We start from the raw sequence: 144,179 nt of genomic DNA, 5'->3' as shown, positions 1-144,179 counted from the left end.
GAGGATTGAAGATTGAGGATTGGGTATTGTGGATTGAAGAATGAGGATAGAGGATTGAGGATTGAGGATTGAGGATTGAAGATTGAGTATTGAGGATTGAAGATAGAGGATTGAGGATTGAGGATTGCGGATTGAGGATTGAGGATTGAGGATTGAGGATTGATGATTGTGTTTTGAGGATTGAAGATTGAGGATTGAGGATTGAGGTTTGAGTATAGAATCCTGAGCATTCAGGATATTCTATTGAGTATTGAGAATTGAGGATTGATGGTTGAGTATTGAGGATTGAGGATTGAGGATTGAAGATTGAGTATTGAGGATTTAAGATTGAGGATTGGGTATTGAGGATTGAAGAATGAGTATTGAGGATTGAGGATTGAGGATTGAGGATTGAAGATTGAGTATTGAGTATTGAAGACTGACGATTGAGGATTGAGGATTGGGGATTGAGTATTGAGGATTGAGGATTGAAGATTGAGTATTGAGGATTGAAGATTGAGGATTGAGGATTGAGGATTGAGGATTGAGGATTGAGGATTGAAGATCGAGTATTGATGATTGAAGATTGAGGATTGAGGATTGAGGATTGAAGATTGAGTATTGAGGATTGAAGATTGAGGATTGAGGATTGAGGATTGAGGATTGAGGATTGAGGATTGAAGATTGATCGTTGATGATTGAAGATTGAGGATTGAGGATTGAGGATTGAGGATTGAGGATTGAGGACTGAGGACTGAGAATGAGGGCTGAGGGTTGAGGATTGAGGTTTGAGTATAGAATCCTGAGAATTCAGGATATTCTATTGAGTATTGAGAATTGAGCATTGATGGTTGAGTATTGAGGATTGAGGATTGAGGACTGAGGATTGAGGATTGAGTATTGAAGATTGAAGATTGATGATTGAGGATTAGGGATTGAGGATTGAGGATCGAGGACTGAGGATTGAGGTTTGAGGATTGTGTATTGAGGATTGAAGATTGTGGATTGGGTATTGAGGATTGAAGAATGAGGATTGAGGATTGAGGATTGAGAATTGAGTATTGAGAATTGAGAATTGAGTATTGAACACTGACGATTGAGGATTCAGGATTGAGGATTGAGGACTGAGGGTTGAGGATTGGGGATTGAGGATTGAGGATTGAGAATTGAGGATTGAGGATTCAGGATTCAGTGTTGAGTATTGATGTTTGAGGATTGAGATTTGATTATTGAATATTGTGGATTGAGTATTGAACCATGAGAATTCAGGATATTCTGTTGAGTATTGAGAATTGAGGATTGATGGTTGAGTGTTGAGGATTGATGGTTGAGGGTTGTGTGTTGAATATTGAGGACTGAGTATTGAGGGTTGAGGATTGAGGATTGAGGATTGAAGATTGAGTATTGATGATTGAAGGTTGAGGATTGAGGATTGAGGATTGAGGATTGAGGGCGAGGGCTGACGGTTGTGGATTGAGGTTTGAGGATTGAGGATTGAAGATTGAGGACTGAGATTTGAGGATTGAGGATGGAGCATTGAGGATTGAAGATTGAGGACTGGGGATTGAGGATTGAAGATTGAGGATTAAGGATTGAGTATTGGGGATTGATAATCTAGGATTGGAGAATGATTATTGAGGATTGAAGATTGAGGATTGAGGACTGAGGATTGGGAATCGAGAATTCGGGATGAGGACTGAGGATTGAGGTTTGAGAATTGAGGATTGAAGATTGAGGACTGAGGATTGAGGGTTGAGGATTGAGGATTGAGGATTGAAGATTGAGTATTGAGTATTGAAGACTGACGATTGGGGATTGATGATTGAGAATTGAGGATTGAGGGTTGAGGATTGAAGATTGAGGATTGAGAATTGAGTATTGAGGATTGAAGATTGAGTATTGAGGACTGAAGGCTGACGATTGAGGTTTGAGGATTGAGGATTGAGGATTGAGCATTGAAGATTGAGTATTGAGGATTGAAGATTGAGGATTGAGGATTGAGGATTGAGGATTGAGGATTGAGGATTGAAGACTGAGGATTGGGGACTGAGTGTTGAGGGTTGAGTGACGAGAATTGATGTTTGTGGATAGAGATTTGAAGTTTGCAGATTGAGTATTGAGTATTGAAAACTGTGAATTGATGATATTCTATTGAGGATTGAGGATTGACAACTCATTGTTGAGGTCTGAGGTCTGAAGATTGAGGATTCAGCATTGAGGATTCAGGATTGAGGAATCAGGATTGAGGTTTGAGGACTGAAGGTTGAGGATTGAGGATTGAGGCTTGAGGATTGAGGATTGAGGATTAAAGATTGAGGATTGAGGATCGAGGATGAGGGCTGAGGGTTGAGGATTGAGGTTTGAGGACTGAGGACTGAGGATTGAGGATTGAGAATTGACGATTGAGGATTGAGGATTGAAGATTGAGGATTGGGTATTGAAGATTGAAGAATGAGGATTGAGGATTGAAGATTGAGGATTGAGGATTGAGGATTGAGAATCGAGAATTGGGGATGAGGTCTGAGGGTTGAGGATTGAGGATTGAGTATTGAGGATTGAAGATTGAGGATTGGGGATTGAGGATTGACGATTGAGGCTTGAGTATTGAGGATTGAGAGGTGAGGATTGAGGATTGAAGATTGAGAATAGATGATTGAAGATTGAGAATTGAGGATTGAGGATTGAGGATTGAGGATTGAGGATTGAGGTTTGAGGATTGGGGATTGAGGATTGAGGACTGAGGATTGAGGATTGAGAATTGAGGATTGAAGATTGAGTATTGCGGATTGAAGATTGAGGATTGAGGATTGAGAATTGAGTATTGAGGATTGAAGATTGAGGCTTGGGGATTGAGGATTGACGATTGAGGCTTGAGTATTGAGGATTGAGAGGTGAGGATTGAGGATTGAAGATTGAGTATTGAGGATTGAAGATTGAGGATTGAGGATTGTGGATTGAAGATTGAGGACTGATTGTTGATGGTTGAGTGATGAGAATTGATGTTTGTGGATTGAGATTTGAAGATTGAAGAATGGGGATTGAGTATTGAAAACTGTGAATTGAGGATATTCTATTGAGGATTGAGGATTGACAATTGATTTTTGAGGACTGAGGGCTGAAGATTGAGGATTCAGGATTGAGGATTCGGGATTGAGGTTTGAGGACTGAGGATTGAGGTTTGAGGATTGAAGATTGAGTATTGACTCTTGAGGATTGAGGATTGAGGATGGAGGACTGAAGATTGAGTCTTGAGGATTGAAGATTGGGGATTGGGTATTGAGGATTGATGAATGAGGATTGAGGATTGAGGATTGAGGATTGAGAATTGAGGATTGAAGATTGAGTATTGAGTATTGAAGACTGACAATTGAGGATTGAGGATTGAAGATCGAGGATTGCGGATTGAGGATTGAAGATTGAGTATTGAGGATTGAAGATTGAGGATTGAGGATTGAGGATTGAGAATTGAAGGTTGAGTATTGCGGATTGAAGATTGAGGATTGAGGATTGAGGACTGAGTATTGAGGATTGATGATTGAGGATTGGGGATTGAGGATTGACGATTGAGGCTTGAGCATTGAGGATTGAGAAGTGAGGATTGAGGATTGAAGATTGAGTATTGAGGATTGAGGAATGAGAATTGAGGATTGAGCATTGAGGATTGAGGATTGAGGATTGAATGTTGAGTATTGGTGTTTGAGGATTGAGATTTGATTATTGAATATAGTGGATTGAGTATTGAACCATGAGAATTCAGGATATTCTATTGAGTATTGAGTATTGAGGATTGATGGTTGAGGGTTGTGTGTTGAATATTGAGGATTGAGGATTGAGGATTGAGAATTGAGGATTGAGGATTGAGGATTGAAGATTGAGTATTGATGATTGAACGTTGAGGATTGAGGATTGAGGGTTGAGGATTGAGGACGAGGATCGACGGTTGAGGATTGAGGTTTGAGGATTGAGGATTGAGGACTGAGGATTGAGTATTGAGGATGGAGCATTGAGCATTGAAGATTGAGGACTGGGGATTGAGGATTGAAGATTGAGGATTAAGGATTGTGTATTGGGGATTGAGGATCTACGATTGGAGATTGATTATTGAGGATTGAGGATTGAGGATTGAGGACTGAGGATTGAGAATCGAGAATTGGGGATGAGGACTGAGGGTTGAGGGTTGAGGTTTGAGGAATGAGGATTGAGTATTGAGGATTGAGGATTGACGATTGAGGATCGAGTGTTGAGTATTGATGTTTGAGTATTGAGATTTGATTATTGGATATTGTGGATTGAGTATTGAACCATGAGAATTCAGGGTACTCTATTGAGTATTGAGAATTGAGGATTGATGGTCGAGTATTGAGGATTGATGGTTGAGGGCTGTGTGTTGGATATTGAGGATTGAGGATTGAGGATTGAGGATTGAGGATTGAGGATTGAGGTTTGAAGATTGAGTATTGATGATTGAAGATTGAGGATTGAGGATTGAGGGTTGAGGATTGAGGACGAGGACTGACGGTTGAGGATTGAGGTTTGAGGATTGAGGATTGAGGATTGAGGACTGAGGATTGAGGATTGAGGATGGAGCATTGAGGATTGAAGATTGAGTATTGAGGACTGTAGATTGAATATTGATGATTGAAGATTGAGGATTGAGGATTGATGGTTGTGGATTGAGGTCGAGGACTGAGGGTTGAGTATTGATGTTTGAGGTCTGAGGATTGAGGATTGAGGATTGAGAATTGAGGATTGTGGATTGAGGATTGAAGATTGAGGATTGGGTATTGTGGATTGAAGAATGAGGATTGAGGATTGAGGATTGAGGATTGAGGATTGAAGATTGAGTATTGAGTATTGAAGATAGAGGATTGAGGATTGAGGATTGGGGATTGAGGATTGAGGATTGAGGATTGATGATTGAGTATTGAGGATTGAGGACTGAGGATTGAGGATTGAGGATTGAGGACTGAGAATGAGGGCTGAGGGTTGAGGTTGAGGTTTGAGTATAGAATCCTGAGAATTCAGGATATTCTATTGAGTATTGAGAATTGAGGATTGATGGTTGAGTATTGAGGATTGAGGATTGAGGATTAAAGATTGACGATTGAGGATTGAGGATTGAGGATTGAGGATTGAGGATTGAAGATTGAGTATTGATGATTGAAGATTGTGGATTGAGGATTGAGGATTGAGGATTGAGGATTGAGGATTGAGGTTTGTGGATTGAGGATTGAGGATTGAGGACTGAGGATTGAGGATTGAGTATGGAGCATTGAGGGTTGAAGATGAGGACGGGGGTTTGAGGATTGAAGATCGAGGACTAAGGATTGAGTATTGGGGATTGAGAATTGAGGATTGAGGATTGAGGATTGAGGATTGAGGATTGAGTGTTGAGTATTGATGTTTGAGGATTGAGATTTGATTATTGAATATTGTGGATTGAGTATTGAACCATGAGAATTCAGGATATTCTGTTGAGTATTGAGAATTGAGGATTGATGGTTGAGGGTTGTGTGTTGAATATTGAGAATTGAGGATTGAGGATTAACGATTGAGGATTGAGGATGGAGGATTGAAGATTGAGTATTGAGGATTGAAGATTGAGGATTGGGTATTGAGGATTGAAGAATGAGGATTGAGGATTGAGGATTTAGAATTGAGGACGGAGCATTGAGGATTGAGGATTGAGGACTGGGGATTGAGGATTGAATATTGAGGATTAAGGACTGAGTATTGGGGATTGAGGATCTAGGATTGGAAATTGATTATTGAGGATCGAAGATTGAGGATTGAGGACTGAGGATTGAGAATCGAGTATTGGAGATGAGGACTGAGTGTTGAGCATTCAGGATTGAGGATTCGGGATTGAGGTTCGAGGACTGAGGATTGAGGATTGAGGATTGAGGATTGAAGATTGAGGGTTGGGTATTGCGGATTGAACTTTGAGCATTGAGGGTTGAGGATTGAGGATTGAGGATTGAGAATGAGGGCTGAGGGTTGAGGATTGAGGGTTGGGTATAGAATCCTGAGAATTCAGGATATTCTATTGAGTATTGAGAATTGAGGATTGATGGTTGAGTATTGAGGATTGAGCATTGAGGATTGAGGATTGAGGATTGAGGATTGAGGATTGGGGTTTGTGGATTGAGGATTGAGGATTGAGGACTGAGGATTGAGGATTGAGTATGGAGCATTGAGGGTTGAAGATGAGGACTGGGGTTTGAGGATTGAAGATCGAGGATTAAGGATTGAGTATTGGGGATTGAGGATTGAGGATTGAGGATTGAGGATTGAGGATTGAGAACTGAGTGTTGAGTATCGATGTTTGAGGATTGAGATTTGATTATTGAATATTGTGGATTGAGTATTGAACCATGAGAATTCAGGATATTCTGTTGAGCATTGAGAATTGAGGATTGATGGTTGAGGGTTGTGTGTTGAATATTGAGAATTGAGGATTGAGGATTGACGATTGAGGATTGAGGATTGAGGATTGAAGATTGAGTATTGAGGATTGAAGATTGAGGATTGAGGATTGAGGATTGAGGATTGAGGACTGAGGATTGAAGATTGAGTATTGATGATTGAAGATTGAGAATTGGGGATTGAGGATTGAGGATTGAGGATTGAGGATTGAGGATTGAGAATTGAGGATTGAGGATTGAGGACTGAGGATTGAGCATTGAGTGTGGAGCATTGCGCATTGAAGATTGAGGCCTGGGGTTTGAGGATAGAAGATTGAGGATTAAGGATTGAGTATTGGGGATTGAGGATCGAGGATTGAGAATTGAGGATTGAGGATTGAGGATTGAGGAATGAGGATTGAGTGTGGAGCATTGCGCATTGAAGATTGAGGCCTGGGGTTTGAGGATAGAAGATTGAGGATTCAGGATTGAGGATTCGGGAGTGAGGTTTGAGGACTGAGGATTGAGGGTTGAGGATTGAGGATTGAGTATTGACTCTTGAGGATTGAGGGTTGAGAATGGAGGATTGAAGATTGAGTCTTGAGGATTGAAGATTGAGGATTGGGTATTGAGGATTGAAGAATGAGGATTGAGGATTGAGGTTTGAGGATTGAGAATTGAGGATTGAAGGTTGAGTATTGAGTATTGAAGACTGACGATTGAGGATTGAGGATTGAGTATCGAGGATTGAGGATTGAGGGTTGAAGATTGAGTATTGAGGATTGAAGATTGAGGATCGAGGATTGTGGATTGAGGATTGAGGATTGAAGATTGAAGATTGGGGATTGAGGATTGACGATTGAGGCTTGAGTATTGAGGATTGAGAGGTGAGGATTGAGGATTGAAGATTGAGTATTGAGGATTGAAGATTGAGGATTGAGGATTGGGGATTGAAGATTGCGGACTGAGTGTTGATGGTTGAGTGATGAGAATTGATGTTTGTGGATTGCGATTTGAAGATTGAAGAATGGGGATTGAGTATTGAAAACTGTGAATTGAGGATATTATATTGAGGATTGAGGATTGACATTTGATTTTTGAGGACTGAGGGCTGAAGATTGAGGATTCAGGATTGAGGTTTCGGGATTGAGGTTTGAGGCCTGAGGATTGAGGGTTGAGGATTGATGATTGAGGGTTGAGGATGGAGGATTGAAGATTGAGTATTGAGGATTGAAGATTGAGGATTGGGTATTGAGGATTGAAGAATGAGGATTGAGGATTGAGGATTTAGAATTGAGGATGGAGCATTGAGGATTGAGGATTGAGGATTGTGGATTCTGGATTGAGGATTGAAGGTTGAGGGCTGAGGGCTGAGGATTCAGGTTTGAGGACGTGGACTGAGGGTTGGGGATTGAGAATTGAGGATTGAGGATTGAGGATTGAAGATTGTGGATTGAGGATTGAGGATTGAGGATTGAGGGCTGAGGATTGAGGACGAGGACTGAGGGTTGAGTATTGATATTAGAGGTCTGAGGATTGAGGATTGAGTATTGAGAATTGGGGATTGAGGATTGAGGATTGAAGATTGAGGATTGGGTATTGAGGATTGAAGAATGAGGATTGAGGATTGAGGATTGAGGATTGAGGATTGAAGATTGAGTACTGAGGATTGAAGATAGAGGATTGAGGATTGAGGATTGGGGATTGAGGATTGAGGATTGAGGATTGATGATTGAGTATTGAGGATTCAAGGTTGAGGATTCAGGGTTGGGGATTCAGGATTGAGGTTTGAGGACTGAGGGTTGAGGATTGAGGATTGAGGCTTGAGGATTGAGGATTGAGGATTGAGGACTGTAGATTGAATATTGATGATTGAAGATTCAGGATTGAGTATTCAGGGTTGTGGATTGAGGTCGAGGACTGAGGGTTGAGTGTTGATTATTGAGGTCTGAGGATTGAGCATTGAGTATTGAGAATTGAGGATTGTGGATTGAGGATTGAAGATTGAGGATTGGGTATTGTGGATTGAAGAATGAGGATTGAGGATTGAGGATTGAGGATTGAGGATTGAAGATTGAGTATTGAGGATTGAAGATTGAGGATTGAGGATTGAGGGTTGAAGTTTGATTACTGAGTGTTGATGGTTGAGTGATGAGAATTGATGTTCGTGGATTGAGATTTGAAGATTGAAGAATGGGGATTGAGTATTGAAAACTGTGAATTGAGGATATTCTATTGAGCATTGAGGATTGACAACTGATTGTTGAGGACTGAGGGCTGAAGATTGAGGATTCAGGATTGAGGATTCGGGATTGAGGTTTGAGGACTGAGGGTTGAGGGTTGAGGATTGAGGACGAGGACTGACGGTTGAGGATTGAGATTTGAGGATTGAGGATCATGGATTGAGGACTGAGGATTGAGGATTGAGCATTGAGGAATGAGGATTGAGGATTGAAGATTTCATATTGATGATTGAAGATTGAGGATTGAGGATTGAGTGTTGTGGATTGAGGACGAGGACTGAGGGTTGAGTATTGATGTTTGATGTCTGAGGATTGAGGATTGAGGATTGAGATTTGAGGATTGAGGATTGAGGATTGAAGACTCAGTATTGAGGATTGAAGATCGAGAATTGAGGATTGAGGATTCAACATTGAGGTCTGAGTGTTGAGGGTTGAGTGATGAGAATTGATGTCTTTGTATAGAGATTTGAAGATTGCGGATTGAGTATTGAGTATTGAAAGCTGTTAATTGAGGATATTCTATTGGGGATTGAGGATTGACAACTGATTGTTGTGGACTGAGGGCTGAAGATCGAGGATTCTGGATTGAGGATTCAGAATTGAGGTTTGAGGACTGAGGATTGAGGATTGGAGATTGAGTACTGAGGATTAAAGTTTGAGGATTGAGGATTGAGGATTGAGGATTGGGGATAAGGGCTGAGGGTTGATGATTGAGGTTTGAGGACTGAGGACTGAGGATTGAGGATTGAGAATTGAGGATTGAGGTTGAAGATTGAGGATTGGGTATTGAGGATTGAAGAATGAGGATTGAGGATTGAGGATTGAGGATTGAGGATCGAAGATTGAGTATTCAGGATTGGAGATTGACGATTGAGGATTGAGGATTGAGGAATGAGGTTTGAGGATTGAGGATTGAAGATTGAGTATTGAGGATTGAAGATTGCGTATTGAGGACTGAGGATTGTGGATTGAGTATTGAAGATTGAGGACTGATTGTTGAGGGTTGAGTGATGAGAATTGATGTATGCGGATAGAGGTTTGAAGATTGCAGATTGAGTATTGAGTATTGAAAACTGTGTATTGAGGATATTCTATTGAGGATTGAGGTTTGACTACCGATTGTTGAGGACCGAGGGCTGAAGATTGAGGATTCAGGATTGAGGATTCAGAATTGAGGTTTGAGGACTGACAATTGAGGATTGTAGATTGAGTATTGTGGATTGAAGATTGAGGATTGAGGATTGAGATTTGAGGATTGAGGATTGAGGATTGAAGATTGAGGATTGGGTATTGAGGATTGAAGAATGAGGATTGAGGATTGAGGATAGAGGATTGAAGATTGAGTATCGAGGATTGAAGATTGAGGATTCAGGATTGAGGATTGAGGATTGAGGATAGAGGATTGAGGATTGAAGATTGAGTATTGAGGACTGAGGATTGCGGATTGAGGATTGGGGATTGAGGATTGAGGATTGAAGATTGACGAATGGGGATTGAGGATTGACGATTGAGGATTGAGTATTGAGGATTGAGAATTGAGGATTGAGGATTGAGGATTGAATATTGAGTATTGAGGATTGAAGATTGAGGTTTGAGGATTGAGTGTTGAAGATTGAGGACTGAGTGTTGAGGGTTGAGTGATGAGAGTTGATGTTTGTGGATTGAGATTTGAAGATTGAAGAATGTGGATTGAGTACTGAAAACTGTGATTTGAGGATATTCTATTGAGGATTGAGGATTGGCAATTGATTGTTTAGGACTGAGGGCTGAAGATTTAGGATTCAGGACTGAGGATTCGGGATTGAGGTTTGAGGACTGAGGATTGAGGATTGAAGATTGAGTATTGAGGATAGAAGATTGAGGATTGAGGATTGAGGATTGAGGATTGAGGATTGAGGATTGAGGATTGAGGATTGAAGGTTGAGTATTCAGGATTGGAGATTGACGATTGAGGATTGAGGATTGAGGATTGAGGATTGAAGATTGAGGATTGAGGATTGAAGATAGAGTATTGAGGATTGAAGATTGAGTATTGAGGATTGAGGATTGGGGTCTGAGTGTTGAGGGCTGTGTGATGAGAATTGATGTTTGTGGATAGAGATTTGAAGATTGCAGATTGAGTATTGAGTATTGAAACCTGTGTATTGAGGATACTCTATTGAGGATTGAGGATTGACAACTGATTGTTGAGGACTGAGGACTGAATAATGAGGATTCAGTATTGAGGATTCAGGATTGAGGTTTGAGGACTGAGGATTGAGGATTGAGTATTGAGGATTGAGGATTGAGGATTGAAGATTGAGGATTGGGTATTGAGGGTTGAACATTGAGGATTGAGGATTGAGCATTGAGGATTCAGGGGTGAGGATTGAGGATTGAAGATTGAATATTGAATATTGAATATTGAGGATTGAGGATTGAGTGTTGTGGATTGAGGACGAGGACTGAGGGTCAAGTATTGATGTGTGACGTCTGAGGATTGAGGATAGAGGATTGAGAATTGAGCATTGAGGATTGAGGATTGATGATTGAGGATTGGGTGTTGAGGATTGCAGGATGAGGATTGAGAATTGAGGATAGGGGATTGAGGATTGATGATTGAGTATTGGGTATTGAGGATTGAAGAATGATGTTTGAGGATTGAGGATTGAGGATTGGGGATTGAGGATTGAAGATTGAGGATTGAGGATTGAGGACTACGGATTGAGGATTGAGGATTGAAGGTTGAATATTGATGACTGAAGATTGAGGATTGAGGATTGAGGGTTGTGGGTTGAGGACAAGGACTGAGGGTTGAATATTGATGTTTGAGGTCTGAGGATTGAGAATTGAAGATTCAGGATTGGGGATTGAGGATTGAGGATTGAGGATTGAAGATTGAGGATTGAAGATTGAGTATTGAGGATTGAGGATTGAGGTTTGAGGATTGAGGATTCAGAATTGAGGGTTGAAGATTGAGGATTGGGTATTGAGGATTGAAGGATGAGGATTGAGGGTTGAGGATTGAGGATTGAAGATTGAGTATTGAGGATTGAAGATAGAGGATTGAGGATTGAGGATTGGGGATTGAGGATTGAGGATTGAGGATTGATGATTGAGTATTGAGGATTGAAGATTGAGGATTCACGGTTGAGGATTCAGGATTGAGGTTTGAGGATTGAGGGTTGAGGATTGAGGATTGAAGATAGAGGATTGGGAATTGAGGATTGAGGATTGAGGATTGAGGATTGAGGATTGAAGATTGAGTATTGAGGATTGAGGATTGAGGTTTGAGGATTGAGGATTGAGGATTGAGGATTGAAGATTGAGGATTGGGTATTGAGGATTGAAGGATGAGGATTGAGGATTGAGGATTGAGGATTGAGGATTGAAGATTGAGTACTGAGGATTGAAGGTAGAGGATTGAGGATTGAGGATTGGGGATTGAGGATTGAGGATTGAGGATTGATGATTGAGTATTGAGGATTGAAGATTGAGGATTCAGGGTAGAGGATTCAGGATTGAGGTTTGAGGATTGAGGGTTGAGGATTGAGTATTGAGGCTTGAGGATTCAGGATTGAGGACTAAAAATTGAGTATTGAGGAACGAGGATGAGGGCTGAGGGTTGAGGATTGAGGTTTGATGACTGAGGACTGAGGATTGAGGATTGAGAATTGAGGATTGAGGATTGTGGATTGAAGATTGAGGATTGGGTGTTGAGGATTGAATAGTGAGGATTGAGGATTGAGGATTGAGGGTTGACGATTGAAGATTGATTATTGAGGATTGAAGACTGACGATTGAGGATTTAGGATTGAGGATTGAGGATAGAGGACTGAGGATTGAAGGTTGAGTGTTGAGGATTCAAGGTTGAGGACTGAGGATTGAGGATTGAGGATTGAGGATTGAGGACTGAGGATTGAGGATTGATGATGGAGCATTGAGGATTGAAGATTGAGGATTGAGGATTGTAGATTGAATATTGATGATTGAAGATAGAGGATTGAGGATTCAGGGTTGTGGATTGAGGTCGTGGACTGAGGGTTGAGTGTTGATGTTTGAGGTCTGAGGATTGAGCATTGAGGATTGAGTATTGAGGATTGAAGATTCAGGATTGGTTATCGCGGATTGAACATTGGGGATTGAGGATTGAGGATTGAGGATTGAGGATTGAGGTCTGTAGATTGAATATTCATGATTGAGGATTGAGGATTGAGGATTGAGGGTTGAGGATTGAGGACGAGGACTGACGGTTGAGGATTGAGGTTTGAGGATTGAGGATTGAGGATTGAGGACTGAGGATTGAGGATTGATGATGGAGCATTGAGGATTGAAGATTGAGGATTGAGGACTGTGGATTGAATATTGATGATTGAAGATTGAGGATTGAGGATTCAGGGTTGTGTATTGAGTTCGAGGGCTGAGGGTTGAGTGTTGACGTTTGAGGTCTGAGGATTGAGCATTGAAGATTGAGAATTGAGGATTGTGGATTGAGGATTGAAGATTGAGGATTGGGTATTGTGGATTGAAGAATGAGGATAGAGGATTGAGGATTGAGGATTGAGGATTGAAGATTGAGTATTGAGGATTGAAGATAGAGGATTGAGGATTGAGGATTGCGGATTGAGGATTGAGGATTGAGGATTGAGGATTGATGATTGTGCTTTGAGGATTGAAGATTGAGGATTGAGGATTGAGGTTTGAGTATAGAATCCTGAGCATTCAGGATATTCTATTGAGTATTGAGAATTGAGGATTGATGGTTGAGTATTGAGGATTGAGGATTGAGGATTGAAGATTGAGTATTGAGGATTTAAGATTGAGGATTGGGTATTGAGGATTGAAGAATGAGTATTGAGGATTGAGGATTGAGAATTGAGGATTGAAGATTGAGTATTGAGTATTGAAGACTGACGATTGAGGATTGAGGATTGGGGATTGAGTATTGAGGATTGAGGATTGAAGATTGAGTATTGAGGATTGAAGATTGAGGATTGAGGATTGAGGATTGAGGATTGAGGATTGAGGATTGAAGATCGAGTATTGATGATTGAAGATTGAGGATTGAGGATTGAGGATTGAAGATTGAGTATTGAGGATTGAAGATTGAGGATTGAGGATTGAGGATTGAGGATTGAGGATTGAGGTTTGAGGATTGAGGATTCAGAATTGAGGGTTGAAGATTGAGGATTGGGTATTGAGGATTGAAGGATGAGGATTGAGGGTTGAGGATTGAGGATTGAAGATTGAGTATTGAGGATTGAAGATAGAGGATTGAGGATTGAGGATTGGGGATTGAGGATTGAGGATTGAGGATTGATGATTGAGTATTGAGGATTGAAGATTGAGGATTCACGGTTGAGGATTCAGGATTGAGGTTTGAGGATTGAGGGTTGAGGATTGAGGATTGAAGATAGAGGATTGGGAATTGAGGATTGAGGATTGAGGATTGAGGATTGAGGATTGAAGATTGAGTATTGAGGATTGAGGATTGAGGTTTGAGGATTGAGGATTGAGGATTGAGGATTGAAGATTGAGGATTGGGTATTGAGGATTGAAGGATGAGGATTGAGGATTGAGGATTGAGGATTGAGGATTGAAGATTGAGTACTGAGGATTGAAGGTAGAGGATTGAGGATTGAGGATTGGGGATTGAGGATTGAGGATTGAGGATTGATGATTGAGTATTGAGGATTGAAGATTGAGGATTCAGGGTAGAGGATTCAGGATTGAGGTTTGAGGATTGAGGGTTGAGGATTGAGTATTGAGGCTTGAGGATTCAGGATTGAGGACTAAAAATTGAGTATTGAGGAACGAGGATGAGGGCTGAGGGTTGAGGATTGAGGTTTGATGACTGAGGACTGAGGATTGAGGATTGAGAATTGAGGATTGAGGATTGTGGATTGAAGATTGAGGATTGGGTGTTGAGGATTGAATAGTGAGGATTGAGGATTGAGGATTGAGGGTTGACGATTGAAGATTGATTATTGAGGATTGAAGACTGACGATTGAGGATTTAGGATTGAGGATTGAGGATAGAGGACTGAGGATTGAAGGTTGAGTGTTGAGGATTCAAGGTTGAGGACTGAGGATTGAGGATTGAGGATTGAGGATTGAGGACTGAGGATTGAGGATTGATGATGGAGCATTGAGGATTGAAGATTGAGGATTGAGGATTGTAGATTGAATATTGATGATTGAAGATAGAGGATTGAGGATTCAGGGTTGTGGATTGAGGTCGTGGACTGAGGGTTGAGTGTTGATGTTTGAGGTCTGAGGATTGAGCATTGAGGATTGAGTATTGAGGATTGAAGATTCAGGATTGGTTATCGCGGATTGAACATTGGGGATTGAGGATTGAGGATTGAGGATTGAGGATTGAGGTCTGTAGATTGAATATTCATGATTGAGGATTGAGGATTGAGGATTGAGGGTTGAGGATTGAGGACGAGGACTGACGGTTGAGGATTGAGGTTTGAGGATTGAGGATTGAGGATTGAGGACTGAGGATTGAGGATTGATGATGGAGCATTGAGGATTGAAGATTGAGGATTGAGGACTGTGGATTGAATATTGATGATTGAAGATTGAGGATTGAGGATTCAGGGTTGTGTATTGAGTTCGAGGGCTGAGGGTTGAGTGTTGACGTTTGAGGTCTGAGGATTGAGCATTGAAGATTGAGAATTGAGGATTGTGGATTGAGGATTGAAGATTGAGGATTGGGTATTGTGGATTGAAGAATGAGGATAGAGGATTGAGGATTGAGGATTGAGGATTGAAGATTGAGTATTGAGGATTGAAGATAGAGGATTGAGGATTGAGGATTGCGGATTGAGGATTGAGGATTGAGGATTGAGGATTGATGATTGTGCTTTGAGGATTGAAGATTGAGGATTGAGGATTGAGGTTTGAGTATAGAATCCTGAGCATTCAGGATATTCTATTGAGTATTGAGAATTGAGGATTGATGGTTGAGTATTGAGGATTGAGGATTGAGGATTGAAGATTGAGTATTGAGGATTTAAGATTGAGGATTGGGTATTGAGGATTGAAGAATGAGTATTGAGGATTGAGGATTGAGAATTGAGGATTGAAGATTGAGTATTGAGTATTGAAGACTGACGATTGAGGATTGAGGATTGGGGATTGAGTATTGAGGATTGAGGATTGAAGATTGAGTATTGAGGATTGAAGATTGAGGATTGAGGATTGAGGATTGAGGATTGAGGATTGAGGATTGAAGATCGAGTATTGATGATTGAAGATTGAGGATTGAGGATTGAGGATTGAAGATTGAGTATTGAGGATTGAAGATTGAGGATTGAGGATTGAGGATTGAGGATTGAGGATTGAGGATTGAAGATTGATCGTTGATGATTGAAGATTGAGGATTGAGGATTGAGGATTGAGGATTGAGGATTGAGGACTGAGGACTGAGAATGAGGGCTGAGGGTTGAGGATTGAGGTTTGAGTATAGAATCCTGAGAATTCAGGATATTCTATTGAGTATTGAGAATTGAGCATTGATGGTTGAGTATTGAGGATTGAGGATTGAGGACTGAGGATTGAGGATTGAGTATTGAAGATTGAAGATTGATGATTGAGGATTAGGGATTGAGGATTGAGGATCGAGGACTGAGGATTGAGGTTTGAGGATTGTGTATTGAGGATTGAAGATTGTGGATTGGGTATTGAGGATTGAAGAATGAGGATTGAGGATTGAGGATTGAGAATTGAGTATTGAGAATTGAGAATTGAGTATTGAAGACTGACGATTGAGGATTCAGGATTGAGGATTGAGGACTGAGGGTTGAGGATTGGGGATTGAGGATTGAGGATTGAGAATTGAGGATTGAGGATTCAGGATTCAGTGTTGAGTATTGATGTTTGAGGATTGAGATTTGATTATTGAATATTGTGGATTGAGTATTGAACCATGAGAATTCAGGATATTCTGTTGAGTATTGAGAATTGAGGATTGATGGTTGAGTGTTGAGGATTGATGGTTGAGGGTTGTGTGTTGAATATTGAGGACTGAGTATTGAGGGTTGAGGATTGAGGATTGAGGATTGAAGATTGAGTATTGATGATTGAAGGTTGAGGATTGAGGATTGAGGATTGAGGATTGAGGGCGAGGGCTGACGGTTGTGGATTGAGGTTTGAGGATTGAGGATTGAAGATTGAGGACTGAGATTTGAGGATTGAGGATGGAGCATTGAGGATTGAAGATTGAGGACTGGGGATTGAGGATTGAAGATTGAGGATTAAGGATTGAGTATTGGGGATTGAGAATCTAGGATTGGAGATTGATTATTGAGGATTGAAGATTCAGGATTGAGGACTGAGGATTGGGAATCGAGAATTCGGGATGAGGACTGAGGATTGGGGTTTGAGAATTGAGGATTGAAGATTGAGGACTGAGGATTGAGGGTTGAGGATTGAGGATTGAGGATTGAAGATTGAGTATTGAGTATTGAAGACTGACGATTGGGGATTGATGATTGAGAATTGAGGATTGAGGGTTGAGGATTGAAGATTGAGGATTGAGAATTGAGTATTGAGGATTGAAGATTGAGTATTGAGGACTGAAGGCTGACGATTGAGGTTTGAGGATTGAGGATTGAGGATTGAGCATTGAAGATTGAGTATTGAGGATTGAAGATTGAGGATTGAGGATTGAGGATTGAGGATTGAGGATTGAGGATTGAAGACTGAGGATTGGGGACTGAGTGTTGAGGGTTGAGTGACGAGAATTGATGTTTGTGGATAGAGATTTGAAGTTTGCAGATTGAGTATTGAGTATTGAAAACTGTGAATTGATGATATTCTATTGAGGATTGAGGATTGACAACTCATTGTTGAGGTCTGAGGTCTGAAGATTGAGGATTCAGCATTGAGGATTCAGGATTGAGGAATCAGGATTGAGGTTTGAGGACTGAAGGTTGAGGATTGAGGATTGAGGCTTGAGGATTGAGGATTGAGGATTAAAGATTGAGGATTGAGGATCGAGGATGAGGGCTGAGGGTTGAGGATTGAGGTTTGAGGACTGAGGACTGAGGATTGAGGATTGAGAATTGACGATTGAGGATTGAGGATTGAAGATTGAGGATTGGGTATTGAAGATTGGAGAATGAGGATTGAGGATTGAAGATTGAGGATTGAGGATTGAGGATTGAGAATCGAGAATTGGGGATGAGGTCTGAGGGTTGAGGATTGAGGATTGAGTATTGAGGATTGAAGATTGAGGATTGGGGATTGAGGATTGACGATTGAGGCTTGAGTATTGAGGATTGAGAGGTGAGGATTGAGGATTGAAGATTGAGAATAGATGATTGAAGATTGAGAATTGAGGATTGAGGATTGAGGATTGAGGATTGAGGATTGAGGTTTGAGGATTGGGGATTGAGGATTGAGGACTGAGGATTGAGGATTGAGAATTGAGGATTGAAGATTGAGTATTGCGGATTGAAGATTGAGGATTGAGGATTGAGAATTGAGTATTGAGGATTGAAGATTGAGGCTTGGGGATTGAGGATTGACGATTGAGGCTTGAGTATTGAGGATTGAGAGGTGAGGATTGAGGATTGAAGATTGAGTATTGAGGATTGAAGATTGAGGATTGAGGATTGTGGATTGAAGATTGAGGACTGAGTGTTGATGGTTGAGTGATGAGAATTGATGTTTGTGGATTGAGATTTGAAGATTGAAGAATGGGGATTGAGTATTGAAAACTGTGAATTGAGGATATTCTATTGAGGATTGAGGATTGACAATTGATTTTTGAGGACTGAGGGCTGAAGATTGAGGATTCAGGATTGAGGATTCGGGATTGAGGTTTGAGGACTGAGGATTGAGGTTTGAGGATTGAAGATTGAGTATTGACTCTTGAGGATTGAGGGTTGAGGATGGAGGACTGAAGATTGAGTCTTGAGGATTGAAGATTGGGGATTGGGTATTGAGGATTGATGAATGAGGATTGAGGATTGAGGATTGAGGATTGAGAATTGAGGATTGAAGATTGAGTATTGAGTATTGAAGACTGACAATTGAGGATTGAGGATTGAAGATCGAGGATTGCGGATTGAGGATTGAAGATTGAGTATTGAGGATTGAAGATTGAGGATTGAGGATTGAGGATTGAGAATTGAAGGTTGAGTATTGCGGATTGAAGATTGAGGATTGAGGATTGAGGACTGAGTATTGAGGATTGATGATTGAGGATTGGGGATTGAGGATTGACGATTGAGGCTTGAGCATTGAGGATTGAGAAGTGAGGATTGAGGATTGAAGATTGAGTATTGAGGATTGAGGAATGAGAATTGAGGATTGAGGATTGAGGATTGAGGATTGAGGATTGAATGTTGAGTATTGGTGTTTGAGGATTGAGATTTGATTATTGAATATAGTGGATTGAGTATTGAACCATGAGAATTCAGGATATTCTATTGAGTATTGAGTATTGAGGATTGATGGTTGAGGGTTGTGTGTTGAATATTGAGGATTGAGGATTGAGGATTGAGAATTGAGGATTGAGGATTGAGGATTGAAGATTGAGTATTGATGATTGAACGTTGAGGATTGAGGATTGAGGGTTGAGGATTGAGGACGAGGATCGACGGTTGAGGATTGAGGTTTGAGGATTGAGGATTGAGGACTGAGGATTGAGTATTGAGGATGGAGCATTGAGCATTGAAGATTGAGGACTGGGGATTGAGGATTGAAGATTGAGGATTAAGGATTGTGTATTGGGGATTGAGGATCTACGATTGGAGATTGATTATTGAGGATTGAGGATTGAGGATTGAGGACTGAGGATTGAGAATCGAGAATTGGGGATGAGGACTGAGGGTTGAGGGTTGAGGTTTGAGGAATGAGGATTGAGTATTGAGGATTGAGGATTGACGATTGAGGATCGAGTGTTGAGTATTGATGTTTGAGTATTGAGATTTGATTATTGGATATTGTGGATTGAGTATTGAACCATGAGAATTCAGGGTACTCTATTGAGTATTGAGAATTGAGGATTGATGGTCGAGTATTGAGGATTGATGGTTGAGGGCTGTGTGTTGGATATTGAGGATTGAGGATTGAGGATTGAGGATTGAGGATTGAGGATTGAGGTTTGAAGATTGAGTATTGATGATTGAAGATTGAGGATTGAGGATTGAGGGTTGAGGATTGAGGACGAGGACTGACGGTTGAGGATTGAGGTTTGAGGATTGAGGATTGAGGATTGAGGACTGAGGATTGAGGATTGAGGATGGAGCATTGAGGATTGAAGATTGAGTATTGAGGACTGTAGATTGAATATTGATGATTGAAGATTGAGGATTGAGGATTGATGGTTGTGGATTGAGGTCGAGGACTGAGGGTTGAGTATTGATGTTTGAGGTCTGAGGATTGAGGATTGAGGATTGAGAATTGAGGATTGTGGATTGAGGATTGAAGATTGAGGATTGGGTATTGTGGATTGAAGAATGAGGATTGAGGATTGAGGATTGAGGATTGAGGATTGAAGATTGAGTATTGAGTATTGAAGATAGAGGATTGAGGATTGAGGATTGGGGATTGAGGATTGAGGATTGAGGATTGATGATTGAGTATTGAGGATTGAGGATTGAGGATTGAGGATTGAGGATTGAGGACTGAGAATGAGGGCTGAGGGTTGAGGTTGAGGTTTGAGTATAGAATCCTGAGAATTCAGGATATTCTATTGAGTATTGAGAATTGAGGATTGATGGTTGAGTATTGAGGATTGAGGATTGAGGATTAAAGATTGACGATTGAGGATTGAGGATTGAGGATTGAGGATTGAGGATTGAAGATTGAGTATTGATGATTGAAGATTGTGGATTGAGGATTGAGGATTGAGGATTGAGGATTGAGGATTGAGGTTTGTGGATTGAGGATTGAGGATTGAGGACTGAGGATTGAGGATTGAGTATGGAGCATTGAGGGTTGAAGATGAGGACTGGGGTTTGAGGATTGAAGATCGAGGATTAAGGATTGAGTATTGGGGATTGAGGATTGAGGATTGAGGATTGAGGATTGAGGATTGAGGATTGAGTGTTGAGTATTGATGTTTGAGGATTGAGATTTGATTATTGAATATTGTGGATTGAGTATTGAACCATGAGAATTCAGGATATTCTGTTGAGTATTGAGAATTGAGGATTGATGGTTGAGGGTTGTGTGTTGAATATTGAGAATTGAGGATTGAGGATTAACGATTGAGGATTGAGGATTGAGGATTGAAGATTGAGTATTGAGGATTGAAGATTGAGGATTGAGGATTGAGGATTGAGGATTGAGGACTGAGGGTTGAAGATTGAGTATTGATGATTGAAGATTGAGAATTGGGGATTGAGGATTGAGGATTGAGGATTGAGGATTGAGGATTGAGAATTGAGGATTGAGGATTGAGGACTGAGGATTGAGGATTGAGTGTGGAGCATTGCGCATTGAAGATTGAGGCCTGGGGTTTGAGGATAGAAGATTGAGGATTAAGGATTGAGTATTGGGGATTGAGGATCGAGGATTGAGAATTGAGGATTGAGGATAGAGGATTGAGGAATGAGGATTGAGTGTGGAGCATTGCGCATTGAAGATTGAGGCCTGGGGTTTGAGGATAGAAGATTGAGGATTCAGGATTGTGGATTGAGGATTGAGGATTGAAGATTGAAGATTGGGGATTGAGGATTGACGATTGAGGCTTGAGTATTGAGGATTGAGAGGTGAGGATCGAGGATTGAAGATTGAGTATTGAGGATTGAAGATTGAGGATTGAGGATTGGGGATTGAAGATTGCGGACTGAGTGTTGATGGTTGAGTGATGAGAATTGATGTTTGTGGATTGCGATTTGAAGATTGAAGAATGGGGATTGAGTATTGAAAACTGTGAATTGAGGATATTATATTGAGGATTGAGGATTGACATTTGATTTTTGAGGACTGAGGGCTGAAGATTGAGGATTCAGGATTGAGGTTTCGGGATTGAGGTTTGAGGCCTGAGGATTGAGGGTTGAGGATTGATGATTGAGGGTTGAGGATGGAGGATTGAAGATTGAGTATTGAGGATTGAAGATTGAGGATTGGGTATTGAGGATTGAAGAATGAGGATTGAGGATTGAGGATTTAGAATTGAGGACGGAGCATTGAGGATTGAGGATTGAGGACTGGGGATTGAGGATTGAATATTGAGGATTAAGGACTGAGTATTGGGGATTGAGGATCTAGGATTGGAAATTGATTATTGAGGATCGAAGATTGAGGATTGAGGACTGAGGATTGAGAATCGAGTATTGGAGATGAGGACTGAGTGTTGAGCATTCAGGATTGAGGATTCGGGATTGAGGTTCGAGGACTGAGGATTGAGGATTGAGGATTGAGGATTGAAGATTGAGGGTTGGGTATTGCGGATTGAACTTTGAGCATTGAGGGTTGAGGATTGAGGATTGAGGATTGAGAATGAGGGCTGAGGGTTGAGGATTGAGGGTTGGGTATAGAATCCTGAGAATTCAGGATATTCTATTGAGTATTGAGAATTGAGGATTGATGGTTGAGTATTGAGGATTGAGGATTGAGGATTGAGGATTGAGGATTGAGGATTGAGGATTGGGGTTTGTGGATTGAGGATTGAGGATTGAGGACTGAGGATTGAGGATTGAGTATGGAGCATTGAGGGTTGAAGATGAGGACTGGGGTTTGAGGATTGAAGATCGAGGATTAAGGATTGAGTATTGGGGATTGAGGATTGAGGATTGAGGATTGAGGATTGAGGATTGAGGACTGAGTGTTGAGTATTGATGTTTGAGGATTGAGATTTGATTATTGAATATTGTGGATTGAGTATTGAACCATGAGAATTCAGGATATTCTGTTGAGCATTGAGAATTGAGGATTGATGGTTGAGGGTTGTGTGTTGAATATTGAGAATTGAGGATTGAGGATTGACGATTGAGGATTGAGGATTGAGGATTGAAGATTGAGTATTGAGGATTGAAGATTGAGGATTGAGGATTGAGGATTGAGGATTGAGGACTGAGGATTGAAGATTGAGTATTGATGATTGAAGATTGAGAATTGGGGATTGAGGATTGAGGATTGAGGATTGAGGATTGAGGATTGAGAATTGAGGATTGAGGATTGAGGACTGAGGATTGAGCATTGAGTGTGGAGCATTGCGCATTGAAGATTGAGGCCTGGGGTTTGAGGATAGAAGATTGAGGATTAAGGATTGAGTATTGGGGATTGAGGATCGAGGATTGAGAATTGAGGATTGAGGATTGAGGATTGAGGAATGAGGATTGAGTGTGGAGCATTGCGCATTGAAGATTGAGGCCTGGGGTTTGAGGATAGAAGATTGAGGATTCAGGATTGAGGATTCGGGAGTGAGGTTTGAGGACTGAGGATTGAGGGTTGAGGATTGAGGATTGAGTATTGACTCTTGAGGATTGAGGGTTGAGAATGGAGGATTGAAGATTGAGTCTTGAGGATTGAAGATTGAGGATTGGGTATTGAGGATTGAAGAATGAGGATTGAGGATTGAGGTTTGAGGATTGAGAATTGAGGATTGAAGGTTGAGTATTGAGTATTGAAGACTGACGATTGAGGATTGAGGATTGAGTATCGAGGATTGAGGAATGAGGGTTGAAGATTGAGTATTGAGGATTGAAGATTGAGGATCGAGGATTGTGGATTGAGGATTGAGGATTGAAGATTGAAGATTGGGGATTGAGGATTGACGATTGAGGCTTGAGTATTGAGGATTGAGAGGTGAGGATTGAGGATTGAAGATTGAGTATTGAGGATTGAAGATTGAGGATTGAGGATTGGGGATTGAAGATTGCGGACTGAGTGTTGATGGTTGAGTGATGAGAATTGATGTTTGTGGATTGCGATTTGAAGATTGAAGAATGGGGATTGAGTATTGAAAACTGTGAATTGAGGATATTATATTGAGGATTGAGGATTGACATTTGATTTTTGAGGACTGAGGGCTGAAGATTGAGGATTCAGGATTGAGGTTTCGGGATTGAGGTTTGAGGCCTGAGGATTGAGGGTTGAGGATTGATGATTGAGGGTTGAGGATGGAGGATTGAAGATTGAGTATTGAGGATTGAAGATTGAGGATTGGGTATTGGGGATTGAAGAATGAGGATTGAGGATTGAGGATTTAGAATTGAGGATGGAGCATTGAGGATTGAGGATTGAGGACTGGGGATTGAGGATTGAATATTGAGGATTAAGGACTGAGTATTGGGGATTGAGGATCTAGGATTGGAAATTGATTATTGAGGATCGAAGATTGAGGATTGAGGACTGAGGATTGAGAATCGAGTATTGGAGATGAGGACTGAGGGTTGAGCATTCAGGATTGAGGATTCGGGATTGAGGTTCGAGGACTGAGGATTGAGGATTGAGGATTGAGGATTGAAGATTGAGGGTTGGGTATTGCGGATTGAACTTTGAGCATTGAGGGTTGAGGATTGAGGATTGAGGATTGAGGATTTAGAATTGAGGATTGAAGATTGAGTATTGAGTATTGAAGACTGACGATTGAGGATTGAGGATTGAGGATCGAGGATTGAAGATTGAGTATTGAGGATTGAAGATTGAGGATTGAGGATTGAGGATTGAGGATTGAGGATTGAGGAGTGAAGATTGAGTATTGATGATTGAAGATTGTGGATTGAGGATTGAGGATTGAGGACTGAGGATTGAGAATCGAGAATTGGGGATGAGGACTGAGGTTTGAGGGTTGAGGATTGAGGAATGAGGATTGAGGATTGAGGATTGAGGATTGAGGATTGTGGATTGAGTGTTGAGGATTGAATAATAAGGATTGGGTAATGAGGATTGAAGTATGAGGATTGAGGATTGAGAATTGAGTATTGAGGATTGAAGATTGAGTATTGAGGATTGAAGACTGACGATTGAGGCTTGAGGATTGAGGATTGAGGATTGAGCACGGAATATTGAGTATTGAGGATTGAAGATTGGGGATTGAGGATTGAGGATTGAGGATTGAGGATTGAAGACTGAGGATTGGGGACTGAGTGTAGAGGGTTGAGTGACGAGGATTGATGTTTGTGGATAGAGATTTGAAGATTGCAGATTGAGTATTGAGTATTGAAAACTGTGAATTGAAGATATTCTATTGAGGATTGAGAATTGACAACTGAATGTTGAGGACTGAGGTCTGAAGATTGAGGATTCAGGATTGAGGATTCAGGATTGAGGTTTGAGGACTGAGGATTGAGGATTGAGAATGAGGGCTGAGGGTTGAGGATTGAGGTTTGGGTATAGAATCCTGAGAATTCAGGATATTCTATTGAGTATTGATAATTGAGGATTGATGTTTGAGTATTGAAGATTGAGGATTGAGGATTGAGGATTGAGTATTGAAGGTTGAGGATTTATGATTGAGGATTGAGGATTGAGGATTGAGAATTGAGGATTGAGGATTGAGGATTGAGGATTCAAGATTGAGTGTGGAGCATTGCGCATTGAAGATTGAGGCCTGGGGTTTGAGGATAGAAGATTGAGGATTCAGGATTGAGGATTCGGGATTGAGGTTTGAGGACTGAGGATTGAAGGTTGAGGATTGAGGATTGAGTATTGACTCTTGAGGATTGAGGGTTGAGAATGGAGGATTGAAGATTGAGTCTTGAGTATTGAAGATTGAGGATTGGGTATTGAGGATTGAAGAATGAGGATTGAGGATTGAGGATTGAGGATTGAGAATTGAGGATTGAAGATTGAGTATTGAGTATTGAAGACTGACGATTGAGGATTGAGGATTGAGTATCGAGGATTGAGGATTGAGGGTTGACGTTTGAGTATTGAGGATTGAAGATTGAGGATCGAGGATTGTGGATTGAGGATTGAGGATTGAAGATTGAAGATTTGGGATTGAGGATTGACGATTGAGGCTTGAGTATTGAGGATTGAGAGGTGAGGATTGAGGATTGAAGATTGAGTATTGAGGATTTAAGATTGAGGATTGAGGATTGGGGATTGAAGATTGCGGACTGAGTGTTGATGGTTGAGTGATGAGAATTGATGTTTGTGGATTGCGATTGGAAGATTGAAGAATGGGGATTGAGTATTGAAAACTGTGAATTGAGGATATTATATTGAGGATTGAGGATTGACATTTGATTTTTGAGGACTGAGGGCTGAAGATTGAGGATTCAGGATTGAGGATTCGGGATTGAGGTTTGAGGACTGAGGATTGAGGTTTGAGGATTGAAGATTGAGTATTGACTCTTGAGGATTGAGGGTTGAGGATGGAGGACTGAAGATTGAGTCTTGAGGATTGAAGATTGGGGATTGGGTATTGAGGATTGATGAATGAGGATTGAGGATTGAGGATTGAGGATTGAGAATTGAGGATTGAAGATTGAGTATTGAGTATTGAAGACTGACAATTGAGGATTGAGGATTGAAGATCGAGGATTGCGGATTGAGGATTGAAGATTGAGTATTGAGGATTGAAGATTGAGGATTGAGGATTGAGGATTGAGAATTGAAGGTTGAGTATTGCGGATTGAAGATTGAGGATTGAGGATTGAGGACTGAGTATTGAGGATTGATGATTGAGGATTGGGGATTGAGGATTGACGATTGAGGCTTGAGCATTGAGGATTGAGAAGTGAGGATTGAGGATTGAAGATTGAGTATTGAGGATTGAGGAATGAGAATTGAGGATTGAGGATTGAGGATTGAGGATTGAGGATTGAATGTTGAGTATTGGTGTTTGAGGATTGAGATTTGATTATTGAATATAGTGGATTGAGTATTGAACCATGAGAATTCAGGATATTCTATTGAGTATTGAGTATTGAGGATTGATGGTTGAGGGTTGTGTGTTGAATATTGAGGATTGAGGATTGAGGATTGAGAATTGAGGATTGAGGATTGAGGATTGAAGATTGAGTATTGATGATTGAACGTTGAGGATTGAGGATTGAGGGTTGAGGATTGAGGACGAGGATCGACGGTTGAGGATTGAGGTTTGAGGATTGAGGATTGAGGACTGAGGATTGAGTATTGAGGATGGAGCATTGAGCATTGAAGATTGAGGACTGGGGATTGAGGATTGAAGATTGAGGATTAAGGATTGTGTATTGGGGATTGAGGATCTACGATTGGAGATTGATTATTGAGGATTGAGGATTGAGGATTGAGGACTGAGGATTGAGAATCGAGAATTGGGGATGAGGACTGAGGGTTGAGGGTTGAGGTTTGAGGAATGAGGATTGAGTATTGAGGATTGAGGATTGACGATTGAGGATCGAGTGTTGAGTATTGATGTTTGAGTATTGAGATTTGATTATTGGATATTGTGGATTGAGTATTGAACCATGAGAATTCAGGGTACTCTATTGAGTATTGAGAATTGAGGATTGATGGTCGAGTATTGAGGATTGATGGTTGAGGGCTGTGTGTTGGATATTGAGGATTGAGGATTGAGGATTGAGGATTGAGGATTGAGGATTGAGGTTTGAAGATTGAGTATTGATGATTGAAGATTGAGGATTGAGGATTGAGGGTTGAGGATTGAGGACGAGGACTGACGGTTGAGGATTGAGGTTTGAGGATTGAGGATTGAGGATTGAGGACTGAGGATTGAGGATTGAGGATGGAGCATTGAGGATTGAAGATTGAGTATTGAGGACTGTAGATTGAATATTGATGATTGAAGATTGAGGATTGAGGATTGATGGTTGTGGATTGAGGTCGAGGACTGAGGGTTGAGTATTGATGTTTGAGGTCTGAGGATTGAGGATTGAGGATTGAGAATTGAGGATTGTGGATTGAGGATTGAAGATTGAGGATTGGGTATTGTGGATTGAAGAATGAGGATTGAGGATTGAGGATTGAGGATTGAGGATTGAAGATTGAGTATTGAGTATTGAAGATAGAGGATTGAGGATTGAGGATTGGGGATTGAGGATTGAGGATTGAGGATTGATGATTGAGTATTGAGGATTGAGGATTGAGGATTGAGGATTGAGGATTGAGGACTGAGAATGAGGGCTGAGGGTTGAGGTTGAGGTTTGAGTATAGAATCCTGAGAATTCAGGATATTCTATTGAGTATTGAGAATTGAGGATTGATGGTTGAGTATTGAGGATTGAGGATTGAGGATTAAAGATTGACGATTGAGGATTGAGGATTGAGGATTGAGGATTGAGGATTGAAGATTGAGTATTGATGATTGAAGATTGTGGATTGAGGATTGAGGATTGAGGATTGAGGATTGAGGATTGAGGTTTGTGGATTGAGGATTGAGGATTGAGGACTGAGGATTGAGGATTGAGTATGGAGCATTGAGGGTTGAAGATGAGGACTGGGGTTTGAGGATTGAAGATCGAGGATTAAGGATTGAGTATTGGGGATTGAGGATTGAGGATTGAGGATTGAGGATTGAGGATTGAGGATTGAGTGTTGAGTATTGATGTTTGAGGATTGAGATTTGATTATTGAATATTGTGGATTGAGTATTGAACCATGAGAATTCAGGATATTCTGTTGAGTATTGAGAATTGAGGATTGATGGTTGAGGGTTGTGTGTTGAATATTGAGAATTGAGGATTGAGGATTAACGATTGAGGATTGAGGATTGAGGATTGAAGATTGAGTATTGAGGATTGAAGATTGAGGATTGAGGATTGAGGATTGAGGATTGAGGACTGAGGGTTGAAGATTGAGTATTGATGATTGAAGATTGAGAATTGGGGATTGAGGATTGAGGATTGAGGATTGAGGATTGAGGATTGAGAATTGAGGATTGAGGATTGAGGACTGAGGATTGAGGATTGAGTGTGGAGCATTGCGCATTGAAGATTGAGGCCTGGGGTTTGAGGATAGAAGATTGAGGATTAAGGATTGAGTATTGGGGATTGAGGATCGAGGATTGAGAATTGAGGATTGAGGATAGAGGATTGAGGAATGAGGATTGAGTGTGGAGCATTGCGCATTGAAGATTGAGGCCTGGGGTTTGAGGATAGAAGATTGAGGATTCAGGATTGTGGATTGAGGATTGAGGATTGAAGATTGAAGATTGGGGATTGAGGATTGACGATTGAGGCTTGAGTATTGAGGATTGAGAGGTGAGGATCGAGGATTGAAGATTGAGTATTGAGGATTGAAGATTGAGGATTGAGGATTGGGGATTGAAGATTGCGGACTGAGTGTTGATGGTTGAGTGATGAGAATTGATGTTTGTGGATTGCGATTTGAAGATTGAAGAATGGGGATTGAGTATTGAAAACTGTGAATTGAGGATATTATATTGAGGATTGAGGATTGACATTTGATTTTTGAGGACTGAGGGCTGAAGATTGAGGATTCAGGATTGAGGTTTCGGGATTGAGGTTTGAGGCCTGAGGATTGAGGGTTGAGGATTGATGATTGAGGGTTGAGGATGGAGGATTGAAGATTGAGTATTGAGGATTGAAGATTGAGGATTGGGTATTGAGGATTGAAGAATGAGGATTGAGGATTGAGGATTTAGAATTGAGGACGGAGCATTGAGGATTGAGGATTGAGGACTGGGGATTGAGGATTGAATATTGAGGATTAAGGACTGAGTATTGGGGATTGAGGATCTAGGATTGGAAATTGATTATTGAGGATCGAAGATTGAGGATTGAGGACTGAGGATTGAGAATCGAGTATTGGAGATGAGGACTGAGTGTTGAGCATTCAGGATTGAGGATTCGGGATTGAGGTTCGAGGACTGAGGATTGAGGATTGAGGATTGAGGATTGAAGATTGAGGGTTGGGTATTGCGGATTGAACTTTGAGCATTGAGGGTTGAGGATTGAGGATTGAGGATTGAGAATGAGGGCTGAGGGTTGAGGATTGAGGGTTGGGTATAGAATCCTGAGAATTCAGGATATTCTATTGAGTATTGAGAATTGAGGATTGATGGTTGAGTATTGAGGATTGAGGATTGAGGATTGAGGATTGAGGATTGAGGATTGAGGATTGGGGTTTGTGGATTGAGGATTGAGGATTGAGGACTGAGGATTGAGGATTGAGTATGGAGCATTGAGGGTTGAAGATGAGGACTGGGGTTTGAGGATTGAAGATCGAGGATTAAGGATTGAGTATTGGGGATTGAGGATTGAGGATTGAGGATTGAGGATTGAGGATTGAGGACTGAGTGTTGAGTATTGATGTTTGAGGATTGAGATTTGATTATTGAATATTGTGGATTGAGTATTGAACCATGAGAATTCAGGATATTCTGTTGAGCATTGAGAATTGAGGATTGATGGTTGAGGGTTGTGTGTTGAATATTGAGAATTGAGGATTGAGGATTGACGATTGAGGATTGAGGATTGAGGATTGAAGATTGAGTATTGAGGATTGAAGATTGAGGATTGAGGATTGAGGATTGAGGATTGAGGACTGAGGATTGAAGATTGAGTATTGATGATTGAAGATTGAGAATTGGGGATTGAGGATTGAGGATTGAGGATTGAGGATTGAGGATTGAGAATTGAGGATTGAGGATTGAGGACTGAGGATTGAGCATTGAGTGTGGAGCATTGCGCATTGAAGATTGAGGCCTGGGGTTTGAGGATAGAAGATTGAGGATTAAGGATTGAGTATTGGGGATTGAGGATCGAGGATTGAGAATTGAGGATTGAGGATTGAGGATTGAGGAATGAGGATTGAGTGTGGAGCATTGCGCATTGAAGATTGAGGCCTGGGGTTTGAGGATAGAAGATTGAGGATTCAGGATTGAGGATTCGGGAGTGAGGTTTGAGGACTGAGGATTGAGGGTTGAGGATTGAGGATTGAGTATTGACTCTTGAGGATTGAGGGTTGAGAATGGAGGATTGAAGATTGAGTCTTGAGGATTGAAGATTGAGGATTGGGTATTGAGGATTGAAGAATGAGGATTGAGGATTGAGGTTTGAGGATTGAGAATTGAGGATTGAAGGTTGAGTATTGAGTATTGAAGACTGACGATTGAGGATTGAGGATTGAGTATCGAGGATTGAGGAATGAGGGTTGAAGATTGAGTATTGAGGATTGAAGATTGAGGATCGAGGATTGTGGATTGAGGATTGAGGATTGAAGATTGAAGATTGGGGATTGAGGATTGACGATTGAGGCTTGAGTATTGAGGATTGAGAGGTGAGGATTGAGGATTGAAGATTGAGTATTGAGGATTGAAGATTGAGGATTGAGGATTGGGGATTGAAGATTGCGGACTGAGTGTTGATGGTTGAGTGATGAGAATTGATGTTTGTGGATTGCGATTTGAAGATTGAAGAATGGGGATTGAGTATTGAAAACTGTGAATTGAGGATATTATATTGAGGATTGAGGATTGACATTTGATTTTTGAGGACTGAGGGCTGAAGATTGAGGATTCAGGATTGAGGTTTCGGGATTGAGGTTTGAGGCCTGAGGATTGAGGGTTGAGGATTGATGATTGAGGGTTGAGGATGGAGGATTGAAGATTGAGTATTGAGGATTGAAGATTGAGGATTGGGTATTGGGGATTGAAGAATGAGGATTGAGGATTGAGGATTTAGAATTGAGGATGGAGCATTGAGGATTGAGGATTGAGGACTGGGGATTGAGGATTGAATATTGAGGATTAAGGACTGAGTATTGGGGATTGAGGATCTAGGATTGGAAATTGATTATTGAGGATCGAAGATTGAGGATTGAGGACTGAGGATTGAGAATCGAGTATTGGAGATGAGGACTGAGGGTTGAGCATTCAGGATTGAGGATTCGGGATTGAGGTTCGAGGACTGAGGATTGAGGATTGAGGATTGAGGATTGAAGATTGAGGGTTGGGTATTGCGGATTGAACTTTGAGCATTGAGGGTTGAGGATTGAGGATTGAGGATTGAGGATTTAGAATTGAGGATTGAAGATTGAGTATTGAGTATTGAAGACTGACGATTGAGGATTGAGGATTGAGGATCGAGGATTGAAGATTGAGTATTGAGGATTGAAGATTGAGGATTGAGGATTGAGGATTGAGGATTGAGGATTGAGGAGTGAAGATTGAGTATTGATGATTGAAGATTGTGGATTGAGGATTGAGGATTGAGGACTGAGGATTGAGAATCGAGAATTGGGGATGAGGACTGAGGTTTGAGGGTTGAGGATTGAGGAATGAGGATTGAGGATTGAGGATTGAGGATTGAGGATTGTGGATTGAGTGTTGAGGATTGAATAATAAGGATTGGGTAATGAGGATTGAAGTATGAGGATTGAGGATTGAGAATTGAGTATTGAGGATTGAAGATTGAGTATTGAGGATTGAAGACTGACGATTGAGGCTTGAGGATTGAGGATTGAGGATTGAGCACGGAATATTGAGTATTGAGGATTGAAGATTGGGGATTGAGGATTGAGGATTGAGGATTGAGGATTGAAGACTGAGGATTGGGGACTGAGTGTAGAGGGTTGAGTGACGAGGATTGATGTTTGTGGATAGAGATTTGAAGATTGCAGATTGAGTATTGAGTATTGAAAACTGTGAATTGAAGATATTCTATTGAGGATTGAGAATTGACAACTGAATGTTGAGGACTGAGGTCTGAAGATTGAGGATTCAGGATTGAGGATTCAGGATTGAGGTTTGAGGACTGAGGATTGAGGATTGAGAATGAGGGCTGAGGGTTGAGGATTGAGGTTTGGGTATAGAATCCTGAGAATTCAGGATATTCTATTGAGTATTGATAATTGAGGATTGATGTTTGAGTATTGAAGATTGAGGATTGAGGATTGAGGATTGAGTATTGAAGGTTGAGGATTTATGATTGAGGATTGAGGATTGAGGATTGAGAATTGAGGATTGAGGATTGAGGATTGAGGATTCAAGATTGAGTGTGGAGCATTGCGCATTGAAGATTGAGGCCTGGGGTTTGAGGATAGAAGATTGAGGATTCAGGATTGAGGATTCGGGATTGAGGTTTGAGGACTGAGGATTGAAGGTTGAGGATTGAGGATTGAGTATTGACTCTTGAGGATTGAGGGTTGAGAATGGAGGATTGAAGATTGAGTCTTGAGTATTGAAGATTGAGGATTGGGTATTGAGGATTGAAGAATGAGGATTGAGGATTGAGGATTGAGGATTGAGAATTGAGGATTGAAGATTGAGTATTGAGTATTGAAGACTGACGATTGAGGATTGAGGATTGAGTATCGAGGATTGAGGATTGAGGGTTGACGTTTGAGTATTGAGGATTGAAGATTGAGGATCGAGGATTGTGGATTGAGGATTGAGGATTGAAGATTGAAGATTTGGGATTGAGGATTGACGATTGAGGCTTGAGTATTGAGGATTGAGAGGTGAGGATTGAGGATTGAAGATTGAGTATTGAGGATTTAAGATTGAGGATTGAGGATTGGGGATTGAAGATTGCGGACTGAGTGTTGATGGTTGAGTGATGAGAATTGATGTTTGTGGATTGCGATTGGAAGATTGAAGAATGGGGATTGAGTATTGAAAACTGTGAATTGAGGATATTATATTGAGGATTGAGGATTGACATTTGATTTTTGAGGACTGAGGGCTGAAGATTGAGGATTCAGGATTGAGGTTTCGGGATTGAGGTTTGAGGCCTGAGTGTTGAGGGTTGAGGATGGATGATTGAGGGTTGAGGATGGAGGATTGAAGATTGAGTATTGAGGATTGAAGATTGAGGATTGGGTATTGAGGATTGAAGAATGAGGATTGAGGATTGAGGATTTAGAATTGAGGATTGAAGATTGAGTATTGAGTATTGAAGACTGACGATTAAGGATTGAGGATTGAGGATCGAGGATTGAAGATTGAGTATTGAGGATTGAAGATTGAGGATTGAGGATTGAGGATTGAGGATTGAGGATTGAGGAGTGAAGATTGAGTATTGATGATTGAAGATTGTGGATTGAGGATTGAGGATTGAGGACTGAGGATTGAGAATCGAGAATTGGGGATGAGGACTGAGGTTTGAGGGTTGACGATTGAGGATTGAGGATTGAGGATTGAAGATTGAGTATTGAGTATTGATGATTGAAGATTGTGGATTGAGGATTGAGGATTGAGGACTGAGGATTGAGGATCGAGAATTGGGGATGAGGACTGAGGTTTGAGGATTGAGGATTGAGAATTGAGTATTGAGGATTGAAGATTGAGTATTGAGGATTGAAGACTGACGATTGAGGCTTGAGGATTGAGGATTGAGGATTGAGCACGGAATATTGAGTATTGAGGATTGAAGATTGGGGATTGAGGATTGAGGATTGAGGATTGAGGATTGAAGACTGAGGATTGGGGACTGAGTGTAGAGGGTTGAGTGACGAGGATTGATGTTTGTGGATAGAGATTTGAAGATTGCAGATTGAGTATTGAGTATTGAAAACTGTGAATTGAAGATATTCTATTGAGGATTGAGAATTGACAACTGAATGTTGAGGACTGAGGTCTGAAGATTGAGCATTCAGGATTGAGGATTCAGGATTGAGGTTTGAGGACTGAGGATTGAGGATTGAGAATGAGGGCTGAGGGTTGAGGATTGAGGTTTGGGTATAGAATCCTGAGAATTCAGGATATTCTATTGAGTATTGATAATTGAGGATTGATGGTTGAGTATTGAAGATTGAGGATTGAGGATTGAGGATTGAGTATTGAAGGTTGAGGATTTATGATTGAGGATTGAGGATTGAGGATTGAGGATTGAGGATTGAGGATTGAAGATTGAGTATTGAGGATTGAAGATTGAGGATTGGGTATTGAGGATTGAAGAATGAGGATTGAGGGTTGAGAATTGAGTATTGAGGATTGAAGATTGAGTATTGAGGATCGAAGACTGACGATTGAGGATTGAGGATTGAGGATTGAGGATTGAGGATTGAGGAGTGAGGATTGAAGATTGAGTATTGGGGATTGAAGATTGAGGATTGGGTATTGAGGATTGAAGAATGAGGATTGAGGATTGAGGATTGAGAATTGGGGATTGAAGATTGAGTATGGATGATTGAAGATTGAGGATTGAGGATTGAGGATTGAGGATTGAGTATTGAGGATTGAGGATTGAAGATTGAGGATTGGGGACTGAGTGTTGTGGGTTGAGTGACGAGAATTGATGTTTGTGGATAGAGATTTGAAGATTGCAGATTGAGTATTGAGTATTGAAAACTGTGAATTGATGATATTCTACTGAGGATTGAGAATTGACAACTGAATGTTGAGGACTGAGGTCTGAAGATTGAGGATTCAGGATTGAGGATTCAGGATTGAGGTTTGAGGACTGAGGATTGAGGATTGAGGATTGAGGATTGAGGATTGAAGATTGAGTATTGATGATTGAAGATTGAGGATTGAGGATTGAGGGTTGAGGATTGACGACGAGGACTGACGGTTGAGAATTGAGGTTTGAGGATTGAGGATTGAAGATTGAGGACTGAGGATTGAGGATTGAGGATGGAGCATTGAGGATTGAGGATTGAGGACTGGGGATTGAGGATTGAATATTGACGATTAAGGACTGAGTATTGGGGATTGAGGATCTAGGATTGGAAATTGATTATTGAGGATCGAAGATTGAGGATTGAGGACTGAGGATTGAGTATCGAGTATTGGAGATGAGGACTGAGGGTTGAGGATTCAGGACTGAGGATTCGGGATTGAGGTTTGAGGACTGAGGATTGAGGATTGAGGATTGAGGATTGAAGATTGAGGGTTGGGTATTGCTGATTGAACTTTGAGCATTGAGGGTTGAGGATTGAGGATTGAGGATTGAGAATGAGGGCTGAGGGTTGAGGATTGAGGGTTGGGTATAGAATCCTGAGAAATCAGGATATTCTATTGAGTATTGAGAATTGAGGATTGATGGTTGAGTATTGAGGATTGAGGATTGAGGATTGAGGATTGAGGATTGAGGATTGAGGATTGAGGTTTGTAGATTGAGGATTGAGGATTGAGGACTGAGGATTGAGGATTGAGTATGGAGCATTGAGGGTTGAAGATTGAGGACTGGGGTTTGAGGATTGAAGATCGAGGATTAAGGATTGAGTATTGGGGATTGAGGATTGAGGATTGAGGATTGAGGATTGAGGATTGAGGATTGAGTGTTGAGTATTGATGTTTGAGGATTGAGATTTGATTATTGAATATTGTGGATTGAGTATTGAACCATGAGAATTCAGGATATTCTGTTGAGTATTGAGAATTGAGGATTGATGGTTGAGGGTTGTGTGTTGAATATTGAGAATTGAGGATTGAGGATTGACGATTGAGGATTGAGGATTGAGGATTGAAGATTGAGTATTTAGGATTGAAGATTGAGGATTGAGGATTGAGGATTGAGGATTGAGGACTGAGGGTTGAAGATTGAGTATTGATGATTGAAGATTGAGAATTGGGGATTGAGGATTGAGGATTGAGGATTGAGGATTGAGGATTGAGAATTGAGGATTGAGGATTGAGGACTGAGGATTGAGGATTGAGTGTGGAGCATTGCGCATTGAAGATTGACGCCTGGGGTTTGAGGATAGAAGATTGTTGGATTAAGGTCTGAGTATTGGGGATTGAGGATCGAGGATTGAGAATTGAGGATTGAGGATTGAGGATTGAGGATTGAGGATTGAGTGTGGAGCATTGCGCATTGAAGATTGAGGCCTGGGGTTTGAGGATAAAAGATTGAGGATTCAGGATTGAGGATTCGGGATTGAGGTTTGAGGACTGAGGATTGAGGGTTGAGGATTGAGGATTGAGTATTGACTCTTGAGGATTGAGGGTTGAGAATGGAGGATTGAAGATTGAGTCTTGAGGATTGAAGATTGAGGATTGGGTATTGAGGATTGAAGAATGACGATTGAGGATTGAGGTTTGAGGATTGAGAATTGAGGATTGAAGATTGAGTATTGAGTATTGAAGACTGACGATTGAGGATTGAGGATTGAGTATCGAGGATTAAGGATTGAGGGTTGAAGATTGAGTATTGAGGATTGAAGATTGAGGATCGAGGATTGTGGATTGAGGATTGAGGATTGAAGATTGAAGATTGGGGATTGAGGATTGACGATTGAGGCTTGAGTATTGAGGATTGAGAGGTGAGGATTGAGGATTGAAGATTGAGTATTGAGGATTGAAGATTGAGGATTGAGGATTGGGGATTGAAGATTGCGGACTGAGTGTTGATGGTTGAGTGATGAGAATTGATGTTTGTGGATTGCGATTTGAAGATTGAAGAATGGGGATTGAGTATTGAAAACTGTGAATTGAGGATATTATATTGAGGATTGAGGATTGACATTTGATTTTTGAGGACTGAGGGCTGAAGATTGAGGATTCAGGATTGAGGTTTCGGGATTGAGGTTTGAGGCCTGAGGATTGAGGGTTGAGGATTGATGATTGAGGGTTGAGGATGGAGGATTGAAGATTGAGTATTGAGGATTGAAGATTGAGGATTGGGTATTGAGGATTGAAGAATGAGGATTGAGGATTGAGGATTTCGAATTGAGGATGGAGCATTGAGGATTGAGGATTGAGGACTGGGGATTGAGGATTGAATATTGAGGATTAAGGACTGAGTATTGGGGATTGAGGATCTAGGATTGGAAATTGATTATTGAGGATCGAAGATTGAGGATTGAGGACTGAGGATTGAGAATCGAGTATTGGAGATGAGGACTGAGGGTTGAGCATTCAGGATTGAGGATTCGGGATTGAGGTTCGAGGACTGAGGATTGAGGATTGAGGATTGAGGATTGAAGATTGAGGGTTGGGTATTGCGGATTGAACTTTGAGCATTGAGGGTTGAGGATTGAGGATTGAGGATTGAGAATGAGGGCTGAGGGTTGAGGATTGAGGGTTGGGTATAGAATCCTGAGAATTCAGGATATTCTATTGAGTATTGAGAATTGAGGATTGATGGTTGAGTATTGAGGATTGAGGATTGAGGATTGAGGATTGAGGATTGAGGATTGAGGATTGAGGTTTGTGGATTGAGGATTGAGTACTGAGGACTGAGGATTGAGGATTGAGTATGGAGCATTGAGGGTTGAAGATGAGGACTGGGGTTTGAGGATTGAAGATCGAGGATTAAGGATTGAGTATTGGGGATTGAGGATTGAGGATTGAGGATTGAGGATTGAGGATTGAGGATTGAGTGTTGAGTATTGATGTTTGAGGATTGAGATTTGATTATTGAATATTGTGGATTGAGTATTGAACCATGAGAATTCAGGATATTCTGTTGAGTATTGAGAATTGAGGATTGATGGTTGAGGGTTGTGTGTTGAATATTGAGAATTGAGGATTGAGGATTGACGATTGAGGATTGAGGATTGAGGATTGAAGATTGAGTATTGAGGATTGAAGATTGAGGATTGAGGATTGAGGATTGAGGATTGAGGACTGAGGGTTGAAGATTGAGTATTGATGATTGAAGATTGAGAATTGGGGATTGAGGATTGAGGATTGAGGATTGAGGATTGAGGATTGAGAATTGAGGATTGAGGATTGAGGACTGAGGATTGAGGATTGAGTGTGGAGCATTGCGCATTGAAGATTGAGGCCTGGGGTTTGAAGATAGAAGATTGAGGATTAAGGATTGAGTATTGGGGATTGAGGATCGAGGATTGAGAATTGAGGATTGAGGATTGAGGATTGAGGAATGAGGATTGAGTGTGGAGCATTGCGCATTGAAGATTGAGGCCTGGGGTTTGAGGATAGAAGATTGAGGATTCAGGATTGAGGATTCGGGATTGAGGTTTGAGGACTGAGGATTGAGGGTTGAGGATTGAGGATTGAGTATTGACTCTTGAGGATTGAGGGTTGAGAATGGAGGTTTGAAGATTGAGTCTTGAGGATTGAAGATTGAGGATTGGGTATTGAGGATTGAAGAATGAGGATTGAGGATTGAGGTTTGAGGATTGAGAATTGAGGATTGAAGATTGAGTATTGAGTATTGAAGACTGACGATTGAGGATTGAGGATTGAGTATCGAGGATTGAGGATTGAGGGTTGAAGGTTGAGTATTGAGGATTGAAGATTGAGGATCGAGGATTGTGGATTGAGGATTGAGGATTGAAGATTGAAGATTGGGGATTGAGGATTGACGATTGAGGCTTGAGTATTGAGGATTGAGAGGTGAGGATTGAGGATTGAAGATTGAGTATTGAGGATTGAAGATTGAGGATTGAGGATTGGGGATTGAAGATTGCGGACTGAGTGTTGATGGTTGAGTGATGAGAATTGATGTTTGTGGATTGCGATTTGAAGATTGAAGAATGGGGATTGAGTATTGAAAACTGTGAATTGAGGATATTATATTGAGGATTGAGGATTGACATTTGATTTTTGAGGACTGAGGGCTGAAGATTGAGGATTCAGGATTGAGGTTTCGGGATTGAGGTTTGAGGCCTGAGGATTGAGGGTTGAAGATTGATGATTGAGGGTTGAGGATGGAGGATTGAAGATTGAGTATTGAGGATTGAAGATTGAGGATTGGGTATTGAGGATTGAAGAATGAGGATTGAGGGTTGAGAATTGAGTATTGAGGATTGAGGATTGAGTATTGAGGATCGAAGACTGACGATTGAGGATTGAGGATTGAGGATTGAGGATTGAGGATTGAGGAGTGAGGATTGAAGATTGAGTATTGAGGATTGAAGATTGAGGATTGGGTATTGAGGATTGAAGAATGAGGATTGAGGATTGAGGATTGAGAATTGGGGATTGAAGATTGAGTATGGATGATTGAAGATTGAGGATTGAGGATTGAGGATTGAGGATTGAGTATTGAGGATTGAGGATTGAAGATTGAGGATTGGGGACTGAGTGTTGAGGGTTGAGTGACGAGAATTGATGTTTGTGGATAGAGATTTGAAGATTGCAGATTGAGTATTGAGTATTGAAAACTGTGAATTGATGATATTCTACTGAGGATTGAGAATTGACAACTGAATGTTGAGGACTGAGGTCTGAAGATTGAGGATTCAGGATTGAGGATTCAGGATTGAGGTTTGAGGACTGAGGATTGAGGATTGAGGATTGAGGATTGAGGATTGAAGATTGAGTATTGATGATTGAAGATTGGGGATTGAGGATTGAGGGTTGAGGATTGAGGACGAGGACTGACGGTTGAGAATTGAGGTTTGAGGTTTGAGGATTCAAGATTGAGGACTGAGGATTGAGGATTGAGGATGGAGCATTGAGGATTGAGGATTGAGGACTGGGGATTGAGGATTGAATATTGAGGATTAAGGACTGAGTATTGGGGATTGAGGATCTAGGATTGGAAATTGATTATTGAGGATCGAAGATTGAGGATTGAGGACTGAGGATTGAGAATCGAGTATTGGAGATGAGGACTGAGGGTTGAGGATTCAGGACTGAGGATTCGGGATTGAGGTTTGAGGACTGAGGATTGAGGATAGAGGATTGAGGATTGAAGATTGAGGGTTGGGTATTGCTGATTGAACTTTGAGCATTGAGGGTTGAGGATTGAGGATTGAGGATTGAGAATGAGGGCTGAGGGTTGAGGATTGAGGGTTGGGTATAGAATCCTGAGAAATCAGGATATTCTATTGAGTATTGAGAATTGAGGATTGATGGTTGAGTATTGAGGATTGAGGATTGAGGATTGAGGATTGAGGATTGAGGATTGAGGATTGAGGTTTGTGGATTGAGGATTGATGATTGAGGACTGAGGATTGAGGATTGAGTATGGAGCATTGAGGGTTGAATATTGAGGACTGGGGTTTGAGGATTGAAGATCGAGGATTAAGGATTGAGTATTGGGGATTGAGGATTGAGGATTGAGGATTGAGGATTGAGGATTGAGGATTGAGTGTTGAGTATTGATGTTTGAGGATTGAGATTTGATTATTGAATATTGTGGATTGAGTATTGAACCATGAGAATTCAGGATATTCTGTTGAGTATTGAGAATTGAGGATTGATGGTTGAGGGTTGTGTGTTGAATATTGAGAATTGAGGATTGAGGATTGACGATTGAGGATTGAGGATTGAGGATTGAAGATTGAGTATTTAGGATTGAAGATTGAGGATTGAGGATTGAGGATTGAGGATTGAGGACTGAGGGTTGAAGATTGAGTATTGAGGATTGAAGATTGAGGATTGAGGATTGGGGATTGAAGATTGCGGACTGAGTGTTGATGGTTGAATAATAAGGATTGGGTATTGAGGATTGAAGTATGAGGATTGAGGATTGAGAATTGAGTATTGAGGATTGAAGATTGAGTATTGAGGATTGAAGACTGACGATTGAGGCTTGAGGATTGAGGATTGAGGATTGAGCACGGAATATTGAGTATTGAGGATTGAAGATTGGGGATTGAGGATTGAGGATTCGGGATTGAGGTTCGAGGACTGAGGATTGAGGATTGAGGATTGAGGATTGAAGATTGAGGGTTGGGTATTGCGGATTGAACTTTGAGCATTGAGGGTTGAGGATTGAGGATTGAGGATTGAGAATGAGGGCTGAGGGTTGAGGATTGAGGGTTGGGTATAGAATCCTGAGAATTCAGGATATTCTATTGAGTATTGAGAATTGAGGATTGATGGTTGAGTATTGAGGATTGAGGATTGAGGATTGAGGATTGAGGATTGAGGATTGAGGATTGAGGTTTGTGGATTGAGGATTGAGGATTGAGGATTGAAGATTGAGGATTGGGTATTGAGGATTGAAGAATGAGGATTGAGTGTTGAGAATTGAGTATTGAGGATTGAAGATTGAGTATTGAGGATCGAAGACTGACGATTGAGGATTGAGGATTGAGGATTGAGGATTGAGGATTGAGGAGTGAGGATTGAAGATTGAGTATTGAGGATTGAAGATTGAGGATTGGGTATTGAGGATTGAAGAATGAGGATTGAGGATTGAGGATTGAGAATTGGGGATTGAAGATTGAGTATGGATGATTGAAGATTGAGGATTGAGGATTGAGGATTGAGGATTGAGTATTGAGGATTGAGGATTGAAGATTGAGGATTGGGGACTGAGTGTTGAGGGTTGAGTGACGAGAATTGATGTTTGTGGATAGAGATTTGAAGATTGCAGATTGAGTATTGAGTATTGAAAACTGTGAATTGATGATATTCTACTGAGGATTGAGAATTGACAACTGAATGTTGAGGACTGAGGTCTGAAGATTGAGGATTCAGGATTGAGGATTCAGGATTGAGGTTTGAGGACTGAGGATTGAGGATTGAGGATTGAGGATTGAGGATTGAAGATTGAGTATTGATGATTGAAGATTGGGGATTGAGGATTGAGGGTTGAGGATTGAGGACGAGGACTGACGGTTGAGAATTGAGGTTTGAGGATTGAGGATTGAAGATTGAGGACTGAGGATTGAGGATTGAGGATGGAGCATTGAGGATTGAGGATTGAGGACTGGGGATTGAGGATTGAATATTGAGGATTAAGGACTGAGTATTGGGGATTGAGGATCTAGGATTGGAAATTGATTATTGAGGATCGAAGATTGAGGATTGAGGACTGAGGATTGAGAATCGAGTATTGGAGATGAGGACTGAGGGTTGAGGATTCAGGACTGAGGATTCGGGATTGAGGTTTGAGGACTGAGGATTGAGGATTGAGGATTGAGGATTGAAGATTGAGGGTTGGGTATTGCTGATTGAACTTTGAGCATTGAGGGTTGAGGATTGAGGATTGAGGATTGAGAATGAGGGCTGAGGGTTGAGGATTGAGGGTTGGGTATAGAATCCTGAGAAATCAGGATATTCTATTGAGTATTGAGAATTGAGGATTGATGGTTGAGTATTGAGGATTGAGGATTGAGGATTGAGGATTGAGGATTGAGGATTGAGGATTGAGGTTTGTAGATTGAGGATTGAGGATTGAGGACTGAGGATTGAGGATTGAGTATGGAGCATTGAGGGTTGAAGATTGAGGACTGGGGTTTGAGGATTGAAGATCGAGGATTAAGGATTGAGTATTGGGGATTGAGGATTGAGGATTGAGGATTGAGGATTGAGGATTGAGGATTGAGTGTTGAGTATTGATGTTTGAGGATTGAGATTTGATTATTGAATATTGTGGATTGAGTATTGAACCATGAGAATTCAGGATATTCTGTTGAGTATTGAGAATTGAGGATTGATGGTTGAGGGTTGTGTGTTGAATATTGAGAATTGAGGATTGAGGATTGACGATTGAGGATTGAGGATTGAGGATTGAAGATTGAGTATTTAGGATTGAAGATTGAGGATTGAGGATTGAGGATTGAGGATTGAGGACTGAGGGTTGAAGATTGAGTATTGATGATTGAAGATTGAGAATTGGGGATTGAGGATTGAGGATTGAGGATTGAGGATTGAGGATTGAGAATTGAGGATTGAGGATTGAGGACTGAGGATTGAGGATTGAGTGTGGAGCATTGCGCATTGAAGATTGACGCCTGGGGTTTGAGGATAGAAGATTGTTGGATTAAGGTCTGAGTATTGGGGATTGAGGATCGAGGATTGAGAATTGAGGATTGAGGATTGAGGATTGAGGATTGAGGATTGAGTGTGGAGCATTGCGCATTGAAGATTGAGGCCTGGGGTTTGAGGATAAAAGATTGAGGATTCAGGATTGAGGATTCGGGATTGAGGTTTGAGGACTGAGGATTGAGGGTTGAGGATTGAGGATTGAGTATTGACTCTTGAGGATTGAGGGTTGAGAATGGAGGATTGAAGATTGAGTCTTGAGGATTGAAGATTGAGGATTGGGTATTGAGGATTGAAGAATGACGATTGAGGATTGAGGTTTGAGGATTGAGAATTGAGGATTGAAGATTGAGTATTGAGTATTGAAGACTGACGATTGAGGATTGAGGATTGAGTATCGAGGATTAAGGATTGAGGGTTGAAGATTGAGTATTGAGGATTGAAGATTGAGGATCGAGGATTGTGGATTGAGGATTGAGGATTGAAGATTGAAGATTGGGGATTGAGGATTGACGATTGAGGCTTGAGTATTGAGGATTGAGAGGTGAGGATTGAGGATTGAAGATTGAGTATTGAGGATTGAAGATTGAGGATTGAGGATTGGGGATTGAAGATTGCGGACTGAGTGTTGATGGTTGAGTGATGAGAATTGATGTTTGTGGATTGCGATTTGAAGATTGAAGAATGGGGATTGAGTATTGAAAACTGTGAATTGAGGATATTATATTGAGGATTGAGGATTGACATTTGATTTTTGAGGACTGAGGGCTGAAGATTGAGGATTCAGGATTGAGGTTTCGGGATTGAGGTTTGAGGCCTGAGGATTGAGGGTTGAGGATTGATGATTGAGGGTTGAGGATGGAGGATTGAAGATTGAGTATTGAGGATTGAAGATTGAGGATTGGGTATTGAGGATTGAAGAATGAGGATTGAGGATTGAGGATTTCGAATTAAGGATGGAGCATTGAGGATTGAGGATTGAGGACTGGGGATTGAGGATTGAATATTGAGGATTAAGGACTGAGTATTGGGGATTGAGGATCTAGGATTGGAAATTGATTATTGAGGATCGAAGATTGAGGATTGAGGACTGAGGATTGAGAATCGAGTATTGGAGATGAGGACTGAGGGTTGAGCATTCAGGATTGAGGATTCGGGATTGAGGTTCGAGGACTGAGGATTGAGGATTGAGGATTGAGGATTGAAGATTGAGGGTTGGGTATTGCGGATTGAACTTTGAGCATTGAGGGTTGAGGATTGAGGATTGAGGATTGAGAATGAGGGCTGAGGGTTGAGGATTGAGGGTTGGGTATAGAATCCTGAGAATTCAGGATATTCTATTGAGTATTGAGAATTGAGGATTGATGGTTGAGTATTGAGGATTGAGGATTGAGGATTGAGGATTGAGGATTGAGGATTGAGGATTGAGGTTTGTGGATTGAGGATTGAGTACTGAGGACTGAGGATTGAGGATTGAGTATGGAGCATTGAGGGTTGAAGATGAGGACTGGGGTTTGAGGATTGAAGATCGAGGATTAAGGATTGAGTATTGGGGATTGAGGATTGAGGATTGAGGATTGAGGATTGAGGATTGAGGATTGAGTGTTGAGTATTGATGTTTGAGGATTGAGATTTGATTATTGAATATTGTGGATTGAGTATTGAACCATGAGAATTCAGGATATTCTGTTGAGTATTGAGAATTGAGGATTGATGGTTGAGGGTTGTGTGTTGAATATTGAGAATTGAGGATTGAGGATTGACGATTGAGGATTGAGGATTGAGGATTGAAGATTGAGTATTGAGGATTGAAGATTGAGGATTGAGGATTGAGGATTGAGGATTGAGGACTGAGGGTTGAAGATTGAGTATTGATGATTGAAGATTGAGAATTGGGGATTGAGGATTGAGGATTGAGGATTGAGGATTGAGGATTGAGAATTGAGGATTGAGGATTGAGGACTGAGGATTGAGGATTGAGTGTGGAGCATTGCGCATTGAAGATTGAGGCCTGGGGTTTGAAGATAGAAGATTGAGGATTAAGGATTGAGTATTGGGGATTGAGGATCGAGGATTGAGAATTGAGGATTGAGGATTGAGGATTGAGGAATGAGGATTGAGTGTGGAGCATTGCGCATTGAAGATTGAGGCCTGGGGTTTGAGGATAGAAGATTGAGGATTCAGGATTGAGGATTCGGGATTGAGGTTTGAGGACTGAGGATTGAGGGTTGAGGATTGAGGATTGAGTATTGACTCTTGAGGATTGAGGGTTGAGAATGGAGGTTTGAAGATTGAGTCTTGAGGATTGAAGATTGAGGATTGGGTATTGAGGATTGAAGAATGAGGATTGAGGATTGAGGTTTGAGGATTGAGAATTGAGGATTGAAGATTGAGTATTGAGTATTGAAGACTGACGATTGAGGATTGAGGATTGAGTATCGAGGATTGAGGATTGAGGGTTGAAGGTTGAGTATTGAGGATTGAAGATTGAGGATCGAGGATTGTGGATTGAGGATTGAGGATTGAAGATTGAAGATTGGGGATTGAGGATTGACGATTGAGGCTTGAGTATTGAGGATTGAGAGGTGAGGATTGAGGATTGAAGATTGAGTATTGAGGATTGAAGATTGAGGATTGAGGATTGGGGATTGAAGATTGCGGACTGAGTGTTGATGGTTGAGTGATGAGAATTGATGTTTGTGGATTGCGATTTGAAGATTGAAGAATGGGGATTGAGTATTGAAAACTGTGAATTGAGGATATTATATTGAGGATTGAGGATTGACATTTGATTTTTGAGGACTGAGGGCTGAAGATTGAGGATTCAGGATTGAGGTTTCGGGATTGAGGTTTGAGGCCTGAGGATTGAGGGTTGAAGATTGATGATTGAGGGTTGAGGATGGAGGATTGAAGATTGAGTATTGAGGATTGAAGATTGAGGATTGGGTATTGAGGATTGAAGAATGAGGATTGAGGGTTGAGAATTGAGTATTGAGGATTGAGGATTGAGTATTGAGGATCGAAGACTGACGATTGAGGATTGAGGATTGAGGATTGAGGATTGAGGATTGAGGAGTGAGGATTGAAGATTGAGTATTGAGGATTGAAGATTGAGGATTGGGTATTGAGGATTGAAGAATGAGGATTGAGGATTGAGGATTGAGAATTGGGGATTGAAGATTGAGTATGGATGATTGAAGATTGAGGATTGAGGATTGAGGATTGAGGATTGAGTATTGAGGATTGAGGATTGAAGATTGAGGATTGGGGACTGAGTGTTGAGGGTTGAGTGACGAGAATTGATGTTTGTGGATAGAGATTTGAAGATTGCAGATTGAGTATTGAGTATTGAAAACTGTGAATTGATGATATTCTACTGAGGATTGAGAATTGACAACTGAATGTTGAGGACTGAGGTCTGAAGATTGAGGATTCAGGATTGAGGATTCAGGATTGAGGTTTGAGGACTGAGGATTGAGGATTGAGGATTGAGGATTGAGGATTGAAGATTGAGTATTGATGATTGAAGATTGGGGATTGAGGATTGAGGGTTGAGGATTGAGGACGAGGACTGACGGTTGAGAATTGAGGTTTGAGGTTTGAGGATTCAAGATTGAGGACTGAGGATTGAGGATTGAGGATGGAGCATTGAGGATTGAGGATTGAGGACTGGGGATTGAGGATTGAATATTGAGGATTAAGGACTGAGTATTGGGGATTGAGGATCTAGGATTGGAAATTGATTATTGAGGATCGAAGATTGAGGATTGAGGACTGAGGATTGAGAATCGAGTATTGGAGATGAGGACTGAGGGTTGAGGATTCAGGACTGAGGATTCGGGATTGAGGTTTGAGGACTGAGGATTGAGGATAGAGGATTGAGGATTGAAGATTGAGGGTTGGGTATTGCTGATTGAACTTTGAGCATTGAGGGTTGAGGATTGAGGATTGAGGATTGAGAATGAGGGCTGAGGGTTGAGGATTGAGGGTTGGGTATAGAATCCTGAGAAATCAGGATATTCTATTGAGTATTGAGAATTGAGGATTGATGGTTGAGTATTGAGGATTGAGGATTGAGGATTGAGGATTGAGGATTGAGGATTGAGGATTGAGGTTTGTGGATTGAGGATTGATGATTGAGGACTGAGGATTGAGGATTGAGTATGGAGCATTGAGGGTTGAATATTGAGGACTGGGGTTTGAGGATTGAAGATCGAGGATTAAGGATTGAGTATTGGGGATTGAGGATTGAGGATTGAGGATTGAGGATTGAGGATTGAGGATTGAGTGTTGAGTATTGATGTTTGAGGATTGAGATTTGATTATTGAATATTGTGGATTGAGTATTGAACCATGAGAATTCAGGATATTCTGTTGAGTATTGAGAATTGAGGATTGATGGTTGAGGGTTGTGTGTTGAATATTGAGAATTGAGGATTGAGGATTGACGATTGAGGATTGAGGATTGAGGATTGAAGATTGAGTATTTAGGATTGAAGATTGAGGATTGAGGATTGAGGATTGAGGATTGAGGACTGAGGGTTGAAGATTGAGTATTGAGGATTGAAGATTGAGGATTGAGGATTGGGGATTGAAGATTGCGGACTGAGTGTTGATGGTTGAATAATAAGGATTGGGTATTGAGGATTGAAGTATGAGGATTGAGGATTGAGAATTGAGTATTGAGGATTGAAGATTGAGTATTGAGGATTGAAGACTGACGATTGAGGCTTGAGGATTGAGGATTGAGGATTGAGCACGGAATATTGAGTATTGAGGATTGAAGATTGGGGATTGAGGATTGAGGATTCGGGATTGAGGTTCGAGGACTGAGGATTGAGGATTGAGGATTGAGGATTGAAGATTGAGGGTTGGGTATTGCGGATTGAACTTTGAGCATTGAGGGTTGAGGATTGAGGATTGAGGATTGAGAATGAGGGCTGAGGGTTGAGGATTGAGGGTTGGGTATAGAATCCTGAGAATTCAGGATATTCTATTGAGTATTGAGAATTGAGGATTGATGGTTGAGTATTGAGGATTGAGGATTGAGGATTGAGGATTGAGGATTGAGGATTGAGGATTGAGGTTTGTGGATTGAGGATTGAGGATTGAGGACTGAGGATTGAGAATTGAGTATTGAGGATTGAAGATTGAGTATTGAGGATTGAAGACTGACGATTGAGGCTTGAGGATTGAGGATTGAGGATTGAGCACGGAATATTGAGTATTGAGGATTGAAGATTGGGGATTGAGGATTGAGGATTCGGGATTGAGGTTCGAGGACTGAGGATTGAAGATCGAGGATTAAGGATTGAGTATTGGGGATTGAGGATTGAGGATTGAGGATTGAGGATTGAGGATTGAGGATTGAGTGTTGAGTATTGATGTTTGAGGATTGAGATTTGATTATTGAATATTGTGGATTGAGTATTGAACCATGAGAATTCAGGATATTCTGTTGAGTATTGAGAATTGAGGATTGATGGTTGAGGGTTGTGTGTTGAATATTGAGAATTGAGGATAGAGGATTGACGATTGACGATTGACTCTTGAGGATTGAGGGTTGAGAATGGAGGATTGAAGATTGAGTCTTGAGGATTGAAGATTGAGGATTGGGTATTGAGGATTGAAGAATGAGGATTGAGGATTGAGGTTTGAGGATTGAGAATTGAGGATTGAAGATTGAGTATTGAGTATTGAAGACTGACGATTGAGGATTGAGGATTGAGTATCGAGGATTGAGGATTGAGGGTTGAAGATTGAGTATTGAGGATTGAAGATTGAGGATCGAGGATTGTGGATTGAGGATTGAGGATTGAAGATTGAAGATTGGGGATTGAGGATTGACGATTGAGGCTTGAGTATTGAGGATTGAGAGGTGAGGATTGAGGATTGAAGATTGAGTATTGAGGATTGAAGATTGAGGATTGAGGATTGGGGATTGAAGATTGCGGACTGAGTGTTGATGGTTGAGTGATGAGAATTGATGTTTGTGGATTGCGATTTGAAGATTGAAGAATGGGGATTGAGTATTGAAAACTGTGAATTGAGGATATTATATTGAGGATTGAGGATTGACATTTGATTTTTGAGGACTGAGGGCTGAAGATTGAGGATTCAGGATTGAGGTTTCGGGATTGAGGTTTGAGGCCTGAGGATTGAGGGTTGAGGATTGATGATTGTGGGTTGAGGATGGAGGATTGAAGATTGAGTATTGAGGATTGAAGATTGAGGATTGGGTATTGAGGATTGAAGAATGAGGATTGAGGATTGAGGATTTAGAATTGAGGATGGAGCATTGAGGATTGAGGATTGAGGACTGGGGATTGAGGATTGAATATTGAGGATTAAGGACTGAGTATTGGGGATTGAGGATCTAGGATTGGAAATTGATTATTGAGGATCGAAGATTGAGGATTGAGGACTGAGGATTGAGAATCGAGTATTGGAGATGAGGACTGAGGGTTGAGCATTCAGGATTGAGGATTCGGGATTGAGGTTCGAGGACTGAGGATTGAGGATTGAGGATTGAGGGTTGAAGATTGAGGGTTGGGTATTGCGGATTGAACTTTGAGCATTGAGGGTTGAGGATTGAGGATTGAGGATTGAGAATGAGGGCTGAGGGTTGAGGATTGAGGGTTGGGTATAGAATCCTGAGAATTCAGGATATTCTATTGAGTATTGAGAATTGAGGATTGATGGTTGAGTATTGAGGATTGAGGATTGAGGATTGAGGATTGAGGATTGAGGATTGAGGATTGAGGTTTGTGGATTGAGGATTGAGGATTGAGGACTGAGGATTGAGGATTGAGTATGGAGCATTGAGGGTTGAAGATGAGGACTGGGGTTTGAGGATTGAAGATCGAGGATTAAGGATTGAGTATTGGGGATTGAGGATTGAGGATTGAGGATTGAGGATTGAGGATTGAGGATTGAGTGTTGAGTATTGATGTTTGAGGATTGAGATTTGATTATTGAATATTGTGGATTGAGTATTGAACCATGAGAATTCAGGATATTCTGTTGAGTATTGAGAATTGAGGATTGATGGTTGAGGGTTGTGTGTTGAATATTGAGAATTGAGGATTGAGGATTGACGATTGAGGATTGAGGATTGAGGATTGAAGATTGAGTATTGAGGATTGAAGATTGAGGATTGAGGATTGAGGATTGAGGATTGAGGACTGAGGATTGAAGATTGAGTATTGATGATTGAAGATTGAGAATTGGGGATTGAGGATTGAGGATTGAGGATTGAGGATTGAGGATTGAGAATTGAGGATTGAGGATTGAGGACTGAGGATTGAGGATTGAGTGTGGAGCATTGCGCATTGAAGATTGAGGCCTGGGGTTTGAGGATAGAAGATTGAGGATTAAGGATTGAGTATTGGGGATTGAGGATCGAGGATTGAGAATTGAGGATTGAGGATTGAGGATTGAGGAATGAGGATTGAGTGTGGAGCATTGCGCATTGAAGATTGAGGCCTGGGGTTTGAGGATAGAAGATTGAGGATTCAGGATTGAGGATTCGGGATTGAGGTTTGAGGACTGAGGATTGAGGGTTGAGGATTGAGGATTGAGTATTGACTCTTGAGGATTGAGGGTTGAGAATGGAGGATTGAAGATTGAGTCTTGAGGATTGAAGATTGAGGATTGGGTATTGAGGATTGAAGAATGAGGATTGAGGATTGAGGTTTGAGGATTGAGAATTGAGGATTGAAGATTGAGTATTGAGTATTGAAGACTGACGATTGAGGATTGAGGATTGAGTATCGAGGATTGAGGATTGAGGGTTGAAGATTGAGTATTGAGGATTGAAGATTGAGGATCGAGGATTGTGTATTGAGGATTGAGGATTGAAGATTGAAGATTGGGGATTGAGGATTGACGATTGAGGCTTGAGTATTGAGGATTGAGAGGTGAGGATTGAGGATTGAAGATTGAGTATTGAGGATTGAAGATTGAGGATTGAGGATTGGGGATTGAAGATTGCGGACTGAGTGTTGATGGTTGAGTGATGAGAATTGATGTTTGTGGATTGCGATTTGAAGATTGAAGAATGGGGATTGAGTATTGAAAACTGTGAATTGAGGATATTATATTGAGGATTGAGGATTGACATTTGATTTTTGAGGACTGAGGGCTGAAGATTGAGGATTCAGGATTGAGGTTTCGGGATTGAGGTTTGAGGCCTGAGGATTGAGGGTTGAGGATTGATGATTGAGGGTTGAGGATGGAGGATTGAAGATTGAGTATTGAGGATTGAAGATTGAGGATTGGGTATTGAGGATTGAAGAATGAGGATTGAGGATTGAGGATTTAGAATTGAGGATTGAAGATTGAGTATTGAGTATTGAAGACTGACGATTGAGGATTGAGGATTGAGGATCGAGGATTGAAGATTGAGTATTGAGGATTGAAGATTGAGGATTGAGGATTGAGGATTGAGGATTGAGGATTGAGGATTGAGGAGTGAAGATTGAGTATTGATGATTGAAGATTGTGGATTGAGGATTGAGGATTGAGGACTGAGGATTGAGAATCGAGAATTGGGGATGAGGACTGAGGTTTGAGGGTTGAGGATTGAGGAATGAGGATTGAGGATTGAGGATTGAGGATTGAGGATTGTGGATTGAGTGTTGAGGATTGAATAATAAGGATTGGGTATTGAGGATTGAAGTATGAGGATTGAGGATTGAGAATTGAGTATTGCGGATTGAAGATTGAGTATTGAGGATTGAAGACTGACGATTGAGGCTTGAGGATTGAGGATTGAGGATTGAGCACGGAATATTGAGTATTGAGGATTGAAGATTGGGGATTGAGGATTGAGGATTGAGGATTGAGGATTGAAGACTGAGGATTGGGGACTGAGTGTAGAGGGTTGAGTGACGAGGATTGATGTTTGTGGATAGAGATTTGAAGATTGCAGATTGAGTATTGAGTATTGAAAACTGTGAATTGAAGATATTCTATTGAGGATTGAGAATTGACAACTGAATGTTGAGGACTGAGGTCTGAAGATTGAGGATTCAGGATTGAGGATTCAGGATTGAGGTTTGAGGACTGAGGATTGAGGATTGAGAATGAGGGCTGAGGGTTGAGGATTGAGGTTTGGGTATAGAATCCTGAGAATTCAGGATATTCTATTGAGTATTGATAATTGAGGATTGATGGTTGAGTATTGAAGATTGAGGATTGAGGATTGAGGATTGAGTATTGAAGGTTGAGGATTTATGATTGAGGATTGAGGATTGAGGATTGAGGATTGAGGATTGAGGATTGAAGATTGAGTATTGAGGATTGAAGATTGAGGATTGGGTATTGAGGATTGAAGAATGAGGATTGAGGGTTGAGAATTGAGTATTGAGGATTGAAGATTGAGTATTGAGGATCGAAGACTGACGATTGAGGATTGAGGATTGAGGATTGAGGATTGAGGATTGAGGAGTGAGGATTGAAGTTTGAGTATTGAGGATTGAAGATTGAGGATTGGGTATTGAGGATTGAAGAATGAGGATTGAGGATTGGGGATTGAGAATTGGGGATTGAAGATTGAGTATGGATGATTGAAGATTGAGGATTGAGGATTGAGGATTGAGGATTGAGTATTGAGGATTGAGGATTGAAGATTGAGGATTGGGGACTGAGTGTTGAGGGTTGAGTGACGAGAATTGATGTTTGTGGATAGAGATTTGAAGATTGCAGATTGAGTATTGAGTATTGAAAACTGTGAATTGATGATATTCTACTGAGGATTGAGAATTGACAACTGAATGTTGAGGACTGAGGTCTGAAGATTGAGGATTCAGGATTGAGGATTCAGGATTGAGGTTTGAGGACTGAGGATTGAGGATTGAGGATTGAGGATTGAGGATTGAAGATTGAGTATTGATGATTGAAGATTGGGGATTGAGGATTGAGGGTTGAGGATTGAGGACGAGGACTGACGGTTGAGAATTGAGGTTTGAGGATTGAGGATTGAAGATTGAGGACTGAGGATTGAGGATTGAGGATGGAGCATTGAGGATTGAGGATTGAGGACTGGGGATTGAGGATTGAATATTGAGGATTAAGGACTGAGTATTGGGGATTGAGGATCTAGGATTGGAAATTGATTATTGAGGATCGAAGATTGAGGATTGAGGACTGAGGATTGAGAATCGAGTATTGGAGATGAGGACTGAGGGTTGAGGATTCAGGACTGAGGATTCGGGATTGAGGTTTGAGGACTGAGGATTGAGGATTGAGGATTGAGGATTGAAGATTGAGGGTTGGGTATTGCTGATTGAACTTTGAGCATTGAGGGTTGAGGATTGAGGATTGAGGATTGAGAATGAGGGCTGAGGGTTGAGGATTGAGGGTTGGGTATAGAATCCTGAGAAATCAGAATATTCTATTGAGTATTGAGAATTGAGGATTGATGGTTGAGTATTGAGGATTGAGGATTGAGGATTGAGGATTGAGGATTGAGGATTGAGGATTGAGGTTTGTGGATTGAGGATTGAGGATTGAGGACTGAGGATTGAGGATTGAGTATGGAGCATTGAGGGTTGAAGATTGAGGACTGGGGTTTGAGGATTGAAGATCGAGGATTAAGGATTGAGTATTGGGGATTGAGGATTGAGGATTGAGGATTGAGGATTGAGGATTGAGGATTGAGGATTGAGTGTTGAGTATTGATGTTTGAGGATTGAGATTTGATTATTGAATATTGTGGATTGAGTATTGAACTATGAGAATTCAGGATATTCTGTTGAGTATTGAGAATTGAGGATTGATGGTTGAGGGTTGTGTGTTGAATATTGAGAATTGAGGATTGAGGATTGACGATTGAGGATTGAGGATTGAGGATTGAAGATTGAGTATTTAGGATTGAAGATTGAGGATTGAGGATTGAGGATTGAGGATTGAGGACTGAGGGTTGAAGATTGAGTATTGATGTTTGAAGATTGAGAATTGGGGATTGAGGATTGAGGATTGAGGATTGAGGATTGAGGATTGAGAATTGAGGATTGAGGATTGAGGACTGAGGATTGAGGATTGAGTGTGGAGCATTGCGCATTGAAGATTGACGCCTGGGGTTTGAGGATAGAAGATTGAGGATTAAGGACTGAGTATTGGGGATTGAGGATCGAGGATTGAGAATTGAGGATTGAGGATTGAGGATTGAGGATTGAGGATTGAGTGTGGAGCATTGCGCATTGAAGATTGAGGCCTGGGGTTTGAGGATAAAAGATTGAGGATTCAGGATTGAGGATTCGGGATTGAGGTTTGAGGACTGAGGATTGAGGGTTGAGGATTGAGGATTGAGTATTGACTCTTGAGGATTGAGGGTTGAGAATGGAGGATTGAAGATTGAGTCTTGAGGATTGAAGATTGAGGATTGGGTATTGAGGATTGAAGAATGAGGATTGAGGATTGAGGTTTGAGGATTGAGAATTGAGGATTGAAGATTGAGTATTGAGTATTGAAGACTGACGATTGAGGATTGAGGATTGAGTATCGAGGATTGAGGATTGAGGGTTGAAGATTGAGTATTGAGGATTGAAGATTGAGGATCGAGGATTGTGGATTGAGGATTGAGGATTGAAGATTGAAGATTGGGGATTGAGGATTGACGATTGAGGCTTGAGTATTGAGGATTGAGAGGTGAGGATTGAGGATTGAAGATTGAGTATTGAGGATTGAAGATTGAGGATTGAGGATTGGGGATTGAAGATTGCGGACTGAGTGTTGATGGTTGAGTGATGAGAATTGATGTTTGTGGATTGCGATTTGAAGATTGAAGAATGGGGATTGAGTATTGAAAACTGTGAATTGAGGATATTATATTGAGGATTGAGGATTGACATTTGATTTTTGAGGACTGAGGGCTGAAGATTGAGGATTCAGGATTGAGGTTTCGGGATTGAGGTTTGAGGCCTGAGGATTGAGGGTTGAGGATTGATGATTGAGGGTTGAGGATGGAGGATTGAAGATTGAGTATTGAGGATTGAAGATTGAGGATTGGGTATTGAGGATTGAAGAATGGGGATTGAGGATTGAGGATTTAGAATTGAGGATGGAGCATTGAGGATTGAGGATTGAGGACTGGGGATTGAGGATTGAATATTGAGGATTAAGGACTGAGTATTGGGGATTGAGGATCTAGGATTGGAAATTGATTATTGAGGATCGAAGATTGAGGATTGAGGACTGAGGATTGAGAATCGAGTATTGGAGATGAGGACTGAGGGTTGAGCATTCAGGACTGAGGATTCGGGATTGAGGTTCGAGGACTGAGGAATGAGGATTGAGGATTGAGGATTGAAGATTGAGGGTTGGGTATTGCGGATTGAACTTTGAGCATTGAGGGTTGAGGATTGAGGATTGAGGATTGAGAATGAGGGCTGAGGGTTGAGGATTGAGGGTTGGGTATAGAATCCTGAGAATTCAGGATATTCTATTGAGTATTGAGAATTGAGGATTGATGGTTGAGTATTGAGGATTGAGGATTGAGGATTGAGGATTGAGGATTGAGGATTGAGGATTGAGGTTTGTGGATTGAGGATTGAGTACTGAGGACTGAGGATTGAGGATTGAGTATGGAGCATTGAGGGTTGAAGATGAGGACTGGGGTTTGAGGATTGAAGATCGAGGATTAAGGATTGAGTATTGGGGATTGAGGATTGAGGATTGAGGATTGAGGATTGAGGATTGAGGATTGAGTGTTGGGTATTGATGTTTGAGGATTGAGATTTGATTATTGAATATTGTGGATTGAGTATTGAACCATGAGAATTCAGGATATTCTGTTGAGTATTGAGAATTGAGGATTGATGGTTGAGGGTTGTGTGTTGAATATTGAGAATTGAGGATTGAGGATTGACGATTGAGGATTGAGGATTGAGGATTGAAGATTGAGTATTGAGGATTGAAGATTGAGGATTGAGGATTGAGGATTGAGGATTGAGGACTGAGGGTTGAAGATTGAGTATTGATGATTGAAGATTGAGAATTGGGGATTGAGGATTGAGGATTGAGGATTGAGGATTGAGGATTGAGAATTGAGGATTGAGGATTGAGGACTGAGGATTGAGGATTGAGTGTGGAGCATTGCGCATTGAAGATTGAGGCCTGGGGTTTGAGGATAGAAGATTGAGGATTAAGGATTGAGTATTGGGGATTGAGGATCGAGGATTGAGGATTGAGGATTGAGGATTGAGGATTGAGGAATGAGGATTGAGTGTGGAGCATTGCGCATTGAAGATTGAGGCCTGGGGTTTGAGGATAGAAGATTGAGGATTCAGGATTGAGGATTCGGGATTGAGGTTTGAGGACTGAGGATTGAGGGTTGAGGATTGAGGATTGAGGATTGGGTATTGAGGATTGAAGAATGAGGATTGTGGATTGAGGATTGAGGATTGAAGATTGAAGATTGGGGATTGAGGATTGACGATTGAGGCTTGAGTATTGAGGATTGAGAGGTGAGGATTGAGGATTGAAGATTGAGTATTGAGGATTGAAGATTGAGGATTGAGGATTGGGGATTGAAGATTGCGGACTGAGTGTTAATGGTTGAATAATAAGGATTGGGTATTGAGGATTGAAGTATGAGGATTGAGGATTGAGAATTGAGTATTGAGGATTGAAGATTGAGTATTGAGGATTGAAGACTGACGATTGAGGCTTGAGGATTGAGGATTGAGGATTGAGCACGGAATATTGAGTATTGAGGATTGAAGATTGGGGATTGAGGATTGAGGATTGAGGATTGAGGATTGAAGACTGAGGATTGGGGACTGAGTGTAGAGGGTTGAGTGACGAGGATTGATGTTTGTGGATAGAGATTTGAAGATTGCAGATTGAGTATTGAGTATTGAAAACTGTGAATTGAAGATATTCTATTGAGGATTGAGAATTGACAACTGAGTGTTGAGGACTGTTGTCTGAAGATTGAGGATTCAGGATTGAGGATTCAGGATTGAGGTTTGAGGACTGAGGATTGAGGATTGAGAATGAGGGCTGAGGGTTGAGGATTGAGGTTTGGGTATAGAATCCTGAGAATTCAGGATATTCTATTGAGTATTGATAATTGAGGATTGATGGTTGAGTATTGAAGATTGAGGATTGGGGATTGAGGATTGAGTATTGAAGGTTGAGGATTTATGATTGAGGATTGAGGATTGAGGATTGAGGGTTGAGGTCTGAGTATTGAGGATTGAGGATTGAGGACTGAGGATTGAGGATTGAGTGTGGAGCTTTGAGGATTGAAGATTGAGGACTGGGGTTTGAGGATTGTAGATTGAGGATTAAGGATTGAATATTGGGGATCGAGGATTTAGGATTGAGGATTGAGGATTGAGGATTGAGGATTGAGGATTGAGGATTGAAGATTGAAGATTGAGGGTTGGGTATTGCCGATTGAACTTTGAGGATTGAGGGTTGAGGACGGAGGATTGGGGATTGAGAATGAGGGCTGAGGGTTGAGGATTGAGGTTTGGGTATAGAAACCTGAGAATTCAGGATATTCTATTGAGAATTGATAATTGAGGATTGATGGTTGATTATTGAGGATTGATGATTGAGGATTGAGGATTGAGGATTAAAGATTGAGTATTGAGGGTTGAGGATTGAGGATTGGGTATCGAGGATTGAAGATTGAGTATTGAGGATTGAAGCCTGACTATTGAGTATTGAGGATTGAGGATTGAGGATTGAGCATTGAAGATTGAGTATTGAGGATTGAAGGTTTAGGATTGAGGATTGAGGATTCAGGATTGAGGATTGAAGATTCAAGATTGGGGACTGAGTGTTGAGAGTTGAGTGATGAGAATTGATGTTTGTGGATAGAGATTTGAAGATTGCAGATATAGTATTGAGTATTGAAAACTGTGAATTGATGATATTCTACTGAGGATTGAGGATTGACTACTGATTGTTGAGGTCTGAGGTCTGAAGGTTGAGGATTCAGGATTGAGGATTCAGGATTGAGGTTTGAGGACTGAGGATTGAGGATTGAGGATTGAGCATTGAAGATTGAGTATTGAGGATTGAAGATTGAGGATTGAGGATTGAGGATTGAGGATTGAAGATTGAAGACTGAGGATTGGGGACTGCGTGTTGAGGGTTGAGTGACGAGAATTGATGTTTGTGGATAGGGATTTGAAGATTGCAGATTGAGTATTGAGTATTGAAAACTGTGAATTGAAGATATTCCATTGAGGATTGAGAATTGACAACTGAATGTTGAGGACTCAGGTCTGAAGATTGAGGATTCAGGATTGAGGATTCAGGATTGAGGTTTGAGGACTGAGGATTGAGGATTGAGGACTGAGGATTGAGGATTGAGGATTGAGGATTGAGAATTGATGATTGAGGGTTGGGTATTGCGGATTGAACTTTGAGGATTGAGGGTTGAGAACTGAGGATTGAGGATTGAGAATGAGGGCTGAGGGTTGAGGATTGAGGTTTGGGTATAGAATCCTGAGAATTCATTATATTCTATTGAGTATTGATAATTGAGGATTTATGATTGAGGATTGAGGATTGAGGATTGAGGATTGAGGATTGAGGATTGAGGATTGAGGATTGAAGAGTGAGGATTGAGGAATGTGGATTGAGAATCGAGGATTGAAGATTGAGTATTGAGTATTGAAGACCGACGACTGAGGATTGAGGATTGAGGATTGAGGATTGAGGATTTAAGATTGAGTATTGAGGATTGAAGATTGAGGATTGAGGATTGAGGATTGAGGATTGAGGGTTGAGGATTGAAGATTGAGGATTGACGATTGAGGATAGAGGATTGAGGATTGAGGATTGAGGATTGAGGATTGAAGACTGACGATTGAGGGTTGAGGATTGAGGATTGAGGATTGAGCATTGAAGATTGAGTATTGAGGATTGAAGATTGAGGATTGAGGATTGAGGATTCAGGATTGAGGATTGAAGATTGAGGATTGGGGATTGAGGATCTAGGATTGGAGATCGACTATTGAGGATTGAAGATTGAGGATTGAGGATTGAGGTTTGAGGATTGAGGATTGAGGCTTGAGGAATGAGGATTGAGGATTGAGAGTTGACGATTGTAGATAGAGGATTGAATATTGAGTAGTGAAGATTGAGTATTGATGACTCAGGGTTGAGGATGGAAAATTGAGGATTGAGGATTGAGGATTGAAGATCGAGTATTGAGAATTGAAGATTGAGGATTGAGCATGGAGGATGAGGGCTGAGGGTTGAGGATTGAGGTTGAGTATTGAATACTGAGAATTCAGGATATTATATTGAGTATTGAGAATTGAGGATTGATGGTTGAGTATTGAGGACTGAGGAACGAGGATTGAAGATTGAGTATTGAGGATTCAGAATTGAGGTTTGAGGACTGAGGATAGAGAATTGAAGATTGAGTATTGAGGATTGAAGATTGAGGATTGAGGATTGAGGATTGAGGATTGAGGTTTGAGGATGAGGGCTCAGGGCTGAGGATTGAGGTTTGAGGACTGAGGACTGAGGATTGAGGATTGAGAATTGGGGATTGAGGATTGAGGATTGAAGATTGAGGATTGGGTATTGAGGATTGAAGGATGAGGATTGAGGATTGGGAATTGGGGATTGAGGATTGAAGATTGAGTGTTGAGGATTGAAGACTGACGATTGAGGATTGAGGATTGAGGATTGAGGATTGAGGATCGAGGATTGAAGATTGAGTATTGAGGATTGAAGATTGAGGATTGAGTATTGAGGATTGAGGATGGAGGATTGAAGATTGAGGATTGGGGACTGAGTGTTGAGGGTTGAGTGATGAGAATTGATGTTTGTGGATAGAGATTTGAAGATTGCAGATTGAGTATTGAGTATTGAAAACAGTGAATTGATGATATTCTATTGAGTATTGAGTATTGACAACTGATTGTTGTGGACTGAGGGCTGAAGATTGAGGATTCAGGATTGAGGATTCAGGATTGAGGTTTGAAGACTGAGGATTGAGGATTGAGGATTGAGGATTGGGGATTGAAGATTGAGGATTGAAGATTCAGGGTTGTGGATTGAGGACGAGGACTGAGGGTTGAGTATTGATGTTTGATGTCTGAGGATTGAGGGTTGAGGATTGAGAATTGAGGACTGAGGATTGAGGATTGAGGATTGAAGATTGAGTATTGAGGATTGAAGATTGAGGATTGAGGATTGAGGATTCAGGACTGAGGATTGAAGATTGAGGATTGGGGACTGAGTGTTGAGAGTTGAGTGATGAGAATTGACGTTTGTGGATAGAGATTTGAAGATTGCAGATAGAGTATTGAGTATTGAAAACTGTGAATTGATGATATTCTATTGAGGATTGAGGATTGACTACTGACTGTTGAGGTCTGAGGTCTGAAGATTGAGGATTCAGGATTGAGGATTCAGGATTGAGGTTTGATTACTGAGGATTGAGGATTGAGGATTGAGGATTGAGGACTGAGGATTGAGGATTGAGGATTGAGGAGTGAGGATTGAAGATTGAGTATTGAGGGTTGAAGATTGAGGATTGGGTATTGAGCATTGAAGAATGAGGAGTGAGGATTGAGGATTGAGAATTGGGGATTGAAGATTGATTATTGAGTATTGAAGACTGACGATTGAGGACTGAGGATTGAGGATTGAGGATTGAGGATTGAAGATTGAGTATTGAGGATTGAAGATTGAGTATTGAGGATTGAGGATTGAGGATTGAGGATTGTGGTTTGAAGATTGAGTATTGATGATTGAAGATTGAGGATTGAGGATTGAGGATTGAGGATTGAGGATTGAGGATTGAGGTTTGAGGATTGAGGATTGAGGATTGACGCTTGTCGATTGAGGATTGAGGATGGAGGATTGAAGAGAGAGGACTGAGTATTGAGGATTGAGTGTTGAGAATTGATGTTTGAGGATTGAGATTTGATTATTGAATTTTGTGGATTGATTATTGAACCATAAGAATTCAGGATATTCTATTGAGTATTGAGAATTGAGGGTTGATGGTTGAGAATTGAGGATTGAAGGTTGAAGGTTGTGTGTTGAAGACCGAGGATTGAGGATTGTGGATTGAGGATTGAGGATTGAAGATTGAGGATTGGGGACTGAGGATTGAAGATTGGCGATTGAGGATTGAGGACTGAGGATTGACAATTGAGGATTGAAGATTCAGTATTGAGGATTGAAGATTGGGAATTGAGGATTGAGGATTGAACATTGAGGTCTGAGTGTTGAGGGTTGAGTGATAAGAATTGATGTTTGTGCATAGAGATTTGAAGATTGCAGATTGAGAATTGTGTATTGAAAACTGTGAATTGACAATATTCTACTGAGGATTGAGGATTGACAACTGATTGTTGCGGACTGAGGGCTGAAGATTGAGGGTCCAGGATTGAGGATTCAGAATTGAGGTTTGAGGACTGGCGATTGAGGATTGAAGATTGAGTATTGAGGACTGAAGATTGAAGATTGAGGATTGAGGATTGAAGATTGAGTATTGATGATTGAAGATTGAGGATTGAGGATTGAGTTATGAGGATTGAGGACGAGGGCTGACGATTGAGGATTGAGGTTTGAGGATTGAGGATTGAGGATTGAGGATTGAGGATTGAGGGTTGAGGATTGAGGATTGAGTATTGAAGATTGAGGATTGATGATTGAAGATTAAGATTGAGGATTGAGGATTGAGGATTGAGTATTGAAGATTCAGGATTGGGGACTGAGTATTGAGGGCTGAGTGATGGGAAATGATGTTTGTGAATAGAGATCTGAAGATTGCGGATTGTGTATTGAGTATTGAAATCTGTGAATTGAGGATATTCTATTGAGGATTGAGGACTGACAACTGATTGTTGAGGACTCAGGGCTGAAGATTGAGGTTCAGGATAGAGGATTCAGGATTGAGGTTTGAGGACTGAGGATTGAGGATTGAAGATTGAGGATTGAGGGTTGAGGACTCAAGACTGAGGATTGGGTATTGAGGATTGAACATTGAGGATTGAGGATTGAAGATTGAGGATTGAAGATTGAGGATTGGGTATTGAGGATTGAAGAATGAGGATTGAGTATTGAGGATTGAGAATTGAGGATTGAGGATTGAGTATTGAGGATTGAGAATTGAGGATTGAGGATTGAAGATTGAGTATTGGGGATTGAAGATTGAGGATTGAGGATTTGGGACTGAGAATTGAAGATTGAGGGTTGAGGATTGAGGATTGAGGATTGAGGATTGAGGATTGAAGATCGAGTATTGATGATTGAAGATTGAGGATTGAGGATTGAGTGTTGGGATTGAGGACGAGGGCTGACGATTGAGGATTGAGGTTTGAGGATTGAGGATTGAGGATTGAGTGTTGAGGATTGAGGTCGAGGGCTGACGATTGAGGATTGAGGTTTGAGGATTGAGGATTGTGGATTGAGGACTGAGGATTGAGGATTGAGGGTTGAGGATTGAGGATTGAGGATCGAGGATTGAGGATTGAGGATTGAGGATTGAAGATTGAGGATTGGGTACTGAGGATTGAAGATTGAGGATTGAGGATTGAGGACTGAGGATTGAGGATTGAGGATTGAAGATTCAGTATTGAGGATTGAAGATTGAGAATTGAGGATTGAGGATTGAACACTGAGGACTGAGTGTTGAGGGTTGAGTGATGAGAATTGATGTTTGTGCATAGAGATTTGAAGATTGCAGATTGGGTATTGTGTATTGAAAACTGTGAATTGAGTATATTCTACTGAGGATTGAGGATTGACATCTGATTGTTGAGGACTCAGGTCTGAAGATTGAGGTTCAGGATAGAGGATCCAGGACTGAGATTTGAGGACTGAGGGTTGAGGATTGAAGATTGAGGATTGAGGGTTGAGGACTGAAGACTGAGGATTGGGTATTGAGGACTGAAGATTGAGGATTGAGGATTGAAGATTGAGGATTGAAGATTGAGGATTGGGTAGTGAGGATTGAAGAATGAGGATTGAGGATTGAGGATTGAGGATTGAGGGTTGAGGATTGAGGATTGAGGATCGAGGATTGAGGACTGAGGATTGAGGATTGAGGGTTGAGGATTGAGGATTGAGGATCGAGGATTGAGGATTGAGGATTGAGGATTGAAGATTGAGGATTGGGTACTGAGGATTGAAGATTGAGGACTGAGGATTGAGGACTGAGGATTGAGGATTGAGGATTGAAGATTCAGTATTGAGGATTGAAGATTGAGAATTGAGGATTGAGGATTGAACACTGAGGACTGAGTGTTGAGGGTTGAGTGATGAGAATTGATGTTTGTGCATAGAGATTTGAAGATTGCAGATTGGGTATTGTGTATTGAAAACTGTGAATTGAGTATATTCTACTGAGGATTGAGGATTGACATCTGATTGTTGAGGACTGAGGGCTGAAGATTGAGGGTTCAGGATTGAGGATTCAGTATTGAGGTTTGAGGACTGAGGATTGAGGATTGAGGATTTAACATTGAGTATTGATGATTGAAGTTCGAGGATTGAGGATTGAGTGTTGAGGGTTGAGGACGAGGACTGACGGATGAGGATTGAGGTTTGAGGATTGAGGATTGAGGACTGTGGACTGAGGATTGAGGATTGAGGATGGAGCATTGAGGATTGAAGATTGAGGACTGGCGATTGAGGATTGAAGGTTGAGGATTAAGGATTGAGGATTGGGGATTGAGGATCTAGGATTGGAGATCGACTATTGAGGATTGAAGATTGAGGATTGAGGATTGAGGTTTGAGGATTGAGGATTGAGGCTTGAGGAATGAGGATTGAGGATTGAGAGTTGACGATTGTGGATAGAGGATTGAATATTGAGTAGTGAAGATTGAGTATTGATGACTCAGGGTTGAGGATGGAAAATTGAGGATTGAGGATTGAGGATTGAAGATCGAGTATTGAGAATTGAAGATTGAGGATTGAGCATGGAGGATGAGGGCTGAGGGTTGAGGATTGAGGTTGAGTATTGAATACTGAGAATTCAGGATATTATATTGAGTATTGAGAATTGAGGATTGATGGTTGAGTATTGAGGACTGAGGAACGAGGATTGAAGATTGAGTATTGAGGATTCAGAATTGAGGTTTGAGGACTGAGGATAGAGAATTGAAGATTGAGTATTGAGGATTGAAGATTGAGGATTGAGGATTGAGGATTGAGGATTGAGGTTTGAGGATGAGGGCTCAGGGCTGAGGATTGAGGTTTGAGGACTGAGGACTGAGGATTGAGGATTGAGAATTGGGGATTGAGGATTGAGGATTGAAGATTGAGGATTGGGTATTGAGGATTGAAGGATGAGGATTGAGGATTGGGAATTGGGGATTGAGGATTGAAGATTGAGTGTTGAGGATTGAAGACTGACGATTGAGGATTGAGGATTGAGGATTGAGGATTGAGGATCGAGGATTGAAGATTGAGTATTGAGGATTGAAGATTGAGGATTGAGTATTGAGGATTGAGGATTGAGGATTGAAGATTGATGATTGGGGACTGAGTGTTGAGGGTTGAGTGATGAGAATTGATGTTTGTGGATAGAGATTTGAAGATTGCAGATTGAGTATTGAGTATTGAAAACAGTGAATTGATGATATTCTATTGAGTATTGAGTATTGACAACTGATTGTTGTGGACTGAGGGCTGAAGATTGAGGATTCAGGATTGAGGATTCAGGATTGAGGTTTGAAGACTGAGGATTGAGGATTGAGGATTGAGGATTGGGGATTGAAGATTGAGGATTGAAGATTCAGGGTTGTGGATTGAGGACGAGGACTGAGGGTTGAGTATTGATGTTTGATGTCTGAGGATTGAGGGTTGAGGATTGAGAATTGAGGACTGAGGATTGAGGATTGAGGATTGAGGATTGGGTACTCAGGATTGAAGAATGAGGATTGAGGATTGAGGATTGAGGATTGAGGATTGAAGATTGGAGGATTGGGGATTGAAGATTGAGGATTGAGGATTTGGGACTGAGGATTGATGATTGAGGATTGAGGATTGAGGATTGAGGATGGAGGATTGAGGATTGAGGATTGAAGATTGAGGATTGGGTATTGAGGATTGAAGAATGAGGATTGAGGATTGAGGATTGAGGACTGAGGATTGAAGATTGAGTATTGAGGATTGAAGATTAAGATTGAGGATTGAGGATTGAGGATTGAGGATTGAAGATTGAGGATTGGGGACTGAAGACTGAGGATTGGGTATTGAGGATTGAACATTGAGGATTGAGGTTTGAAGATTGAGGATTGAAGATAGAGGATTGGGTATTGAGGATTGAAGAATCAGGATTGAGGATTGAGGATTGAGGATTGATGATTAAGGATTGAGTATTGAGGATAGAGAATTGAGGATTGAGGATTGAAGGTTGAGTATTGAGGGTTGATGGTTGAGGGTTGAGTATTGAGGATTGAATATTGAGGATTGAGGATTGAGGATTGAGGATTGAGAATGAGGGCTGAGGGTTGAGTATTGAGGTTTGAGTATAGAATCCTGAGCATTCAGGATATTCTATTGAGTTTTGAGAATTGATGATTGATGGTTGAGTATTGAGGATTGAGGATTGACGATTGAGGATTGAGTACTGAGGATTGAGGATTGATGACTGAGGATTGAGGATTGAGGATTGAGGATTGAGGATTGAGGATTGAAGATTGAAGATTGAGTATTGAGGATTGAAGATTAAGATTGAGGATTGAGGATTGAGGATTGAGGATTGAAGATTGAGGATTGGGGACTGAAGACTGAGGATTGGGTATTGAGGATTGAACATTGAGGATTGAGGTTTGAAGATTGAGGATTGAAGATAGAGGATAGGGTATTGAGGATTGAAGAATCAGGATTGAGGATTGAGGATTGAGGATTGATGATTAAGGATTGAGTATTGAGGATAGAGAATTGAGGATTGAGGATTGAAGGTTGAGTATTGAGGGTTGATGGCTGAGGGTTGAGTATTGAGGATTGAATATTGAGGATTGAGGATTGAGGATTGAGGATTGAGAATGAGGGCTGAGGGTTGAGTATTGAGGTTTGAGTATAGAATCCTGAGCATTCAGGATATTCTATTGAGTATTGAGAATTGAGGATTGATGGTTGAGTATTGAGGATTGAGGATTGACGATTGAGGATTGAGTACTGAGGATTGAGGATTGATGACTGAGGATTGAGGATTGACGATTGAGGATTGAGGATTGAGGATTGAAGATTGAGTATTGAGGATTGAAGATTGAGGATTGCGGATTGAAGATTGAGTATTGTGGATTGAAGACTGACGATTGAGGATTGAGAATTGGGGACTGAGGATTGAGGATTGAGGATTGGGGATAGAGGATTGACGATTGAGGATTGTGTATTGAGGGTTGAGAATTGAGGATTGAGGATTGAAGATTGAGTATTGAGGATCGAAGGTTGAGGATTGAAGATTGAGGATTGGGGACTGAGGATTGAAGATCGAGTTTTGAGAATAGAGGATTGAGGACTGAGGATTGAGGATTGAAGTTTGTGTAATGAAGATTGAAGGTTGAGGGTTGAGGATTCAGGACTGAGGATTGAGGATAGAATATTGAGGATTGGGGACTGAGTGTTGAGGGTTGAGTGATGAGAATTGATGTTTGTGGATAGAGGTTTGAAGATTGCAGATTGAGTATTGAGTATTGAAAACTGTGAATTGATGGTATTCTATTGAGGATTGAGGATTGACAACTGATTGTTGAGGACTGAGGGCTGAAGATTGCGGATTCAGGATTGAGAAATCAGGATTGAAGTTTGAGGGCTGAGGATTGAGGTTTGAGGGTTGAGGATTGCGTATTGACGATTGAGGATTGAGGATTGAAGATTGATGCTTGGGTATGGAGGATTGAAGAGTGAGGATTGGGGATTGAGGATTGAGGATTGAGGATTGAAGATTGAGTATTGAGGATTGAAGGTTGAGGATTGACGATTGAGTATTGAGGATTGAGTATTGAGGATTGAGGATTGAGGATTGAAGATCGAGTATTGAGGATTGAAGGTTGAGGATTGAGGATTGAGGATCGAGGATCCAGGATTGAAGATTGAGGATTGGGGATTGAGGATTGACGATTGAGGATTGAGTATTGAGGATTGAGAATTGAGCATTGAGGATTGAAGATTGAGTATTGAGGATTGAAGGTTGTGGATTGAGGATTGAGGATTGAAGATTGAGGATAGGGGACTGAGTGTTGAGGGTTGAGTGATGAGAATTGATGTTTGAGGATAGAGATTTGAAGATTGCAGATTGAGTATTGAGTATTGAAAACTGTGAATTGATGATATTCTATTGAGGATTGAGGATTGACAACTGATTGTTGAGGACTGAGGGCTGAAGCTTGAGGATTCAGGATTAAGGCTTCAGGATTGAGGTTTGAGGACAGAGGATTGAGGATTGGGGATTGAGGATTGAGGATTGAAGATTGAGGATTGGGTGTTGAGGATTGAACATTGAGGATTGAGGATTGAGGATTGAGGATTGAGGATTGAGGATTGAGGATTGAAGGTTGAATATTGATGAATGAATATCGAGGATTGAGGATTGAGGATTGAGTGTTGAGGATTGAGGACGAGGGCTGAGGATTGAGGATTGAGGTTTGAGGATTCAGGGTTCAGGATTCAGGATTAATGATTGAGGAATGAGGATAGAGGATTGAGGATTGAGGATTGAGGACTGAGGATCGAGGATTGAGGATTGAGGATTGAGGATTGAAGATTGAGGATTGGGGACTGAGGATTGAAGATTGAGGATTGAGGATTGAGGACTGGGGATTGAGGATTGAGGATAGAAGATTCAGTATTGAGGATTGAAGATTGAGAATTGAGGATTGAGGATTGAACATTGAGGACTGAGTGTTGAGGGTTGAGTGATGAGAATTGATGTTTGTGGATAGAGATTTGAAGATTGCAGATTGAGTATTATGTATTGAAAACGATGAATTGAGTATATTCTACTGAGGATTGAGGATTGACAACTGATAGTTGAGGACTGAGGGCTGAAGATGGAGGGTTCAGGATTGAGGATTCAGAATTGAGGTTTGAGGACTGAGGATTGAGGATTGAAGATTGAGTTTTGAGGATTGATGTTTGAAGATTGAGGATTGAGGATTGAGGATTGAGGATTGAGGATTGAGGATTGAGGATGAGGGCTCAGGGTTGATGATTGAGGTTTGAGGACTGAGGTCTGAGGATTGAGGATTGAGAATTGAGGATTGAGGATTGAAGATTGAGTATTGAGGATTGAAAATTGAGGATTGAGGATTGAGGATTGAGGATTGAGTATTGAAGATTGAGGATTGGGGACGGAGAGTTGAGGGTTGAGTGATGAGAATTGATGTTTGTGGATAGAGATTTGAAGATTGCAGGCTGAGTATTGAGTAATGAAAGCTGTGAATTGATGATATTCTAGTGAGGATTGAGGATTGACAGCAGATTGTTGAGGACTGAGGGCTGAAGATTGAAGATTCAGGATTGAGGATTCAGGATTAAGGTTTGAGGACTGAGGATTGAGGATTGAGGGTTGAGGATTGAGGATTGAGGATCGAGGATTGAGGATTGACGATTGAGGATTGAAGATTGAGGATTGGGTACTGAGGATTGAAGATTGAGGATTGAGGATTGAGGACTGAGGATTGAGGATTCAGGATTGAGGATTGAGGATTGAGGATCGAGGATTGAAGATTCAGTATTGAGGATTGAAGACTGAGGATTGAGGATTGAGGATTGAGGATTGAGGATTGAAGATTGAGGATTGGGGACTGAGTGTTCAGGGTTGAGTGATGAGAATTGATGTTTATGGAATGAGATTTGAATATTGAAGAATGGGGATTGAGTATTGAAAACTGTGAATTGAGGATATTCTATTGAGGATTGAGGATTGACAATTGATTTTTGAGGACTGTGGGCTTCAGATTGAGGATTCAGGATTGAGGATTCGGGATTGAGGTTTGAGGACTGAGGATTGAGGGTTGAGTATTGAGGATTGACGCTTGACGTCTGAGGATTGAGGGTTGAGGATGGAAGATAGAAGGGAGAGGACTGAGAGTTGAGGACTGAGTGTTGAGAATTGAAGATTGAGGATTGAGGATTGAGGATTGAGAATTGACGACGAGGACTGACGGTTGAGGATTGAGGTTGGAGGATTGAGGATTGGGGTTTGAGGATGAGGATTGAGGATTGAGGATTGAGCATTGAGGATTGATGATTGAGGACCGGGAAATGAGGATTGAAGATTGAGGATTAAGGATCGAAGATTGGGGATTGAGGACCTAGGATTGGAGGGTGATCATTGAGGATTGAAGATTGAGGATTGAGGATTGAGGATTGAGTATAGAAGATTGAGTATTGATGACTGAGGATTGAGGATTGAGGATTGAGGATTGAATATTGAGAATTGAGGATTGAGGATCGCGCATTCAGGACTGAGTGTTGAGGGTTGAGTGATGAGAATTGATGTTTGTGGATAGAGATTTGAAGATTGCAGATTGAGTATTATGTATTGAAAGCTGTGAATTGTGTATATTCTACTGAGGATTGAGGAGTGACAACTGATTGTTGAGGACTGAGGGCTGAAGATTGAGGGTTCAGGATTGAGGATTCAGAATTGATGATTGAGGATTGAGGGTTGAGGACTGAGGATTGAGGATCGAGGATTGAGGATTGACGATTGAGGATTGAAGATTGAGGATTGGGTACTGAGGATTGAAGACTGAGGATTCAGGATTGAGGATTCAGGATTAAGGTTTGAGGACTGAGGATTGAGGATTGAGGGTTTAGGATTGAGGATTGAGGATCGAGGATTGAGGATTGAGGATTGAGGATTGAAGATTGAGGATTGGCGACTGAGGATTGAAGATTGAGGATTGAAGATTGAGGATTGAGGGTTGACGATTGAGGATTGGTTTTGAGGGGTGAGAATTGAGGATTGAGTGTTGAAGATTGATGATTGAGGATTGAAGATTGAGTATTGATGAATGAAGATTGAGGATTTAGGATTGAGTGCTGAGGATTGAGGACGAGAGCTGACGATTGAGGATTGAGGTTTGAGGATTGAGGATTGAGGATGGAGTGTTGAGGATTGAGGACGAGGGCTGAAGATTGAGGATTGAGGTTTGAGGATTGAGGATTGTGGATTGAGGATTGAGGATTGAGGATTGATGATTGAGGATTGAGGATTGACTATTGAGGATTGAGAATTGAGGATTGAGGATTGAATATTGAGTATTGAGGATTGAAGGTTGAGGATTGAGGATTGAGGATTGAAGGTTGAGGACTGAGTGTTGAGGATTGAGTGATGATAGTTGATGTTTGTGGATTGAGATTTGAAGATTGAAGAATGGGTATTGAGTATTGCAAACTGTGAATTGTGGATATTCTATTGAGGATTGAGGATTGATAATTGATTGTTGAGGACCGACGGCTGAAGATTGAGGATTCAGGATTGAGGATTCCGGATTGTGGTTTGAGGACTGAGGATTGAGTGTTGAGGGTTGAGGATTGAGGATTGACGCTTCAGGATTGAGGATTGAGGATGGAGGATTGAAGAGAGAGGACTGAGTGTTGAGGATTGAGTGTTGAGTATTGATGTTTGAGGATTGAGATTTGATTAATGAATATTGTGTATTGAGTATTGAACCATGAGAATTCAGGATACTCTATTGAGTATTGAGAATTGAGGACTGATTGTTGAGTATTGAGGATTGATGGTTGAGGGTTGTGTGTTGAATATTGAGGATTGAGGATTGAGGATTGAGGATTGAGGATTGAGGATTGAAGGTTGACGATTGGGGATTGAGGGTTGGCGATTGAGGATTGAGTATTGAGGATTGAGAATTGAGGATTGAGGATTGAGGATTGAGTATTGAGGATTGAAGATTGAGGATTGTAGAATGAAGATTGAAGATTGAGGACTGAGTGTTGACGGTTGAGTGATGAGAATTGATGTTTGTGGATTGAGATTTGAATATTGAAGAATGGGGATTGAGTATTGAAAACTGTGAATTGAGGATATTCTATTGAGGATTGAGGATTGACAATTGATTTTTGAGGACTGAGGGCTGAAGATTGACTATTCAGGATTGAGGATCCGGTATTGAGGTTTGAGGACTGAGGATTGAGGGTTGAGGATTGAGGAGTGAGGATTGACGTTTGAGGATTGAGGGTCGAGGATGGAAGATTGAAGAGAGAGGACTGAGCGTTGAGGATTGAGTGTTGAGAATTGATGTTTGGGGATTGAGATTTGATTATTGAATATTGTGGGTTGAGTACTGAACCATGAGAATTCAGGATATTCTATTGAGTATTCAGAATTTAGGATTGATGGTTGAGTATTGAGGATTGATGGTTGAGGGTTGAGTGTTGAATATTGAGGATTGAGGATTGAGGATTGAGGATTGAGGATTGAGGAATGAAGATTGAGTATTGATGATTGAAGATTGAGGATTCAGGATTGAGGTTTGAGGATTGAGGAAGAGGACTGACGGTTGAGGATTGAGGTTGGAGGGTTGAGGATTGAGGATTGAGGATTGAGGACTGAGGATAAGGGCTCAGGGTTGATGATTGAGGTTTGAGGACTGAGGACTGAGGATTGAGGATTGAGAATTGAGGATTGATGATTGAGGATTGAAGATTGAGGATTGGGTATTGAGGATTGAATGATGAGGATTGAGGATTGAGGATTGGGGATTGAGGATTGAGGATTGAGTGTTGAGGATTGAAGACTGACGATTGAGGATTGAGGATTGAGGATTGAGGATTGAGGATCGAGGATTAAAGATTGAGTATTGAGGATTGAAGATTGAGGATTGAGGATTGAGGGTTGTGGATTGAGGACGAGGACTGACGGTTGAGGATTGATGATTGAGGTTTGTGGATTGAGGATTGAGAATGAGGGCTGAGGGTTGAGGATTGAGGTGTGAGCATGGGATCCTGAGAATTCAGGTTATTCTATTGAGTATTGAGGATTCAGGGTTGATGGTTGAGTATTGAGGATTGAGGATTGAGGATTGAGGATTGAGGATTGAAGATTGAGGATTGAGGATTGAGGATTGAGGATTCAAGATTGAGGATTGGGGACTGAGGATTGAAGATTGAGGATTGAGGATTGAGGACTGAGGATTGAGGATTGAGGATTGAAGATTCAGTATTGAGTATTGAAGATTGAGAATTGAGGATTGAGGATTGAACATTGAGGACCGAGTGTTGAGGGTTGAGTGATTAGAATTGATGTTTGTGGATAGAGATTTGAAGATTGCTGATTGAGTATTATGTATTGAAATCTGTGAATTGAGTATATTCTACTGACGATTGAGGGTTGACAACTGATTGTTGAGGACAGAGGGCTGAAGAATGAGGATTGAGGATTGAGGATTGAGGATTGAGGATAGAGGATTGAGGATTGAGGATTGAGGATTGAGTATTGAAGATTGAGGATTGACGATTGAGGATTGAGGATTGAGGAATGATGATTGAGTATTGAGGATTGATGGTTGTGGGTTGAGTGTTGAATATTGAGAATTTAGGATTGATGGTTGAGTATTGAGGATTGATGGTTGATGGTTGAGTGTTGAATATTGAGGATTGAGGATTGAGGATTGAGGATTGAGGATTGAGGAATGAAGATTGAGTATTGATGATTGAAGATTGAGGATTCAGGATTGAGGTTTGAGGATTGAGGATGAGGACTGACGGTTGAGGATTGAGGTTGGAGGATTGAGGACTGAGGATTGAGGATTGAGGACTGAGGATAAGGGCTCAGGGTTGATGATTGAGGTTTGAGGACTGAGGACTGAGGATTGAGGATTGAGAATTGGGGATTGAGGATTGAGGATTGAAGATTGAGGATTGGGTATTGAGGATTGAATGATGAGGATTGAGGATTGAGGATTGGGGATTGAGGATTGAGGATTGAGTGTTGAGGATTGAAGACTGACGATTGAGGATTGAGGATTGAGGATTGAGGATTGAGGATCGAGGATTGAAGATTGCGTATTGAGGATTGAAGATTGAGGATTGAGGATTGAGGATAGAGGATTGAGGATTGAGGATTGAAGATTAAGGATTGGGGACTGAGTGTTGAGGGTTGAGTGGTGAGAATTGATGTTTGTGGATAGAGGTTTGAAGGTTGCAGATTGAGTATTGAGTATTGAAAACTCTGAATTGATGATATTCTATTGAGTATTGAGGATTGACAACTGATTGTTGTGGACTGAGGGCTGAAGATTGAGGATTCGGGATTGAGGATTCAGGATTGAGGTCTGAGGACTGAGGATTGAGGATTGAGGATTGAGGTTTGAGGACTGAGGATTGAAGATTGAGGATTGAGGATTGAGGGTTGTGGATTGAGGACGAGGACTGATGGTTGAGTATTGATGTTTGATGTCTGAGGATTGAGGTTTGGGGATTGAGAATTGAGGATTGAGGATTGAGGGTTGAAGATTGTGGATTGGGTATTGGGGAATGAAGAATAAGGATTGAGGATTGAGGATTGAGGATTGAGGATTGAGGGTTGAGGATTGAGGATTGAGGATTGAGTAATGAAGGTTGAGGATTGATGATTGAGGATTGAGGATTGAGGATTGATGATTGAGTATTGAGGATTGATGGTTGAGGGTTGAGAGATGAATATTGATTATTGAGGATTGAGCATTGAGGATTGAAGATTGAGGATTGAAGATTGAGTATTGATGATTGAAGATGTGAGGATTGAGGATTGAGGGTTGAGGATTGAGGACGAGGACTGACGGTTGAGGATTGAGGTTTGTGGATTGAGGATTGAGAATGAGGGCTGAGGGTTGAAGATTGAGGTGTGAGCATGGAATCCAGAGAATTCAGGATATTCTATTGAGTATTGAGGATTCAGGATAGATTGTTGAGTAATGAGGATTGAGGATTGAGGATTGAGGTTTGAGTATTGAAGATTGAGGATTGATGATTGAGGATTGATGATTGAGGATTGATGATTGAGGATTGAAGATTGAGTATTGAGGACTGAAGGTTGAGGATTGAGGATTGAGTATTGAGGATTGAGTATTGAGGATAGAAGATTGAGGATTGAGGATTGAGGGTTGTGGATTGAGGACGAGGACTGAGGGTTGAGTATTGATGTTTGATGTCTGAGGATTGAGGTTTGAGGATTGAGGGTTGAAGATTGAGGATTGGGTATTGGGGAATGAAGAATAAGGATTGAGGATTGAGGATTGAGGATTGAGGATTGAGGGTTGAGGATTGAGGATTGAGGATTGAGTATTGAAGGTTGAGGATTGATGATTGAAGATTGTGGATTGAGGATTGATGATTGAGTATTGAGGATTGATGGTTGAGGGTTGAGAGTTGAATATTGAGGATTGAGGATTGAGCATTGAGGATTGAGGATTGAGGATTGAAGATTGAGTATTGAGGATTGAAGATTGAGGATTGAGGATTGAGAATTGAGGATTGAGAATGAGGTCTGAGGTTTGAGGATTGAGGATTGATGATTGAGGATTGAGGATTGAGGATTGAGGATTCAAGATTGAAGATTGTGTATTGCGGATTGAACATTGAGGATTGAGGATTGAGGATTGAGGACTGAGGATCGAGGATGGAGGATTGAGGACTGAGGATTGAAGATTGAGGATTGGGGACTGAGGGTTGAAGATTTAGGATTGAGGATTGAGGACTGAGGATTGAGAATTGAGGATAGAAGATTCAGTATTGAGGATTGAAGATTTAGAATTGAGGATTGAGGATTGAACATTGTGGACTGAGTGTTGACGGTTGAGTGATGAGAGTTGATGTTTGTGGATAGAAATTTGAAGATCGCAGATTGAGTATTGTGTATTGAGAACTGTGAATTGAGTATATTCTACTGAGGATTGAGGACTGACAACTGTATGTTGAGGACTGAGGGCTGAAGGTTGAGGGTTCAGTATTGAGGATTCAGAATTGAGATTTGATGACTGAGGATTGAGGATTGAAGATTGAGTATTGAGGATTGAAGATTGAGAATTGAGGATTGACTATTGAGGATTGAGGATTGAGGATTGAAGATTGAGGATTGAGGATTGAGAATTGAGGATTGAGGATGAGGTCTGAGGGTTGAGGATTGAGGATTGAGGATTGAGGATTGAGGGTTGAGGATTGAGGATTCAAGATTGAGGATTGGGTATTGCTGATTGAACATTGAGGATTGGGGATTGAAGATTGAGTATTGATGATTGAAGGTTGAGGATTTAGGATTGAGTGTTGAGGATTGAGGACGAGAGCTGACGATTGAGGATTGAGGTTTGAGGATTGAGCATTGAGGATTGAGTGTTGAGGATTGAGGACGAGGGCTGAAGATTGAGGACTGAGTTTTGAGGATTGAGGATTGTGGATTGAGGACTGAGGATTGAGCATTGAGGGTTGAGCATTGAGGATTGAAGGTAGAGTATTGAGGATTGAAAATTGAGGATTGAGGATTGAGGATTGAGGATTGAAGATTGAGGATTGGGGACGGAGTGTTGAGGGTTGAGTGATGAGAATTGATGTATGTGGATAGAGATTTGAAGATTGCAGATTGAGTATTGAGTAATGAAATCTGTGAATTGTTGATATTCCATTGAGGATTGAGGATTGACTACAGATTGTTGAGGACTGAGGGCAGAAGATTGAGGATTCAGGATTGAGGATTCAGGATTAAGGTTTGAGGACTGAGGATTGAGGATTGAGGATTTAGAATTGAGGACTGAGGATCGAGGATTGAGGATTGAGGATTGAGGATTGAAGATTGAGGATTGATGATTGAGTATTGAGGATTGATGGTTGAGGGTTGAGTGTTGAATATTGAGGATTGAGGATTGAGCATTGAGGATTGAGGATTGAGGATTGAAGATTGAGTATTGATGACTGAAGGTGGGAGGATTGAGGATTGAGGGTTGAGGATTGAGGACGAGGACTGACGGTTGAGGATTGATGATTGAGGTTTGTGGATTGAGGATTGAGAATGAGGGCTGAGGGTTGAGGATTGAGGTGTGAGCATGGAGTCCTGAGAATTCAGGATATTCTATTGAGTATTGAGGATTCAGGGTTGATGGTTGAGTATTGAGGATTGAGGATTGAGGATTGAGGATTGAGGATTGAAGATTGAGGATTGATGACTGAGGATTGATGATTGAGGATTGAAGATTGAGTGTTGAGGACTGAAGATTGAGGATCGAGGATTGAGTACTGAGGATTGAGTATTGACGATAGAAGATGGAGGATTGGGGACTGAGGATTGAGTGTTGAGGATTGAGGATTGAGGATTGACGCTTGAGGATTGAGGATTGAGGATGGTGGATTGAAGGGAGAGGACTGAGTGTTGAGGATTGAGTGTTGAGAATTGATGATTGAGGATTGAGATTTGATTACTGAATATTGTGGATTGAGTATTGAACCATGAGAATTCAGGATATTCTATTGAGTATTGAGAATTGTGGATTGATGGTTGAGTATTGAGGATTGATGGTTAAGGGTTGTGTGTTGAATATTGAGGATTGAGTTTTGAGGATTGAGGATGGAGGATTGAGGATTGAAGATTGACGATTGGGGATTGAGGATTGACGATTGAGGATTGAGTATTGAGGATTGAGAATTGAGGATTGAGGATTGAGGATTGAGTATTGAGGATTGAAGATTCAGGATTGTGGATTGAGGATTGAAGATTGAGGACTGAGTGTTGATGGTTGAGTGATGAGAACTGATGTTTGTGGAATGAGATTTTAATATTGAAGAATGGGGATTGAGTATTGAAAACTGTGAATTGAGGATATTCTATTGAGTATTGAGGATTGACAACTGATTGTTGTGGACTGAGGGCTGAAGATTGAGGACTCGGTATTGAGGATTCAGGATTGAGGTCTGAGGACTGAGGATTGAGGATTGAGGATTGAGGTTTGAGGACTGAGTATTGAAGATAGGGGATTGAGGATTGAGGGTTGAAGATTGAGGATTGGGTATTGAGGATTGAGGATTGAGGACTGAGCATCGAGGATTGAGGATTGAGGATTGAGGATTCAAGATTGAGGATTGGGGACTGAGGATTGAAGATTGAGGATTGAGGATTGAGGACTGAGGATTGAGGATTGAGGATTGAAGATTCAGTATTGAGTATTGAAGATTGAGAATTGAGGATTGAGGATTGAACATTGAGGACCGAGTGTTGAGGGTTGAGTGATGAGAATTGATGTTTGTGGATAGAGATTTGAAGATTGCTGATTGAGTATTATGTATTGAAATCTGTGAATTGAGTATATTCTGAAGAATATGGATTGAGGATTGAGGATTGAGGATTGAGGATACAGGATTGAGGATTGAGGATTGAGGATTGAGTATTGAAGATTGAGGATTGACGATTGAGGATTGAGGATTGAGGAATGATGATTGAGTATTGAGGATTGATGGTTGTGGGTTGAGTGTTGAATATTGAGGATTGAGGATTGAGCATTGAGGATTGAGGATTGAGGATTGAAGATTGAGTATTGATGATTGAAGTTGGGAGGATTGAGGATTGAGGATTGAGGATTGAGGACGAGGTCTGACGGCTGAGGATTGAGGATTGAGGTTTGTGGATTGAGGATTGAGAATGAGGGCTGAGGGTTGAGGATTGAGGTGTGAGCATGGAATCCTGAGAATGCAGGATATTCTATTGAGTATTGAGGATTCAGGATTGATGGTTGGGTATTGAGGATTGAGGATTGAGGATTGAGGATTGAGTATAGAAGATTGAGGATTGATGATTGAGGATTGATGATTGAGGATTGAAGATTGAGTATTGAGGACTGAAGGTTGAGGATTGAGGATTGAGTATTGAGGATTGAGTATTGAGGATAGAAGATTGAGGATTGGGGACAGTGGATTGAGTGTTGAGGATTGAACATTGAGGATTGAGTATTGATGATTGAGGATTGACGATTGAGGATTGAAGGTTGAATATTGATTAATGAAGGTTGAGGATTGAGGATTGAGGGTTGTCGATTGAGGACGAGGTCTGAGGGTTGAGTATTGATGCCTGAGGTCTGAGGATTGAGGATTGAGGATTGCGATCTGAGGACTGAGGATTGAGGGTAGAAGATTGAGGATTGGGTATTGAGGATTGAAGACAGAGGTTTGAAGAATGAGGATTGAGGATTGAGTATTGAGGATTGAGGATTGAAGATAGAGTATTGAGGATTGAAGGTTGAGGATTGAGGATTGAGGGTTGAAGATTGAGGATTGGGGACGGAGTGTTGATGGTTGAGTGATGAGAATTGATGTTTGTGGATAGAGATTTGGAGATTGCAGATTGAGTATTGAGTAATGAAAACTGTGAATTGATGGTATTCTATTGAGGATTGTGGATTGACTACAGATTGTTGAGGACTGAGGGCTGAAGATTGAGGATTCAGGATTGAGGGTTCAGGATTAAGGTTTGAGGACTGAGGATTGAGGATTGAGGTTTGAGGATTGAGGATTCAGGATTGAGAATTGAGGATTGAGGATTGAGGATTGAAGATTGAGGATTGGGTGTTGAGGATTGAACATTGAGGATTGAGGATTGGGGATTGAGGATTGAGGATTGAGGATTGAGGATTGAGGATTGAAGGATGAACATTGATGAATGAAGATTGAGGATTGAGGATTGAGGGTTGTGGATTGAGGACGAGGTCTGAGGGTTGAGTATTGATGCCTGAGGTCTCAGGATTGAGGATTGAGGATTGAGGATTGAGTATTGAAGACTGAGTATTGACGACTGATGATTGAGGATGGAGGGTTGAGGATTGAGGATTGAGGATTGAAGATCGAGTATTGAGGATTGAAGATTGAGGATTGACGATTGAGTATTGAGGATGGAGGATGAGGGCTGAGGGTTGAGGATTGAGGTTTGAGTATTGAATCCTGAGAATTCAGGAAGTTCTATTGAGTATTGAGAATTGAGGATTGATGGTTGAGTATTGAGAATTAAGGATTGAGGATTGAGGATTGAGGATTGAGTATTGATGATTGAGGATTGAGGATTGAGGATTGATGATTGAGTATTGAGGATTGATGGTTGAGGTTTGAGTGTTGAATATTGAGGATTGAGGATTGAGCATTGAGGATAGAGGATTGAGGATTGAAGATTGAGTATTGATGATTGAAGATGGGAGGATTGAGGATTGAGGGTTGAGGATTGAGGACGAGGGCTGACGGTTGAGGATTGAGGATTGAGGTTTGTGGATTGAGGGTTGAGAATGAGGGCTGAGGGTTGAGGATTGAGGTTTGAGCATAGAATCCTGAGAATTCAGGATATTCTGTTGAGTATTGAGAATTGAGGATTGATGGTTGAGTATTGAGGACTGAGGAACTGGGATTGAAGGTTGAGTATTGAGGATTCAGAATTGACGTTTGAGGACTGATGATTGAGGATTGAAGATTGTGTATTGAGGATTGAAAATTGAGGATTGAGGATTAAGAATTGAGGATTGAGGATGAGGTCTGAGGGTTGAGGATTGAGGATTGAGGATTGAGGATTGAAGGTTGAATATTGATTAATGAAGGTTGAGGATTGAGGATTGAGGGTTGTCGATTGAGGACGAGGTCTGAGGGTTGAGTATTGATGCCTGAGGTCTGAGGATTGAGGATTGAGGATTGCGATCTGAGGACTGAGGATTGAGGGTAGAAGATTGAGGATTGGGTATTGAGGATTGAAGACAGAGGTTTGAAGAATGAGGATTGAGGATTGAGTATTGAGGATTGAGGATTGAAGATAGAGTATTGAGGATTGAAGGTTGAGGATTGAGGATTGAGGGTTGAAGATTGAGGATTGGGGACGGAGTGTTGATGGTTGAGTGATGAGAATTGATGTTTGTGGATAGAGATTTGGAGATTGCAGATTGAGTATTGAGTAATGAAAACTGTGAATTGATGGTATTCTATTGAGGATTGTGGATTGACTACAGATTGTTGAGGACTGAGGGCTGAAGATTGAGGATTCAGGATTGAGGGTTCAGGATTAAGGTTTGAGGACTGAGGATTGAGGATTGAGGTTTGAGGATTGAGGATTCAGGATTGAGAATTGAGGATTGAGGATTGAGGATTGAAGATTGAGGATTGGGTGTTGAGGATTGAACATTGAGGATTGAGGATTGGGGATTGAGGATTGAGGATTGAGGATTGAGGATTGAGGATTGAAGGATGAACATTGACGAATGAAGATTGAGGATTGAGGATTGAGGGTTGTGGATTGAGGACGAGGTCTGAGGGTTGAGTATTGATGCCTGAGGTCTCAGGATTGAGGATTGAGGATTGAGGATTGAGAATTGAAGACTGAGTATTGACGACTGATGATTGAGGATGGAGGGTTGAGGATTGAGGATTGAGGATTGAAGATCGAGTATTGAGGATTGAAGATTGAGGATTGACGATTGAGTATTGAGGATGGAGGATGAGGGCTGAGGGTTGAGGATTGAGGTTTGAGTATTGAATCCTGAGAATTCAGGAAGTTCTATTGAGTATTGAGAATTGAGGATTGATGGTTGAGTATTGAGAATTAAGGATTGAGGATTGAGGATTGAGGATTGAGTATTGATGATTGAGGATTGAGGATTGAGGATTGATGATTGAGTATTGAGGATTGATGGTTGAGGTTTGAGTGTTGAATATTGAGGATTGAGGATTGAGCATTGAGGATAGAGGATTGAGGATTGAAGATTGAGTATTGATGATTGAAGATGGGAGGATTGAGGATTGAGGGTTGAGGATTGAGGACGAGGGCTGACGGTTGAGGATTGAGGATTGAGGTTTGTGGATTGAGGGTTGAGAATGAGGGCTGAGGGTTGAGGATTGAGGTTTGAGCATAGAATCCTGAGAATTCAGGATATTCTGTTGAGTATTGAGAATTGAGGATTGATGGTTGAGTATTGAGGACTGAGGAACTGGGATTGAAGGTTGAGTATTGAGGATTCAGAATTGACGTTTGAGGACTGATGATTGAGGATTGAAGATTGTGTATTGAGGATTGAAAATTGAGGATTGAGGATTAAGAATTGAGGATTGAGGATGAGGTCTGAGGGTTGAGGATTGAGGATTGAGGATTGAGGATTGAGGATTGGGGATTGAGGATCGAAGATTGAGGATTGAGGATTGAGGGTTGAGGATTGAGGATTGGGGATTGAGGATCGAAGATTGAGGATTGGGTATTGCCGATTGAGCATTGAGGATTGAGGATTGAGGATTGAGGACTGAGGATCGAGGATTGAGGATTGAGGATTGAGGACTGAAGATTGAGGAATGGGGACTGAGGATTGAAGATCGAGGATTGAGGATTGAGGATTGAGGATCGAGGGTTGAAGATTGAGTATTGAGGATTGAAGATTGAGGATTGAGGATTTAGGATTGAGGATTGAGGATTGAGGATTGAGGTTTGAGGATTGAGGATTGAGGATTGAGTGTTGAGGACTGAGGACGAGGGCTGAAGATTGAGGATTGAGGTTTGAGGATTGAGGAATGTGGATTGAGGACTGAGGATTGAGGATTGAGGGTTGAGCATTGAGGATTGAAGATTGAGTATTGGGGATTGAAAATTGAGGATTGAGGACTGAGGATTGAGGATTGAAGATTGAGGATTGGGGACGGAGTGTTGAGGGTTGAGTGATGAGAATTGATGTTTGTGGATAGAGATCTGAAGATTGCAGATTGAGTATTGAGTATTGAAAACTGTGAATTGAGGATATTCTGTTGTGGATTGAGGATCGACAACTGATTGTTGAGGACTCAGGTCTGAAGATTGAGGATTCAGGATAGAGGACTCAGGATTGGGGTTTGAGTACTGAGGATTGAGGATAGAGGATTGAGGATTGTGGATTGAGGACTGACGACTGGGGATTGAGGATTGAGAAATGAGGATTGAGTATTGAGGATTGAAGATTGAGCATTGGGGACTGAGTGTTGAGGGTTGAGTGATGAGAATTGATGTTTGTGGATAGAGATTTGAAGATTCCATGTTGAGTATTGAGTATTGAAACCTGTGAATTGAGGATATTCTATTGAGGATTGAGGATTGACAACTGATTGTTGAGGACTGTGGGCCGAAGATTGAGGATTGAGGATTGAGGATTGAGGATTGAAGGTGAATATTGATGATTGAAGATAGAGGATTGAGGATTGAGGGTTGTGGTTCGAGGATGAGGACTGAGGGTTGAGTATTCATGCCTGAGGTCTGAGGATTGAGGGCTGAGGATTGCGAACTGAGGATTGAGGATTGAGGAATGAAGATTGATGATTGGGTATTGAGGATTGAAGAATGAGGATTTAGGATTGAGTGTTGAGGATTGAGGACGAGAGCTGACGATTGAGGATTGAGGTTTGAGGATTGACGATTGTGGATTGAATGTTGAGGACTGAGGACGAGGGCTGAAGATTGAGGATTGAGGTTTGAGGATTGAGGAATGTGGATTGAGGACTGAGGATTGAGGATTGAGTGTTGAGCATTGAGGATTGAAGATTGAGTATTGGGGATTGAAAATTGAGGATTGAGGACTGAGGATTGAGGATTGAAGATTGAGGATTGGGGACGGAGTGTTGAGGGTTGAGTGATGAGAATTGATGTTTGTGGATAGAGATTTGAAGATTGCAGATTGAGTATTGAGTAATGAAAGCTGTGAATTGGTGATATTCTATTGAGGATTCAGGATTGCGGATTCAGGATTAAGGTTTGAGGACTGAGGATTGAGGATTGAGGATTGAGGATTGAGGACTGAGGGTCGAGGATTGAGGGTTGAGGATTGAGGATTGAAGATTGAGGATTGGGGACTGAGGATTGAAGGCTGAGTATTGAGGATTGAGGACAGAGGATTGAAGATTGAGGATTGAGGATTGAGGATTGAGGATTGAGGATTGAGGATGAGGGCTCAGGGTTGATCATCGAGGTTTGAGGACTGAGGACTGAGGATTGAGGATTGAGAATTGAGGATTGAGGATTGAGGATTGAAGATTGAGGATTGGGTATTGAGGATTGAAGGATGAGGATTGAGGATTGAGGATTGAGAATTGGGGATTGAGGATTGAAGATTGAGTGTTGAGGATTGAAGACTGACGATTGAGGATTGAGGATTGAGGATTGAGGATTGAGGATTGAGGATTGAGGATTGAAGATTGAGTATTGAGGATTGAAGATTGAGTATTGAGGATTGTAGATTAAGAACGAGGATTGAGGATTGAGGATTGAGGATTGAAGTTTGAGGATTGGGGACTGAGTATTGAGGGTTGAGTGATGAGAATTGATGTTTGTGGATAGAGATCTGAAGATTGCAGATTGAGTATTGGGTATTGAAAACTGTGAATTGAGGATATTCTATTGTGGATTGAGGATTGACAACTGATAGTTGAGGACTCAGGTCTGACGATTGAGGATTCAGGATAGAGGACTCAGGATTGTGGTTGGAGGACTGAGGATTGAGGATAGAGGATTGAGGATTGTGGATTGAGGACTGAAGACTGAGGATTGAGGATTGAGAATTGAGGATTGAGTATTGAGGATTGAAGATTGAGGATTGGGGACTGAGTGTTGAGGGTTGAGTGATGAGAATTGATGTTTGTGGATAGAGATTTGAAGATTGCATGTTGAGTATTGAGTATTGAAACCTGTGAATTGAGGATATTCTATTGAGGATTGAGGATTGACAACTGATTGTTGAGGACTGTGGGCTGAAGATTGAGGATTCAGGATAGAGGATTCAGGATTGAGGTTTGAGGACTGAGGATTGAGGACTGAGGATTGAGGATTGAGGATTGAGGATTGAGGATTGAAGATTGAGGATTGGGTGTTGAGGATTGAACATTGAGGGTTGAGGATTGGGGATTGCGTACTGAGGATTGAGTATTGAAGGTGAATATTGATGATTGAAGATAGAGGATTGAGGATTGAGGGTTGTGGATCGTGGACGAGGACTGAGGGTTGAGTATTGATGCCTGAGGTCTGAGGATTGAGGGCTGAGGATTGCGAACTGAGGATTGAGGACTGAGGAATGAAGATTGATGATTGGGTATTGAGGATTGAAGAATGAGGACTTAGGATTGAGTGTTGAGGATTGAGGATTGAGAGTTGAAGATTGAGTATTGAGGATTGAAGATCGGGGATTGAGGACTGAGGACCGAGGATTGAGGATTGAGGATTGACGATTGAAGATTGAGGATTGGGGACTGAGGATTGAAGGCTGAGTATTGAGGATTGAGGACTGAGGATTGAAGATTGAGGATTGAGGATTGAGGAATGAGGATTGAGGATTGAGGATGAGGGCTCAGGGTTGATGATCGAGGTTTGAGGACTGAGGACTGAGGATTGAGGATTGAGAATTGAGGATTGAGGATTGAGGATTGAAGATTGAGGATTGGGAATTGAGGATTGAAGGATGGGGATTGAGGATTGAGGATTGAGGATTGGGGATTGAGGATTGAAGATTGTGTGTTGAGGATTGAAGACTGACGATTGAGGATTGAGGTCTGAGGATCGTGGATTGAGGATTGAGGATTGAGGATTGAAGATTGAGGATTGGGGACTGAGGATTGAAGGTTGAGTATTGAGGATTGAGGACTGAGGATTGAGGATTGAGGATTGAAGATTCAGTATTGAGGATTGAAGATTGAGAAATGAGGATTGAGGATTGAACGTTGAGGACTGAGTGTTGAGGGTTGAGTGATGAGAATTGATGTTTGTGGATAGAGATTTGAAGATTGCAGATTGAGTATTATGTATTGAAACCTGTGAATTGGGTATATTCTACTGAGGATTGAGGATTGACAAGTGATTGTTGAGGACTGAGGGCTGAAGATTGAGGATTCAGGATTGAGGTTTCAGGATTGAGGTTTGAGGACTGAGGATTGAGGATGGAGGGTTGAGGATTGAGGATTGCGGACTGAGGATTGAAGATTGAGGATGGGGTGTTGAGGATTGAACATTGAGGGTTGAGGATTGAGGATTGAGTATTGAGGATTGAGGATTGAAGGTTGAATATTGATGATTGAAGATAGAGGATTGAGGATTGAGGGTTGTGGATCGAGGACGAGGACTGAGCGTTGAGTATTGATGCCTGAGGTCTGCGGATTGAGGGCTGAGGATTGCGAATTGAGGATTGAGGATTGAGGAATGAAGATTGATGATTGGGTATTGAGGATTGAAGAATGAGGATTGAGGATTGAGGATTGAGGATTGAGGATTGAGGGTTGAAGATTGAGTATTGAGGATTGAAGATCGGGGATTGAGGACTGAGGTTTGAGAATTGAGAATTGAGGATGAGGTCTGAGGTTTGAGGATTGAGTTTTGAGGAATGAGGATTAAGAATTGAGGATTGAGGATTGAGGATTGAGGATTCAGGATTGAGTATTGAAGATTGAGTATTGACGACTGATGATTGAGGATGGAGGGTTGAGGATTGAGGATTGAGGATTGAAGATCGAGTATTGAGGATTGAAGATTGAGGATTGACGATTGAGTATTGAGGATGGAGGATGAGGGCTGAGGGTTGGGGATTGAGGTTTGAGTATTGAATCCTGAGAATTCAGGATATTCTATTGAGTATTGAGAATTGAGGATTGAGGATTGAGGATTGAGGATTGAGGATTGAGGATTGAGGATTGATGATTGAGGATTGAGGATCGAGGATTGATGATTGAGTATTGAGGATTGATGGTTGAGGTTTGAGTGTTGAATATTGAGGATTGAGGATTGAGCCTTGAGGATAGAGGATTGAGGATTGAAGATTGAGTATTGATGATTGAAGATGGGAGGATTGAGGATTGAGGGTTGAGGATTGAGGACGAGGGCTGACGGTTGAGGATTGAGGATTGAGGTTTGTGGATTGAGGATTGAGAATGAGGGCTGAGGATTGAGGATTGAGGTTTGAGCATAGAATCCTGAGAATTCAGGATATTCTATTGAGTATTGAGAATTGAGGATTGAGGATTGAGGATTGAGGATTGAGGATTGGGGATTGAGGATCGAAGATTGAGGATTGGGTATTGCCGATTGAGCATTGAGGATTGAGGATTGAGGATTGAGGACTGAGGATCGAGGATTGAGGATTGAGGATTGAGTATTGAGGATTGAAAATTGAGGATTGAGGATTAAGAATTGAGGATTGAGGATGAGGCCTGAGGGTTGAGGATTGAGGATTGAGGATTGAGGATTGAGGATTGGGGATTGAGGACCGAAGATTGAGGATTGGGTATTGCCGATTGAGCATTGAGGATTGAGGATTGAGGATTGAGGACTGAGGATCGAGGATTGAGGATTGAGGATTGAGGACTGAAGATTGAGGAATGGGGACTGAGGATTGAAGATCGAGGATTGAGGATTGAGGATTGAGGATTGAGGATTGAATGTTGAAGGTTGAGTATTGAGGATTGAAGATTGAGGATTGAGGATTTAGGATTGAGGATTGAGGATTGAGGATTGAGGATTGAGGATTGAGGATTGAAAGTTGAGTATTGAGGATGGAAGGTTGAGGATTAAGGATTGAGGATCGAGGATTGAGGGTTGAAGGTTGAGGATTGGGGATTGAGGATTGACGATTGAGGATTGAGTATTGAGGACTGAGAATTGAGGATTGAGGATTGAAGATTGAGTATTGAGGATTGAAGATTGATGATTGAGGGTTGAGGATTGACAATTGAGGACTGAGTGTTGAAGGTTGAGTGATGAGAATTGATGTTTGTGGGTTGAGATTAGAAGATTGAGGAATTGGGATTGAGTATTGAAATCTGTGAATTGAGGATATTCTATTGAGGATTGAGGATTGACAATTGATTGTTGAGGACTGAGGGCTGGAGATTGAGGGTACAGGTTTGAGGATTGGGGATTGAGGTTTGAGGACTGAGGATTGAGGGTTGAGGATTGAGGATTGACGCTTGAGGATTGATGATTGAGGATGGAGGATTGAAGAGAGAGGACTGAGTGTTGAGGATTGAGTGTTGAGAACTGATGTTTGAGGATTGAGGTTTGATTATTGAATATTGTGGATTGAGTATTGAACCATGAGTTTTCAGGATATTCAATTGAGTATTGAAAATTGAGGATTGATTGTTGAGTATTGAGGACTGATGGTTGAGGGTTGTGTGTTGAATATTGTGGATTGAGGATTGAGGATAGAGGATTGAGGATTTAAGATTGAGTATTGACGATTGAAGATCGAGGATTGAGGATTGAGGGTTGAGGGTTGAGGACGAGGACTGGCGGATGAGGAATGAGGTTTGAGGACTGAGGATTGAGGACTGAGGACTGAGGACTGAGGATTGCGAATTGAGGATTGAGGATTGAGGAATGAAGATTGATGATTGGGTATTGAGGATTGAAGAATGAGGATTGAGGATTGAGGATTGAGGATTGAGGATTGAGGGTTGAAGATTGAGTATTGAGGATTGAAGATCGGGGATTGAGGATTGAGGTTTGAGAATTGAGAATTGAGGATGAGGTCTGAGGGTTGAGGATTGAGTTTTGAGGAATGAGGATTAAGGATTGAGGATTGAGGATTGAGGATTGAGGATTGAGGATTGAGTATTGAAGATTGAGTATTGACGACTGATGATTGAGGATGGAGGGTTGAGGATTGAGGATTGGGGATTGAAGATCGAGTATTGAGGATTGAAGATTGAGGATTGACGATTGAGTATTGAGGATGGAGGATGAGGGCTGAGGGTTGAGGATTGAGGTTTGAGTATTGAATCCTGAGAATTCAGGATATTCTATTGAGTATTGAGAATTGAGGATTGAGGATTGAGGATTGAAAGTTGAGTATTGAGGATGGAAGGTTGAGGATTGAGGATTGAGGATCGAGGATTGAGGGTTGAAGGTTGAGGATTGGGGATTGAGGATTGACGATTGAGGATTGAGTATTGAGGACTGAGAATTGAGGATTGAGGATTGAAGATTGAGTATTGAGGATTGAGGATTGATGATTGAGGATTGAGGATTGACAATTGAGGACTGAGTGTTGAAGGTTGAGTGATGAGAATTGATGTTTGTGGGTTGAGATTAGAAGATTGAGGAATTGGGATTGAGTATTGAAATCTGTGAATTGAGGATATTCTATTGAGGATTGAGGATTGACAATTGATTGTTGAGGACTGAGGGCTGGAGATTGAGGATTCAGGTTTGAGGATTGGGGATTGAGGTTTGAGGACTGAGGATTGAGGGTTGAGGATTGAGGATTGACGCTTGAGGATTGATGATTGAGGATGGAGGATTGAAGAGAGAGGACTGAGTGTTGAGGATTGAGTGTTGAGAACTGATGTTTGAGGATTGAGGTTTGATTATTGAATATTGTGGATTGAGTATTGAACCATGAGTTTTCAGGATATTCAATTGAGTATTGAAAATTGAGGATTGATTGTTGAGTATTGAGGACTGATGGTTGAGGGTTGTGTGTTGAATATTGTGGATTGAGGATTGAGGATTGAGGATTGAGGATTTAAGATTGAGTATTGGCGATTGAAGTTCGAGGATTGAGGATTGAGGGTTGAGGGTTGAGGACGAGGACTGGCGGATGAGGAATGAGGTTTGAGGATTGAGGATTGAGGACTGAGGACTGAGGATTGAGGATTGAGGGTTTAGCATTGAGGATTGAAGATTGAGGACTGGGGATTGAGGATTGAAGATTGAGGATTAATGATTGAGGATTGGGGATTGAGGATCTAGGATTGGAGATTGATTATTGATGATTGAAGATCGGGGATTGAGGATTGAGGTTTGAGAATTGAGAATTGAGGATGGGGTCTGAGGGTTGAGGATTGAGCTTTGAGGAATGAGGATTAAGGATTGAGGATTGAGGATTGAGGATTGAGGATTGAGGATTGAGTATTGAAGATTGAGTATTGACGACTGATGATTGAGGATGGAGGGTTGAGGATTGAGGATTGAGAATTGAAGATCGAGTATTGAGGATTGAAGATTGAGGATTGACGATTGTGTATTGAGCATGGAGGATGAAAGCTGAGGGTTGAGGATTGAGGTTTGAGTATTGAATCCTGAGAATTCAGGATATTCTATTGAGTATTGAGAATTGAGGATTGATGGTTGAGTATTGAGGACTGAGGAACGGGGATTGAAGGTTGAGTATTGAGGATTCAGAATTGACGTTTGAGGACTGATGATTGAGGATTGAAGATTGAGTATTGAGGATTGAAAATTGAGGATTGAGGATTAAGAATTGAGGATTGAGGATGAGGTCTGAGGGTTGAGGATTGAGGATTGAGGATTGAGGATTGAGGATTGGGGATTGAGGATCGAAGATTGAGGATTGGGTATTGCCAATTGAGCATTGAGTATTGAGGATTGAGGACTGAGGATTGAAGATTGAGGATTGAGGATTGAGGAATGAGGATTGAGGATTGAGGATGAGGGCTCAGGGTTGATGATCGAGGTTTGAGGACTGAGGACTGAGGATTGAGGATTGAGAATTGAGGATTGAGGATTGAGGATTGAAGATTGAGGATTGGGAATTGAGGATTGAAGGATGGGGATTGAGGATTGAGGATTGAGGATTGGGGATTGAGGATTGAAGATTGTGTGTTGAGGATTGAAGACTGACGATTGAGGATTGAGGTCTGAGGATCGTGGATTGAGGATTGAGGATTGAGGATTGAAGATTGAGGATTGGGGACTGAGGATTGAAGGTTGAGTATTGAGGATTGAGGACTGAGGATTGAGGATTGAGGATTGAAGATTCAGTATTGAGGATTGAAGATTGAGAAATGAGGATTGAGGATTGAACGTTGAGGACTGAGTGTTGAGGGTTGAGTGATGAGAATTGATGTTTGTGGATAGAGATTTGAAGATTGCAGATTGAGTATTATGTATTGAAACCTGTGAATTGGGTATATTCTACTGAGGATTGAGGATTGACAAGTGATTGTTGAGGACTGAGGGCTGAAGATTGAGGATTCAGGATTGAGGTTTCAGGATTGAGGTTTGAGGACTGAGGATTGAGGATGGAGGGTTGAGGATTGAGGATTGCGGACTGAGGATTGAAGATTGAGGATGGGGTGTTGAGGATTGAACATTGAGGGTTGAGGATTGAGGATTGAGTATTGAGGATTGAGGATTGAAGGTTGAATATTGATGATTGAAGATAGAGGATTGAGGATTGAGGGTTGTGGATCGAGGACGAGGACTGAGCGTTGAGTATTGATGCCTGAGGTCTGTGGATTGAGGGCTGAGGATTGCGAATTGAGGATTGAGGATTGAGGAATGAAGATTGATGATTGGGTATTGAGGATTGAAGAATGAGGATTGAGGATTGAGGATTGAGGATTGAGGATTGAGGGTTGAAGATTGAGTATTGAGGATTGAAGATCGGGGATTGAGGATTGAGGTTTGAGAATTGAGAATTGAGGATGAGGTCTGAGGTTTGAGGATTGAGTTTTGAGGAATGAGGATTAAGGATTGAGGATTGAGGATTGAGGATTGAGGATTGAGGATTGAGTATTGAAGATTGAGTATTGACGACTGATGATTGAGGATGGAGGGTTGAGGATTGAGGATTGAGGATTGAAGATCGAGTATTGAGGATTGAAGATTGAGGATTGACGATTGAGTATTGAGGATGGAGGATGAGGGCTGAGGGTTGGGGATTGAGGTTTGAGTATTGAATCCTGAGAATTCAGGATATTCTATTGAGTATTGAGAATTGAGGATTGAGGATTGAGGATTGAGGATTGAGGATTGAGGATTGAGGATTGATGATTGAGGATTGAGGATCGAGGATTGATGATTGAGTATTGAGGATTGATGGTTGAGGTTTGAGTGTTGAATATTGAGGATTGAGGATTGAGCCTTGAGGATAGAGGATTGAGGATTGAAGATTGAGTATTGATGATTGAAGATGGGAGGATTGAGGATTGAGGGTTGAGGATTGAGTACGAGGGCTGACGGTTGAGGATTGAGGATTGAGGTTTGTGGATTGAGGATTGAGAATGAGGGCTGAGGATTGAGGATTGAGGTTTGAGCATAGAATCCTGAGAATTCAGGATATTCTATTGAGTATTGAGAATTGAGGATTGAGGATTGAGGATTGAGGATTGAGGATTGGGGATTGAGGATCGAAGATTGAGGATTGGGTATTGCCGATTGAGCATTGAGGATTGAGGATTGAGGATTGAGGACTGAGGATCGAGGATTGAGGATTGAGGATTGAGTATTGAGGATTGAAAATTGAGGATTGAGGATTAAGAATTGAGGATTGAGGATGAGGCCTGAGGGTTGAGGATTGAGGATTGAGGATTGAGGATTGAGGATTGGGGATTGAGGACCGAAGATTGAGGATTGGGTATTGCCGATTGAGCATTGAGGATTGAGGATTGAGGATTGAGGACTGAGGATCGAGGATTGAGGATTGAGGATTGAGGACTGAAGATTGAGGAATGGGGACTGAGGATTGAAGATCGAGGATTGAGGATTGAGGATTGAGGATTGAGGATTGAATGTTGAAGGTTGAGTATTGAGGATTGAAGGTTGAGGATTGAGGATTTAGGATTGAGGATTGAGGGGTGAGGATTGAGGATTGAGGATTGAGGATTGAAAGTTGAGTATTGAGGATGGAAGGTTGAGGATTGAGGATTGAGGATCGAGGATTGAGGGTTGAAGGTTGAGGATTGGGGATTGAGGATTGACGATTGAGGATTGAGTATTGAGGACTGAGAATTGAGGATTGAGGATTGAAGATTGAGTATTGAGGATTGAGGATTGATGATTGAGGATTGAGGATTGACAATTGAGGACTGAGTGTTGAAGGTTGAGTGATGAGAATTGATGTTTGTGGGTTGAGATTAGAAGATTGAGGAATTGGGATTGAGTATTGAAATCTGTGAATTGAGGATATTCTATTGAGGATTGAGGATTGACAATTGATTGTTGAGGACTGAGGGCTGGAGATTGAGGATTCAGGTTTGAGGATTGGGGATTGAGGTTTGAGGACTGAGGATTGAGGGTTGAGGATTGAGGATTGACGCTTGAGGATTGATGATTGAGGATGGAGGATTGAAGAGAGAGGACTGAGTGTTGAGGATTGAGTGTTGAGAACTGATGTTTGAGGATTGAGGTTTGATTATTGAATATTGTGGATTGAGTATTGAACCATGAGTTTTCAGGATATTCAATTGAGTATTGAAAATTGAGGATTGATTGTTGAGTATTGAGGACTGATGGTTGAGGGTTGTGTGTTGAATATTGTGGATTGAGGATTGAGGATTGAGGATTGAGGATTTAAGATTGAGTATTGGCGATTGAAGTTCGAGGATTGAGGATTGAGGGTTGAGGGTTGAGGACGAGGACTGGCGGATGAGGAATGAGGTTTGAGGATTGAGGATTGAGGACTGAGGACTGAGGATTGAGGATTGAGGGTTTAGCATTGAGGATTGAAGATTGAGGACTGGGGATTGAGGATTGAAGATTGAGGATTAATGATTGAGGATTGGGGATTGAGGATCTAGGATTGGAGATTGATTATTGATGATTGAAGATCGGGGATTGAGGATTGAGGTTTGAGAATTGAGAATTGAGGATGGGGTCTGAGGGTTGAGGATTGAGCTTTGAGGAATGAGGATTAAGGATTGAGGATTGAGGATTGAGGATTGAGGATTGAGGATTGAGTATTGAAGATTGAGTATTGACGACTGATGATTGAGGATGGAGGGTTGAGGATTGAGGATTGAGAATTGAAGATCGAGTATTGAGGATTGAAGATTGAGGATTGACGATTGTGTATTGAGGATGGAGGATGAAAGCTGAGGGTTGAGGATTGAGGTTTGAGTATTGAATCCTGAGAATTCAGGATATTCTATTGAGTATTGAGAATTGAGGATTGATGGTTGAGTATTGAGGACTGAGGAACGGGGATTGAAGGTTGAGTATTGAGGATTCAGAATTGACGTTTGAGGACTGATGATTGAGGATTGAAGATTGAGTATTGAGGATTGAAAATTGAGGATTGAGGATTAAGAATTGAGGATTGAGGATGAGGTCTGAGGGTTGAGGATTGAGGATTGAGGATTGAGGATTGAGGATTGGGGATTGAGGATCGAAGATTGAGGATTGGGTATTGCCAATTGAGCATTGAGGATTGAGGATTGAGGAATGAGGACTGAGGATCGAGGATTGAGGATTGAGGATTGAGGACTGAAGATTGAGGAATGGGGACTGAGGATTGAAGATCGAGGATTGAGGATTGAGGATTGAGGATTGGGGATTAAGGATTGAAGATTGAGGATTGGGTATTACCGATTGAACATTGAGGATTGAGGATTGAGGATTGAGGACTGAGGGTCGAGGATTGAGGATTGAGGATTGAGGATTGAAGATTGAGGAATGGGGACTGAGGAACGGGGATTGAAGGTTGAGTATTGAGGATTCAGAATTGACGTTTGAGGACTGATGATTGACGTTTGAAGATTGAGTATTGAGGATTGAAGATTGAGGATTGAGGATTAAGAATTGAGGATTGAGGATGAGGTCTGAGGGTTGAGGATTGAGGATTGAGGATTGAGGATTGAGGATTGGGGATTGAGGATTGAGGATTGAAGATTGAGGATTGGGTATTGCCGATTGAACATTGAGGATTGAGGATTGAAGATTGAGGACTGATGATCGAGGATTGAGGATTGAGGATTGAGGATTGAAGATTGAGGAATGGGGACTGAGGATTGAAGATTGAGGATTGAGGATTGAGGATTGAGGATTGGGGATTGAGGATTGAAGATTGAGGATTGGGTGTTGCCGATTGAACATTGAGGATTGAGGATTGAGGATTGAGGATTGAGGATTGTGGATTGAGGACTGAGGGCTGAGGATTGAGTATTGAGGATTGAGGATTGAAGGTTGAATATTGATGATTGAAGATAGAGGATTGAGGATTGAGGGTTGTGGATCGAGGACGAGGACTGAGCGTAGAGTATTGATGCCTGAGGTCTGTGGATTGAGGGCTGAGGATTGCGAATTGAGGATTGAGGATTGAGGAATGAAGATTGATGATTGGGTATTGAGGATTGAAGAATGAGGATTGAGGATTGAGGATTGAGGATTGAGGATTGAGGGTTGAAGATTGAGTATTGAGGATTGAAGATCGGGGATTGAGGATTGAGGTTTGAGAATTGAGAATTGAGGATGAGGTCTGAGGTTTGAGGATTGAGTTTTGAGGAATGAGGATTAAGGATTGAGGATTGAGGATTGAGGATTGAGGATTGAGGATTGAGTATTGAAGATTGAGTATTGACGACTGATGATTGAGGATGGAGGGTTGAGGATTGAGGATTGTGGATTGAAGATCGAGTATTGAGGATTGAAGATTGAGGATTGACGATTGAGTATTGAGGATGGAGGATGAGGGCTGAGGGTTGGGTATTGAGGTTTGAGTATTGAATCCTGAGAATTCAGGATATTCTATTGAGTATTGAGAATTGAGGATTGAGGATTGAGGATTGAGGATTGAGGATTGAGGATTGATGATTGAGGATTGAGGATCGAGGATTGATGGTTGAGGTTTGAGTGTTGAATATTGAGGATTCAGGATTGAGCATTGAGGATAGAGGATTGAGGATTGAAGATTGAGTATTGATGATTGAAGATGGGAGGATTGAGGATTGAGGGTTGAGGATTGAGGACGAGGGCTGACGGTTGAGGATTGAGGATTGAGGTTTGTGGATTGAGGATTGAGAATGAGGCTGAGGATTGAGGATTGAGGTTTGAGCATAGAATCCTGAGAATTCAGGATATTCTATTGAGTATTGAGAATTGAGGATTGAGGATTGAGGATTGAGGATTGAGGATTGGGGATTGAGGATCGAAGATTGAGGATTGGGTATTGCCGATTGAGCAATGAGGATTGAGGATTGAGGATTGAGGACTGAGGATCGAGGATTGAGGATTGAAGATCGAGTATTGAGGATTGAAGATTGAGGATTGACGATTGTGTATTGAGGATGGAGGATGAAAGCTGAGGGTTGAGGATTGAGGTTTGAGTATTGAATCCTGAGAATTCAGGATATTCTATTGAGTATTGAGAATTGAGGATTGATGGTTGAGTATTGAGGACTGAGGAACGGGGATTGAAGGTTGAGTATTGAGGATTCAGAATTGACGTTTGAGGACCGATGATTGAGGATTGAAGATTGAGTATTGAGGATTGAAAATTGAGGATTGAGGATTAAGAATTGAGGATTGAGGATGAGGTCTGAGGGTTGAGGATTGAGGATTGAGAATTGAGGATTGAGGATTGGGGATTGAGGATCGAAGATTGAGGATTGGGTATTGCCAATTGAGCATTGAGGATTGAGGATTGAGGATTGAGGACTGAGGATCGAGGATTGAGGATTGAGGATTGAGGACTGAAGATTGAGGAATGGGGACTGAGGATTGAAGATCGAGGATTGAGGATTGAGGATTGAGGATTGGGGATTAAGGATTGAAGATTGAGGATTGGGTATTGCCGATTGAACATTGAGGATTGAGGATTGAGGATTGAGGATTGAGGATTGTGGATTGAGGACTGAGGGCTGAGGATTGAGGATTGAGAATTGAGGACTGAGTGTTGAGGGTTGAGTGATGAGAATTGATGTTTGTGGATAGAGGTTTGAAGATTGCATGTAGAGTATTGAGTATTGAAACCTGTGAATTGAGGATATTCTATTGAGGATTGAGGATTGACAACTGATTGTTGAGGACTGAGGGCTGAAGATTGAGGATTCAGGTTTGAGGATTCAGGATTGAGGCTTGAGGACTGAGGATTGAGGATTGAGGATTGAGGATTGAGGATTGAGGATTGAGGATTGAAGATTGAGGATTGGGTGTTGAGGATTGAACATTGAGGGTTGAGGATTGAGGATTGAGTATTGAGGATTGAGGATTGAAGGTTGAATATTGATGATTGAAGATAGAGGATTGAGGATTGAGGGTTGTGGATCGAGGACGAGGACTGAGGGTTGTGTATTGATGACTGAGGTCTGTGGATTGAGGTCTGAGGATTGCGAATTGAGGATTGAGGATTGAGGAATGAAGATTGATGATTGGGTATTAAGGATTGAAGAATGAGGATTGAGGATTGAGGATTGAGGATTGAGGATTGAGGATTGAGGATTGAGGGTTGAAGATTGAGTATTGAGGATAGAAGATTGAGGATTGAGGATTTCGGATTGAGGATTGAGGATTGAGGATTGAGGATTGAGGATTGAGGATTGAAAGTTGAGTATTGAGGATTGAACGTTGAGGATTGAGGATTGAGGATCGAGGATTGAGGATTGAAGGTTGAGGATAGGGGATTGAGGATTGACGATTGAGGATTGAGTATTGAGGATTGAGAATTGAGGATTGAGGATTGAAGATTGAGTATTGAGGATTGAAGATTGATGATTGAGGATTGAGGATTGACAATTGAGAACTGAGTGTTGAGGATTGAGTGATGAGAATTGATGTTTGTGGATAGAGATTTGAAGATTGAAGAATGGGGATTGAGTATTGAAAACTGTGAATTGAGGATATTCTATTGAGGATTGAGGATTGACAATTGATTGTTGAGGACTGGGGGCTGGAGATTGAGGATTCAGGTTTGAGGATTCGGGATTGAGGTTTGAGGACTGAGGATTGAGGGTTGAGGATTGACGATTGACGCTTGAGGATTGATGATTGAGGATGGAGGATTGAAGAGAGAGGACTGAGTGTTAAGGATTGAGTGTTGAGAATTGATGTTTGAGGATTGAGGTTTGATTATTGAATATTGTGGATTGAGTATTGAACCATGAGTATTCAGGATATTCTATTGAGTATTGAAAATTGAGGATTGATGGTTGAGTATTGAGGATTGATGGTTGAGGGTTGTGTGTTGAATATTGAGGATTGAGGATTGAGGATTGAGGATTGAGGATTGAGTATTTAAGATTGAGTATTGATGATTGAAGTTCGAGGATAGAGGATTGAGTGTTGAGGGTTGAGGACGAGGACTGGCGGATGAGGAATGAGGTTCGAGGATTGAGGATTGAGGACTGAGGACTGAGGATTGAGGATTGAGGGTGGAGCATTGAGGATTGAAGATTGAGGACTGGGGATTGAGGATTGAAGGTTGAGGATTAATGATTGAGGATAGGGGATTGACGATCTAGGATTGGAGATTGATTATTGATGATTGAAGATTGGGGATTGAGGGTTGATGTTTGAGAATTGAGAATTGAGAATTGAGGTTGAGGTCTGAGGGTTGAGGATTGAGATTTGAGATTTGAGGAATGAGGATTAAGGATTGAGGATTGAGGATTGAGGATTGAGGATTGAGGATTGAGTATTGAAGATTGAGTATTGACGACTGAGGATTGAGGATGGAGGGTTGAGGATTGAGGATTGAGGATTGAAGATCGAGTATTGAGGATTGAAGATTGAGGATTGACGATTGAGGATTGAGGATGGACGATGAGGGCTGAGGGTTGAGGATTGAGGTTTGAGTATTGAATCCTGAGAATTCAGGATATTCTATTGAGTATTGAGAATTGAGGGTTGATGGTTGAGTATTGAGGATTGAGGATTGAGGATTGAGGATTGAGGATTGAGGATTGATGATTGAGGATTGATGATTGAAGTTCGAGGATAGAGGATTGAGTGTTGAGGGTTGAGGACGAGGACTGGCGGATGAGGAATGAGGTTCGAGGATTGAGGATTGAGGACTGAGGACTGAGGATTGAGGATTGAGGGTGGAGCATTGAGGATTGAAGATTGAGGACTGGGGATTGAGGATTGAAGGTTGAGGATTAATGATTGAGGATTGGGGATTGACGATCTAGGATTGGAGATTGATTATTGATGATTGAAGATTGGGGATTGAGGGTTGATGTTTGAGAATTGAGAATTGAGAATTGAGAATTGAGGTTGAGGTCTGAGGGTTGAGGATTGAGATTTGAGATTTGAGGAATGAGGATTAAGGATTGAGGATTGAGGATTGAGGATTGAGGATTGAGGATTGAGTATTGAAGATTGAGTATTGACGACTGAGGATTGAGGATGGAGGGTTGAGGATTGAGGATTGAGCATTGAAGATCGAGTATTGAGGATTGAAGATTGAGGATTGACGATTGAGGATTGAGGATGGAGGATGAGGGCTGAGGGTTGAGGATTGAGGTTTGAGTATTGAATCCTGAGAATTCAGGATATTCTATTGAGTATTGAGAATTGAGTGTTGATGGTTGAGTATTGAGGATTGAGGATTGAGGATTGAGGATTGAGGATTGAGTATTTAAGATTGAGTATTATTGATTGAAGTTCGAGGATAGAGGATTGAGTGTTGAGGGTTGAGGACGAGGCCTGGCGGATGAGGAATGAGGTTCGAGGATTGAGGATTGAGGACTGAGGACTGAGGATTGAGGATTGAGAGTGGAGCATTGAGGATTGAAGATTGAGGACTGGGGATTGAGGATTGAAGGTTGAGGATTAATGATTGAGGATTGGGGATTGACGATCTTGGATTGGAGATTGATTATTGATGATTGAAGATTGGGGATTGAGGGTTGATGTTTGAGAATTGAGAATTGAGAATTGAGGTTGAGGTCTGAGGGTTGAGGATTGAGATTTGAGATTTGAGGAATGAGGATTAAGGATTGAGGATTGAGGATTGAGGATTGAGGATTGAGGATTGAGTATTGAAGATTGAGTATTGAAGACTGAGGATTGAGGATGGAGGGTTGAGGATTGAGGATTGAGGATTGAAGATCGAGTATTGAGGATTGAAGATTGAGGATTGACGATTGAGGATTGAGGATGGAGGATGAGGGCTGAGGGTTGAGGATTGAGGTTTGAGTATTGAATCCTGAGAATTCAGGATATTCTATTGAGTATTGAGAATTGAGGGTTGATGGTTGAGTATTGAGGATTGAGGATTGAGGATTGAGGATTGAGGATTGAGGATTGATGATTGAGGATTGAGGATTGAGGATTGATGATTGAGTATTGAGGATTGATGGTTGATGTTTGAGTGTTGAATATTGAGGATTGAGGATAAAGCATTGAGGATTGAGGATTGAGGATTGAAGATTGAGTATTGATGATTGAAGATGGGAGGATTGAGGATTGAGGGTTGAGGATTGAGGATGAGGGCTGACGGTTGAGGATTGAGGATTGAGGTTTGTGGATTGAGGATTGAGAATGAGGGCTGAGGGTTGAGGATTGAGGTTTGAGCATAGAATCCTGAGAATTCAGGATATTCTATTGAGTATTGAGAATTGAGGATTGATGGTTGAGTATTGAGGATTGAGGACTGAGAATTGAGGATTGAGGATTGAGGATTGAGGATTGAGAATTGAAGATTGAGGATTGAGGATTGAGTGTTGTGGATTGAGGACGAGGACTGCGGATTGAGAAATGATGTTTGAGGTCTGAGGATTGAGGATTGAGCATTGAGGATTGAAGATTGAGGATTGAGGTTTGAGGATTGAGGTTTGAGGATTGAAGATTGAGGGTTGGGGATTGTGGATTGACGATTGAGGATTGAGTATTGAGGATTGAGAATTGAGGATTGAGGATTGAAGATTGAGTATTGTGGATTGAAGATTGAGTATTGAGGATTGAGGATTGAAGGTTGAGGACTGAGTGTTGAGGGTAGCCTGATGAGAATTGATGTTTGTGGATAGAGATTTGAAGATTGAAGAATGGGGATTGAGTATTGAAAACTGTGAATTGAGGATATTCTGTTGAGGATTGAGGATTGTCAATTGATTGTTGAGGACTGAGTGCTGAAGATTGAGGATTCAGGATTGAGGATTCGGGATTGAGGTTTGAAGACTGAGGATTGAGGGTTGAGGATTGAGGATTGAGGATTGACGCTTGAGGATTGAGGATTGAGGATGGAGGATTGAAGATTGAGTATTGATGATTGAATATTGAGGATTGAGGATTGAGGTTTGAGGATTGAGTACCAGGACTGACGGTTGAGGATTGAGGTTTGAGGGTTGAGTATTGAGGATTGAGGACTGAGGATTGAGGATGACGTCTGAGGGTTGAGGATTGAGGATTGAGGATTGAGGATTGAAGATTGAGGACTGAGGATCGAGGATTGAGGATTGAGGATTGAGGATTGAAGATTGAGGAATGGGGACTGAGGATTGAAGATTGAGGATTGAGGATTGACGATTGAGGATTGGGGATTGAGGATTGAAGATTGAGGATTGAGGATTGAGGATGAGGGCTGAGGGTTGGCGATTGAGGTTTGAGGGCTGAGGTCTGAGGATTGAGGATTGAGAGTTGAGGATTGAGGATTGAGGATTGAAGATTGAGGATCAAGGATTGAGGATTGAGGATTGAGGATTGAAGATTGAGGATTGAGGATTGAGGATTGAAGATTGAGGAATGGGGACTGAGGAACGGGGATTGAAGGTTGAGTATTGAGGATTCAGAATTGACGTTTGAGGACTGATGATTGAGGATTGAAGATTGAGTATTGAGGATTGAAGATTGAGGATTGAGGGTTAAGAATTGAGGATTGGGGATGACGTCTGAGGGTTGAGGATTGAGGATTGAGGATTGAGGATTGAAGATTGAGGACTGTGGATCGAGGATTGAGGATTGAAGATTGAGGATCAAGGATTGAGGATTGAGGATTGAGGATTGAAGATTGAGGATTGAGGATTGAGGATTGAAGATTGAGGAATGGGGACTGAGGAACGGGGATTGAAGGTTGAGTATTGAGGATTCAGAATTGACGTTTGAGGACTGATGATTGAGGATTGAAGATTGAGTATTGAGGATTGAAGATTGAGTATTGAGGATTGAAGATTGAGGATTGAGGATTAAGAATTGAGGATTGAGGATGACGCCTGAGGCTTGAGGATTGAGGATTGAGGATTGAGGATTGAAGATTGAGGACTGAGGGTCGAGGATTGAGGATTGAGGATTGAGGATTGGAGATTGAGGAATGGGGACTGAGGACTGAAGATTGAGGATTGAGGATTGATGATTGAGGATTGGGGATTGAGGATTGAAGATTGAGGATTGGGTATTGCCGATAGTACATTGAGGATTGAGGATTGAGGATTGAGGACTGAGGATTGAGGATTGAGGATTGAGGATTGTGGATTGAGGACTGAGGACCGAGGATTGCGGATTGAGAATTGAGGACTGAGTGTTGAGGTTTGAGTGATGAGAATTGATGTTCGTGGATAGAGATTTGAAGATTGCATGTTGAGTGTTGAGTATTGAAACCTGTGAATTGAGGATATTCTATTGAGGATTGAGAATTGACAACTGATTGTTGAGGACTGAGGGCTGAAATTGAGGATTCAGGATTAAGGATTCAGGATTGTGGTTTGAGGACTGAGGATTGAGGACTGAGGATTGAGGATTGAGGATTGAGGATTGAGGATTGAAGATTGAGGATTGGGTGTTGAGGATTGAACATTGAAGGTTGAGGATTGAGGATTGAGTATTGAGGATTGAGGATTGAGGATTGAGGATTGAAGATTGAGGATTGGGGATTGAGGATTGACGATTGAGGATTGAGTATTGAGGACTGAGAATTGAGGATTGATTATTGAAGGTTGTGTATTGAGGATTGAAGATTGAGGATTGAGGATTGAGGAATGAGGATTGAGGATTGAGGATTGAGGATTGAAGATTGAGCATTGGGGATTGAGGATTGACGATTGAGGATTGAGTATTGAGGATCGAGAATTGAGGATTGAGGATTGAAGATTGAGTATTGAGGATTGAAGATTGAGGATTGAGTGTTGATGGTTTAGTGATGAGAATTGATGTTTGTGGATTGAGATTTGAAGATCGAAGAATGGGGATTGAGTATTGAAAACTGTGAATTGAGGATATTCTATTGAGGATTGAGGATTGACAATTGATTTTTGAGGACTGAGTTTTGAAGATTGTGGATTCAGGATTGAGTGTTTGGGATTGAGGTTTGAGGACTGAGGATTGAGGGCTGAGGATTGAGGATTGAGGATTGACGCTTGAGAATTGGGGGTTGAGGATGGAGGATTGAGGATTGAGGATTGCAGATTGAGTATTGAGGATTGAAGATTGAGGGTTGGGGATTGAGGATTGAGGATTGAGTATTGGGGATTGATGATTGAGGATTGAAGATTGAGTATTGAGGATTGAAGATTGATGATTGAGGATTGAGGATTGAGGATTGAGGATTGAGGATTGAAGGTTGAATATTGATGAATGAAGATTGAGGATTGATGATTGAAGGTTGTGGATTGAGGACGAGGACTGAGGGTTGAGTATTGATGCCTGAGGTCTGAGGATTGAGGATTGAGGATTGCGAACAGAGGACTGAGGATTGAGGATTGAAGATTGAGGATAGGGTATTGAGGATTGAAGAATGAAGATTGAGGATTGAGTATTGAGGGTAGAGGGTTGAACATTGAGTATTGATGATTGAAGGTTGAGGATTGAGGATTGAGGATTGAGAATTGAGTATTGTAGATTGCGTACTGAGGATTGAAGATTGAGGATTGAGGATTGAGTATTCAGGATTGAGGATTGACGATTGAAGATTCAGTATTGAGGATCGAAGACTGAGAATTGAGGATTGAGGATTGAACATTGAGGACTGAGTGCTCAGGGTTGAGTGATGAAAATTGATGTTTGTGGATACAGTTTGGAAGATTGCAGATTGAGTATTGAGTATTGAAAGCTGTGAATTGAGGATATTCTATTGAGGATTGTGGAACGACAACTGTTTGTAGAGGACTGAGGGCTGAAGATTGAGAATTCAGGATTGAGGATTCAGAATTGATGTTTGAGGACTGTGGATTGAGGATTGAAGATTGAGTATTGAGGATTGAAGATTGAAGATTGAGGATTGTGGATTGAGGATTGAGGATTGAGGATGAGGGCTGAGGGTTGAGGATTGAGGTTTGAGGACTGAGGACTGAGGATTGAGGATTGAGAATTGAGGATTGAGGATTGAAGATTGAAGATTGAGGATTGGGTATTGAGGATTGAATAATGAGGATTGAGGATTGAGTATTGGTGATTGAGGATTGAAAATTGAGTGTTGTGGATTGAAGACTGACGATTGAGGATTGAGGATCGAGGATTCAGGATTGAGGATTGAGGATTGAAGATTGATTATTGAGGACTGAAGATTGAGGATTGAGGATTGAGGATTGAGGATAGAGGATTGATGATTGAGCATTGGGGACTGAGTGTTGAGGGTTGAGTGATGAGAATTGATTTTTGTGGATGGAGATTTGAAGATTGCAGATTGAGTACTGAGTATTGAATACTGTGAATTGATGATATTCTATTGAGGATTGAGGATTGACATTGATTGTTGAGGACTGAGGGCTGAAGATTGAGGATTCAGGATTGAGGATTAAGGATTGAGGTTTGAGGACTGAGAATTGAGGATTGAGGATTGAGGATTGAGGATTGAGAATTGAAGATTGAGGATTGAGGATTGAGGGTTGTGGATTGAGGACGAGGACTGCGGATTGAGAAATGATGTTTGAGGTCTGAGGATTGAGGATTGAGCATTGAGGATTGAAGATTGAGGATTGAGGTTTGAGGATTGAGGTTTGAGGGTTGAAGATTGAGGGTTGGGGATTGTGGATTGACGATTGAGGATTGAGTATTCAGGATTGAGAATTGAGGATTGAGGATTGAAGATTGAGTATTGTGGATTGAAGATTGAGTATTGATGATTGAATATTGAGGATTGAGGATTGAGGTTTGAGGATTGAGTACCAGGACTGACGGTTGAGGATTGAGGTTTGAGGGTTGAGTATTGAGGATTGAGGATTGAGGATTGAGGATGACGTCTGAGGGTTGAGGATTGAGGATTGAGGATTGAGGATTGAAGATTGAGGACTGAGGATCGGGGATTGAGGATTGAGGATTGAGGATTGAAGATTGAGGAATGGGGACTGAGGATTGAAGATTGAGGATTGAGGATTGACGATTGAGGATTGGGGATTGAGGATTGAGGATTGAAGATTGATGATTGAGGATTGAGGATGAGGGCTGAGGGTTGGCGATTGAGGTTTGAGGGCTGATGTCTGAGGATTGAGGATTGAGAGTTGAGGATTGAGGATTGAGGATTGAAGATTGAGGATCAAGGATTGAGGATTGAGGATTGAGGATTGAAGATTGAGGATTGAGGATTGAGGATTGAAGATTGAGGAATGGGGACTGAGGAACGGGGATTGAAGGTTGAGTATTGAGGATTCAGAATTGACGTTTGAGGACTGATGATTGAGGATTGAAGATTGAGTATTGAGGATTGAAGATTGAGGATTGAGGATTAAGAATTGAGGATTGAGGATGACGCCTGAGGGTTGAGGATTGAGGATTGAGGATTGAGGATTGAAGATTGAGGACTGAGGGTCGAGGATTGAGGATTGAGGATTGAGGATTGAAGATTGAGGAATGCGGACTGAGGATTGAAGATTGAGGATTGAGGATTGATGATTGAGGATTGGGGATTGAGGATTGAAGATTGAGGATTGGGTATTGCCGATAGTACATTGAGGATTGAGGATTGAGGATTGAGGATTGAGGATTGAGGATTGAGGATTGAGGATTGTGGATTGAGGACTGAGGACCGAGGATTGCGGATTGAGAATTGAGGACTGAGTGTTGAGGGTTGAGTGATGAGAATTGATGTTCGTGGATAGAGATTTGAAGATTGCATGTTGAGTGTTGAGTATTGAAACCTGTCAATTGAGGATATTCTATTGAGGATTGAGAATTGACAACTGATTGTTGAGGACTGAGGGCTGAAATTGAGGATTCAGGATTAAGGATTCAGGATTGTGGTTTGAGGACTGAGGATTGAGGACTGAGGATTGAGGATTGAGGATTGAGGATTGAGGATTGAACATTGAGGATTGGGTGTTGAGGATTGAACATTGAAGGTTGAGGATTGAGGATTGAGTATTGAGGATTGAGGATTGAAGGTGAATATTGATGATTGAAGATAGAGGATTGAGGATTGAGGGTTGTGGATCGAGGACGAGGACTGAGGGTTGAGTATTGATGCCTGAGGTCTGAGGATTGAGGGCTGAGGATTACGAATTCAGGATTGAGGATTGAGGAATGAAGATTGATAATTGGGTATTGAGGATTGAAGAATGAGGATTGAGGATTGAGGATTGAGGATTGAGGATTGAGGATTGAAGATTGAGGGTTGAAGATTGAGTATTGCGGATTGAAGATTGAGGATTGAGGATTGAGGATTGAGGATTGAGGATTGAGGATTGAAGGATGAGTATTGAGGACTGAAGGTTGAGGATTGAGGATTGAGGATCGAGGATTGAGGATTGAAGATTGAGGATTGGGGATTGAGGATTGACGATTGAGGATTGAGTATTGAGGATTGAGAATTGAGGATTGAGGATTGAAGATTGAGTATTGAGGATTGAAGATTGATTATTGAGGATTGAGGATTGACAATTGAGGCCTGAGTGTTGAAAGTTGACTGATGAGAGTTGATGTTTGTGGGTTGAGATTAGAAGATTGAAGAATTGGGATTGAGTATTGAAAACTGTGAATTGAGGATATTCTATTGAGGATTGAGGATTGACAATTGATTGTTGAGGACTGGGGGCTGGAGATTGAGGATTCAGGTTTGAGGATTCGGGATTGAGGTTTGAGGACTGAGGATTGAGGGTTGAGGATTGACGATTGACGCTTGAGGATTGATGATTGAGGATGGAGGATTGAAGAGAGAGGACTGAGTGTTGAGGATTGAGTGTTGAGAATTGATGTTTGTGGATTGACGTTTGATTATTGAATATTGTGGATTGAGTATTGAACCATGAGTATTCAGGATATTCTATTGAGTATTGAAAATTGAGGATTGATGGTTGAGTATTGAGGATTGATGGTTGAGGGTTGTGTGTTGAATATTGAGGATTGAGGATTGAGGATTGAGGATTGAGGATTGAGTATTTAAGATTGAGTATTGATGATTGAAGTTCGAGGATAGAGGATTGAGTGTTGAGGGTTGAGGACGAGGACTGGCGGATGAGGAATGAGGTTCGAGGATTGAGGATTGAGGACTGAGGACTGAGGATTGAGGATTGAGGGTGGAGCATTGAGGATTGAAGATTGAGGACTGGGGATTGAGGATTGAAGGTTGAGGATTAATGATTGAGGATTGGGGATTGACGATCTAGGATTGGAGATTGATTATTGATGATTGAAGATTGGGGATTGAGGGTTGATGTTTGAGAATTGAGAATTGAGAATTGAGGTTGAGGTCTGAGGGTTGAGGATTGAGATTTGAGATTTGAGGAATGAGGATTAAGGATTGAGGATTGAGGATTGAGGATTGAGGATTGAGGATTGAGTATTGAAGATTGAGTATTGACGACTGAGGATTGAGGATGGAGGGTTGAGGATTGAGGATTGAGGATTGAAGATCGAGTATTGAGGATTGAAGATTGAGGATTGACGATTGAGGATTGAGGATGGAGGATGAGGGCTGAGGGTTGAGGATTGAGGTTTGAGTATTGAATCCTGAGAATTCAGGATATTCTATTGAGTATTGAGAATTGAGGGTTGATGGTTGAGTATTGAGGATTGAGGATTGAGGATTGAGGATTGAGGATTGAGGATTGATGATTGAGGATTGAGGATTGAAGATTGATGATTGAGTATTGAGGATTGATGGTTGATGTTTGAGTGTTGAATATTGAGGATTGAGGATAAAGCATTGAGGATTGAGGATTGAGGATTGAAGATTGAGTATTGATGATTGAAGATGGGAGGATTGAGGATTGAGGGTTGAGGATTGAGGATGAGGGCTCACGGTTGAGGATTGAGGATTGAGGTTTGTGGATTGAGGATTGAGAATGAGGGCTGAGGGTTGAGGGTTGAGGTTTGAGCATAGAATCCTGAGAATTCAGGATATTCTATTGAGTATTGAGAATTGAGGATTGATGATTGAGTATTGAGGATTGAGGAATGAGGATTGAGGATTGAGTATTGAAGATTGAGGATTGCTGATTGAGGATTGATGATTGAGGATTGAGGATTGAGGATTGAGGATTCAAGATTGAGTATTGAGCACTGAAGATTGAGGATTGAGGATTGAGTATTGGGATTGAGTATTGAGGATAGAAGATTGAGGATTGGTGACTGAGGATTGAGGATTGAGGATTGAGGATTGAAGATCGAGTATTGAGGATTGAAGATTGAGGTTTGAGGATTGAGAATTGAAGGTGGAGGATGAGGGCTGAGGGTTGAGGATTGAGGTTTGAGTGCTGAGTCCTGAGAATTCAGGATATTCTATTGAGTATTGAGAATTGAGGATTGATGGTTGAGTATTGAGGACTGAGGAACGGGGATTGAAGGTTGAGTATTGAGGATTCAGAATTGACGTTTGAGGACTGATGATTGAGGATTGAAGATTGAGTATTGAGGATTGAAAATTGAGGATTGAGGATTAAGAATTGAGGATTGAGGATGAGGTCTGAGGGTTGAGGATTGAGGATTGAGGATTGAGGGTTGAGGATTGGGGATTGAGGATTGAAGATTGAGGATTGCGTATTGCCGATTGAGCATTGAGGAATGAGGATTGAGGATTGAGGACTGAGGATCGAGGATTGAGTATTGAGGATTGAGGATTGGAGATTGAGGAATGGGGACTGAGGATTGAAGATTGAGGATTGAGGATTGAGGATTGAGGATTGGGGATTGAGGATTGAAGATTGAGGATTGGGTATTGCCGATTGATCATTGAGGATTGAGGATTGAGGATTGAGGCCTGAGGATTGAGGATTGAGGATTGAGGATTGTGGATTGAGGACTGAGGCCTGAGGATTGAGGATTGAGAATTGAGGACTGAGTGTTGAGTGTTGAGTGATGAGAATTGATGTTTGTGGATAGAGGTTTGAAGATTGCATGTTGAGTATTGAGTATTGAAACCTGTGAATTGAGGATATTCTATTGAGGATTGAGGATTGACAACTGATTGTTACGGACTGAGGGCTGAAGATTGAGGATTCAGGGTTGTGGTTTGAGGACTGAGGATTGAGGACTGAGGATTGAGGATTGAGTATTGAGGATTGAAGATTGATCATTGGGTGTTGAGGATTGAACATTGAGGGTTGAGGATTGAGGATTGAGTATTGAGGATTGAGGATTGAAGGTGAATATTGATGATTGAAGATAGAGGGCTGAGGATTGAGGGTTGTGGATCGAGGACGAGGACTGAGGGTTGTGTATTGATGCCTGAGGTCTGAGGATTGAGGGCTGAGGATCGCGAATTGAGGATTGAGGATTGAGGAATGAAGATTCATGATTGGGTATTGAGGATTGAAGAATGAGGATTGAGGATTGAGTATTGAGGATTGAGGATTGAGGGTTGAAGATTGAGTATTGAGGATTGATGATTGAGGATTGATGATTGAGGATTGAGGATTGAGGATTGAGGATTGAAGGTTGAGTATTGAGGATTGAAGGTTGAGGATTGAGGATTGAGGTTTGAGGATTGAGGATTGAAGGTTGAGGATTGGGGATTGAGGATTCACGATTGAGGATTGAGTATTGAGGATTGAGAATTGAGGATTGAGGTTAGAGGATTGAGGTTTGAGGATTGAAGATTGAGGGTTGGGGCTTGTGGATTGACGATTGAGGATTGAGTATTGAGGATTGAGAATTGAGGATTGAGGATTGAAGATTGAGTATTGAGGATCGAAGATTGAGTATTGAGGATTGAGGATTGAAGATTGAGGACTGAGTGTTGAGGGTAGCGTGATGAGAATTGATGTTTGTGGATAGAGGTTTGAAGATTGAAGAATGGGGATTGAGTATTGAAAACTGTGAATTGAGGATATTCTGTTGAGGATTGAAGATTGACAATTGATTGTTGAGGACTGAGGGCTGAAGATTGAGGATTCAGGATTGAGGATTCGGGATTGACGTTTGAAGACTGAGGATTGAGGGTTGAGGATTGAGGATTGAGGATTGACGCTTGAGGATTGAGGATTGAGGATTGAGGATTGAGGATTGAAGATTGAGGATTGGGGATTGATGATTGACGATTGAGGATTGAGTATTGGGTATTGAGAATTGAGGATTGACTATTCAAGATTGAGTATTGAGGATTGAAGGTTAAGGATTGAGGATTGAAGATTGAGGATTGAGTGTTGATGGTTGTGGATTGAGGACGAGGACTGAGGGTTGAGTATTGCTGTTAGAAGTCTGAGGATTGAGGATTGAGGATTGAGAATTGAAGATTGAGGATTGAGGATTGAAGATTGAGGATTGGGTATTGAGAATTGAAGAATGAGGATTGAGGATTGAGGATTGAGTACTGAGGATTGAAGACTGAGTATTGAGGATTGAGGATTGAGGATTGAGGATTGAGGGTTGAGGATTTAGGATTGAGGATTGAGGATTGAAGATTGAGTATAGAGGATTGAAGATTGAGGATTGAGGATTGAGGATTGAGGATTGAGGATTGAAGATTGAGGATTGGGGATTGAGGATTGACGATTGAGGATTGAGTATTGAGTATTGAGAATTGAGGATTGACTATTCAAGATTGAGTATTGAGGATTGAAGGTTAAGGATTGAGGATTGAAGATTGAGGATTGAGTGTGAGGGCTGAGGGTTGAGGATTGAGGTTTGAGGATTGAGGATTGAGGATTGAAGATTGAGGATTGGGGCTTGAGGATTGACGATTGAGGAGTGAGTATTGTGGATTCAGAATTGAGGATTGAGGATTGAAGATTGAGTATTGAGGATTGAACATTGAGTATTGAGGATTGAGGATTGAAGATTTAGGACTGAGTGTTGAGGGTAGCGTGATGAGAATTGATGTTTGTGGATAGAGATTTGAAGATTGAAGAATGGGGATTGAGTATTGAAAACTGTGAAATGAGGATATTCTGTTGATGATTGATGATTGACAATTGATTGTTGAGGACTGAGGGCTGAAAATTGAGGATTCAGGTTTGAGGATTCGGGATTGAGGTTTGAAGACTGAGGATTGAGGGTTGAGGGTTGAGGATTGAGGATTGACGCTTGAGGATTGAGGATTGAGGATGGAGGATTGAAGATTGAGTATTGATGATTGAATATTGAGGATTGAGGATTGAGGTTTCAGGATTGAGTACGAGGACTGACGGTTGAGGATTGAGGTTTTAGGATTGAGTATTGAGGATTGAGGATTGAAGATTGATGATTCGGTATTGAGGATTGAAGATTGAGGATTGGGTATTGAGGATTGAAGAATGAGGATTGAGGATTGAGGATTGAGGATTGAGGATTGAAGACTGAGTATTGAGGATTGAGGACTGAGGATTGAGTATTGAGGGTTGAGGATTGAGGATTGAGGATAGAGGATTGAAGATTGAGTATTGAGGATTGAAGATTGAGGATTGAGGATTGAGTATTGAGGATTGAGGGTTGAAGATTGAGGATTGGGGATTGAGGATTGACGATTGAGGATTGAGTATTGAGTATTGAGGATTGAGGATTGACTATTCAAGATTGAGGATTGACGATTGAGGATTGAGTATTGAGGACTGAGAATTGAGGGTTGATTATTGAAGGTTGTGTATTGAGGATTGAAGATTGAGGATTGAGGATTGAGGATTGAGGATTGAGGATGAGGGCTGAGGGTTGAGGATTGAGGTTTGAGGACTGAGGACTGAGGATTGAGAATTGAGAATTGAGGACTGAGGATTGAGGATTGAAGATTGGGGATTGAGTGTTGAGGATTGAGGACGAGGACTGACGGTTGAGGATTGAGGTTTTAGGATTGAGTATTGAGGATTGAGGATTGAGGATTGAGGATTGAGGATAGAAGATTGAGTATTGAGGATTGAAGATTGAGGATTGAGGATTGAGGATTGAGGATTGAGGATTGAGGATTGAAAGTTGAGTATTGAAGATTGAATATTGAGGATTGAGGATTGAGGATCGAGGATTGAGGATTGAAGATTGAGGATTGGGGATTGAGGATTGCCGATTGAGGATTGAGTATTGAGGATTGAAAGTTGAGGATTGACGATGTAAGATTGAGTATTGAGGATTGAAGATTGATGATTGAGGATTGAGGATTTACAATTGAGGACTGAGTGTTGAGGGTTGAGTGATGAGAATTGATGTTTGTGGATTGAGATTAGAAGATTGAAGAATTGGGATTGAGTACTGAAAACTGTGAGTTGAGGATATTCTATTGAGGATTGTGGATTGACAATTGATTGTTGAGGACTGAGGGCTGGAGATTGAGGAATCAGGTTTGAGGATTCCGGATTGAGGTTTGAGGACTGAGGATTGAGGGTTGAGGATTGAGGATTGAGGATTGACGCATGAGGATTGATGATTGAGGATGGAGGATTGAAGAGAGAGGACTGAGTGTTGAGGATTGATTGTTGAGAATTGATGTTTGAGGATTGAGATTTGATTATAGAATATTGTGCATTGAGAATTGAACCATGAGAATTCAGGATATTCTATTGAGTATTGAGAATTGAGGATTGATGGTTGAGTATTGAGGATTGATGGTTGAGGGTTGTGTGTTGAATATTGAGGATTGAGTATTGAGGATTGAGTATTGAGGATTTAAGATTGAGTATTGATGATTGAAGTTCGAGGATTGAGGATTGAGGGTTGAGGGTTGAGGACGAGGACTGACGGATGAGGAATGAGGTTTGAGGATTGAGGATTGAGGACTGAGGACTGAGGATTAAGGATTGAGGGTGGAGCATTGAGGATTGAAGATTGAGGACTGGGGATTGAGGATTGAATGTTGAGGATTAATGATTGAGGATTGGGGGTTGAGAATCTAGGATTGGAGATTGATTATTGATGATTGAAGATTGGGGATTGAGGATTGAGAATTGAGGGTTGAGGATGTATGATTGAGTATTGAGGATTGAAGATTGAGGATTGAGGATTGAGGATTGAGGATAGATGGTTGAGTATTGAGGATTGATGGTTGAGGGTTGTGTGTTGAATATTGAGGATTGAGTATTGGGGATTTAAGATTGAGTATTGATGATTGAAGTTCGAGGATTGAGGATTGAGGGTTGAGGGTTGAGGACGAGGACTGACGGATGAGGAATGAGGTTTGAGGATTGAGGATTGAGGACTGAGGACTGAGGATTGAGGATTGAGGGTGGAGCAATGAGGATTGAAGATTGAGGACTGGGGATTGAGGATTGAAGATTGAGGATTAATGATTGAGGATTGGGGATTGAGGATCTAGGATTGGAGATTGATTATTGATGATTGAAGATTGGGGATTGAGGATTGAGGTTTGTGGATTGAGGATTGAGAATGAGGGCTGAGGGTTGAGGATTGAGGTTTGAGCATAGAATCCTGGGAATTCAGGATATTCTATTGAGTATTGAGAATTGAGGATTGATGGTTGAGTATTGAGGATTAAGGATTGAGGATTGAGGATTGAGGGTTGGGTATTGAGGATTGAAGAATGAGGATTGAGGATTGGAGATTGAGGATTGAGGGTTGAGGATTTGAGGGTTCAGGATTGAGGATTGAGGATGAGGGCTGAGGTTTGAGTATTGAGGTTTGAGGACTGAGGACTGAGGATTGAGGGTTGAGAATTGAGGATTGAGGTTTGAGGATTGAGGATTGAGGATTGAGGATTGAGGATTGAAAGTTGAGTATTGAGGATTGAATGCTGAGGATTGAGGATTGAGGATCGAGGATTGAGGATTGAAGATTGAGGATTGGGGATTGAGGATTGCCGATTGAGGATTGAGTATTGAGGATTGAGAATTGAGGATTGAGGATGTAGGATTGAGTATTGAGGATTGAAGATTGTTGATTGAGGATTGAGGATTGACAATTGAGGACTGAGTGTTGAGGGTTGAGTGATGAGAATTGATGATTGAGGATTGTGATTTGATTATTGAATATTGTGGATTGAGTATTGAACCATGAGAATTCAGGATATTCTATTGAGGATTGAGAATTGTGGATTGATGGTTGAGTATTGCGGTTGATGGTTGAGGGTTGCGTATTGAATATTGAGGTTTGAGGATTGAGGACTGAGGATTCAGGATTTAACATTGAGTATTGATGATTGAAGTTCGAGGATTGAGGATTGAGTGTTGAGGGTTGAGGACGAGGACTGACGGATGAGGATTGAGGTTTGAGGATTGAGGATTGATGGTTGAGTATTGAGGACTGTGGAACGAGGATTGAAAATTGAGTATTGAGGAATCAGAATTGACGTTTGAGGACTGAGGACTGAGGATTGAAGATTGAGTATTGAGGATTGAAGATTGAGGGTTGAGGATTAAGAATTGAGGATTGAGGATTAGGTCTGAGGGTTGAGGATTGAGGATTGACGATTGAGGATTGAGGATTGAGGATTGAGGATTCAGGATTGAAGATTAAGGATTGAGAATTGAGGATTGAGTACTGAGGATTGAAGATTGAGGATTCAGTATTGAGGATTGAAGATTGAAGATTGAGGATTGAGGATTGAGGATTGAGGATTGAGGATTGAGGATGAGGGCTCAGGGTTGAGGATTGAGGTTTGAGGACTGAGGACTGAGGACTGAGGATTGAGGATTGAGAATTGAGGATTGAGGATTGAGGATTGAAGATTGAGGATTGGGTATTGAGGATTGAAGGATGAGGATTGAGGATTGAGGATTGGGGATTGAGGATTGAAGACTGACGATTGAGGATTGAGGATTGAGGATTGGGGATTGAGGATCGAGGATTGAAGATTGAGTATTGAGGATTGAAGATTGAGTATTGAGGATTGAGGATTGAGGATTGAGGATTGAATATTGAGTATTCAGGATTGGAGATTGACGATTGAGGATTGAGGATTGAGGATCGAGGAATGAGGACTGAGGGTTGAAGGTTGGGTGTTGGGGATTGAATATTGAGGATTGAGGATTGAGGATTGAGGATTGAGGATTGAGGATTGAGGATTGAAGATGGAGGATTGGGGACTGAGGATTGAAGATTGAGGATTGAGGATTGAGGATTGAGGTTTGAGGACTGAGGACTGTGGATTGAGGATTGAGAATTGAGGATTGAGTATTGAGGATTGAAGATTGAGGATTGGGTATTGAGGATTGAAGAATGAGGATTGCGGATTTGGGATTGAGGATTGAGGATTGAATATTGAGTATTCAGGATTGGAGATTGACGATTGAGGATTGAGGATTGAGGATCGAGGAATGAGAATTGAGGATTGAAGGCTGGGTATTGAGGATTGAATACTGAGGATTGAGGATTGAGAATGCAGGATTGAGGATTGAAAATTGAGGATTGGGGACTGAGGATTGAAGATTGAGGATTGAGGATTGAGGATTGAGGTTTGAGGACTGAGGACTGTGGATTGAGGATTGAGAATTGAGGACTGAGTACTGAGGATTGAAGATTGAGGATTGGGCATTGAGGATTGAAGAATGAGGATTGCGGATTTGGGATTGAGGATTGAGGATTGAATATTGAGTATTCAGGATTGGAGATTGACGATTGAGGATTGAGGATGAGGTCTGAGGGTTGAGGGTTGAGGTTTGATGACTGAGGACTTAGGATTGAGGATTGAGGGTTGAGGATTAAGGATTAAGGATTGAGGATTGGGGATTGAGAATTGAGGGTTGAGGATAGAGAATTGAGGATTGAGGATTGAAGATTGAGTATTGAGGATTGAAGATTGAGGACTGAGGGTTGAGGATTGAGCATGAGGGCTGAGGGTTGAGGTTTGAGGTTTGAGTATTGAATCCTGAGAATTCAGGATATTCTATTGCGTATTGAGAATTGAGGATTGATGGTTGAGTATTGAGTATTGAGTATTGAGGATTGAAGATAGAGTTTTGAGGATTGAAGACTGAGGATTGAGTATAGACGATTGAGGACTGAGGATGTGGTCTGAGGGCTGAGGGTTGAGGTTTGAGGACTGAGTACTGAGGAGTGAGGATTGAGGATTGAGGATTGAGGATTGAGGATTGAAGATTGAGGATTGGGGACTGAGGATTGAAGATTGAGGATTGAGGATTGAGGAATGAGGTTTGAGGACTGAGGATTGTGGATTGAGTATTGAGAATTGAGGATTGAGTATTGAGGATTGAAGATTGAGGATTGGGTATTGAGGATTGAAGAATGAGGATTGCGGATTTGGGATTGAGGATTGAGGATTGAATATTGAGTATTCAGGATTGGAGATTGACGATTGAGGATTGAGGATTGAGGTTCGAGGAATGAGGATTGAGGATTCAAGGCTGGGTATTGAGGATTGAATATTGAGGATTGAGGACTGAGGACTGAGGATTGATGATTGAGAATTGAGGATTGAGGATTCTGGATTGAAGATTGAGGATTGGGTATTGAGGATTGAAGAATGAGGATTGAGGATTGGGGATTGAGGAATGAGGATTGAAGATTGAGTATTCAGGATTGGAGATTGACGATTGAGGATTGAGGATTGAGGATCGAGGATTGATGATTGTGGATTGAAGATTGAGTATTGAGGATTGAAGATTGAGGATTGAGGATTGAGGATTGACGATTGAGGATTGAGGGTTGAAGATTGAAGATTGAGTATTGATGATTGAAGGTTGAGGATTGAGGATTCAGGGTTGAGGTTTGAGGACGAGGACTGACGGTTGAGGATTGAGGGTTGAGGATTGAGGATTGAGGATTGAGGACTGAGGATTGAGGATTGAGGATTGAGCATTGAGGATTGAAGATTGAGGCCTGGGGATTGAGGATTGAAGATTGAGGATTAAGGATTGAGGATTGGGGATTGAGGATTGAGGATTGAATATTGAAGATTGGGGACTGAGTGTTGAGGGTTGAGTGATGAGTATTGATGTTTGTGGATAGAGGTTTGAAGATTACAGGTTGAGTATTGAGTATTGAAACCTGTGAATTGAGGATATTCTATTGAGGATTGAGGATTGACATCTGATTGTTGAGGACTGAGGGCTGAAGATTGAGGATTCAGGATTGAGGTTTCAGGATTGAGGTTTGAGGACTGAGGATTGAGGTTTGAAGATTGAGTATTGAGGATTGAAGATTGAGGATTGAGGATTGAGGATTGAGGATTGAGGATGAGGGCTGAGGGTTGAGGATTGAGGTTTGAGGTCTGAGGACAGAGGATTGAGGATTGAGAATTGAGGATTGAGGATTGAGGATTGAAGATTGAGGATTGGGTATTGAGGATTCAAGAATGAGAGTTGAGGATTGAGGATTGAGGATTGAGGATTGAAGATTGAGTATTGAGGATTGAAGATTGAGGTCTGAGGATTGAGGATTGAGCATGAGGGCTGAGGGTTGAGAGTTGAGGTTTGAGTATTGAATCCTGAGAATTCAGGATATTCTATTGAGTATTGAGAATTGAGGATTGATGGTTGAGTATTGAGTATTGAGTATTGAGGATTGAAGATTGAGCTTCGAGGATTGAAGACTGAGGATTGAGGATTGAGGATTGAGGATTAAGGATGTGGTCTGAGGGTTGAGGGTTGAGGTTTGAGGACTGAGGACTGAGGATTGAGGATTGAGGATTGAGGATTGAGGATTGAGGAATGAAGATTGAGGATTGGGGACCGAGGATTGAAGATTGAGGATTGAGGATTGAGGTTTGAGGACTGAGGACTGTGGATTGAGGATTGAGAATTGAGGATTGAGTATTGAGGATTGAAGATTGAGGATTGGGTATTGAGCATTGAAGAATGAGGATTGCGGATTTGGGATTGAGGTTTGAGGATTGAATATTGAGTATTCAGGATTGGAGATTGACGATTGAGGATTGAGGATTGAGGATGAGGGCTGAGGGTTGAGGATTGATGTTTGAGGTCTGTGGACAGAGGATTGAGGATTGAGAATTGAGGATTGAGGATTGAGGATTGACGATTGAGGATTGGGTATTGAGGATTCAGGAATCAGAATTGAGGATTGAGGATTGAGGATTGAGGATTGAGGATTGAGGATTGAGGAGTGAAGATTGAGGATTGAGGATTGAGGATTGAGGATTGAGGATTGAGGATTGAAGATTGAGGATTGATGAGTGAGTGTTGAGGGTTGGGGTTTGAGGACTGAGGACTGAGGATTGAGGATTGAGGATTGGGGATTGAGGATTGAGGATTGAAGATTGAGGATTGGTGACTGAGGATTGAAGATTGAGTATTGAGGATCGAAGATTCAGTATTGAGGATTGAAGATTCAGAATTGAGGATTGAGGATTGAACATTGAGTACTGAGTGTTGAGTGTTGAGTGATGAGAATTGATGTTTCTGGATAGAGGTTTGAAGAATGCAGATTGAGTATTGAGTATTGGAAACTGTGTATTGAGGATATTCTATTGAGGATTGAGTATTGACAACTGAATGTTGAGGACTGAGGGCTGAAGGTTGAGGATTCAGGATTCAGGATTCAGAATTGAGGTTTGAGGACTGAGGATTGAGGTTAGAAGATTGAGTATTGAGGATTGAAAATTGAGGATTGAGGATTGAGGATTGAGGATTGAGGATTGAGGATTGAGGATGAGGGCTGAGGGTTGAGGATTGATGTTTGAGGTCTGAGGACAGAGGATTGAGGATTGAGAATTGAGGATTGAGGATTGAGAATTGAAGATTGAGGATTGGGTATTGAGGATTCAAGAATGATAATTGAGGATTGAGGATTGAGGATTGAGGATTGAGGCTTGAGGATTGAGGAGTGAATATTGAGGATTGAGGATTGAGGATTGAGGATTGAGGATTGAGGATTGAAGATTGAATATTGATGATTGAAGATTGAGGGTTGAGGATTGAGGGTTGTGGATTGAGGACGAGGACTGAGGATTGAATATTGATGTTTGAGGTCTGAGGATTGAGGATTGAGGGTCGAGGATTGAGGATTGAGGATTGAGGATTGAAGATTGAGTATTGAGGATTGAAGATTGAGGATTGAGGTTTGAGGATTGAGGATTGAGGATTGAAGATTGAGGATTGAGGATTGAGGATTGAGGATTGAGGATTGAAGATTGAGGATTGATGAGTGAGTGTTGAGGGTTCAGGTTTGAGGACTGAGGACTGAGGATTGACGATTGAGGATTGGGGATTGAGGATTGAGGATTGAAGATAGTGGATTGGGGACTGAGGATTGAAGATTGAGGATTGAGGATTGAGGATTGAGGATTCAGGATTGAGGATTGAAGATTCAGTATTGAGGATTGAAGATTGAGAATTGAGGATTGATGATTGAACATTGAGGACTGTGTGTTCAGGGTTGAGTGATGAGAACTGATGTTTGTGGATAGAGATTTGAAGATTGCAGATTGAGTATTGAGTACTGAAAACTGTGAATTGAGGATATTCTATTAGGTATTGAGGATTGACAACTTATTGTTGAGGACTGAGGGCTGAAGATTGAGGATTCAGGATTGAGGATTCAGAATTGAGGTTTGAGGACTGAGGATTGAGGATTGAAGATTGCGTATTGAGGATTGATGATTGAGGATTGAGGATTGAGGATTTACGATTGAGGATGAGGGCTGAGGGTTGAGGATTGATGTTTGAGGACTGAGGACTGAGTATTGAGGTTTGAGAATTGAGGACTGAGGATTGGCAATTGAAGATTGAGGATTGGGTATTGAGGATTGAAGAATGAGGATTGAGGATTGGGGATTGAGGATTGAGCATTGAGGATTGAAGATTGAGGCCAGGGCATTGAGGATTGAAGATTGAGGATTCAGGATTGAGGATTGGGATTGAGGATTGAGGATTGAATATTGAAGATTGGGGACTGAGTGTTGAGGGTTGAGTGATGAGAATTGATGTCTGTGGATAGAGGTTTGAAGATTGCAGGTTGAGTATTGAGTATTGAAACCTGTGAATTGGGGATATTCTATTGAGGATTGAGGATTGACAACTGATTGTTGAGGACTGAGGGCTGAAGGTTGATGGTTCAGGATTGAGGAATCAGGATTGTGGCTTGAGGGCTGAGGATTGAGGATTGAGAATTGAGGATTGAGGATTGAGGATTGAAGATTGAGGATTGGGTATTGCGGATTGAACATTGAGGATTGAGGATTGAGGCTTGAGGATAGAGGATCGAGGATTGAGGATTGAGGATTGAGGATTGAAGATTTAGGATTGGGGACAGAGGATTGAAGATTGAGCATTGAGGATTGAGGATTGAGGATTCACGATTGGGGATTGAGGATTGAGGATTGAAGATTCAGTATTGAGGATTGAAGATTCAGAATTGAGGATTGAGGATTGAACATTGAGTACTGAATGTTGAGGGCTGAGTGAAGAGGATTGATGTTTCTGGATAGAGGTTTGAAGATTGCAGATTGAGTATTGAGTATTGGAAACTGTGGATTGAGGATATTCTATTGAGGATTGAGGATTGACAACTGAATGTTGAGCACTGAGGGCTGAAGGTTGAGGATTCAGGATTGAGGATTCAGAATTGAGGTTTGAGGACTGAGGAATGAGGTTTGAAGATTGAGTATTGAGGATTGAAGATTGAGGATTGATGATTGAGGATTGAGGATTGAGGATGAGGGCTGAGGGTTGAGGATTGAGGTTTGAGGTCTGAGGACAGAGGACTGAGGATTGAGAATTGAGGATTGAGGATTGAGGATTGAAGATTGAGGATTGCGTATTGAAGATTCAAGAATGAGAATTGAGGATTGAGGATTGAGGATTGAGGATTGAATATTGAGTATTGAGGATTGAAGATTGACGGTTGAGGATTGAGAATTGAGGATTGAGGATTGAGGATTGAGGATTGATGATTGAAGATTGAGTATTGAGGATTGAAGGTTGAGGATTGTGGATTGAGGGTTGAGGATTGAGGATGAGAGCTGAGGGTTGAGGATTGAGGTTTGAGGTCTGAGGACTGAGGATTGAGGATTGAGAATTGAGGATTGAGGATTGGGGATTGAAGACTGAGGATTGTGTATTGAGGATTGAAGAATGAGGATTGAGGATTGGGGATTCAGGAATGAGGATTGAAGATTGAGTATTCAGGATTGGAGATTGACGATTGAGGATTGAGGATTGAGGATCGAGGATTGAGGATTGTGGATTGAAGATTGAGTATTGAGGATTGAGGATTGAGGATTGAAGACTGAGGATTGAGTATAGACGATTGAGGACTGAGGATGTGGTCTGAGGGCTGAGGGTTGAGGTTTGAGGACTGAGTACTGAGGAGTGAGGATTGAGGATTGAGGATTGAGGATTGAGGATTGAAGATTGAGGATTGGGGACTGAGGATTGAAGATTGAGGATTGAGGATTGAGGAATGAGGTTTGAGGACTGAGGATTGTGGATTGAGTATTGAGAATTGAGGATTGAGTATTGAGGATTGAAGATTGAGGATTGGGTATTGAGGATTGAAGAATGAGGATTGCGGATTTGGGATTGAGGATTGAGGATTGAATATTGAGTATTCAGGATTGGAGATTGACGATTGAGGATTGAGGGTTGAGGTTCGAGGAATGAGGATTGAGGATTCAAGGCTGGGTATTGAGGATTGAATATTGAGGATTGAGGACTGAGGACTGAGGATTGATGATTGAGAATTGAGGATTGAGGATTCTGGATTGAAGATTGAGGATTGGGTATTGAGGATTGAAGAATGAGGATTGAGGATTGGGGATTGAGGAATGAGGATTGAAGATTGAGTATTCAGGATTGGAGATTGACGATTGAGGATTGAGGATTGAGGATCGAGGATTGATGATTGTGGATTGAAGATTGAGTATTGAGGATTGAAGATTGAGGATTGAGGATTGAGGATTGACGATTGAGGATTGAGGGTTGAAGATTGAAGATTGAGTATTGATGATTGAAGGTTGAGGATTGAGGATTCAGGGTTGAGGTTTGAGGACGAGGACTGACGGTTGAGGATTGAGGGTTGAGGATTGAGGATTGAGGATTGAGGACTGAGGATTGAGGATTGAGGATTGAGCATTGAGGATTGAAGATTGAGGCCTGGGGATTGAGGACTGAAGATTGAGGATTAAGGATTGAGGATTGGGGATTGAGGATTGAGGATTGAATATTGAAGATTGGGGACTGAGTGTTGAGGGTTGAGTGATGAGTATTGATGTTTGTGGATAGAGGTTTGAAGATTACAGGTTGAGTATTGAGTATTGAAACCTGTGAATTGCGGATATTCTATTGAGGATTGAGGATTGACATCTGATTGTTGAGGACTGAGGGCTGAAGATTGAGGATTCAGGATTGAGGTTTCAGGGTTGAGGTTTGAGGACTGAGGATTGAGGTTTGAAGATTGAGTATTGAGGATTGAAGATTGAGGATTGAGGATTGAGGATTGAGGATTGAGGATTGAGGATGAGGGCTGAGGGTTGAGGATTGAGGTTTGAGGTCTGAGGACAGAGGATTGAGGATTGAGAATTGAGGATTGAGGATTGAGGATTGAAGATTGAGGATTGGGTATTGAGGATTCAAGAATGAGAGTTGAGGATTGAGGATTGAGGATTGAGGATTGAAGATTGAGTATTGAGGATTGAAGATTGAGGTCTGAGGATTGAGGATTGAGCATGAGGGCTGAGGGTTGAGAGTTGAGGTTTGAGTATTGAATCCTGAGAATTCAGGATATTCTATTGAGTATTGAGAATTGAGGATTGATGGTTGAGTATTGAGTATTGAGTATTGAGGATTGAAGATTGAGCTTCGAGGATTGAAGACTGAGGATTGAGGATTGAGGATTGAGGATTAAGGATGTGGTCTGAGGGTTGAGGGTTGAGGTTTGAGGACTGAGGACTGAGGATTGAGGATTGAGGATTGAGGATTGAGGATTGAGGATTGAGGAATGAAGATTGAGGATTGGGGACCGAGGATTGAAGATTGAGGATTGAGGATTGAGGTTTGAGGACTGAGGACTGTGGATTGAGGATTGAGAATTGAGGATTGAGTATTGAGGATTGAAGATTGAGGATTGGGTATTGAGCATTGAAGAATGAGGATTGCGGATTTGGGATTGAGGTTTGAGGATTGAATATTGAGTATTCAGGATTGGAGATTGACGATTGAGGATTGAGGATTGAGGATGAGGGCTGAGGGTTGAGGATTGATGTTTGAGGTCTGTGGACAGAGGATTGAGGATTGAGAATTGAGGATTGAGGATTGAGGATTGACGATTGAGGATTGGGTATTGAGGATTCAGGAATCAGAATTGAGGATTGAGGATTGAGGATTGAGGATTGAGGATTGAGGATTGAGGAGTGAAGATTGAGGATTGAGGATTGAGGATTGAGGATTGAGGATTGAGGATTGAAGATTGAGGATTGATGAGTGAGTGTTGAGGGTTGAGGTTTGAGGACTGAGTACTGAGGATTGAGGATTGAGGATTGGGGATTGAGGATTGAGGATTAAAGATTGAGGATTGGTGACTGAGGATTGAAGATTGAGTATTGAGGATCGAAGATTCAGTATTGAGGATTGAAGATTCAGAATTGAGGATTGAGGATTGAACATTGAGTACTGAGTGTTGAGGGTTGAGTGATGAGAATTGATGTTTCTGGATAGAGGTTTGAAGAATGCAGATTGAGTATTGAGTATTGGAAACTGTGTATTGAGGATATTCTATTGAGGATTGAGTATTGACAACTGAACGTTGAGGACTGAGGGCTGAAGGTTGAGGATTCAGGATTCAGGATTCTGAATTGAGGTTTGAGGACTGAGCATTGAGGTTAGAAGATTGAGTATTGAGGATTGAAAATTGAGGATTGAGGATTGAGGATTGAGGATTGAGGATTGAGGATGAGGGCTGAGGGTTGAGGATTGATGTTTGAGGTCTGAGGACAGAGGATTGAGGATTGAGAATTGAGGATTGAGGATTGAGAATTGAAGATTGAGGATTGGGTATTGAGGATTCAAGAATGATAATTGAGGATTGAGGATTGAGGATTGAGGATTGAGGCTTGAGGATTGAGGAGTGAATATTGAGGATTGAGGATTGAGGATTGAGGATTGAGGATTGAGGATTGAAGATTGAATATTGATGATTGAAGATTGAGGGTTGAGGATTGAGGGTTGTGGATTGAGGACGAGGACTGAGGATTGAATATTGATGATTGAGGTCTGAGGATTGAGGATTGAGGATCGAGGATTGAGGATTGAGGGTTGAGGATTGAAGATTGAGTATTGAGGATTGAAGATTGAGGATTGAGGTTTGAGGATTGAGGATTGAGGATTGAGGATTGAAGATTGAGGATTGAGGATTGAGGATTGAGGATTGAGGATTGAAGATTGAGGATTGAGGATTGAGGATTGAGGATTGAGGATTGAAGATTGAGGAGTGATGAGTGAGTGTTGAGGGTTCAGGTTTGAGGACTGAGGACTGAGGATTGACGATTGAGGATTGGGGATTGAGGATTGAGGATTGAAGATAGTGGATTGGGGACTGAGGATTGAAGATTGAGGATTGAGGATTGAGGATTGAGGATTCAGGATTGAGGATTGAAGATTCAGTATTGAGGATTGAAGATTGAGAATTGAGGATTGATGATTGAACATTGAGGACTGTGTGTTCAGGGTTGAGTGATGAGAACTGATGTTTGTGGATAGAGATTTGAAGATTGCAGATTGAGTATTGAGTACTGAAAACTGTGAATTGAGGATATTCTATTAGGGATTGAGGATTGACAACTGATTGTTTAGGACTGAGGGCTGAAGATTGAGGAATCAGGATTGAGGAATCAGAATTGAGGTTTGAGGACAGAGGATTGAGGATTGAAGGTTCCGTATTGAGGATTGAAGATTGAGGATTGAGGATTGAGGATTGAGGATGAGAGCTGAGGGTTGAGGATTGAGGTTTGACGTCTGAGGACTGAGGATTGAGGATTGAGAATTGAGGATTGAGGATTGGGGATTGAAGACTGAGGATTGTGTATTGAGGATTGAAGAATGAGGATTGAGGATTGGGGATTGAGGAATGAGGATTGAAGATTGAGTATTCAGGATTGGAGATTGACGATTGAGGATTGAGGATTGAGGATCGAGGATTGAGGATTGAGGATTGAAGATTGAGGATTGAGGATTGATGATTGAGGATTGGGGATTGAAGATTGAGGATTGGGGATTGAGGATTGGCGATTGAGGGTTGAGTATTGACCATTGAGAATTGAGGATTGAGGATTGAAGATTGAGGATTGAGGATTGAAGATTGAATATTGATGGTTGAAGATTGAGGATTGAGGATTGAGTGTTGAGGATTGAGGATTGTGGGTTGAAGATTGAGTATTGAGGATTGAAGATTGAGGATTGAGGATTGAGGGTTGAAGATTGAAGATTGAGTATTGATGATTGAAGATTGAGGATTGAGGATTGAGGGTTGAGGTTTGTGGACGAGGACTGACGGTTGAGGATTGAGGTTTGAGGATTGAGGATTGAGGATTGAGGACTGAGGATTGAGGATCGAAGATTGCGTATTGAGGATTGAAGATTGAGGATTGAGTGTTGAGGATTGAGGATTGAGGATGAGGGCTGAGGGTTGAGGATTGAGGTTTGAGGACTGAGGACTGAGGATTGAGGATTGAGAATTGAGGATTGAGGATTGAGGATTGAAGATTGAGGATTGGGTATTGAGGATTCAAGAATGAGAATTGAGGATTGAGGATTGAGGATTGAGGACTGAGGATTGAGGATTGAGGAGTGAAGATTCAGGATTGAGGATTGAGGATTGAGGATTGAGGATTGAGGATTGAAGATTGAATATTGATGATTGAAGATTGAGGGTTGAGGATTGAGGGTTGTGGATTGTGGACGAGGACTGAGGATTGAATATTGATGTTTGAGGTCTGAGGATTGAGGATTGAGGATCGAGGGTTGAGGATTGAGGATTGAGGATTGATGAGTGAGTGTTAAGGGTTGAGGTTTGAGGACTGAGGACTGAGGATTGAGGATTGAGGATTGGGGATTGAGGATTGAGGATTGAAGATTGAGGATTGGGTATTGAGGATTCAAGAATGAGAATTGAGGATTGAGGATTGAGGATTGAGGATTGAGGATTGAGGATTGAGGAGTGAAGATTGAGGTTTGAGGATTGAGTATTGAGGATTGAGGATTGAGGATTGAAGATTGAATATTGATGATTGAAGATTGAGAGTTGAGGATTGAGGGTTGTGGATTGAGGACGAGGACTGAGGATTGAATATTGATGTTTGAGGTCTGAGGATTGAGGATTGAGGATCGAGGATTGAGGATTGAGGATTGAGGATTGAAGATTGAGTATTGAGGACTGAAGATTGAGGATTGAGGATTGAGGTTTGAGGATTGAGTATTGAGGATTGAAGATTGAGGATTGAGGATTGAGGATTGAGGATTGAGGATTGAAGATTGAGGATTGATGAGTGAGTGTTGAGGGTTGAGGTTTGAGGACTGAGGACTGAGGATTGAGGATTGAGGATTGGGGATTGAGGATTGAGGATTGAAGATTGAGGATTGGGGACTGAGGATTGAAGATTGAGTATTGAGGATCGAAGATTCAGTATTGAGGATTGAAGATTCAGAATTGAGGATTGAGGATTGAACATTGAGTACTGAGTGTTGAGGGTTGAGTGATGAGAATTGATGTTTCTGGATAGAGGTTTGAAGAATGCAGATTGCGTATTGAGTATTGGAAACTGTGAATTGAGGATATTCTATTGAGGATTGAGTATTGACAACTGAATGTTGAGGACTGAGGCCTGAAGGTTGAGGATTCAGGATTGAGGATTCAGAATTGAGGTTTGAGGACTGAGGATTGAGGTTAGAAGATTGAGTATTGAGGATTGAAGATTGAGGATTGAGGATTGAGGATTGAGGATTGGGGATTGACGATGAGGGCTGAGGGTTGAGGATTGATGTTTGAGGTCTGAGGACAGAGGATTGAGGATTGAGAATTGAGGATTGAGGATTGAGGATTGAAGATTGAGGATTGGGTATTGAGGATTCAAGAATGAGAATTGAGGATTGAGGATTGAGGGTTGAGGATTGAGGATTGAGGATTGAGGAGCGAAGATTGAGGATTGAGGATTGAGGATTGAGGATTGAGGATTGAGGATTGAGGATTGAATATTGAGTATTGATGATTGAAGATTGAGGGTTGAGGATTGAGGGTTGTGGATTGAGGACGAGGACTGAGGATTGTATATTGATGTTTGAGGTCTGAGGATTGAGGATTGAGGATCGAGGATTGAGGATTGAGGATTGAGGATTGAAGATTGAGTATTGAGGATTGAGGATTGAGGATTGAAGATTGAGGATTAGGGATTGAGGATTGGGGATTGAGAATTGAGGATTGAATATTGAAGATTGGGGACTGAGTGTCGAGGGTTGAGTGATGAGAATTGATGTTTGTGGATAGAGGTTTGAAGATTGCAGGTTGAGTATTGTGTATCGAAACCTGTGAATTGAGGATATTCTATTGAGGATTGAGGATTGACAACTGATTGTTGAGGACTGAGGGCTGAAGATTGAGGATTCAGGATTGAGGATTCAGGATTGAGATTTGAGGACTGAGGATTGAGGATAGAGAATCGAGGATTGAGGATTGGGGATTGAAGATTGAGGATTGGGTATTGCGGATTGAACATTGAATATTGAGGATTGAGGATTGAGGATTGAAGATTGAGGATTGACGAGTGAGTGTTGAGGGTTGAGGTTTGAGGACTGAGGACTGAGGATTGAGGATCGAGGATTGGGGATTGAGGATTGAGGATTGAAGATTGAGGATTGGGGACTGAGGATTGAAGATTGAGTATTGAGGATCGAAGATTCAGTATTGAGGATTGAAGATTCAGAATTGAGGTTTGAGGATTGAACATTGAGTACTGAGTGTTGAGGGTTGAGTGATGAGAATTGATGTTTCTGGATAGAGGTTTGAAGAATGCAGATTGAGTATTGAGTATTGGAAACTGTGAATTGAGGATATTCTATTGAGGATTGAGGATTGACAACTGAATGTTGAGGACTGAGGCCTGAAGGTTGAGGATTCAGGATTGAGGATTCAGAATTGAGGTTTGAGGACTGAGGATTGAGGTTAGAAGATTGAGTATTGAGGATTGAAGATTGAGGATTGAGGATTGAGGATTGAGGATTGGGGATTGACGATGAGGGCTGAGGGTTGAGGATTGATGTTTGAGGTCTGAGGACAGAGGATTGAGGATTGAGAATTGAGGATTGAGGATTGAGGATTGAAGATTGAGGATTGGGTATTGAGGATTCAAGAATGAGAATTGAGGATTGAGGATTGAGGGTTGAGGATTGAGGATTGAGGATTGAGGAGTGAAGGTTGAGGATTGAGGATTGAGGATTGAGGATTGAGGATTGAGGATTGAGGATTGAATATTGAGTATTGTTGATTGAAGATTGAGGGTTGAGGATTGAGGGTTGTGGATTGAGGACGAGGACTGAGGATTGAATATTGATGTTTGAGGTCTGAGGATTGAGGATTGAGGATTGAATATTGAAGATTGGGGACTGAGTGTTGAGGGTTGAGTGATGAGAATTGATGTTTGTGGATAGAGGTTTGAAGATTGCAGGTTGAGTATTGTGTATCGAAACCTGTGAATTGAGGATATTCTATTGAGGATTGAGGATTGACAACTGATTGTTGAGGACTGAGGGCTGAAGATTGAGGATTCAGAATTGAGGATTCAGGATTGAGATTTGAGGACTGAGGATTGAGGATAGAGAATTGAGGATTGAGGATTGGGTATTGAAGATTGAGGATTGGGTATTGCGGATTGAACATTGAAAATTGAGGATTGAGGCTTGAGGATATAGGATCGAGGATTGAGGATTGAGGATTGTGGATTGAAGATTTAGGATTGGGGACTGAGGATTGAAGATTGAGGATTGGGTATTGAGCATTGAAGAATGAGGATTGCGGATTTGGGATTGAGGATTGAGGATTGAATACTGAGTATTCAGGATTGGAGATTGACGATTGAGGATTGAGGATTGAGGATCGAGGAATGAGGACTGAGGGTTGAAGGTTGGGTGTTGAGGATTGAATATTGAGGATTGAGGATTGAGGATTGAGGATTGAGGATTGAAGATGGAGGACTGGGGACTGAGGATTGAAGATTGAGGATTGAGGATTGAGGATTGAGGTTTGAGGACTGAGGACTGTGGATTGAGGATTGAGAATTGAGGATTGAGTATTGAGGATTGAAGATTGAGGATTGGGTATTGAGGATTGAAGAATGAGGATTGCGGATTTGGGATTGAGGATTGAGGATTGAATATTGAGTATTCAGGATTAGAGATTGACGATTGAGGATTGAGAATTGAGGATCGAGGAATGAGGATTGAGGATTGAAGGTTGGGTGTTGAGGATTGAAGATTGAGGGTTGAGGATTGAGGATTGAGGATTGAGGATCGAGGATTGAGGATTGAGGATTGAGGATTGAAGATTGAGGATTGGGGACTGAGGATTGAAGATTGAGTATTGAGGATTGAGGACTGAGGATTGAGGATTGAGGATTGAAGATTCAGTATTGAGGATTGAAGATTGAGAATTGAGGAATGAGGATTGAACATTGAGGACTGAGTGTTCAGTGTTGAGTGATGAGAATTGATGTTCGTGGATAGAGATCTGAAGATTGCAGATTGAGTATTGAGTATTGAAAGCTGTGAATTGAGGATATTCTATTAGGGACTGAGGATTGACAACTGATTGTTGAGGACTGAGGGCTGAAGATTGAGGATTCAGGATTGAGGATTCAGGATTGAGATTTGAGGACTGAGGATTGAGGATTGAGGATTGAGGATTGAGGATTGAGGATTGAGGATTGAGGATTGAGGATTGGGGATTGAAGATTGAGGATTGGGTATTGCGGATTGAACATTGAAAATTGAGGATTGAGGTTTGAGGATTCAGGATTGAGGATTGAGGATTGAGGCTTGAGGATAGAGGATAGAGGATTGAGGATTGAGGATTGAGGATTGAAGATTGAGGATTGGGGACTGAGGATTGAAGATTGAGGATTCAGGATTGAGGATTCAGAATTGAGGTTTGAGGACTGAGGATTGAGGATTGAAGATTGGGTATTGAGGATTGAAGATTGAGGATTGAGTGTTGAGGATTGAGTGTTGAGGATCGAGAACGAGGACTGAGGGTTGAGGTTTGAGGATTGAGGATTGAGGATTGAGGATTGGGGACTGAGGATTGAAGATTGAGGACTGAGGGCTGAAGATTGAGGATTCAGGATTGAGGATTCAGAATTGAGGTTTGAGGACAGAGGATTGAGGATTGAAGATTGCGTATTGAGGATTGAAGATTGAGGATTGAGGTTTCAGGGTTGAGGTTTGAGGACGAGGACTGACGGTTGAGGATTGAGGTTTGAGGATTGAGGATTGAGGATTGTGGACTGAGGCTTGAGGATTGAGGATTGAGGATTGAAGATTGAGTATTGAGGATTGAAGATTGAGGTCTGAGGATTGAGGATTGAGCATGAGGTCTGAGGGTTGAGAGTTGAGGTTTGAGTATTGAATCCTGAGAACTCAGGATATTCTATTGAGTATTGAGAATTGAGGATTGATGGTTGAGTATTGAGCATTGAGTATTGAGGATTGAAGATTGAGCTTTGAGGATTGAAGACTGCGGATTGAGGATTGAGGATTGAGGATTGAGGGTGTGGTCTGAGGGTTGAGGGTTGAGGTTTGAGTTCTGAGGACTGAGGATTGAGGATTGAGAATTGAGGATTGAGGATCTAGTATTGGAGATTGATTATTGAGGATTGAAGACTGAGGATTAAGGATTGAGGAATGAGAATTGAGGATTGAGGATTGGGGATTGAAGATTGAGGATTGGGTATTGAGGACTGAAGAATGAGTATTGAGGATTGGGGATTGAGGAATGAGGATTGAAGATTGAGTATTCAGGATTGGAGATTGAATATTGAGGATTGAGGATTGAGGATCGAGGATTGAGGATTGTGGATTGAAGATTGAGTGTTGAGGATTGAAGACTGAGGATTGAGGATTGAGGATTGAGGAATGAGGATTGAAGATTGAGTATTCAGGATTGAGGATTGAAGATTGAGGATTGGGGAATGAGGATTGAGAATTGAAGATTGAGGACTGAGTGTTGAGGGTTGAGTGATGAGAATTGATGAGTGGGGATTGAGATTTGAAGATTGAAGAATGGGGATTGAGTATTGAAAACTGTGAATTGAGGATATTCTATTGTGGATTGAAGATTGGCAATTGATTGTTGAGGACTGAGGGCTGAAGGTTGAGGATTCAGGATTGAGGATTCAGAATTGAGGTTTGAGGACTGAGGATTGATGTTAGAAGATTGAGTATTGAGGATTGAAGATTGAGGATTGAGGATTGAGGATTGAGGATTGAGGATGAGGGCTGAGGGTTGAGTATTGATGTTTGAGGTCTGAGGACAGAGGATTGAGGATTGAGAATTGAGGATTGAGGATTGAGGATTGAAGATTGAGGATTGGGTATTGAGGATTCAAGAATGAGAATTGAGGATTGAGGATTGAGTATTGAGGATTGAGGATTGAGGATTGAGTAGTGAAGATTGAGGATTGAGGATTGAGGATTCAGAATTGAGGATTGAGGATTGAGGATTGAAGATTGAAGATTGAATATTGATGATTGAAGATTGAGGGTTGAGGATTGAGGGTTGTGGATTGAAGACGAGGACTGAGGATTGAATATTGATGTTTGAGGTCTGAGGATTGAGGATTGAGGATCGGCGATTGAGGATTGAGGATTGAGGATTGAAGATTGAGTATTGAGGATTGAAGATTGAGGATTGAGGTTTGAGGATTGAGGATTGAGGATTGAAGATTGAGGATTGAGGATTGAGGATTGAGGATTGAGGATTGAAGATTGAGGATTGATGAGTGAGTGTTGAGGGTTGAGGTTTGAGGACTGAGGACTGAGGATTGAGGATTGAGGATTGGGGATTGAGGATTGAGGATTGAAGATTGAGGATTGGGGACTGAGGATTGAAGATTGAGTATTGAGGATCGAAGATTCAGTATTGAGGATTGAAGATTCAGAATTGAGGATTGAGGATTGAACATTGAGTACTGAGTGTTGAGGGTTGAGTGATGAGAATTGATGTTTCTGGATAGAGGTTTGAAGAATGCAGATTGCGTATTGAGTATTGGAAACTGTGAATTGAGGATATTCTATTGAGGATTGAGTATTGACAACTGAATGTTGAGGACTGAGGCCTGAAGGTTGAGGATTCAGGATTGAGGATTCAGAATTGAGGTTTGAGGACTGAGGATTGAGGTTAGAAGATTGAGTATTGAGGATTGAAGATAGAGGATTGAGGATTGAGGATTGAGGATTGGGGATTGACGATGAGGGCTGAGGGTTGAGGATTGATGTTTGAGGTCTGAGGACAGAGGATTGAGGATTGAGAATTGAGTATTGAGGATTGAGGATTGAAGATTGAGGATTGGGTATTGAGGATTCAAGAATGAGAATTGAGGATTGAGGATTGAGGGTTGAGGATTGAGGATTGAGGATTGAGGAGTGAAGGTTGAGGATTGAGGATTGAGGATTGAGGATTGAGGATTGAGGATTGAGGATTGAGGATTGAGGATTGAGGATTGAGGATTGAGGATTGAGGATTGAATATTGAGTATTGATGATTGAAGATTGAGGGTTGAGGATTGAGGGTTGTGGATTGAGGATGAGGACTGAGGATTGAATATTGATATTTGAGGTCTGAGGATTGAGGATTGAGGATCGAGGACTGAGGAATGAGGATTGAGGATTGAAGATTGAGTATTGAGGATTGAGGATTGAGGATTGAAGATTGAGGATTAGGGATTGAGGATTGGGGATTGAGAATTGAGGATTGAATATTGAAGATTGGGGACTGAGTGTTGAGGGTTGAGTGATGAGAATTGATGTTTGTGGATAGAGGTTTGAAGATTGCAGGTTGAGTATTGTGTATCGAAACCTGTGAATTGAGGATATTCTATTGAGGATTGAGGATTGACAACTGATTGTTGAGGACTGAGGGCTGAAGATTGAGGATTCAGGATTGAGGATTCAGGATTGAGATTTGAGGACTGAGGATTGAGGATAGAGAATCGAGGATTGAGGATTGGGGATTGAAGATTGAGGATTGGGTATTGCGGATTGAACATTGAATATTGAGGATTGAGGATTGAGGATTGAAGATTGAGGATTGACGAGTGAGTGTTGAGGGTTGAGGTTTGAGGACTGAGGACTGAGGATTGAGGATTGAGGATTGGGGTTGAGGATTGAGGATTGAAGATTGAGGATTGGGGACTGAGGATTGAAGATTGAGTATTGAGGATCGAAGATTCAGTATTGAGGATTGAAGATTCAGAATTGAGGTTTGAGGATTGAACATTGAGTACTGAGTGTTGAGGGTTGAGTGATGAGAATTGATGTTTCTGGATAGAGGTTTGAAGAATGCAGATTGAGTATTGAGTATTGGAAACTGTGAATTGAGGATATTCTATTGAGGATTGAGGATTGACAACTGAATGTTGAGGACTGAGGCCTGAAGGTTGAGGATTCAGGATTGAGGATTCAGAATTGAGGTTTGAGGACTGAGGATTGAGGTTAGAAGATTGAGTATTGAGGATTGAAGATTGAGGATTGAGGATTGAGGATTGAGGATTGGGGATTGACGATGAGGGCTGAGGGTTGAGGATTGATGTTTGAGGTCTGAGGACAGAGGATTGAGGATTGAGAATTGAGGATTGAGGATTGAGGATTGAAGATTGAGGATTGGGTATTGAGGATTCAAGAATGAGAATTGAGGATTGAGGATTGAGGGTTGAGGATTGAGGATTGAGGATTGAGGAGTGAAGATTGAGGATTGAGGATTGAGGATTGAGGATTGAGGATTGAGGATTGAGGATTGAATATTGAGTATTGATGATTGAAGATTGAGGGTTGAGGATTGAGGGTTGTGGATTGAGGACGAGGACTGAGGATTGAATATTGATGTTTGAGGTCTGAGGATTGAGGATTGAGGATTGAATATTGAAGATTGGGGACTGAGTGTTGAGGGTTGAGTGATGAGAATTGATGTTTGTGGATAGAGGTTTGAAGATTGCAGGTTGAGTATTGTGTATCGAAACCTGTGAATTGAGGATATTCTATTGAGGATTGAGGATTGACAACTGATTGTTGAGGACTGAGGGCTGAAGATTGAGGATTCAGAATTGAGGATTCAGGATTGAGATTTGAGGACTGAGGATTGAGGATAGAGAATTGAGGATTGAGGATTGGGTATTGAAGATTGAGGATTGGGTATTGCGGATTGAACATTGAAAATTGAGGATTGAGGCTTGAGGATATAGGATCGAGGATTGAGGATTGAGGATTGAGGATTGAAGATTTAGGATTGGGGACTGAGGATTGAAGATTGAGGATTGAGGATTGAGGATTGAGGATTGAGGATTGCGGATTGAGGATTGAGGCTTGAAGATTCAGTATTGAGGATTGCAGATTCAGAATTGAGGATTGAGGATTGAACATTGAGTACTGAGTGTTGAGGGTTGAGTGATCAGAATTGATGTTTCTGGATAGAGGTTTGAAGATTGCAGATTGAGTATTGAGTATTGGAAACTGTGAATTGAGGATATTCTATTGGGGATTGAGGATTGACAACTGAATGTTGAGGACTGAGGGCTGAAGGTTGAGGATTCAGTGTTGAGGATTCAGAATTGAGGTTTGAGGACTGAGGATAGAGGTTTGAAGATTGAGTATTGAGGATTGAAGATTGAGGATTGAGGATTGAGGATTGAGGATTGAGGATTGAGGATTGAGGATTGAGGACGAGGGCTGAGGGTTGAGGATTGAGGTTTGAGGTCTGAGGACAGAGGATTGAGGATTGAGAATTGAGGATTGAGGATTGAGGATTGAAGATTGAGGATTGGGTATTGAGGATTCAAGAATGAGAATTGAGGATTGAGGATTGAGGATTAAGGATTGAATATTGAGTATTGAGGATGGAAGATTGACGGTTGAGAATTGAGAATTGAGGATTGAGGATTGAGGATTGATGATTGAAGATTGAGTATTGAAGATTGGGGACTGAGTGTTGGGGTTTGAATGATGAGAATTGATGCTTGTGGATAGAGATTTGAAGATTGCAGATTGAGTATTGAGTATTGAAAACTGTGAATTCATAGTATTCTATTGAGGATTGAGGATTGACAACTGATTGTTGAGGACTGAGGGCTGAAGATTGAGGATTCAGGATTGAGCTTTGAGAACTGAGGATTGAGGATTGAGGATTGAAGATTGAGGGTTGAGCATTGTGGATTGAGTGTTGAGGATTGAGGACGAGGACTGACGGTTGAGGATTGAGGTTTGAGGATTGAGGATTGAGGATTGAGGACTGAGGATTGAGTATTGAGGATTGAGCATTGAGAATGGAGAATTGAGGTTGAGGACTGAGGGTTGAGGATTGAGGATGAGGTCTGTGGGTTGAGGATTGAGGTTTGAGGAACGAGGATTGAGGATTGAGGATTGAGGGCTGAGGATTGACGATTGAGTATTGAAGATTGAAGATTGATGAGTCAGGGTTGAGGGTTGAGGTTTGAGGACTGGGGACTGAGGATTGAGGATTGAGGATTGGGGATTGAGGATTGAGGATTGAGGAATGAGGATTGAACATTGAGGACTGAGTGTTCAGGGTTGAGTGATGAGAATTGATGTTTCTGGATAGAGATTTGAAGATTGCAGATTGAGTATTGAGTATAGAAAACTGTGAATTGAGGATATTCTATTAGGGATTGAGGATTGACAACTGATTGTTGAGGACTGAGGGCTGAAGATTGAGGATTCAGGATTGAGGATTCAGAATTGAGGTTTGAGGACAGAGGATTAAGGATTGAAGATTGCGTATTGAGGATTGAAGATTGAGGATTGAGGATTGAGGATTGAGGATTGAGGATGTGGGCTGAGGGTTGAGGATTGATGTTTGAGGTCTGACGACAGAGGATTGAGGATTGAGAATTGAGGATTGAGGATTGAGGATTGAAGATTGAGCATTGGGTATTGAGGATTCAAGAATGAGAATTGAGGATTGAGGATTGAGGATTGAGGTTTGAGGATTGAGGTTTGAGGAGTGAAGATTCAGGATTGAGGATTGAGGATTGAGGATTGAGGATTGAGGATTGAAGATTGATTATTGATGATTGAAGATTGAGGGTTGAGGATTGAGGGTTGTGGATTGAGGACGAGGACTGAGGATTGAATATTGATGTTTGAGGTCTGAGGATTGAGGATTGAGGATCGAGGGTTGAGGATTGAGGATTGAGGATTGAAGATTGAGTATTGAGGATGGAAGATTGAGGATTGAGGTTTGAGGGTTGAGGATTGAGGATTGAAGATTGAAGATTGAAGATTTAGGATTGGGGACTGAGGATTGAAGATTCAGAATTGAGGATTGAGGATTGAACATTGAGTACTGAGTGTTGAGGCTTGAGTGATGAGAATTGATGTTTCTGGATAGAGGTTTGAAGATTGCAGATTGAGTATTGAGTATTGAAAACTGTGAATTGAGGATATTCTATTGAGGATTGAGGATTGACAACTGAATGTTGAGGACTGAGGGCTGAAGGTTGAGGATTCAGGAATGAGGATTCAGAATTGAGGTTTGAGGACTGAGGATTGAGGTTTGAAGATTGAGTATTGAGGATTGAAGATTAAGGATTGAGGATTGAGGATTGAGTATCGAGGATGAGGGCTGAGGGTTGAGGATTGAGGTTTGAGGTCTGAGGACAGAGGATTGAGGATTGAGAATTGAGGATTTAGGATTGAGGATTGAGGATTGAGGATTGAGGATTGGGTATTGAAGATTCAAGAATGAGAATTGAGGACTGAGGATTGAGGATTGAGGATTGAATATTGAGTATTGAGGATTGAAGATTGACGGTTGAGGATTGAGAATTGAGGATTGAGGATTGAGGATTGAAGATTGAGGATTGAGGATTGAGGATTGAGGATTGAGGATTGAAGATTGAGGATTGATGAGTGAGTGTTGAGGGTTCAGGTTTGAGGACTGAGGACTGAGGATTGACGATTGAGGATTGGGGTTTGAGGATTGAGGATTGAAGATTGTGGATTGGGGACTGAGGATTGAAGATTGAGGATTGAGGATTGAGGATTGAGGATTCAGGATTGAGGATTGAAGATTCAGTATTGAGGATTGAAGATTGAGAATTGAGGATTGATGATTGAACATTGAGGACTGTGTGTTCAGGGTTGAGTGATGAGAACTGATGTTTGTGGATAGAGATTTGAAGATTGCAGATTGAGTATTGAGTACTGAAAACTGTGAATTGAGGATATTCTATTAGGGATTGAGGATTGACAACTTATTGTTGAGGACTGAGGGCTGAAGATTGAGGGTTCAGGATTGAGGATTCAGAATTGAGGTTTGAGGACTGAGGATTGAGGATTGAAGATTGCGTATTGAGGATTGATGATTGAGGATTGAGGATTGAGGATTTACGATTGAGGATGAGGGCTGAGGGTTGAGGATTGATGTTTGAGGACTGAGGACTGAGGGTTGAGGATTGAGAATTGAGGACTGAGGATTGGGAATTGAAGATTGAGGATTGGGTATTGAGGATTGAAGAATGAGGATTGAGGATTGGGGATTGAGGAATGAGGATTGAAGATTGAGTATTCAGGATTAGAGATTGAAGATTGAGGATTGAGGATTGAGGATCGAGGATTGAGGATTGTGGATTGAAGATTGAGTATTGAGGTTTGAGGCCTGAGGATTGAGGATTGAGAATTGAGGATTGAGTGTTGAGGATTGAAGATTGAGGATTGGGTATTGCGGATTGAACATTGAGGATTGAGGATTGAGGCTTGAGGATAGAGGATCGGGGATTGAGGATTGAGGATTGAGGATTGAAGATTTAGGATTGTGGACTGAGGATTGAAGATTTAGGCTTGAGGATTGAGGATGAGGGCTGAGGGTTGAGGATTGATGTTTGAGGACTGAGGACTGAGGATTGGGGATTGAGAATTGAGGATTGAGGATTGGGGATTGAAGATTGAGGATTGGGTATTGAGGATTGAAGAATGAGTATTGAGGATTGGGGATTGAGGAATGAGGATTGAAGATTGAGTATTCAGGATTGGAGATTGAAGATTGAGGATTGAGGATTGAGGATCGAGGATTGAGGATTGTGGATTGAAGATTGAGTGTTGAGGATTGAAGACTGAGGATTGAGGATTGAGGATTGAGGAATGAGGATTGAAGATTGAGGATTCAGGATTGAGGATTCAGAATTGAGGTTTGAGGACAGAGGATTAAGGATTGAAGATTGCGTATTGAGGATTGAAGATTGAGGATTGAGGATTGAGGATTGAGGATTGAGGATGTGGGCTGAGGGTTGAGGATTGATGTTTGAGGTCTGACGACAGAGGATTGAGGATTGAGAATTGAGGATTGAGGATTGAGGATTGAAGATTGAGCATTGGGTATTGAGGATTCAAGAATGAGAATTGAGGATTGAGGATTGAGGATTGAGGTTTGAGGATTGAGGTTTGAGGAGTGAAGATTCAGGATTGATGATTGAGGATTGAGGATTGAGGATTGAGGATTGAAGATTGAATATTGATGATTGAAGATTGAGTGTTGAGGATTGAGGGTTGTGGATTGAGGACGAGGACTGAGGATTGAATATTGATGTTTGAGGTCTGAGGATTGAGGATTGAGGATCGTGGGTTGAGGATTGAGGATTGAGGATTGAAGATTGAGTATTGAGGATGGAAGATTGAGGATTGAGGTTTGAGGGTTGAGGATTGAGGATTGAAGATTGAAGATTGAAGATTTAGGATTGGGGACTGAGGATTGAAGATTCAGAATTGAGGATTGAGGATTGAACATTGAGTACTGAGTGTTGAGGCTTGAGTGATGAGAATTGATGTTTCTGGATAGAGGTTTGAAGATTGCAGATTGAGTATTGAGTATTGAAAACTGTGAATTGAGGATATTCTATTGAGGATTGAGGATTGACAACTGAATGTTGAGGACTGAGGGCTGAAGGTTGAGGATTCAGGATTGAGGATTCAGAATTGAGGTTTGAGGACTGAGGATTGAGGTTTGAAGATTGAGTATTGAGGATTGAAGATTAAGGATTGAGGATTGAGGATTGAGTATCGAGGATGAGGGCTGAGGGTTGAGGATTGAGGTTTGAGGTCTGAGGACAGAGGATTGAGGATTGAGAATTGAGGATTTAGGATTGAGGATTGAGGATTGAGGATTGGGTATTGAAGATTCAAGAATGAGAATTGAGGACTGAGGATTGAGGATTGAGGATTGAATATTGAGTATTGAGGATTGAAGATTGACGGTTGAGGATTGAGAATTGAGGATTGAGGATTGAGGATTGAAGATTGAGGATTGAGGATTGAGGATTGAGGATTGAGGATTGAAGATTGAGGATTGATGAGTGAGTGTTGAGGGTTCAGGTTTGAGGACTGAGGACTGAGGATTGACGATTGAGGATTGGGGTTTGAGGATTGAGGATTGAAGATTGTGGATTGGGGACTGAGGATTGAAGATTGAGGATTGAGGATTGAGGATTGAGGATTCAGGATTGAGGATTGAAGATTCAGTATTGAGGATTGAAGATTGAGAATTGAGGATTGATGATTGAACATTGAGGACTGTGTGTTCAGGGTTGAGTGATGAGAACTGATGTTTGTGGATAGAGATTTGGAGATTGCAGATTGAGTATTGAGTACTGAAAACTGTGAATTGAGGATATTCTATTAGGGATTGAGGATTGACAACTTATTGTTGAGGACTGAGGGCTGAAGATTGAGGATTCAGGATTGAGGATTCAGAATTGAGGTTTGAGGACTGAGGATTGAGGATTGAAGATTGCGTATTGAGGATTGATGATTGAGGATTGAGGATTGAGGATTTACGATTGAGGATGAGGGCTGAGGGTTGAGGATTGATGTTTGAGGACTGAGGACTGAGGGTTGAGGATTGAGAGTTGAGGACTGAGGATTGGGAATTGAAGATTGAGGATTGGGTATTGAGGATTGAAGAATGAGGATTGAGGATTGGGGATTGAGGAATGAGGATTGAAGATTGAGTATTCAGGATTAGAGATTGAAGATTGAGGATTGAGGATTGAGGATCGAGGATTGAGGATTGTGGATTGAAGATTGAGTATTGAGGTTTGAGGCCTGAGGATTGAGGATTGAGAATTGAGGATTGAGTGTTGAGGATTGAAGATTGAGGATTGGGTATTGCGGATTGAACATTGAGGATTGAGGATTGAGGCTTGAGGATAGAGGATCGGGGATTGAGGATTGAGGATTGAGGATTGAAGATTTAGGATTGTGGACTGAGGATTGAAGATTTAGGCTTGAGGATTGAGGATGAGGGCTGAGGGTTGAGGATTGATGTTTGAGGACTGAGGACTGAGGATTGGGGATTGAGAATTGAGGATTGAGGATTGGGGATTGAAGATTGAGGATTGGGTATTGAGGATTGAAGAATGAGTATTGAGGATTGGGGATTGAGGAATGAGGATTGAAGATTCAGTATTCAGGATTGGAGATTGAAGATTGAGGATTGAGGATTGAGGATCGAGGATTGAGGATTGTGGATTGAAGATTGAGTGTTGAGGATTGAAGACTGAGGATTGAGGATTGAGGATTGAGGAATGAGGATTGAAGATTGAGTATTCAGGATTGAGGATTGAAGATTGAGGATTGGGGAATGAGGATTGAGGATTGAAGATTGAGGACTGAGTGTTGAGGGTTGAGTGATGAGAATTGATGAGTGAGGATTGAGATTTGAAGATTGAAGAATGGGGATTGAGTATTGAAAACTGTGAATTGAGGATATTCTATTGAGGATTGATGATTGGCAATTGATTGTTGAGGACTGGCGTCTGGCGATTGAGGATTCAGGATTGAGGATTCCGGTATGAGGCTTGAGGACTGAGGATTGAGAGATGAGTATTGAGGATTGAGGATTGACGCTTGATGATTGAGGATTGAGGATGGTGGATTGAAGAGAGAGGACTGAGTATTGAGGTTGAGTGTCGAGAATTGATGTTTGAGGATTGGGATTTGATTATTGAATCTTGTGGATTGAGTATTGAACCATGAGAATTCAGGATTTTCTATTGAGTATTGAGAATTGAGGATTAATGGTTGAGTATTGATTGTTGATGGTTGAGGGCTGTGTGTTGAATATTGAGGGTTGGGGATTGAGGTTTGAGGATTGAGGACGAGGACTGGCGGCTGAGGATAGAGGTTTGGGGATTGAGGATTGAGGATTGAGGACTGAGGATTGAGGATTGAGGGTTGATCATTGAGGATAGAAGATTGAGGACTGGGGATTGAGGATTGAAGATTGAGGATTAAGGATTGAAGATTGGGGATTGAGGATCTAGGGTTGGAGACTGATAATTGAGGATTGAAGGTTGAGGATTGAGGATTGAGGATTGAGAATTGAGAATCGATCATGAGGACTGAGGGTTGAGGATTGAGGTCTGAGGGCTGAGGACTGAGGATTGAGGATTGAGGATTGAGGATGAGGGCTGAGGGTTGAGGATTGAGGTTTGAGGACTGAGGGCTGAGAATTGAGGATTGAGAATTGAGGATTGAAGATTGAGGATTGGGGACCGAGGATTGAGGATTAAGGATTGAGGATTGAGTATTGAGGATTGAGGATTGAAGATTGAGTATTGTGGATTGAAGATTGAGGATTGAGGATTGAGGATTGAGGATTGAGTATTGATGATTGAAGGTTGAGGATTGAGCATTGAGGGTTGAGGTTTGAGGACGAGGACTGACGGTTGAGGATTGAGGTTTGAGGATTGAGGATTGAGGTTTGAGGATTGAGCTTTGAGGATTGAAGACTGCGGATTGAGGATTGAGGATTGAGGATTGTGGGTGTGGTCTGAGGGTCGAGGGTTGAGGTTTGAGGACTGAGGACTGAGGATTGAGGATTGAGGATTGAGGATTGAGGATTGACGATTGAAGATTGAGGATTGGGGACCGAGGATTGAAGATTGAGGATTGAGGATTGAGGATTGAGGTTTGAGGACTGAGGACTGTAGATTGAGGATTGAGAATTGAGGATTGAGTATTGAGGATAGAAGATTGAGGACTGGGTATTGAGCATTGAAGAATGAGGATTGCGGATTTGGGATTGAGGATTGAGGATTGAATATTGAGTATTCAGGATTGGAGATTGACGATTGAGGATTGAGGATTGAGGATCGAGGAATGAGGACTGAGGGTTGAAGGCTGGGTGTTGAGGATTGAATATTGAGGATTGAGGATTGAAGATTGAGGATTGAGGATCGAGGGTTGAGGATTGAGGATTGAGGATTGAACATTGAGTACTGAGTGTTGAGGATTGAGTGATGAGAATTGATGTTTCTGGATAGAGGTTTGAAGATTGCAGATTGAGTATTGAGTATTGAAAACTGTGAATTGAGGATATTCTATTGAGGATTGAGGATTGACAACTGAATGTTGAGGCCTGAGGGCTGAAGGTTGAGGATTCAGGATTGAGGATTCAGAATTGAGGTTTGAGGACTGAGGATTGAGGTTTGAAGATTGAGTATTGAGGATTGAAGATTAAGGATTGAGGATTGAGGATTGAGTATTGAGGATGAGGGCTGAGGGTTGAGGATTGAGGTTTGAGGTCTGAGGACAGAGGATTGAGGATTGAGAATTGAGGATTGAGGATTGGGGATTGAAGATTGAGGATTGGGTATTGAAGATTCAAGAATGAGAATTGAGGATTGAGGATTGAGGATTGAGGATTGAATATAGAGTATTGAGGATTGAAGATTGACGGTTGAGGATTGAGAATTGAGGATTGAGGATTGAGGATTGAAGATTGAGGATTGAGGATTGAGGATTGAGGATTGAGGATTGAAGATTGAGGATTGATGAGTGAGTGTTGAGGGTTCAGGTTTGAGGACTGAGGACTGAGGATTGACCATTGAGGATTGGGGATTGAGGATTGAGGATTGAAGATTGTGGATTGGGGACTGAGGATTAAAGATTGAGAATTGAGGATTGATGATTGAACATTGAGGACTGTGTGTTCAGGGTTGAGTGATGAGAACTGATGTTTGTGGATAGAGATTTGAAGATTGCAGATTGAGTATTGAGTACTGAAAACTGTGAATTGAGGATATTCTATTAGGGATTGAGGATTGACAACTTACTGTTGAGGACTGAGGGCTGAAGGTTGAGGATTCAGGATTGAGGATTCAGAATTGAGGTTTGAGGACTGAGGATTGAGGATTGAAGATTGCGTATTGAGGATTGATGATTGAGGATTGAGGATTGAGGATTTACGATTGAGGATGAGGGCTGAGGGTTGAGGATTTATGTTTGAGGACTGAGGACTGAGGATTGAGGATTGAGAATTGAGGACTGAGGATTGGGAATTGAAGATTGAGGATTGGGTATTGAGGATTGAAGAATGAGGATTGAGGATTGGGGATTGAGGAATGAGGATTGAAGATTGAGTATTCAGGATTGGAGATTGACGATTGAGGATTGAGGATTGAGGATCGATGATTGAGGATTGTGGATTGAAGATTGAGTATTGAGGATTGAAGATTGAGGATTGAGGATTCAGGGTTGAGGTTTGAGGACGAGGACTGACGGTTGAGGATTGAGGTTTGAGGATTGAGGATTGAGGATTGAGGACTGAGGATTGAGGATTGAGGATTGAGCATTGAGGATTGAAGATTGAGGCCTGGGGATTGAGGATTGAAGATTGAGGATTAAGGATTGAGGATTGGGATTGAGGATTGAGGATTGAATATTGAAGATTGGGGACTGAGTGTTGAGGGTTGAGTGATGAGAATTGATGTTTGTGGATGGAGGTTTGAAGATTGGAGGTTGAGTATTGAGTATTGAAACCTGTGAATTGAGGATATTCTATTGAGGATTGAGGTTTGACAACTGATTGTTGAGGACTGAGGGCTGAAGGTTGATGATTCAGGATTGAGGATTTAGGATTGAGGTTTGAGGGCTGAGGATTGAGGATTGAGAATTGAGGATTGAGGATTGAGGATTGAAGATTGAGGATTGGGTATTGCGGATTGAACATTGAGGATTGAGGATTGAGGCTTGAGGATAGAGGATCGAGGATTGAGGATTGAGGATTGAGGATTGAAGATTTAGGATTGGGGACAGAGGATTGAAGATTGAGCATTGAGGATTGAGGATTGAGGATTCACGATTGGGGATTGAGGATTGAGGATTGAAGATTCAGTATTGAGGATTGAAGATTCAGAATTGTGGATTGAGGATTGAACATTGAGTACTGAGTGTTGAGGGCTGAGTGATGAGAATTGATGTTTCTGGATAGAGGTTTGAAGATTGCAGATTGAGTATTGCGTATTGGAAACTGTGGATTGAGGATATTCTATAGAGGATTGAGGATTGACAACTGAATGTTGAGCACTGAGGGCTGAAGGTTGAGGATTCAGGATTGAGGATTCAGAATTGAGGTTTGAGGACTGAGGAATGAGGTTTGAAGATTGAGTATTGAGGATTGAAGATTGAGGATTGATGATTGAGGATTGAGGATTGAGGATTGAGGAGTGAAGATTGAGGATTGAGGACTGAGGATTGAGGATTGAGGATTCAGGATTGAGGATTGAGGATTCAGGATTGAAGATTGAATATTGATGATTGAAGATTGAGTGTTGAGGATAGAGGGTTGTGGATTGAGGACGAGGACTGAGGATTGAATATTGATGTTTGAGGTCTGAGGATTGAGGATTGAGTATCGAGGATTGAGGATTGAGGTTTGAGGGTTGACGATTGACGATTGAGGATTGAGGCTTGAGGATAGAGGATAGAGGATGGAGGATTGAGGATTGAGGATTGAAGATTGAGGATTGGGGACTGAGGATTGAAGATTGAGGATTGAGGATTGAGGATTGAGGATTGAGGATTGAGGATTGAAGATTCAGTATTGAGGATTGAAGGTTGAGAATTGAGGATTGAGGATTGAACATTGAGGACTGAGTGATCAGGTTTGAGTGATGAGAATTGATGTTTGTGGATAGAGATTTGAAGATTGCAGATTGAGTATTGAGTATTGAAAGCTGTGAATTGAGGATATTCTATTAGGGATTGAGGACTGACAACTGATTGTTGAGTACTGAGGGCTGAAGATTGAGGATTCAGGATTGAGGATTCAGAATTGAGGTTTGAGGACTGAGGATTGAGGATTGAAGATTG

The sequence above is a fragment of the Calliopsis andreniformis genome, unplaced genomic scaffold (genome assembly GCF_051401765.1).
Source record: "Calliopsis andreniformis isolate RMS-2024a unplaced genomic scaffold, iyCalAndr_principal scaffold0004, whole genome shotgun sequence".
Classification (NCBI taxonomy): Eukaryota; Metazoa; Arthropoda; class Insecta; order Hymenoptera; family Andrenidae; genus Calliopsis; species Calliopsis andreniformis.
This window is presented reverse-complemented; position numbering follows the sequence as displayed.